The sequence below is a fragment of the Musca vetustissima genome, unplaced genomic scaffold, assembly GCF_032173495.1.
Source record: "Musca vetustissima isolate MV318-11 ecotype Yass unplaced genomic scaffold, APGP_CSIRO_Mvet_v1 utg2123, whole genome shotgun sequence".
NCBI lineage: Eukaryota > Metazoa > Arthropoda > Insecta > Diptera > Muscidae > Musca > Musca vetustissima.
Genome location: NW_026874054.1, coordinates 1,733 through 145,911, shown reverse-complemented (window position 1 = coordinate 145,911; position 144,179 = coordinate 1,733). Strand labels below are relative to the sequence as shown.

Genomic DNA, 144,179 nt, shown 5'->3' with positions numbered 1-144,179 from the left:
TCTGTGAACATTAAATGTTAATATTTAGAACATCATAATATTGACCGTATTGAAATTCTACAAATATTAAACCAGTAAGGAAAGTTCAAAGGTCGGACGGGCCGGCTATATGATACCCTTCGCCACTTTGGATACATACAAGAGATGCTCATATGTACAATATCCTTTTGATGGAATAGACATAGCATCTATGGAGGACCACTGAAATGGAATCGGGCGAAATTAAGTGCGTACATAGATATTTGAACTAAATTAAAACAACCCATACACATACCAATCTGAAATTTATGAAAAATTGAATTGAAAACTTAATATGGGAGCTATATCTAAATCTGAACTAATTCTAACAAAACTTCGCATCTAGACCTAATTCAGTACTTTGTGCAAAATTTTGTCTTAATCGGACAAATATTGGCAGTATTGTGTTTCATTTACATAAAAGCGGATGAAAATATATATGGGAGCTATATCTAAATCTGGACCTATTCCAGCAAAACTTCGCATACATAAATTTGGACATAATTCACTACGCTGTGCAAAACTTTGCCTCAATCGGCCTAAATTTGACTCTTTGGTGCCCCATTTACATAAAATCGGACGAAGCTATATATGGAAGCTACATCTAAATCTGAACCGATTCCAACAAAACTTCGCACACATTAATCTGGACCTAATTCAGTACTCTGTGTAAAATTTTGTCTCAACCGGACCATTGTGCTCCATCGGACGAATCTATATATGGGAGCTATATCTCAATCTCAACCGATTTCAACAAAAATTGGCATATATCAATCTGGGCCTAATGCAGTACTCTGTGCAAAATTTTGCCCCAATCGGAACAATATTGTGTGTTTGGTGCACCATTTACAAAACATCGGACGAAACTATATATGGGAGCTATATCTAAATCTGAAACGATTTTATCCAATTTCAATATGGTTCGTCCTTGGGCCAAATAAGTGGCATGTGCCAAATTTCATCAAAATCGGATCATAAAGGCGACCTGTACTTTGTTAACAAAAATACATGGACGGACGGACAGACGTACATGGATAAATCGACTTAGAATGTGATTCTATGCATATTCTCGAAAGGAACCATGGATCTATCTCGATTCCTTTTGCCTGTTACAAACATATGCACAAAGACATAATACCATGTGAAGGGTATAAAAATGTAACGATTTTTTACTAAAATATGACTATAGAGATCTAAAGTTTATCAGTCTTTTAGCATACGAAATACCTTGTTATGGATATCTAAGTAAAATTGTAAATGTTGTGCAGTCTAATTCCGATTGTATGTTAAGAAGATGTGTATTCCCAAAAATAATTACAACACTAGACCTATGGCGAATTTGCTGTAGTGGATTCAAAAAACCCGGCTAAGACATTTCGTCTTTAAAAAATCGTTTATGTAACTTACGGTATGTCAAATTACCCGATATGTCAAATTAAAGGCACTTCCATGAGAAAACTCGGTTAAAAATTTATTAATATCAAAAAGAAGCCAATGTTGCTTATTTTTATTAAGGACATTTTCTACTCAATGAGAATCCAAATATTATGTTGATCCCAAATTGGTTGAATGACACGCTCAAGCTCCCCAAAATTCCGATCTTTGGCGAATAGCGTTATATAGTGGCTTCCCTTAATGATAGACCAATATTGGCATTTTAAGTAAGAAGATTGACTACCATACCATAAACCTAAATAACAAAATTTCTACCATGTGACCCTATTCATCAACATACCGAATATTTATTTTTTTATATGGGGGCTAACCCGAAACATTAGCCAATATTGATATTCTTCATAGGCAGATTCCATAGCCCAAGTGAATTCAAATTGCCAAATTATAACTGATTCTTTTGAAGAACGCGTCTAAAACCGAATTAATGGGGGTACCGTTTTATAGGGGCTACCACAAAAAGTGGACCATATTGATAATTTTCGGTAAGAAGATTTGATAACTAATGAGAACCAAACGTAGAAAATAATAGCCAATTCGGTTGAAAAATGTGTCAAAAATCCCCGAGTCTTTGGGTGTACCATTATATGGTACCATCCTAGGATAAATAGCAGTACCAGGACATAATTTCAAAGTTCTATCTCGAATATTACGATCTCCATCTTAATTTCAAAATATCGTGATTTCAATAGACATAGAAACACGATTGATTTTAAAAGACAGACTCCACCTTCTCCTTATACTAAAGTCCCGGAAAAGTTATTAGTGTGCCGTGGCTGTACGTCGACATGGGAATTATACTAAAATATTTGTAGGTCGTTTAGCGTCGAAGTCCCGTTAAGGTCAATGACGACATATAAATATATAATTTTCTGTTAAGACAGGCTAATCAAATGTACCACAATTTTATGATTTTATAATCTGTCTGTAATTACGATATAAACACCACTAAATTTTACACGGCGAAGGGGATCTGGTCAAAGGATAAGCATAACTCTTTTCATTATGATCGATCTAAAAATTGTCGTGTAAAATGGAACTAGACATTTGTCTGAAAAATACAACAAATGATGGGTTATGCCATGTTTGGATCGCCTAACCCCCAGAAAGCTACTTCACAGCTTCTTCGGTAGGAACATTTTCCGAGGACCGAAATGGGAAAGTACCCTTATAAAGGGGCTATCAAAAATATGGACCAATATAGATAATGAATTGCAAATAATTTTTTACCCACCAAGAACCCGGAAACTAAATCACAACCCCTTCAGCAGGATGGTTACAATTAGTATAACCAGCCTACATCAAGCGTTTCCAAAATTCGTGTAAATCGGACTAATAATAAACACTGAAGCTATATAAAAATTTGGACAATTTTCGCCAACTTGGCCTATGTTCAGTCGTCTGTGTAAAATTTAATATTGATCGGCATTAAAAGTAAAATCGGACGAAAATATACGTAGGAGATATTCCATAATTTGAACCTATGTAGACCACATGGAATTCTAGACTCAAGTGGGTTTCTATGCAAAATTGGATGTCAATGAAAAATTGAGTACTTGCACATATTTCTGAACCGATGTGATAAACAAAATTTGCAAATTTCATTGTAGGCTCTTATTGAACCTCTGTTCAAAAGTAAGAGACAATCGGATAAGAGCTGTATTTTTTGTACTTTATAAAGAAAAACTTTTTAACCTAACTGCGAATCGGGCTTGGATCAAATAAATGGCTCGTCACACTTTTAATATCCTTGCAACCAACCGGTATTTTCATAAAGTATACAATAATAAGGGAATATATCATAACTGTTTCAAAATAATACCACATCCCGTACTCATTTATTTATGCCACGATGTACCGGCAATAGGTTAATAAATTATCGGCATCAGCTTAGATCTATTTCCTCTTCCACATATTACAAAGAAGCCCTTCAAGTTCAATTAGCCACCTACTAACACAAATAGTTAATGTGTTGACTTCTTGGGGTTGTCGAACTATGGGAAATACAAAGAACATCCCTCCGGCGTAGCCCGCCGTCCTGCATATACCTGTATATATGTTTGGTTTGTTTTGCATCACATTAACCGATAGTATTTTTGGGTGCGTGTTCGTATTCCATATATTAATGAGTGAGTAGCTTTGTGCGCTTGTCGTCCAGCATGTGCTAATCGAATTAATGAAATTAATTTTTGATGATATTGAAATTAGTAGATGTGTGTACTCATAGGTATACAAAATTTGACTTCTAATTCGTAGTGGCATGGGTAATGGAATGTGTAAGCATTGGGGCTATACATATACATACGCATTTTTGTCGGGTAATAATTAGGGGTGCCATTTTAGAAATCGTGGATTTTTTAAGTTGTCCTATATTAGAGGTTTACCATCATAAAATTATCGCATATCGATATGCAATTTTGAGATATCAGACATGACATGAGTAATTTGTTTTTTATTGAAAATGTCAATTTAAACATAATATTAAGTGAAATAAAAAAGTCTGTCCGATTCAAAACTGACAACCCTATACTGGTGTCGGAAAAATATTTGATTTTTTTTCCTCTTCGATAATTGTGTGATTATGTATTGGTAAGCTAGCGTTCGTGTGTATCGGTGTACTCATTAATTTTCTTTGACAGTTCTTCGACAAGGGGCACGTTTGACAATTTACCTCCTCACCTTAGTCATTTAGTGATTCCGCCACCACCCCTGCTATACCTTACAAAACAGAAAAAATTTTTTTTCGTTTCGTTAACTATGTTCGTGGAGGTAATTCGAATAAAATGTGTGATTTTTTGTTTGCTTTGTTTTACTTTGTGACGCTGAAAATTGCTGTTGCTGTCAACAAAAAAACACTTTTGCTGTTTTTATTTCTGTTTATGTTCTTCTCATCACATTCTTTGTCTTCTTCGATTTCATTTATTTGTCATCGGGTTTTTTATTGCCATCATGTAATTTTAGGTAGTACTTCGTCGCCCAACTGCATTAGTTTCATTGAACACAAGAACTGACAATGGATATTCTTCACCTGTTAAGTTTTGGCAAATATTACATTCCAGAAGCGAAGTTACGAATAAAATTGGAATAATAAAGAAGTCTGTAAACTAATTTGAAATCAACAATTTGATTTTTTTCAAATGATTAAAAGAACCCAATTAGGAGTCGTTTTTAATGTTTTTTACTTATTTCGCTTGTATTTGCAAAATTCCCTTTCGATGATGAAATAGGAAATAAAATGAAATAAGATCGAGATATAAGCCGGCTTCGAATAAACATCGCATTCAATTCGATAATCCATTCAAAATTTCGTTTCAATCCGGTGTACATTGTTCGAAATCTGTCAAAGTACTACATCTGAAGGGTTTTCGGAGAAACATTGATATTAGCATGAAATCGTACCAGCATATATATTGAAGCTATATCTAGACCGCATTTTCCACCTCAAGTCGCCGTAATATGGCATACTTGGTTCTTGGAGGTTGAAAACATCTTTGCATAAACTGTTTTGGTAAAGCCCAAATGACATTCCGGGTTCATGGCGGATAAAAAACTTATTCACAGAAATTGTCCATGTTTTGGTATAATCTACCATATAACGGTTTTTGGTATGCCAAAGGTCTCCCCTCCGGAATATTTCAATTATCATGGAGGTTATCATACTTCAGTCCGACCTTTTTTACCATAAACCGGATAGCAGAGGCTATGTAAAAGGTTACCATACTTTCATTCTGCAGCATATTTTTATTTTATTTATTATTTATTCACCACCGCTTCCATGAGTTAAAATGTATGTATTAATATCAAAAAGGAAGCGGAACTTTCATGCGTGGTTATATCAAAACATGGACATATATACATCACACAAATTTGAGTATAAATCAGCATTTCAAAACCTTTAATACCAAATTACCGTCCCATTGCTTAGAAAATGCGACTAAAGCCTTCGAAATTTCGAAAATGGAATGGTGTCGTTCTATGGGAGCTATATCAACCCGTAAACTAACATGAACCCTTAATACCAAATTACAATCCCATTGGTTAGAAAATGCTACTAAAGTTTTAACGTTGCAAAAGTTGAATGGTGCCGTTATGGGGGATTCCCTAAAAAATTAATATTTGATACCCAAAGCAAATTATAGCCAATTTCGTTAAAAAAAATATCCAAGGGCGCTACCCTGAAACATTGGTCAATGTTGATAATTTTCTACTCAATGAGAATCCGAAAAATTGGTTAAAACACTCAAGCTCCCCAAAATTCCGATATTTTGGGGTGTGGACCAATACTGAATATTTTTGGTAGGAAGATTTGACACCCAATGATAACCAAACGAAGCAAATTACAGCCAATTTGGTTAAAAACATGAACAAAATCCCATAATAAAAAATATTTGGGGGTACAATACCAGTCATCCTAGGAGTAATATCAAAGTCAGTGCAAAATTTCAAAGCTCTATTTCAAATATTGCGACGGGGAAAGGAATAAATCGACATAGAATTTTATTCTGATCAAGAATATATGAATATAATTTATAGAGTATCCGGTGAATACTACGATGTGTGTGCAAATGGAATGATAAATTTAATATATATTACTGCTTACGGTTGGGGGGTATAAAAAGTCGATTGTTCGAAACCGAAAATTGGGAGGTATGTGTCCGAATTAAAACAACAATCGACCATGTGAATCTTCAAAGTCGTATCAAATTGAACTAAATGCGCATTTTTATTGACAGATGCGTGATTGTAGGGTGTGCGAAATGTTAAAATATTATGTGGTATTACCCATTTCCCGTATGAACCCATTAGAATAAAACATTGACCATAAACCACCAAATCAAGCTATGAAGCGAAGTTACTGGTAATGAAGACCAAAATAGATGCCTTATGGCTGAGGGTATAAAATTCAATTAAATGTCCGATTCGAACCAAACTTTGCACAACCTACTACCTTTACCAAGCTCAGATCAAGTAGGAAGATGGAATCCATTGGTCCACTCCTTCTGGTATCTCCCCCACAAAGGGTCAAAATTTTCCATATTTATAAATCCAATGAAAATGAAATGTTCGATTTGAACCATACTTTGCACAATCTATTATCTTTATCAAGGCTAGATAAGGTCTGAAGATGGGATCAATTTGTTCACTCCTTCTGGCACCTCCCCCACAAATGGTCAACATTTTGAATATTTAAAAAACCAATATTAGGCGAATGGAATGCACAATTTGAACCAAATTTTGCACAACCTATTATGTTTACCAAGTCTAGATTAAGCCCGAACGTAGGACCCGTCTGCCCTCTCCTCTGGTTCCTCCTACAAAAAGGGTAAATTTTATATATTTTATCAACATTAAATCCGAAACATCTTCAATTAAGACCTCCTCCGCAAACCATAGGGTGAGGGTATATATCTGTTGACAGCACCGAATGACACGATGTATTTATCTGGCTAATTTTTCCCTTAACATTTTTTATCTAAAAATTATTATTCATTACTCAAAGGTGTGCTTTTTTAAATAAATTACATTAATATTTTGATTATCACTATAATTTTCGTTTCAGCGCTGATAGGCTTCAACGTTAAAATTCAATTTATTTTACTCTTTGTCAGATCCCTATTTAAGTTTGGCGATAAAATGATTTTTTCACAATTTTTGTTAAATGCCATTATTATTGAGATATAAAAAATTCAATTTATGTTCAAATTGATATACTTGCAGATTTAATTTTTTTCCGAAGGCCTTCCTTAGTGTCTCATTGGAGGCCATTAGTGCGAAATATTCAAACAATTTGAAAGTCATTAACACTCTCGCACAGAGCATTGATGCATTTTTCATTTTACTGTTGACTGCCCAAGAAAACAAAAAAGTATCATCATATAAATAAAAATAAATGGAATTTTTGTGCAAAAATAAATGTCTATGGAGGAGAGATACAGAGAGAGTATGGGGTGCCGGGTAACACTCTTTTTTTTATCTGTAGTGAAGGAACCAGAAAAAATTGATATTTTTTGCCTCAGCACTGTGTGTGAAATAAATGTCCAACACACGCATTTTAATGGAAAACTGAATTCAATTTCATGTTCTAAAGGCATCATCGAGGGTGACCGAATATTTTTTTCTTGTTTTCAATTATTATTCTTCAAATTCGTATAATAGTACAGGCGTTACCACTATCCAGAAATATGTTCGAATAATATGCCGTTTTATTAAATTAAAAATGTTAATGTGTTTCTTTCTGTTTCCTCCATATCTATAAATTTTGAATTTTTCTTGTCGGACAAATTGTAATTTCCGTTCTCATTTCTAATTCTTAAATTGTAGCCTGACTACTGGTATATTCCTTGGGACGGGTCATTGTATTTACATGTCCATCTGTTCATTTTTGGTTTCTTGGTGTGCTTGGATGTTTGAGTGTGTGTGTTCTGAGGGTGCGGCTGTAATTTCAAAGTCATTCCATGTTTATTTGCCAATTTCACACTCACGTTTATGATGGCATGAATACTGCTAACAAAGTGATATACCAAGGCTATAATTTTTGGGTAACATCCAGCAATGCCAGTCATCTAGTCAAACAGCCGGCAAGCCAACCATTCGACCATTCGAAGTGTGTCCAACCCACCCACCATTTGTTTTATTTTGTTACAAACCCACAATCATTGAGTTGAGTTCGGTGGTCCTTTATTTATAAACTCGGGTATTTTGTAATGTTGGATGCGGGGGAGGGGATATCTCTAGAGTTCGTTGCTTTATGTTTCGTGCTGTGATGACCAAAAGTAAATTTTTTTTTCGAGAAAATGTTAATGCCTTAAATGATAAAAATCACATCCACTCCTTAATTTCTTAAGCACGCGATGGTGATTATCATTCCTTTTTTATATTCTCGTAACATTTTCACATTGTTGGAAAATGCTTCTTCTTCTCCTTTATTCTGCGTTTCGTAACCAAGTGTCTGTTGGTGTTGAAGTTGTTGTTGTCTGTTGATGGCGAGTAACTTGGCTTCATAGTTTGTTTTGGTGGTTTATGGTCAATGTTGTGTTCCATTGGGTTCGTACACGATTTCGGGAAATGGGTAATACCACAGAATGTTTGTTTCTTAACTTTCAACATTTCGTACACCCTACAATTAAACAAATGTCAATAGAAAGTGAGTATTGAGTTAAAAATTTGAGCGGCCCGGATATTTTTTTTTTTTTTTTTTTTTTTGAAAGTTATTTTTTAATATAATCTTCGCCAAAATCAGAATCATAGGTAACCCATTTAAATGTCAATTAAAGATTTCAAAAACTTTCGAAAATATTTTCGATTACTTTTTGGCGACTAGAGAGTTCCAAGTTCTAATCAAACTGGCGACCTTTGCCTAAAATTGCTTGTTGGATTTGGCTCGACTTCGAAGATCCACACGTTCGATTCGAATAATCGAAAAGCTCGTATATTAGATCAATTTTTTTACCTTACATCCAATCGACAGAGGAAGACAAATGTGAGTTTGTACACTTTTACGAACATAATCAAAACTTTAGAGGTTGTTAAACACCACGAAAGGTCTTTGGAATTATTAGCTCATCATGTAGAATCAGGGTTGACTCATTAAAATGAAAAAAAGTTTTAATCGTAGATGCAGAAGATTATTCTGAAATTCAGAATTTTATTTTTTTGATCCGAAACTCGGAAAAAGCTCTGAATATTTTCGAAAACCGGAGACGACATTGTTCCAGACCTTATACTCATTTTAAGTTGAAAGACAGAATTCTTGTTTTAAAAACCCAATTAACAATTTGTTCTGATTTCTCCAAAATTCGAAACGAACGTAAAAAGAAAACTCGAATGTGACTTCGAAGTCCAGGCTTATCTTAGTCCCTCTTTCATCTCAATTGTGGACATTGACCTCCACGCGGTGCTACCTGGGGAGCTATTCTCATCACCCGATGAAATAGTGATCTAATATGTGCCGCGAGTTCACCCATAAGAACTATAAAAAATGGGTTGAGGCGTCGGGTTAATTGCCCACTCTCGGAAAACCCAACCTACTATGAAAAAGCAAAGTAAAAGAAAACCAAACCCCCCTAATGTTGACGACCCCCGCAAACGTATAAAGGCGCACGTTGTACAGAACAGGCGCAGTGTTCGCTTTGGCGGATATACTCAAGAAGTACAAAGCCGATATTATTGCCTTACAGGAAATGCGATGGAAAGGGACAGGCGTAAGTAAATCAGACGATTACTCCCTGTATTATAGATGGCATGAAACAAGACATGCATTTGGCTGCGGATTTATGGTTAACAGGAAAATAAAAGACCTTGTCTACAAATATACTCCAGTAGATGAGCGAATTGCTATAATCCGTATAAAAGCGAAGTTCTTTTACATCAGTCTAATTTGCGCCCATCAGTCTAAACAGACCAAAGACATATTTTACGAACGCCTAGAAACAGCATATGACCGTTGCCCTGGCCATGACATTAAAATTCTGCTAGGATATTTTAATGCAAAAATCGGAAGGGAAAATATCTTTGGCCCCACCGTCGGAAAATTCAGCCTTCATTAAGAAACATCCGACAACGGCATGAGGTTGAATGACTTCGCGGGCAGCAAAAAGCATGGTAGTTAGCAGCACCAGATTCAAGCATCTCGATATACACAAGGCCACCTGGATCTCTTCTGATCAAGTAACGAGAAATCAAATTGATCATGATGTGATAGACGGAAGCCATTCATCCAGTGTTTTAGACGTCCGATCGATCCGAGGAGCGAATATCGATTCGGACTATTACCTTGTGGCAGCCGTACGCACCCCTCTTAATGTTGCAGCAAAGGTGCGATCTAATACAACACGGAAACTCGACGTCGAAAAGCTGCAAACACAACAGGTAGCCGAGGCCTACTCCGCTCAACTTACCTATCTGCTTGAAGAAAGCACTTCTTGTCCCGATAATAGTATAGAAGCACAATGGCAAAGAATTGCCCACTCCCTACAAACTCCAGCAAAAAGAACAATTGGGTACCAAAAACCACCACCAAGAAACCAATGGTACGATCAGGAGTGTCGTAATGCTATTGATGTGAAGAACGCAGTGTAGACAGTAGCAACACGTAACGTGATGGAGAATTATCGGGAGAAAAGGAGAGAGGAAAAACGTGTTTTCATAAAAAAAGAAGAAAAAACAAGAGAAACGTGAGCGTGAGCAAATCGAGATGTACAGGAGTCAGAATGAAGTCCGGAAATTTTACCAACGAGTAAAACACCAAACCGAAGGTTTTGGTGGTGGTTTTGGTCCTCCTGTAGAGATGAAGAAGGAAACCTGGTGTCAGATACAGACAGCGTGTTGAGGATCTGGAAGGAGCTTATGCAGAGATTCGAAATAAATTTGTAAAAAGGTCTGGTCCAAAAATGTGTAACATTAAGGATATTTTCATTGCTTTTTCGTATATATATTCAAAAATGGGGGAAAATAGGAATTTTTTGGGATATTACTTTAGATGTTATTAAAAAATCGTGCTTATAATTTAAAAATTGGAAAGTTATCAGATTTTTGGCACGAAATTCTAAAAAAATCCCAATATCTTTCAATGTTTTTTGTCATCTAATCCCATTAAGGCATTAGATATAGAAGCTTCTTAATTGATTAACAAAAGGCAAATTTTGTACAGTGGGGATGGCGATTTCAGTGTAGATTATGTGTAAATTATCTGGAAACAAATTTTAGAGAATCTCCAAAAGATGGGAAGGTTAAAGAAACGACTGAATCTGATGACTAGATTTTAAACTATATTTATTTTCTTAAATGTAAACCCTTTACCAGCAATAGAGTGTATTAACGGCTTCTGTCAGGAATGGTGTTTACAGCGTTTTCCTCCATAAGAACCACAACTCCATTACACAACAGCTACATACAAATACCAATATTATTCGAGAGCTATTATATGCTTATTTCACTCGGTTTGTTTTTCGTAGTTCCTCAGTTTTTTATTTATTTTTTTGCTTGTTTTACACTTTAATGTGGGTGCTGTCCTGTTGTTTTTTTTATATCCTCACTGCTGCAGTATTCATACACTTTTCTAATGAACCGTTTTTTGACTTCATAGCATTGCTTTTGTTTGCTACTGTTGTTGTTGTTGTTTCTGTTTTGTTGTTTGCCATTAACAAATTAGTGTTTGGTAACATCTTTTCACATGAAATTCCACTTTGTTTTTCATTCGTTCTTTTTGTTGTGATAATATTTTGCATTATATAGCCAGCCAACCAGCCGAACGATGAATAACAGAATGAAGAACACAATACAATAACAACAACTACGAGAAAGAAAGAAAAACTGTTGTTTATTTCACTGAAACATGCAATATTTTGGTTCGCTCTCTATCTTTCTGTGGGAACGAAATTTGAAAAAAAAGTTCATCATTTTGGGTTCGCTTTTGTTTGTCTTTGTGGCTACTTTTATGCTTGAATAGCAGCAGTAACAATGATAGGAGTGGAAGGATTTTGTATTTAAACCAAACTTATAATCATGTGTTGGGGAAAAAGTTTGTTATTCGGTATGTTTTTATTAATCAAAAGATAAGTCTAAATGGAATGAATGGACTATCTGTATAAATATTAACTATAGGAAAGACACAATTTTAAATTGAGTCTTTCAAGAAAGCCGCCCACACAATATACAAAAACATCTATGGAATGTGGAAAAAAGGATTTACAATTTATGCTGCAACCAAAATTAAAACGGTGTCAGCCCTTCCATCGTAGTATTGATTGAAGTAGGGCCCAATCACACGTTCGGATCAAAAATCGTAACTTTCGTGGACTTAGTGGCTCTCTTCAACCACTTGGAGATTCTCAGAAACCCAAATACAACAATTTTGTTTATTCACATACGAGTACTCACACAAAAACTGTCGTCTATCACCTGTTGTTCAATTGGCTTCATTTTTATACCCTCCACCATAGTATGGAGGGTATATTAATTTTGTTTTTCCGTTTGTAACTCATCGAAATAACCATTTCCGACCCTATAAAGTATATATATTCTTGATCAGCGTAAAATTCTATGACGATATAGCCATGTCCGTCTGTCTGTCTGTCTGTTGTCGCAAAAATTTTGCATACAGTCGTATTTTGTCTGCAGGCAGGTCAAGTTCGAGGTTCTTGAGCGCGTGTTCAACTGAATTCGTACATGAAGTTTGGTACATTGAGTTCTTATTGGGTAGCAAATCTCTCCACTAAAAATTATATATATGGGTCCATATTTTCGGATAGCTCCCATATAAGGGTACCCCTAATTTTGCGGTATTTTGGGGGCTTTGATCGCATTTTTCGACCGAATTCGCTGAAATTCGGTACTTTGAGTTCTTATTGGGTAGCACAAATATAAATAAAAGTCAATTTTTTCGGATAGCCCCCATATAAGGGTACCCCCAATTTTCGGTATTTTAGGGTTCTTTAGCGCGGTTTTGAACCAAATCCGCTGAAATTTGCTACATTGGGTTCTTATTGGGTTCTAAATGTCTCCACAAAAAATTATAAATATAGGTCTACTTTTTCTGGTAGCCCCCATATAGCGGTACCACCTAATTTTCAGTATTTTGGGGGTTTTGATCGTATTTTTCCGCCGAATTAGCTGTAATTTAGTACTTTGAGTTCTTAATGGGTACTAAATCTCTCCACAAAAAATATGAATATAGGTCCATTTGGGATAACCCCAATTTTGTGCATTTTGGGGTTCTTGAGTGCGTTTTTCAACCGAATTTGCTGCAATTTGGTATTTTGTAGTCGTATATGGTAACAAATCTCCCTTCCAAAAATTATTAATATTTGCCTCCTTTTTAGGGTAGTCCCCATATAACCCCTTTTTTTAAATGATTATCTGATTTTTTTTATATTAAAATGGTTATCTGATTTGTTCCGCCAATATTTCGATAAGTCAAATATTCACCGTGTTAACGTGTATACACCCTCATTAGCCATAGGGCTGAGGGTATAATTATCCATTAAAATTTTCTGAAATTCGATTATACCGACATTTCTAAAAAGGGATTATGTACCTTTTTAGAAATGTCGGTATAGGTCCATTTTTTGGTATTTTCCCTATATTTTCATTTCAAGTACTTGTCAGTATATCTATGGTGGAGGTTATCCAAAGTTCGGCCTGGCCGAACTTAACGCTTTTTCACTTGTTTTACCTAAGCTGAACTTTGGATGTAAAGTGTAAATCAAAATACAAATAACGACGAGAAATAGACACATTTGAAATTGACGATTATTTCAGCTGAACGATTAAACACAGGCCAATATTTATAACAGCTCCAGTCTTTCCAATTTCCTTCCAAATTTTGTGAATTGCTTGCGTTGTTGGGCGATAATGTAAAACAGTACGGTATGTGGCTGTTGCAGAATCACAATTTTTTGCAGTAGGTTTTGATCATGTTTATGCGTTGTGAGATAGTTAAACGATCAATTTTTGTCAATGTCAGACTTTCAACAGAAAAGAAAAATGTTGGTTTAACAACATGATTTGACTGATGTTAAATTACAGTCTCATAATTTTGAAATCACCAAAGTACTGGATTCAATATTTTTGTGCCGATTTGAAAGCTAAAATCATTGCTAACCACATAGAATAAATAGTCTGTATCCGATTGGGACGAAATTTTGCAAAGCATACCCCATAGAATGACGTTTACATATTCGACTGATTTCATAGAAATACTAAACTTTCGTTCAATAGATATGGAATTTCGCACAACTATAGCATTCAGAATGACGCGTGTTAGGCACACTTTAAAAGCGGCCACAGTCTGGTGAAATATTTCATGGTGTTCGGGTCATAATTATGGCCTCGAGAGCGCCCAAAAAAAAACTGAAAAAATAAAGTTGTTGGTCCATTTTATCCCCTAAATGTTAACCGATCATTACCAAAAAAATAGGGATCTTCTTTGACCAGAACCGGCCTACATGCAAAATTTCGGGAAAATTGGACCAAAAGTGTTTACAAATTACAATGGTCAGACGCACGGACACACATATCTAAATCGACTCGGCTAGTCGAGATGTGACGATCAGTTTTCTTAAAAGTGGGTCAAGGACCAATATTGCACTGCGTTACAAACTCATGGGGCTGTACAAAGCTGTAATAATAATACCCTGACAACATGGTTGTGTATGGTATAATGAATTGAGATTTGCAATTTTTGGAACCGATTTTATTATTAGTTTTTTGTTTAAAAAAAATTGTAATAACACAGTTTTCACAAAAACTCGTTTAATGGGACCCGCCACTTTTTTTTTTTTTTTGATTTAATTCGAATCTACTCTATTTCTAGAATGTACCTACAAAATTTCAGAAGATATAGTCGGCTATATCTTGAAGATATAGCCGATTTATTGTGTCAGCATCAAGTGACGGCAAGAGTGATTCTCAAACTTTAAACGCAATTTTCTCGAAGCAGAGTTTTACGAATGGCGGACACGACAACTCAAAAGTTAATAATCCAATCGGTTCCAAATTTTGACACGTATCTCTGGGAGTGTATAGCTCTCGTGTGAACTAGGATAAAGCCAATCGGTGAAGTTCCCCAATTTTGTTAATTGTTGTGCGAAGTCAATAATCCTAGTTCATACGAGAGCCAGACATGTATTCTTTCTAACACCGTTAGAATTTTCGGATTCCGATGTTCCAGTGGGGATCAAAATAAGGACTTTTCTTTGATCACAAAAAACAACAACAACAAAAAATGTTTGTAAATTATTTTTCTTCTCTTTTAAATATTCAAATATATATGTGCAAAGTTACAAACCTTAACAAGCATTGGTACTCATTTACCAGCCCATTTAAAATATTAAAAATAAAAAATTGGGATTGGGGGGGTGGTTCCCTTAATGATACAATAAATCGACTATATCTTCAAGAGTGGTTAGGATTTTCCCTTGAAATTGTAAAGGGGCATTCTTGAATTTGTTTATGTTCGAATTCAATAAAAACCCAAAGTTCAACTTTTTGAAACCCTCAATAGATATACCATATTATGGATACATCGTTAACGCTAAGTCTGTCCGCCCATCTAAATTTACTTATAAGGTCAATATCGTAACAAGTTCGCAACTACTTATTTGTTATAGTGATGAATCCAAGCAAATAAGTGTGATAGTGGAACAAACGCGTGGTATTTAAAAATCCACGATTAATGCTGTAATAGTAACATTCTTCAAGTACCACCTTCATCCATCAAAAACATTAATTAAAAAATACTCATCTATCTGCCAAAAATATCCTCCAAATTTATTCTTTTAACAAATATATGATACCCTTTACCACTTTAGCTATATTCAAGAGATGCATCATAACATGGTACATCAATCCACACACATCTCTGTAACCGATGCCAAATTCCATGTCATTAGGGTAGATTTATATTCGTTTTTGTGCAATCGATTTAAATCAAACTATTTATTATGCTTCAACATAGAGCGCTGTTCAAAATATACTCTCCAGTTCGTCCAAATTCAACAGATTATTATTTAGTGTACCCTGTAATATATACGGGAGCTATATCTAAATCTGAACCGATTTCAGAAAAATTTTACTCTTTGGTACACCACTTGCTAAAAATCGTACGACAATATATATCGGTGTTATATATATATAACTGTACCGATTCCAACAAAACTTGGCATACATTATGATATCCTAACTTTAGTACGTTGTCAAAATATCATGCCAATCGGCTCTTTGGTGAACAATTAACTTAAAATCGGACGAAACTATATATGGGAGCTATATCTAAATCTTAACAGATTTCAATAAAACTTAACTTCAACTAAATTTGGCTCTTTGGTGTACCATTAACTTAAAATCGGAATATATATATATATATATAAATCTGAACCGATTTTAATAAAACTTGATACACTTTAGGCTTTCATAACTTTAGTACGTTGTGCAAAATTGTATGCCAATCGTCTCAATTTTGACTGTTTGGTGCACCGTTTGCTAAAAATCGGACGAAAATATATATGGAAACTATATGTAAATCTGAACCGATTTCCACCAGAATATGGTTCGTCCTTGGGGCAAATAAATGATCTGTGCCAAATTTCATCTCATTCGGATAATAAATGCGCCCTGCACTTTGTTTACAATACAACATGGACAGACAGACGGACATACATAAATCGACCCAGAAAGTGATTCTATGCATATTCTCAAAAGGAACCATGGCTCTATCTCGTTTCCTTTTGCCCGTTACAAAGATATGCACAAAGACGTAATACCCGGTACCACAGTGTGGTAATAGGGTATACAAATTATTGTGACCTCAATTAATTTTTAGTCAGAGTGAAAAGTATTTTAAAATCGGCAATTATTTAAATAAAACAAATATAATTATTATTTATGGATTTTGTTCGTTGCCTTTCACATGTAATTTGTGTGTTGTTTTTCGACACACACACATGTCGGAATACAATTAGGATAAAGGTGAACTACCCAAATCATAAAGTTTGTAATGAATATTTATGACTGTTTTCTTTGCCAAATAATAGGACAATAATTATCTTGTTGCTAAAAGTTTGAAACCTGTTACAAGTACAATTGACTTATTAAAAATAAAGTATATATTTTATAATTCAAATGTATTATGATATTCAATGGCAGGGTATATTTCAGTAAAATACATCAATATTTTAATATACATATGTGTGTTTATGACTTTCTTATGTACCATAAAAGCCACTTATTTTAATTGACCAATAATAAAATGCTTGAATTTGTGACATCATTTTTGAAAATGACAAAAATCTTGCCATGAGGGAATTTTCCCCCATTCTTAGTTGACACATGACATTTAGTCACAATTCATTAGAATATGACAAGACAAATGATAACATTTAAAATATTCTATAATGAATTTGAAGCTTTTATAGAATTTGTAATGACCACATTAATCACATTTGGTCAACACAATTTCAATGAAATATTTAACACCCTCAATCTAAGATTTTGTCACAGACGACATCTACACCATTCCAATCTCATTTCATAAAACATTTGTGGGCCAAAGCAATATCACATAACATTGATGTATAAGTGTGTGTGTGTGTCTGTTACTGTGTGTATGTACAAGGACACACATGTAAATTCAAGCCTTTTTGTAACACAAGGACCAAATTATAAATTCAAATTGTCAAATAAAAAGACACAGTCTCCCCGAAGACTTACTAACGACAAGCATACGGAAGCAACTTTACAAGGATATGTAGGTTGTGACTATGTGTGTGCGTGTGTCGGTGTCCAGTTGACAAACCAATGGACACATTTAGGCCCAAAATCAAATGTAAACACATTTCACACAACAGATTTTGTACTTTGAACCGTAACAGAAATAAATAAGACTTCAGCCAGCACATTGATTTAAATTGTGGGGGGAAATTGAGATAGGAAATGTTGGGAAGTTATAGGCAATAGGTGACTAATTTAAACACTATACAAACTAAGAAGTTTTAAATTAAAGTAATTTAGAAAAATAAAGTTTTTAGATCTAATTCTGCTTGAAAAATAGTCTGTAATAAATACACGGTTTGAAAAAATATCCCTTAAAAATTCACGCTTATAGGTTTGTTGGTGGCTAAAAAGGTATTTTTGTATCAGAGAGCGGAGTGGAACTATATTCTGAGACTTACAACTCCCACCTACTCCAAGTACATACCACAATACAATTGATTTCAATATAAAGGTCATTCTGTCGATTTACCCGATGTATGTCATGGAGTAAATGTATACGTCATAGGATGCAAATTCATAAGGTCAATTTTTCACACAAAAGTCTGCGTCAATTTGACCCGCTAAATATTGACCGTTCTTCAACAAAACAGTCATGCTAATTCATTGTCTAAAAACCATTCCCATGTAAAATTTCGTGGTGTCCAGGTCATAACTGTGGCTTCAAGAAAGGCCGTCCATCCGTCCGTCCATGTTAAATTATAAACAAAGTACAGGATCCGAATTGGATGAAATTTGGCATAGGTCACTTATTTGGCCCAAGGACGAACCCTATTGAAATTCAGAAAAATCGGTTCAGATTTAGATATAGCTTCCATATATATTTTCGTCCGATTTAATGTAAATGGTGTACCAAAGTCCCTATATATCTTCCGATTTGCACGAAATTTGGCACAGCGTAATGAATTAGGTCCAGAATGATGTGTGTCAAGTTTCCTAAAAATCGGTCCAGATTTAGATATAGCTCCTATATATATTTTCGTCCGATTTAATGTAAATGGTGTACCAATGCCCCTATATATCTTTCGATTTGCACGAAATTTGGCACAGCGTAATGAATTAGGTCTAGACAGATGTGTGTCAAGTTTCCTGAAAATCGGTCCAGATTTAGATATAGCTCCCATATATATTTTTTACCAATTTAATGGAAATGATGTAGCAAAGTCCCTATATATCTTTCGATTTGCACGAAATTTGGCATACCGTAATGAATTAGGTCTGGAATGATGTGTGTCAAGTTTCCTGAAAATAGATATAGCTCCTATATATCTTCGTCCGATTCAATGTAAATGGTGTAGCAAAGTCCCAATATATCTTTCGATTTGCACGAAATTTGGCATAGCGTAATGAGTTAGGTCTAGACAGATTTGTGTCAAGTTTCCTGAAAATCGGTCCAGATTTAGATATAGCTCCCATATATATTTTCGTCCGATTTAAGGTAAATGGTGTACCAATGCCCCTATATATCTTTCGATTTGCACGAAATTTGGCATACCGTAATGAATTAGGTCCAGAATGATGTGTGTCAAGTTTCCTAAAAATCGGTCAAGGTTTAGATATAGCTCCTATATATATTTTCGTCCGATTTAATGTAAATGGTGTACCAATGCCCCTATATATCTTTCAATTTGCACGAAATTTGGCATAGCGTAATGAATTAGGTCTAGACAGATGTGTGTCAAGTTTCCTAATAATCGGTCCAGATTTAGATATAGCTAATGGTCCTTCAACGTCTGTTAGGATTCATCTGTTGAATGTACCCAAAGTGGTGAAGGGTATCATATAGTCGGCCCCGTCCGACTTTACTACTTTCCTTACTGGTTTCATTTCAAGTACAAAAACAGCGTAATTCTATGTGGTACAGTTGTTTTTGTACTTGAAATTGAAAGACGGTCAAAATGACAGCCTTCGGCAATCTATATTCTTTAAAAACCCATGCTATTAGATCTATTGACGGTTTAGAAAATATTATTTAAGCAATCCACGGTAATATACCTTTCGATATTTAAAAAATTGTCTAAAATCCTAATTTAAACTATTAAACTATTAAAAATATTTAGTCTTTATCTAATAGTTCTGTTTACCATTATTACTATACCATATGTAGGGTACACCCCAAAGTTCCATGCCCTTTCGTACCAACATACACACACAGACACCTATCGTCATTCATTTGCTGTCTTAAAATCTCATTTGAAAGATAGTTTAATTTACATTTATCCATCCATGTGTGTTCCCTTACAACTCCTTACATTCAGCCTGAAACTATCCTGTCCATTCACACATATGAACATTTGCATTTTAGATGAGCGGGCAAGTGAGGGCATGTGTATGTATGTTTTTGGTCAGGAGTTAACTAGTCTGCAACGAGTAGTAGTCCAGAGTTCCCCAGAGTCATTTAAAAAAGAGAAGTGAACAGAAATCCTAACTCAAACACACTTAAAGGCACAGACATGTCCATATTTTACAAAGCGATGTATGCGTGTGTATATGTGAGTGTCTGCATACCACTGTAACAAAAGTCTATTTTAACTGCCATTTTATACTTTTAAATACAACAGGAAACGGAAGTTACTGACACTAAACAAAGTGTTTAACATTTCTACCAGTTTGTGCCAGCCACTAAAGCTGTTTGTCCCTTTGTTAGCTGCTGCCGAGGAATCCCGTAGTTTGTACTATGCCAGCTACTACCTGCTAAGGCAACAATAGCAAAACCAGGAATATATCCGTGAATGGAGACTACACGGAGTTTGAACACCGAACCAAACCAGGAATCGCTGGAGGAGTTGCACTGTTTGTGGTCATGGACAAAACGCCACAAAAGTCACCCAAAACACTAGGGGAATCTCAAACAACAAGGAACAACAATATCACTGACGACTACACCACATACATCTCAACATCGTTGATGTCTTGGGTTAACCGGGCAAAGGCGACACCGACTGAATTTGCTTGCAACGAAAAGGACATGTAAAGTAGAGATTTGTTGCATGCCATTGTTGTTAGTCAGAGTAAATCCGCAGGTGTTTTAAGGTGTTATGTGAGGAGCCATAGTTCTTGTCCTTATTGTTGTCGTCTCTTGCATGTATGTGTGTCTGTTCGGTGTTAACCGGTTGTTGGTCTTTTCGTTTTGTTAGGATGTTTTTCATTCTGTCGTTACGTGTAAAGAAGAAAGAAAACTGTGAAATATATGCAAATGTTAATTGAAACAATAATGAATATGTTGTAAAGGAACACCACTCATAGAAGTGAAATATATAATGTGGAAATTTTGGAATTTAAAAAGAAAATTTCATATTTTTTTTCAAGTATCAATAGAGTGTTTTTTTAATCTAACCGACATATTAGCATGGATTTTTAAAGAAATTATTTTCAAGCTTCTGCCGGCCTAAAATGGTGGTTTTTTAAAGAATATTTCCGCTATAAGCGTGGATTTTTTTTTAATTTTGTCATTCCGTTTGTAACTCATCGAAATATTAATTTCCGTCCCTATATAATATATATTTTCTTGATCAGGGTAAAATTTTAAGACGATGTAGCCATGTCCGTCCGTCTGTTGTAATCAAACTATCTTCTAAAGGAATTGAGATAGGGTGCTCAAATTTTGCATAGGTTTGTCTTTAATCTGCAGGCAGGTCAAGTCCGAAGATGGGATATATCGGTCCACGTTTAGGCATAGCTCTCATATAACAGTACCCCCAATTTTCGGTATTTTGGGGTTCTTGAGCGCGTTTTTCAACCGAATACGCTGAAATTTGGTACATTGAGTTCTTATTGGTATTTTGAGTTCTTAATAAGTACCAAATCTCTCCACAAAAAATTATAAACATAAGTCCATTTTTTCGGATAGCCCCCATTTAAGGGTACCCATAATTTTCGGTATTTTGGGATTCTTGAGCGCATTTTTCAACCGAATTCGCTGCAATTTGGTATTTTGTAGTCGTATATGGTAACAAATCTTCCTACCAAAAAATTTTAATATTCGTCCCCTTTTTGGGGTATATAATCTAAATTTCTAGAACCAATATTTCGATGAGGCACATTTTCACCGTGTTAAAGTGTATACACCCTCATTAGGCATTAGGCTGAGGGTATAATTATCCATTAAAAAATTCTGAAATTTGTATTATGGTTAACATTATGGTTTACATAATCCGTTTTTAGAAATGTCGGTATATGTCCACTTTTTAGAATGTTCCCTATATTTTCATTTCTAGTAACTATCAGTATATCTATGGTGGAGGGTATCCAAAGTTCGGCCCCGACGAACTTAACGCTTTTTCACTTATTAAATAATATTTTTAAGATCGAACTGACATATAAACGCGGATTTTTAAAAATGTGTTTTCAAGCACCTGAAGTCCTATAAGCTTGGATTTTGAAAAAAGGGGTTTGAACCACCCGAGAGAATATTTACACCCTACACAACTATGTTGTGAGGGTAGTATAGCTTTGTGCAGCCCAATGAGTTGTTGGTCCTAGACACACCTTTAAGTATACCGATCGTCATATATCGCTTGCTTACTTGATCTAGACATGTGTGTCCGTCCGCCTGTCCATTATAACTTGTAAACACTATGAACCAGCTATGAACCAATCGTCACGAAATTTTGCATGTGGGATGGTTTCTGGCCAATGAAGACCCCTATTGTTTTTGGTAGTGATCCGTTAATAATTTGGAGATGAAATGGACCAAAAACTTTATTTTGGTCTGTTTTTCTGGTCACTCTAGAGACCACAATTATGACCCGAACACCATGAAATTTAACACATAAAGAAGGGTCTGGATATAGAGTAAGCATGGCGATCGGGCAATATCTAGGCGGTCATATGGGCCCAGACTTTTTAGTGAAAAATTACAAAAATTGTACTCTGCAGTTTTGATGCTATATCCATCCAATTGATGGTTATATCCAAGAGGAGTGGTTGACCTTTAAACTGATACCAATTATATTGTTGTATGTACTCGGATGTGGGTGTTATATGTAAATATTTAAAGGTGTCTGTGTGTTATGATATTGTTTAGTATTACCAATCTTCACCAATGACCAATCTTCATGAAATTTTGCATGTAGGATGGTTTCTGACCAATGAAGACCCCTATTGTTTTTGGTAAAGATCGGGTATTTATTTAAGGGATGAAGTGGAGCAAATACTAATTTTTTGTCCGTTTTTCTGGTGGCTCCAGAGGCCGCAATTATGGCCCAAATATCGCGAATTTTCACAGGGATATGGGGATAGGGCCAAAGAATAAGCATAAGGTGGTTACGTATTCATATATTTTTTAGTAAATATAGATCTGATCGCTTTGAAATTTTCCATGAGGATCCAGGTATGGTCAAGGACAACGCCTATAATTTTCGGTGATGAACAGATAATAGTTTTGGGATAAAGTGGACCGAAAACTTAATTTTTTGTGTAATTTGGAGTCGATCTATAGGCCACAATTGATAGCCGAACTTCACAACACAAAGGGTGAGGGGAATCTGGACAAGTAATTAGAAAATCTGTACTGAATATTAGTAATATTTGTTTACCTCTAGTCCGTCAAGAGGGTGCAAATATCGCGAAATATTGCCCAAGCTCAGAACATAAAACCACGGAAAGTTAGACTTTCGTGGAAGTTGTGTAGGGTATCGTATGGTCGGCCCCGTCCGACTATACTGCTCCGCTCACTGGTTTATATTTTTCATTCCAATAAAGTACTTCTGTACATTGTATGTTTATGAGTGTTTGTAATTGTTAAGTTTGCCATATCGTTTGCAATGATCCGTCGGAGAACCTATAGTCTATGCATATTCTTGACAGAATAAAATTATATTTCGTTTTAACCATGTCCGACTGTTTGTCGAAATCACAATGGTTAAGATAGAGCTTTACAAAGTTATTGCTCCTAGAATGTTTGGTACTGCAAATGGAGAATATCAGTCCACGTTTTGGTATAGATCCCATATAACGGTAACAGTATTTGTAAGGCCAAGTTTTTTGTAGGCTGACATGCAAACCATAATGATTATATGTTCTATGGTATGGAGGGATTGGCCGGTTTGAACTTAAACCAGTCTAAATTTGTATTGAGTTTTCTCAGACAAGAAACAACCTACTAAAATATTTGAATATTTTAAATAATTTAATAGCATATCACTTTGTGGATGGTATAAAACATTCAGACTAACCGATCTTCACAATATTTTTAATTTGTTAAAAAATTTTGATTTCATAAACACTATTTTTTTTAAAGAATATCAGCATATAGAATATTTTTTAGTGCAGTTATAAGGATACCTGCAGCCTTCTATAAAAAAAAACCTTCAACTATCCTATGAGAAACACGGAAGCTCTTTTTTAATATTTTCAGGATATTCTATGAAAATACCTATAGCTCTATTATATGTTCCCCGTATAAAAAATTATGTATAAAAATTATATAATTAATATTATGGTCTTGACATATCAGCAGCAATAAATACTGGTCACTGCCAATTTCAAAATTTCTGTCGTTTTTGTGTGCGTTAAATCGTCCACTTATGAAGTAAACTCGTTTCGACGTTATTATTTATGTCGTTAATTTTATGTCACTGACATTTGTGTGACAGTTTTGTTTTCTTCGTCAACTTTTTTTCATTTTCCCTTGCTGTAATGCAAGCTGAGCAACAACTTCTTTGCTTAACCCCAAAACTTAACATCTGTTTTACCTCAATTTATAGTAATACCCTGCAATTCCTACGAGTCCAGCTGAGCTGGATGACGATGATTCTGATGATGGTGGCGAGGGTGATGACGTTGTTGATGGTATTTAATGTTGTTGTTTTTGTGCCGAACATAATGGTAAATGTCAACGCCAGCCACAGCACAGCGAGACAAAATTAATTACTCTCCTTGGAAATGTAATTAAGAAAATATTTAACCACTGCCAGTGCCACATTTATAGCTCCAGCCATACAACAGACGAATCATAATATTTGTCAACCAAAACCGAAAAAAGCGGCGAAAACGCAAAACTCCACCGGGAGAAAAAATATATCACGGAAAACTTTGTTTTTATTCCTTTTACATTTACCGGAGATGACAATGTTGTTTTTGCCGTTTGTTCATCCTTTCATTCGCATGGGGTTAAACTCTTAAGGTCTTTAGTGGATATAATGTTATGACATTATGGTTAGCAAGTATTTGATTGTAGGATTTTGTGAGTGTGTGGGCACAAATATTTTATCATCTCTCTCAATGCCATTATTATTAAACCGCACACTTTTGTAATTATGGTTGTATTTGTGGTATTTCTCTGTCGGTCCGACAAAGTTCTACTTTTATATTATATCTCCGGTAATTAATGATTTCTTTTGTCGTAATTAATCATTACAATTATGATTTACTTTCATTTTTCTCGGAAAAAAATGTTCACATATTTTCCATCGGCATGAGATGGTGGTGGGCCTTAGGCATTGGCTATCGATTGAAATTGATTTTGTCTTTGTGTTTCGATGTGATAGTGAGATGGGAAATTTGTTGACATTGTACATGTGTAAATTAGATTGATTACTAATTAATTAAATTATAGTTTGTCATCGACACATTGTTTTCTTTTGATTGTTCTCACGTACGAGCAAGTGATCACGCAGGAAAAGGGGTAATTTAGCAGGAAGCTAATTGCGTGCTTAGAAATATATAATTTAATTTTAATGATTAGTTGCTGCGCTTTTTATAAATTAATAATAAATTGAGAGTCGAATAATTAATTAGATATTATATGAGAAGGCTTATAGCCAACCAAAGATACACTTCTATCGGTGAATGTTTGAACAATAACCGAAACCCATACAGTGAATTTTTAAAATTTGTAAATATTACATAAAAATTTATGAAATCCGAAAATAAGGCAATGCGAACAGAATATTTAATTTTTTTATAAGTTGAGTAAACTTGATAAGTCCTAAGACATTCATTTCTCTTCAAAGCTATTGTTCTTCAAATATTAGGTTTTGACCAAACTTTGCTAATCCTCAGTAATACTCGTATTTTCAACAGGGAAACTTTTTAAGGTGGGCAATCAAAATACTTAAAAACAATCGGGAAACTAATCAACTTGCACCTTCGTTTGGAAAATTAACATCGGACTACCAAAATACCTTAAAAAGCGGGATTTTTATGTGAAGGCTATGTAAAACCAGTGAGCGGAGCAGTATAGTCGGACGGGGCCGACCATATGATACCCTACACAACTACTACGAAAAGCAAACTTTCTGCCGTTCTATATTCTGAGACTGGGCAATATTTCGTGATATTTGCACCCTCTTGATCGATTATAGGTCAACAGCTCCACTTTCTAAGCCTGGCATATTACCCAAAATTTTGTTCTTGAACTGATTTTTTACGCCAATTAATAACAAATTGGTCACTTTAGGTTTTGGTTGATTTGACCCTCGGAATATTGATTGATCATCATCTAAACAGCCGTTCTAAGTATTTGGTCAGATCCCCTTCACCTTGTAAAATATGTGATGTTCTGCATATAATAATTGCCTCTAGAGCGTCTAGAAAATCTGACAAAATTAAAGTTTTCGGTTCATTGCACCCCCTGAATGAAATCTCAACTTCACCGAAAACTATAGACGCCGTCCTTGACCATGGCCGAACTTCATGTACAATTTCAAAGCGATCAGCGCGACATTTCCGTCCTCTAACGGAGTAATAGTAATACTATGCACCTTTACCTAATTACGTATAACTCCCAAATCAGAGTACATACAGCCACATAATTGGTATCAATTTTAAGGTCAATAACTCATTTTGGATATAGTATCAATTTCTCGGGTATATGTCCTTCAGGAGCATGTACATACGCCCCAGAATAAAAATTTTGCAATTTTACACACAAAAGTCAGGGTCCATTTGACCCGCTAAATATTGACCGATCTTTATCAAAATAGGCAAACTTATTCTTTGGCCCGATCCCCTTCTCCATGTAAAATTTCACGATGTTCGGACTATAACTGCGGTCTCTGGAGCGACCAGAAAAACCGACAAAATTTAAGTATTTGGTCCATTTCATCCCCTAAATATTAACTGATCTTTATCAAAAACAATAGGGGTCTTTATTGACCAGAACCCATCCTACATGCAAAATTTCGTGAAGATTGGTTCATAACAGTGGCCTGTATCGTGTTTACAAATTATAATGGACAGACGGACGGACGGACACACATAGTTGTGTAGGGTATAAAAATACATGTACATTAGCAAATTTCTTGGAAAAACTTATTTTTTTCGTCACCAAGGACCTGGGCCCCAAGGTGCAGTCGATCTTTTATACCCTACATCATGGAAACGGCCGGTAAAATTGTTCGAAACATGTACAACGAGACTACGAGTATGCTATTGTAAATAGCCTGACAGCAGGTTTTTCATCAGGATGAAAAAATCGTATAAGGTATTTAACATACGGAGTATTTGGAAAGTTTTACAGAAGATTATTCATCATTCATATTGAAGATTATTGTGGAAACAGTTTTTAATCCCTCCCAGAACTTCATGCAAAATTTCATCAGTGATCAGCGCGACATCTACGCCCTCTAGTTGATTTCCACAGTCTAAGCGCTCTATGTGTAAATATATACGCCATAGAATGCAATTTTTGGCTGTTGGTCCAATTCATCCGATATATATTGTCCGATAATTATCAACAACAATAGGGGTCGTCTTGGGCCCCCACATGCAAAATCTCGTGACGATTGTTCCATAACAGTTGTGTTAACAGAGCACCGATTTGCTCGATTTTACTCGCGAGTGAAAAATACTCCCGAGTAGGAGTAAGTAAAGAGTACGAGTTTTTTAGGGAGTATACTCTCCACTCTTTTATTTTGTTTGGGAGTGCTCGCGAGTACTCCTTGTTATATATTGCGAGTCAAAATGTTCGAAATAATAAGAGTTCACTCTAAGAGTCAAGTCGAGTGGACAAATATATTTGGTTGTTTGGTTATTTGTGTGTGTGTAGTAACAAAATTTTTTTGATGTTGATCTTTTGTGTGCTGTGGGGAGATAGATCATGTTCAAAAAACATAAAAGGACATTGATTATTTTGTTTATTAAAAATGTTTACACATGTGAGGTACAAATAAAAATCTTATATGAAATGACTTACATAAAGAGAACGCAGAAAACGAACTTGTTGATGCATGCTTTCCCAGCAGTACTGCAAACCAAACACCACAAAACAAACAAACAATGCACACAAACAACATCAAGTAAAACAACGGTATAAGCACGAAAACTCCTGCATTTATCAAATTAAGGCGTCCATAGCCTGAAATGCCGGCAATGTTTAGGGGCTGGTGGGCAGTAACGCCGTTACGCAGGATTCTATGAATTATTCTTGGGTATTCCATTGTTACGCATACGTCTGGATACAATTGACAAATATTATATGTCAAGGATAGATAAAATATTTCGTGTATTTGCTTCTCATTGGAGATAATTTTTTCGAATCGCATGATAAATACTATTTGGCGTTACTATAAGCGTTAACGAAGTCTATTAAAATGCTCCACAATTCCATTCCTTTGCTACATACAAATTGTAAAACTAATTGCATATCAATTCAATACATTATGCCCATCTTATATGATCCAAATCACATTTGTGTTGGTAGTGTTAACCTCATAAACAATCACATAACGCCCATTGTTTAATTACCATTCAATAAAATGAATCTTAGCTAATCTTATTAAGATTTCTTACATTTCTTACATCGTCATAAAATTTCCAGAATTGATTGTTAAATTCCAAAGAGGCCAAATCAGATATTTACTTTCCGCAAGAAATGCAATTAAACAACATACTCACATAAAACTACAACAATTTTTATGCGATGTTACGACAAGCTATTTATTTCAGGGTGAAAAACTAACTTTGACAATAAATTGCGCATAAACAACTTCACCATTAAATAATTTTATTATCATTATTTTGACAGTGACATATAATGAAAAGTTTCATCTATGAACTACATACTTCAGTTCAGAATAGCTTAAGTCACAACTTATACAACAATGCTCTCATATGTATGAATGTGTGTGTGTACAAGGGTGCCACTACCACCCGAAGTGGCATTAACCACTTGAACTAAAGTTGTTGGTTTTATGGGTGGGTGCTGCTATGGTTTGTTGTTTGGTTTTTCTGGTATTTTCTGTTATAAAACTCATCAAGAACCGCAGAATTGTATCCACAAAATAAATACCGAACGAACAACCACAGACATTTTCCCATTCATGTGGATTGATATTTGTCTGTCTATCTGTCTGTCTCACTTCTCAGTTGGTGGTATTATATGAGGGTTCACATATCATAAACAAACAATTTATTGTGAAGGATATTTGTATTGGTAATATACCGAAAGTAGTGAGTAGACAGATAATCGATTCGGGATTATTATAGGAAAAGTGTTGACAAGCCCATTCGTTAAGTATGTAGTCTGATGTAATCAATGAAGGATGAATTATGTGTAGTCCTGCAAAGGAAGGCTTTAAAACTATACTTAAACCAGTAAGGAAAGTAGTAATGTCGGACTGGGCCTACTATATGCTACCCTTCACCACATTGCGTATATTGTACATAGTTACCCTAACAGACGTCGCCTTTTCGAAGGAACATTGACAAGAAATTGAACGAACTTAAATATGAGATCTTTATCTATAAGTAAACAGACTAACATTAATCCCAACACATGCCATTCTGCAACCTATTCTAAATTTTGTAAATAGATTTAAAGCAAATTTTACACGCTATTTGGTATGCTTCACTGTTTAAAATGTTATATCAATCAGGCATCCATTGATTATTTGGTGTGCAATAAACATGAATGGGTCGGAATTATATGTGCAAGCTATGCTATATCTAAATCTGAATCGATTTCAAGGAAACTTGCCAGAAATGAATTTATATTAATTTCAGTACGTTGTGTCAATCGGCCTGACAAAGGGTCTTTAGTGCACCATTTACTTAAAATCGATCGAAACTACATATGCGAGATATATTTAAATCTGAACCGATTTTCATGAAGCTTAGCACACATCATTAATCATCATTAATTAAATTCGTGCAAATCGGAAGATATATAGGGGCTTGGGTGCTCCATTAACATAAAATCGGTCGAAGAGCTATATCTAAATCTGATTCAATTTTCACGAAACTTAACCTATGTAATTCTAGACTCAATTCAGTGCGCTATACGAAATTTTGTACAAATTGAAGGAAATATAGTGGTATTGGTAGGCAATTTACATAAAATCCGACGAAAATATATATGGGAGCTATATCTATATGTACAAAAATTCGTGCAAATCGAAAGATATATAGTACTTAAATCGGACGAAAATATATGGGAGCTATATCTAAATCTCACCCGATTTCCACGAAACTCAACAAACATCATTCTAGACCTAATTCAGTATATTTTACCAAATTTCGTGCAAATCGAAAGATATATAGGGACTTTTTTGACCCATTTACCTTAAATCGGACGAAAATATATATGAGAGCTATATCTATATCTAACCCGATTTTCTCGAAACTTGACACACGTCATTATAGACTATGCAAAATTTCGTGCAAATCGAAAGATATATAGGGACCTTGGTGCACCATTTACATTAAATCAGACGATACGGAAGCTATATCTAAATCTGATCCGATTTTCAGTTTCAATAGGATTTATCCTTGGGCGAAATAAATGACTTGTGCCAAATTTCATCCAAATCGGATCATAAATGCGACCTCTATGTGAGGGTTTGTTGAAAGAAGTAAAAGAAGTTATCCGCTAAAAGGTACTTTGGTGGAAAAACCAAAGGTACTTTTGTGGTCCAGGGACTCCAACTAAACAGAACTGTATGCATTCTTCTTCGTGTAGAAGATTTGCAGGTATTCTTCTTCCTGTGGATGATCTGCAGGTATCCTTCTTCCCGTTGAAGAGCTGCAGCTATTCTTCTTCCTAAAGAAGAGCAGCAGGTATTTTTCTTCTTTTGGAAGAGCAGCAGGTATTCTCCTTCTTATAGGAGAGCTGCATGTAATTTTTTCCTAGAGGAAAGCTGTAGGTATTTTCCTTCATATAGGAGAACTTCTTGCAGAAGAGTTGAAGGTATTTTACTTCCTGTGCAACAGCTGCAGCTATTCTTTTTCCTGTGGAAGAGCTGCAGGTATTCTTCTTCCTATGGAAGAGCAGCACGTATTCTTCTTCCTATATATGAGCTACATGTAATTTTCTTCCTAAAGGAAAGCTGGAGGTATTTTTTTTTAAATAGAGGACAGCTGTATGTATTCTTCTTCGTGTAGAAGGTGTGTCGGTATTCTTCTTCCTGTTTAAGAGCTGCAGGTATTCTTTCTCCCGTGGAAGAGCTGCCACTATTTTTCTTCCTATAAAACAGCGGCAGGTATTATTCTTCCCGTGAAAGAGCTGCAGCCAATCCTCTGCCTGTGGAAGAGCTGAAGGTATTTTTCTTCCTATGGAAAAGCAGCAGGTTTTGTTATTCCTATAGGAGAGCTGCATGTACTTTGCATTCCATAGGAAAGCTGGAAGTATTTTCCTTCATATAGGAGAGCTGTATGTATTTTTCTTCGTGTAGAAAAGTTACAGGTATTCTTCTTCCTGTGAAAGTGTTGTAGCTATTCTTCTTCCTGTGGAAGAGCTGTAGGTATTCTTCTTCCTATGGAAGAGCGGCAGGTATTCTTCTTCCTTTAGGAGAGCTGCATGTAATTGTATTCTTCTTCGTGTAGAAGATTTGCAGGAATTCTTCTTCCTGTGAAACAGCTGCATCTATTCCTCTTCCTGTGGAAGAGCTGAAGGTACATTAGATCCCCTGAATAATTTTCGTGTCACACAGTGTAATTGTTCCTAGAGCTTCAATAAAAATTAAATTTGTTTTAATCCACGTTTATTTCTCAGATAGTAAGTTACCTATCTCCGACTTTTCCATTGCCATTGTATGTGTATGTTATTCAGCTATACACAATACAGTATTACGTGTAATACATTCACTTCCCCATTTGCCCTAGAATGGTAATCACATGAAGACCCAAAAATAGACACACACAGTAAGTGGCATTAATTTTTTATCACTTAGTCAACAAAATTTACTTAGGTTTCAGTTTCACCAATCACATCAGCAGGAGGATGAGTGAGAGAATACATCGTTCGTTCATCCAATTACACACAAGACAATAAACACTATTAATAATTAAACCCTCAATAATAAACGAATAATAGTATTAGGAGAAAACATTATCAAGGAAGAACAAAGTGATTTAATTTATTCTACAGAGAGAGAAAAAATGATGTTCCTGAAACTGAAGAAGATTTAAATCATAGGAATATTTTTCCATGGAGCTATAACATGGATTTTTAATGATATCTTAAGAGTGGATTTTATAAGAGTGGATTTTTACGGAAGCACTGTCTGCAGTGCGGATTTTATATTTTCTCTATGATTGTATGCTTGGATTTATTAGAGAACATTTTTTATCAAGGATTATAAGAGCCGTGGATTTCTAAATGAATATTTTCTAAGGGACTAAGAAGTGGATATTTTAAATATTAAGAATAGAACCTTGAAATTTTGGGTGAGGGTCACTCTTGGTCCAAATGTGACAGATAAGGCTGGGTTTTTGGAAACTCGTACTATAAGGGTACGAAAAGTACTAAAAGGTACTAATCTATACTAATAAAAAAGTAAAGTGATTGACTGACTGACAGATTTCACTATTCATCAACGCCCAGACGAAACGCCTGAAGCTAGAATCTTGAAATTTTGGGTGAGGGTCACCCTTGGTCCAAATTTCCCTTGGTGAAATTTGGTTTGGTGGTCGTTGATTGAGTGTAGGAAAGATGTACTAAAGGGTTTTTGGAAATTCGAACTATAACTATCCGAAAAGTACGAAAATGTACTAAATTTGGTACAATTCTGTAGCATGTAAACAGATAGCGTTAAAAACATGAAGTTTGGAGTGTGAATTAAGACTGAGATGTAGGGTCCATTTAAGGAGATGGTTTTGAATGCGCCTTCTCATGAGTACGAAATGTACTATATGGTACTATATTTGGTACAAATTAAATCTATACTTATAAAAGAGTAAAGTGATTGACCGACTGACTGCCTGACTGAGTTAACGATTCATCAACGCCCAGACGAAACGGCTGAAGCTAGAATCTTGAAATTTTGTGTGAGGGTCACCCTTGGTCCAAAGGTGACAGATAAGGCTGGGTTTTTGGAAATTCGTACTAAAACGGTACGAAACGTACTAAAGAGTACTAAATGTGATACCATTTGTATTTGGCGAACCGGTAGAGCTAGAACTCTGAAATTTGGTTTGATGGTCGTTGATGGAGTGTAGGATAGATGTACCAAAGGGTTTTTGGAAATTCGAACTATAACTATCCGAAAAGTACGAAAATGTACTAAATTTGGTACAATTTCGTAGCATGTGAATGGAGTGAGCTAAAAACTTGAAATTTGGAATGCGAAATAACGTTGAAGTGGAGTTTGGAAAGCGTGTACCCATGTGTAAAAAGTACTATATGGTACTATATTTGGTACAAATTTGATTTGGAGGACAAATCGAGCTGGAATCCTGAAAATTGAAATTAACATTACCGTCGGAGTGTAGGATTGGGATATGTACGTAGTTTTGGAAATTTTTACTTGTGTGTACAAAAGTACTAAATCGTACTATAATTGGTATAATTTGGATTTGGGTGAACCGATAGAGGTGGAACAATGAAGTTTGGAGTTAGGATCATTGTAGGGATGTAGGATTAGGGTCAGGATTCAGTTTAAGAAAATAATACTTATGGGTACTAAATGGTACTAAATTTGGTACAATGTGAATTTTAGGTTAACCAATAGATCACATGAAATTTGGAGTCAGGATAACTGTTGAGGTGTAAGATTGAAATATGTAGGAAGGTTTAGAAATTTGTACTAATGTGTACTAAATTTGGTACAATTTAAATTGTGGGTGAACCGATAAAGTTGAAATCATGAAATTTTGATTTAGGATCAGTGTGGGGGTGTAGGGTTGGGGTATGTAGGAAGTTTTAGAAATTTGTACTAAGTGTACTACATTTGGTACAATTTAAATTGTGAGTGAACCGATAGAGTTGGAATCCTGAAATTTTAATTTAGGATCCCTGTGGAGGTGTAGGATTGGGGTATGTAGGAGGGTTTGGAAATTGATTGTGGGTGAACAGATAGAGTTGAAATCCTGAAAGTTAAATTTAGGATCAGTGTGGGGGGTAGGATTGGGGTATGTAGTATTTTTTGGAAATTGGTACATCTATTTACTAAATTTGGTACAATTCGAATTGTGGGTGAACCAATCGAGTTGGAATCCTAAAACTTATATTTAGGTTCACTGTGGTGGTGTAGATTTGGGTTAAGTAAGAGGTTTTGGAAATTCATACTACTGTGTACTAAATTTGGTACAATTTGAGTTGTGGGTGAACCGATAGAGTTCGATACCTGATAGTTAGATATAGGATCACTGTGGGGGTGTTGGTTTGGATTAAGTAGAAAGTTTTCGAAACTCTACTACTAAATTCGGTACAATTTTAATTGTGGGTAAACCGATAGAGTTGGAATCCTGAAATTTGAATTTTGAATCATTGTGGGGGTATAGGATTGGCGTATGCAGGAAGTTTAGTTAGATGGTTGAGGAGGGTACTTAGGGAAATAATGTGTGCTAAATGGAAAATTTGGAAAAATTTGGATTTGGATGAACCTTTAGAGCTCGAATCATAAAATTTGGTACTAAATGGCACACAAATTTAATTTATAGTCGATATTAATGTATGGATTGTTTTTTTCTGACATATGCAATTTTCTCTGAAAATTAAAAATTATTAACACATTTTTAAATATTTCCTACATTCGCCAACGAAGTTGCGGGCATATGCTAGTATTTTAATACAGAATATTTATTCAATGATTGTTGGAAGCGTATATTTATTAGAGAACTTCAGTAGTGTTGGCGGGTTATTTGGGATACCATTTGTATTTTGGTTTTGCAAAATAGTCAGGCTTAATTTATTAGAGAACAATTGTTGTGTGGATTTGTATGGAATTATTAGAGAATAATTTTTCAGGGACTAAGAAATGGATGTTTTTAAAGAATGATACTTTCAAGGATTAAAGTGTGGATTTTTAAATAATATTTAGCAAGGATCAATAAAATTTAAGCACGGACTATGTGTTTCTGGTCTACTTCCAAAGACGTAAATTTTAAAATAAGGGCTGCTAGTCCACTTGCAAAGGAGTTGATTAATTTCCAGGGACTATCAGAGCTAGAAGTTAGAAAAACATTTCAAGGACCATTGAGGCTTCGAATGTAGATTTTTTAATAACAACTTTCAAGGACCAACGTGGCTTTATTCTACATCATTATTAAAAACATGGATTTATTGAAGGATAACTTCTCTACGAAAGCGTGACTTTTAAATAATATTTTCTCAGGGATTAGATTATTTAAAACCCCATATTTTTGTTTCTTTTGGAAACATATTTTTTTCTCAGTGTACACTCAACTATGCTGCCTATTCTCTCATACATAAATTCTTCTCTTCGTACCTTTCCCCCCAAAACTAAACATTAAATTATTCTGATTACCAATTTTATGGTCACACAACAACAACAGAAAAACTTTTGCACAACTTTGGACATTTGATGAAAAATGCCGAAGAACTATTACCCTTAGAACTAAAGGTTAATGTCTTCTTCACGTAAAGTTAATCCCAAATGTGGCAAAAATTTAAATAATTAATATCTAAGTGAAAATAGCATGACAAGTGGCAATTTTCACAAGTTAGTCACAATGAAAGATGAGAAAAGTTCTCATCTCAAGTCAACATCTAAAAAACCGAACGACCCGTCAATGCCCAAATGAATATTCCATGGTCATCATTATCGGTGTGGTTGGTTGGTTATTTGAGAAGTAACATATTCTTATTCAACAAAGTAAACCACAACAAAAAATGGAAAATCTGTTTTATGGCCAAGAGGCTAAGTTGGTCATAAAATAAATACCACAGACATACATGCACAAACACACACCCAATGCTATGCACATCAATTTCATTTGATGCGGGATATAATTTCCTTTGGGTATAGTTCTGCTTTACATGTATCCTTTGTGAGTCTGAGGGCAGTGTCAATTCATTTCATGCTCTTGGTTGGTTGTATATGTAACTGAGAGTGTGTTATTGTCTTGTTGGATTGGTAACATTGCTACAATACAATGTCGAACAAAACCGCCACATACATAATTGCAAGATAAGACCCATAGCATGTAATAAATTTCACTACTTTTAATGAGGTATCAAATGATTAAATTCAAGATTATCATGCAATTCGCCCCTAGTCCATATGGAAAATAAGCTAGGGTGCAGTATATCTGTACTTTTTTCCGCATTTTTTCCATGAAATTTATTGAAAAGTTTTAAAGTGATTTACCATAAACGTTTACAATTGTGGTATATTTATGTGTGTATGTATGTAGCTATACATAGATAGGCTAGACGTGCTAGTTGGCTAGCAGTGTCTTCACTTCATTTCATGTTTGATGCGTGTTATTGGCCCATAAATATTTCCCCCTTATATATACATATATTTATCTATAGCAACTACAACAATGAAACTTTTCATAGAGAGAAGAAAAACAAAAAGGCCATTAGAGGAACATTGCCATTCACTTCATTTTATATTTGCATTCATTTCCATATTGTATCATTTACTACTGTTTGCTGTTTGGATATTCTTTTAAGGATCGCCCTACAATCAATAATTTCTATGATATTTTTAAAGACTGCTTCATAGACTAAGTAGTGGTTTTTTAAATAATACCATATTTATATAAATATTTTCTTAAGGACTAAGCGTTCAGCATAAAGAATATTTCCTCAAGGACCTGCATTGTAAAAGGCGTGGATTTTTAAAGAATATTTTCTCAAGGACCTGCATAGCAAAAGGCGTGGATTTTTATAGAATATTTTCTCAAGGACTAAAGCACGGATATTTTAAAGAGTATTTTTTTAAGAATGAAATGTTGATTTTAAAAGAGTATTTTTTATTAAAAAATGAAGTAATAACGGTAGTATGGATTTTTTAAAGAATATTTTCTCAAGCATTTTTTAAAGATTATTTTCTCAAAGACTTTTTAAAGATTTTTTTCTCAAGATGTAAAGCATGGATTTTTTATTTTCTCAAGGACCAAAGCGTGGATTTTTTAAATATTATTTTCACAAGGACTAAAGCTTGGATTTGTAAAATATTATTTTCTCAAGGGCTTAAGCGTGGATTATTTTAAATATTATTTCCTTAAGGACTAAAACGTGGATTTTTTAAAGATTTTTTCTTATGAAAAAAGCGTGGATTTTTTAAAGATTACTTTTGAGGGGCCATCATAAAGCGTGGATTTTTTAAATATTATTTTCTCAAGGACTAAAACGTGGAAAAAGGGCGTTTTTTTTTAAATTATTTTCTCATGAAAAAAACCTGAATTTCTAAAAGTTATTTTCTTAAGGACTAAAGCCTGGATTTTTTAAAAATTATTTTCTTATAAAAGAAAGCATGAATTTTTTTAAAGATTATTTTCGTAAGGACTAAAGCGTGGATTTTTTAAATATTATTTTCTCAAGGACTAATGCGTGGATTTTTAACGATTATTTTCTCAAAGACTAAAGCAGGGATTTTTAAAGATTATTTTCTTAAGGACTAAAATGTGAATTTTTTAAATATTATTTTCTCAAGGACTAAGGGGAGATTTTTTAAATATTATTTTTTCAAGGATTAAAGCGTGATTTATTTACATAATATTTTATCCAGGAAAATTTTAGACATTTTCAAGGACTCATAAGGACACATCAAAGATTTTAGGTGCTTGGATTTTTCTGAGGGTCTAAGGACTAGATTTTAAAAATCATGGAATGTTTGCTAGTTCACTTGTAAAGCCGTGCGTTTTTAAATAGTAATTCAACAAGGACTAAGGGCTATATAATATTTCACCAAGGACAATCAAGGCTATAAAGGTAAATTTTTAAGTAATAATTATTCAACGACTATCAAGGAAACAACTATGTTGTCAGGGTATTATAGCTTTGTGCAGCCCCAAAAGTTTGTAACGCCGCGAAATAATGGTCCTAGACCCACCTTCAAATATACCGATCGTCATATGTGTCCGTCCGTCTGTCCATTATAATTTGTAAACACGATACAGGCCTCAGTTATGGACCAATCTTCACGAAATTTTGCATATAGGATGGGTTCTGGCCAATGAAGACCCCTATTGTTTTTGGAGAAGATCTGTTAATATTTAGGGGATGAAGTGGACCAAAAACTTTATTTTTGTCGGTTTTTCAGGTCGCTCCAGGGGCCGCAATTATGGCCCAAACACCGTGAATTTTTGCATGGAGAACGAATAGGTATGCCTGTTTTGATATAGATATGTGTGAAAAATGACAAAATTTGTATTCTATGGCTTATATATTTGCCCCTGAATGTCCTAGTTGATAGTATGTTCAAGAGGAGTGGTTGACCTTTAAATTGATACCAATTATATGGTCGTATGTATTCGGATGTGGGAGTTACACATACATATTTACGGGTGCTTACGTACTGTGATATTATTTAGTAGCCCATTACCACACTAGAGGGCGGAATAATAGCGCTGATCGCTTTTAAATTTTCCATGAGATTCCAGTTATGGTTAAGGACAACGTCTATAATTTTCGGTGATGATCACATAATCATTTTGGGATAAAATGGACCGAAAAAATATTTTTTTGTGTTTTTATTCGAGTCGATTTATAGGCCACAATTGAAAGCCGAACATCACAACACAACCCACGGCGAAGGGAATATGGACAAGTAATTAGAAGGACTGAATATTAGTAATATTCGGAAAATATGTCAGTGTAAGGAAAAGGAGCTGTTGACCTCTAATCGGCAAGACGGTGCAAATATCAGAAATATTGCCCAGGCTCGGAATAAACATCAGCAGAAAGTTAGGGTTACGTGATAGGTGTGTAGGATATCCTATGGTCGGCCCCGTACGACTATACTCCTCCGCTCACTGGTTTTGAAAGTATTATGAAAGTTTTAACTACATATTCCCAAAAATGTAGCTGTAATGTATCATTATGATTTTGCAAACCTATTTTAAACAAATCTCGCATTTGTAACCCAGTAGCATAACCTGCTTGTCGTTGTTAGCCTTCCATATCATTATTAAGCTAATGTCTGGCTTGTTTTGTTAATGTTTTAACATCCGCAAACTAACAAATGTAATTACAGCAAGTGGCTGGTAGAATTGTTACATTGAAAACGTTTATCAAAACGTTTTTTTGTTTTCTACTTGTCGATTCTTTACAGTCTGGGTGGGCATATAAGTAAGCCTGGCTGGCTAGCCGACTGGCTTTCTTTCTTGTTTGGTGTTTGAGTATATCGCATATAAAACATGTCTATGTAACGAAGGAAGCCAGCCGCACCGACACACACAAACACATTCGAACAATATATTATAACAAAACAAAAAATCAACTTCCGTTGCTGTATAAATAGGAAATGCAAATTTTTGTTTTGTTTTATTACCAGACATTTGAGGGAAATGAAACAAACAGAAAAAAGAAGTACTCAGAACATTACACCAAAACAAAACGAAAAAAAGAAAACAACGGAGCAGCGAATATTAAATGAAGTTAAGTCTATTTAATGCAAATGTATTTGAATTGTTTGTTTTTCTTTGAGTTTTATTTGGAGTTTTTGCAGAAAGGGAATGCGAATGTTGGGTTTTTCTGTGGTCCTTCAATGAATGCATGGATCATTGTTTGACCGTTCCCCAATAATAGTAATGATTATTTGTTGCAGCCGCATTTGACGTAGACTTTTACAATAAATTAACTATAAATTATTGCGTTTTCTTTCACGAGTGATGGCACATGGAAATTACAAAACATAGAATATTTGTTTTTATATCTTACGTTTAATAACCACCAATAAAGAAAGCACAATTATATAAATGCTATATATTCCAAACTCAATATTAATTTGGAACTTCTTCAGATCATATCTTCACAAAATGAATATATAGCCACTAAACTGACAATATCACACAAAATTCTTGGAGGTTTCGACCCACCAGATAACGAACGATCATCACAACAACTACTATGCTCTGATCCGCTACAATATGCAAACTTTTCATTGTTTGGGCCATATTCGTATCCTTTATTTATGCTCACTATTGGTATAATCCAATATCGATTTTCATTACTATGAAGGTTGCTGTAATATTTCATTCCTCGAGGCCAACAACTTTTCGGTGTAGCTCTGATGTTTAGTTTTAAACCAGTGAGAGGAGCAGTATAGTCGGACGGGGCCGACCATATGATACCCTACACAACTACCATGTTTCTAACCCTGCCATATTTTCCATTTCTTTTCTTGAAGTGAATTTTTACGCCATAAAATAAAAATTTGGTCACTTTAGGTTTTTGTTTATTTGACCCTCGGAATATTGACCGATCATCATCTAAACAGCTGCTCTAAGTATTTGGGCAGATCACCTTCACCTTGTAAAATATGTGATGTTCTGCATATAATAATTGCCTCTAGAGCGTCTAGAAAATATGACAACATTAAAGTTTTCGGTTCATTGCACCCCCTGAATGAAATCTGAACTTCAACGAAAACTATAGACGTCGTCCTTGACCATAATCGGAACTTCATGTACAATTTCAAAGCGATCAGCGCGACATTTCCGCCCTCTAATGGAGTAATAGTAATACTATGCACATAGTCATAGCCTCAACCTAATTACGTATAACTCCCACATCAGAGTACATGCAGCCATAAGTTTGGTATCAATTTGAAGGTTAACATCTCCTCTTGGATATACTATCAACTTCTCGGGTATATGTACGTCCTTCAGGAGCAAGTTTATGCGCCCCAGAATAAAAATGTTTTAATTTTTCACACAAAATTCAGGGTCAATTTGGCCCGCTAAATATTGACCGATCTTTATCAAAACTGGCATGCTTATTCTTTGGCCCAATCCCCTTCTCTAAGGAAAATTTCACGATGTTCGAACCATACCTGCAAGCTCTGGAGCGACCAGAAAAACCGACAAAAATTAAGTATTTGGTCCATTTCAACCCCTAAATATTAACCGATCTTTAGCAAAAACAAAAGGGGTCTTCATAGGCCAGAACCCAACCTACATGCAAAATTTCGTGAAGATTGGTCCATAACTGTGGCTTGTATCGTGTTTACAAATTATAATGGACAGACGGACGGACACACATGTCTAGATCGACTCAGCTGGTCGAGATATGACGATCGGTATACTTAAAGGTGGGTGTAGGTAGGACCAATATTTCGCGGCGTTACAAACTCTTTCGGGCTGCACAAAGCTATAATACCCCAACAACATAGTTGTGTAGGGTATAAATATTAGTCAGATTTTTTAACCCAATTAACATATGACATATCTGACAGATACATTTTTTCATTTAAAATATCTGCCTACATTTGTGTCTAGGTTTTAAAAATATGGGACTGGAATTCGAAATCTGTCAACTACGCAAGCAATTTACAATTTGAAGAGTATAGAACCATAACAAATATTGCAGTGTCTTTACTTCACCCTTTTGCTATTTTTCCATGAAAATATCGGTGCTATAAATTAAAGTGTTACCGAAGACTTAATTGTGTCGATTTCTTGTCGTTCTGAGGAATTATGACTCTCTTAGAGTACATTGGGGCGTATTTTACATTTAAATCTACACCTACATCTTAAAACCAGTGAGCGGAGCAGTCTAGAAGTACTGATCGACCCTATGGTAACCTACACATCTACAATTTTCTTAGGATCTCTATTCCGAGGCCGGCCAATATTTCGCGATATTTGCACCTTTTAGGGTGTTAATGGTAATACAAACGACTACTAAAGTATGTAAACACCTAAACATTTTCGACCTCTTCCATCGATTAAAGATCGACAGCTCCTATTTTTAAGACTGGTAACTTTTCGGGATCATATTTTCCAGTAGTGAAGATACACGCCATAAGATGCACAATAGACTTGTTCACTTGACCCGATAAATATTGGCCGATCATTATTAAAACAGTCAGATCGCTTTCCCCGTAGAAACGTTCCCTTGTTTCGCTTATAATTGTGGTCTCTAGAGCGACTACAAACATTTTGATCCATTTTGTCCAATAAATATCAATAGACTAGCACAGAAAACTCTAGTCGTCGTCTTTGATCATAATAGGAACTTTATGAACAATTTCATACCTATCAGCGCGATAAAACGATAACAGAATAGGTAGAGCCCGGTAAATATTTTTGTATAACTGCCGCATCTGAGTGCATACAACAATATAACAATTTTATATACTGCCAACATCTCCGGTCTAAGCTTCAAGAGTAAATATTAACCCATGTATACAAAACTTGCCAGTTTTCACACAAACATCTGGGTCAATTTGATCCGCTAAATATTAGCCAATAATCATGAAAAGAATCATACTTGTTCCTTTTCAGATCCAGAAGGATGGACGGACACACATGTCTAGATCGACTCAGATAGTCGAGATATGACGATCGATATACCTAAAGGTGGGTGTAGTATAAATTCTTCGCGGCGTTAAAATACTGAGGACAGACAAACAGTATTGATGTACCTCTTGTAGATCCAAGAAGCATACCGCTTAACCTAATTTTTATACCCTTCACCATAATGTGGTACAGGGTTTGTGCATATGTTTGTAACAGACAAAACTAATCCAGATAGAACCATGGTTCCTTTTGAGAATATGCATAGAATCACTTTCTGAGTCGATTTACGTATATATGTCTGTCCGTCCATGTATTTTTCTTTACAAAATACAGGTCGCATTTATGATCCGATTTGGATAAAATTTGGCACAGGTCACTTATTTGGCCCAAGGACGAATCCTATTGAAATTGGAGAAAATCGATTCAGATTTAGATATAGCTCCCATATATATATGGTCGTCCTATTCTATGTGAATGATGCACCAACCTCCCAGTATTTGTCCGATTGGCATAAAGTACTGAATTAGGTCCAGACTAATGTAAGCGAAGTTTTGTTGAAATCGGTTCAGATTTAGATATGGCTCCCATATATATTTTCGACCATTTTTTTTGTAAAAACTCCCAATATTTGTCCGATTGGGACGAAATTCTGAACAGAGTACTGAATATGGTGTAGACTGATGTCTGTGAAGATTTGTTAAAAATCGGTTCAGATTTAGACATAGCTTTTTGTGAATGATACACCAAACTCCCAATATTTATTTGATTGGGAGTATTGCATTAGATCCAGAATGATGTTTGCGAAGTTTTTTATTTATTTATTATTATTATTTTTTTTTTTTTTTTGTTATTTGAATTTTTCCTTGTAAGGGCAGTGATCATTTGAAAGTAATTTTTATGCGATTATTTATACACTTTCGATTCGAGCTTAATGATCGAAGTTTTGCAATGAAAAGGAAAGCCAGGAGAAGAACCTACGTACCCACCATTATGCGACGAGTTTCGCCGTTGGTTAAGCGGCTCATCAGGCATATTGAGCTATGTGGATTTTCAAATGTCGTAAGTTGATAACTTGTATTTATTCCGCCCTGATGCGAAACTTGCATATGCGAATTAAATTCAAATTTGTCAAAGTTCGACATTTGTCTTTCATTCTAGAAACAGTCCCTTTCAAATCAGATTTTTGTTGTAGCGATGGATAATTAATCCACACACCTACAATTGCTTCCATGGTATACACATGTTTTTGTGCAATCGTTTTGGAAGTGTGTTGATGGCTCAGAACGTTAAGTGGTCTGGTAACATGTGTGTTGCTCCGAGGACCGAAGTTCGAGCCCTAGCCGTGCTCAGCTTGAATTAAGTTTTTTTTAATCGGTTCAGATTTAGTTATAGCTCCTATATATATTTTCGTCCGATTATTTGTTAATGATACACGAAACTTCCCATATTTTTTTCTGATTGAGTAAAATTTTGCATAGCGAATGCTGTTGAGAAAAAAATGATATTAAATTTAATATAGTGATTACAAAAAACAAATGGTGTATGCAACGGTTACTCAATTAGGCCCATGTGTTTATATATAACTCCCATACATAATTTGACTCGTTTTCATACAAATGGTACACCAAAGAATCCAAGTGACATGAAATTTTTCATTGATTTCAAAATGGCACGTATGAGTAACATTACATAATGTATACGTTGACTGGTCCTAAGAACAAAAATCACCAACGAAGTATATCATGCCATATATTTTTCTCATCAAGACCTTATTGCAATGTAATATCTCACGTTTCTCTTTACAATTCAACTCATCACTTATAATTCCGTTGTTAAATTGTATTCAGAATAATTTTACAACAACAAAGATAAACAAAAAATAATAATTTCGAATTGTTCTCTGGCCAAAGAAGAAGTCGTCGTCTCTAGGCATAGTGCAGTTCCTTCAAAAAGTCATTAATTTAACGAATATGTTTGTAAGTATCCGCCCGTTCTTTTTTCATTTGTTTTGTTATAATTGAGCAAAAACTATGTTAACAATGTGTCAACAACAATAAGAACAAATAAAAACCAAACCAGAAGATACATATTGGAGGGTGGTGTTGAACTCTTTTTAAATATAATGTGATTGTATGCAATCAACAACAAATATGTATGGGTGGCATAAAATTACATTGCATATATATATATGTCAAATGTGACCGTGACTCACTTATGTACATGTTAACATCGGTTCAAAAAACCAAATTTCATGATGCGGACTCCATAATAATTCTAAATTAACTTCTAATAGTACTGATAAATAGATAATATTAAGATTTAAAATATATAATACTAGCATAGGCCCGCTACGTCGTTAGCGGAATTTTTGTATAGTTAAAATAAAAAAGCTACAGAATATACTTTTTATATTTGAATATTTAACATAAATTTGAACTATTTAAAATAATGATAGGTCCTATATCTTATTTTTTTAAGAAAATCTCAGATTTTACTCCGCATTTCTTTCGAACAGATACGTTGATACGTTATTCTACTAAATCGAGTACAACATACTTATATTTATATTTTCTGAAAGTGTACTATGATTATTATTACTATTATTATTATTTTCTCGATCCTCCCGATGGACCAATGCAAATAGTTCGTTTCGTTTTTTAATTTTTTTGGTCCTTTAGGTAATTTCATGCTAATGGTAAATTATGTATGTAGTACGTTTTAGTAATTGTGTACCCTCATAATACGAATTTGTAATATAATATTTTGCACAGCGCATCATTTATTATACAGAGACCTGCCTTTATAGGGAAGATTTCCATTAATATTGCAGAATTTTAGAAATTTATTTACGTGTTACAAAATCCACATCCTCGACATAAAGATCCCGCCCATTATTCATTGCATCGAAAGTATGGTTTAAAACATCATTGGAAATAAATAGCAGTACTTTTACGACAGAAATTTTAGAAACATTTGCATTTAAAAATGTCAACAATTTAGTACTCATGGTGTTCAGCGACTTGTTTGCATAGGTTCTATTTTTTTGTGTATGAAGTCTCGTCCGTTTTCACTATATCGGAAATTTAAACTAAAGTTCAAAGATCAGTACTAAAATTCGGATAACTGTCTCTAACCATTCCTATTTTACTAATACTTTCTAATACAAATTTTCGAAAAAAAAACATAAAAAATTGAGGACTCTACCTCTAATCGTTCTGTCGTATACAATATTTAGTACAGCGCAAATGTCCAACAAAAATGCGAAAAGCATTTTTTCATAGAAAAAAACTTATACCGTATATGTACTTTGTAGTACATTTTAGAACTTATTTCTGGAAAATATTTATGTATAAATGATTATTGTCATAGTTGCAGATAAGTATTTTATTTATAACAGGATCCTATTTTTATTCGTACACAATATTGAGTACTTGCCAGTAACGTGAGGAAAATTTACAAACTTTTTGGCGAAAAACATTTGTTAGAGAGCATGTCGCTCTATTAGTTATAGTCTAATACTACATTTCAGATTTCAATCTCTATCTTTCCCATTATAATTTTATGTTTTGTACCATTTCAAAAATATATTACTGTCTAGCATAGTATTGATAATATTTAAATCTACGTAACGGGTTTCATATTTTCATTTCTTTCGGTTCTCTTTAGTACTAAATACTGTACACGCAAAAAAATTATGCGTGACATTCTGTTTGTAATAGAGTAAGCTACAGATTCTTATTTCTACCTGTTGCATTGTATTTTATTATTTGGTACTTTTTATCACCACTTTAGTACTTATTTCCAAAAGATGAAATGTATAGTTTTGCGATGTTTCACATTTGTATCTCTATCGGTTATATTGCTATATAATATTTACAACTTTTTAGTACATTTTAGTATTAATTTCCGAAAATAAGTTTGTTTATCATTCTGTTTGTAACAGCTTAAGTTACATACCATATTTCAGATATCTACACCTACCTTTTCCATCATTGTATAATATTTAGTACTTTAGTTACCTTTAGTACTAAGTAACATAATTTGTTCACACAATCTGAATCGCTTATCATGGACAAAGCTGTGTACCAAATTTTACAGTTCCACTTCCGGTGTTTTACAGTTTTAGTACTTTTTAGTACCATTTTAGTACTGTTTTCCAAAAAATATTTTTGCTAATCTTTATATTTGTATTAGCTTATGCTACATACCAAGTTTCAGATATGTATATATATACCAATCACATACAAATATAATATTTAGTAAATTTTAGCACCTTTTAGTACTAAATTCCAAATTCCAAATTTTTTAACACATATTTCTTCGCTTATCCTAGGCAAAGCTGCATACCAAATTACAGAGTTCTACATTTAACCGTTCCCGCGTAATACATTTTTAGTTCTTTTTAGAACCATTTTAGTACTAATTTCAAAAAAAAAATATTGCAACTCATTCTATTTGAAATTGCATAAGCCACATTTCAAGTTTCAGATATGCATCTCCACCGATTCCATTTAAATATAATATTTAGTACTTTTTAGTACCTCTTAGTACTAAATTCCTAATTTTTTTCACACATACCACTTCGCTTATCGTAGGCAAAGCTGCGTACCAAATTTCAAAGTTCTTAACCTAACCATTCCCGCGCAATTCAGTTTTTAGTACTTTTTAGTACCTTTTAGTACGATTTTCCAAAAACCCCGTCTTATCACATGCCTACTCACCAAACCCGACCTACATGCCAAATTTCAAGTTTCTAGCTTTAGCCGTTTCGTCTGGGCGTTGATGATCAGTCAGTCACTTATAACGCAAATCTTTTATATATATAGATTAAGACAATTTTGCCATTTAAATCGTCCAACCACACATTGGAATTAATATCGACCTTAAATAATAAACCAGTAAGTAAAGTCGGACGGGGCCGACTATATGATACCTTTTTCCTTTGGTCAGATATAGAAGTTATATCTAAATCTAAATACAATGAACTGTGCGCAATTAGTGCACAATTTACCTAAAATCGGAAAATATATATATAGGAGCTGGTACACCATTTACCTTAAATTGGACGAAAATATATATATAGTAGCTATATGTAAATCTGAACCGATTTTCAGGAAACTTAACACACATCATTCTAGACCTAATTCATTACGCTGTGCCAAATTTCGTAAAATCGAAATATATTAAGGGACTTTGGTGCACAATGTACATTAAATCGGACGAAAATATATATGGGAGCTATATCTAAATCTGAGCCGATTTTCAGGAAACTTAACACACACCATTCTAGAACTAATTCAGTACGCTGTGCCAAATTTCGTGCAAATCGAATGATATAGGGGCTTTGGTACATAATTTACACTAAATCGGACGAAAATACATATGGGAGCTATATCTAAATCTGAACCGATTTTCAGGAAACTTAACACACATCATTATATACCTAATTCATTACGCCCTGCCAAATCGTTTGTATATTTTTGATAATATAGCCTGAAAATGGTTTTTCAACATGAAATAAATTTGTCATTTCAGGTTTTCAAATATAAAGACCAACCTTACGGACTATATTTTGTATGACTCCCTTTGCTGATATAATATAATTTTAAGGTCCCGATTTAAAATATCCCCAGACCCGCTTTAAAATATCAGAGTAGATTAATGGCTTCGCCTATCCCTCAAACAATGTTAATCTGAATTTCCATTCGAATTTGGTATCATTTTGAATGTTGGTTAATTAGAGGCCCTAAGAAGTGAATAGAGCTATGACATATTACTTACGACCAATTGTTGCATAGGATGTTCACGTTCAGTTTGGCCAAACATAATACGGTTTGTATATAACACTAGCATATGCCCGCAACTTCGTTAGCGAATGTAGGAAATATTTAACAATGTATTAACATATTATTTTATTTATAGAGATAACTGCATATGTCAGAAATAAAAATATAATGGGGTTCACCCAAATCCAAATTTAATAAAATTTTCCATTTTGCACACATTCAGGATTCCAATTCTATCGGTCCACCCACAATTCAAATTATACCAAATTTTGTACACAGCAGTGCCACCCACTATTGGTTCACCGATAATTCAAATTATACCAAATTTAGTACATAGTTTTACCAATTTTCAAAACTTCCTACATACCCCAGTCATACACCCCCACAGTGATCCTAAATCGAAGTTTCAGCATTCCAACTTTATCGGTTGACCCACAATCCAAATTGTATCAAATTTGGTACACATTAGCGCAAATTTCCAAAACTTCCTACATACCCCAATCATACACCTCCACAGTGATCCTAAATCAAAATTTCAGGATTCCAAATCTATTGGTTCACCCACAATTAAAATTGTACCAAATTTAGTACACAGTAGTACGAATTTCCAAAACTTCCTACATACCCCAATCCTACATTCCCATACTGATACTAAATTCGAGTTTTAGGATACCAACTCCATTGGTGCACCCGCAATTCAAATTGTACCAAATTTAGTATATAGTTGTACCAATTTCCACAACATCCTACATACCCCAATCCTACACCCCCACCGTGATCCTAAATCCAAGTTTTAGGATTCCAACTCTATAGTTTCACAATTAAAATTATACCAAATTTAGTACACAGTAGTACGAATTTCCAAAACTTCCTACATACCCCAATCCCACACCCCCACCGTGATTCTAAATCCATGTTTTAGGATTCCAACTCTATCGCTTCACCCACAATTTAAATTGTACCAACTTTAGTACACATTAGTACAAATTTCTAAAACTTCTTACGCATTTCAATCTTACACCTCCACAGTGATCCTGACTCCAAATTTCATGACTCTAGCTCTATTGGTTCACCTAAAATTCAAATTGTACCAAATTTAGTACCCATAAGTATTAATTTGTTAAACTGAATCCTGACCCTAATCTTACATCCCTACAATGATCCTAACTTCATTGTTCCACCTCTATCGGTTCACCCAAATCCAAATTGTACTAATTATAGTACGATTTAGTACTTTTCGTACACATAATTAAAAAAATTCCAAAACTACGTACATATGCCAATCCTACACTCCGACGGTAATGTTATTTTCAAGTATTTCAGTATTCCAGCTCGATTTGTACCTCTAAATCAAATTTGTACCAAATATAGTACCACATAGTACTTTTCATACACAAGAGTACACACTTTTCAAACTCTCCTTATATCGACCCTACTTCTCAACCTTAATTTGCATTCCAAATATTAAGTTTTTAGCTCAATCCATTCACTTGCTACAGAATTGTACCAAATTTAGTACATTTTCGTACTTTTCGGATAGTTGTAGTTCGAATTGCCAAAAACCTTTTGGTACATCTATCCTACACTCCATCAACGACCACCAAACCAAATTTCAGAGTTCTAGCTCCACCGGTTCGCCAAATACAAATGGTATCACATTTAGTACTTTTTAGTACTTTTCGTATCGTTCTAGTACGAATTTCCAAAAACCCAGCCTTATCTGTCACAGTTGGACCAAGAGTGAGCCTCACCCAAAATTTCAAGATTCTAGCTTCAGCCGTTTCGTCTGGACGTTGATGAATCGTAAATTAGTCAGTCAATCACTTTACTGTTGTATTAGTATAGATTTAATTGATAGAATAATTAAAACTATCAAATTTCAATTACCACGAAACCACTGTACAATTATTGCATAGAAGAAACTGACTGTAATGCAGGCCATTTCAAAACAAAACAACACTACGGAGATGATACTTGAAATATACGAGGCCTTACATCCTTTTCCGCTAAATTACAATTCCGCTGATTGCATTTGTACAATGTCAAACACACACACACAAGCATACATATTATCATATACTCATATGCAACACAACAATAACAAAGTAAAAACCAGTAAGGAAAGCACTAAAGTCGGACGGGGCCGACTATATGATACCCTTCACCACTTTGGGTATATTCAACAGATGAATCATAACAGACGTCGAATTTTTGAAAGACCATTAACATGAAAATGGATTCATAAACATGTCATTCTGTAACCTACACTAAAGTTTTCATTTGGTCAGATATAGGGTTGCTTCTTACAATGGGACAAAATTATATAAAGCAATGTAAAGGAAATGTATTATAGTAACTACAGTTCATTGTACCAATTGTGTGGAAATCAGACAAACTTTGGGTCTTTAGTGCACAATTTACACACACTCGGAAGAAAAAATATATAGGAGCTATATCTAAATCTGAACCGATTTTCACGAAACTTAACACACATAATTCTAGACCTTATTCATTACGCAATACCAAATTTCGTGCAAATCGAAATATATATAGGGACTTGGTGCAACATTTACATTAAATCGGACAAAATTATATATGGGAGCTATATCTACATCTGGGCCGATTTTCAGTAAACTTAACACACATCATTCTAGACGTAATTCATTACGATATGCCAAATTTCGTGTAAATCGAAGGATATATAGGGACTTTGGCGCACCATTTACATAAAATCGGACGAAACTATATATGGGAGCTATATCTAAATCTGGACCGATTTTCTCAAAACTTGGCAGACATCACTCTAGGCTCAACTCAGTACGTTATGCCGAATTTCGTGCAAATCGAAATATATATAGGGATTTTGGTGCACCATTTACATGAAATCGGACGAAACTATATATGGGAGCTATATCTAAATCTGGACCGATTTTCTCGAAACTTCGTAGACATCATTCTAGGCTCAATTCAGTACGTTATGCCCAATTTCGTGCAAATCGACAGATATATAGCGACTTTAGTGTACCATTTACATGAAATCGGACGAAACTATATATGGGAGCTATATCTAAATCTGGACCGATTTTCACGAAACTTGGCAGACATCATTCTAGACCTAAATGATTAGGCTGTACCAAATTTCGTGCAAATCGAAAGATATATAGCGACTTTGGTGCACCATTTACATGAAATCGGACGAAACTATATGTGGGAGCTATATCTAAATCTGGACCGATATTCTCGAAACTTGGCAGACACTACTCGAGGCTTAATTCAGTACGTTATGCCAAATTTCGTGCAAGTCGAAAGATATATAGGGACTTTGGGGCACTATTTACATGAAATCGGACGAAACTATATATGGGAGCTATATCTAAATCTTGACCGATTTTCACGAAACTTGGCAGACATCATTCTAGACCTAATTCATTATGCTGTACCAAATTTCGTGCAAATCGAAAGATATATAGGGACCGTTTACATTAAATCGGTTAAATATATATATGGGAGCTATATCTAAATCTGAACCGATTTTTCCCAATTTCAATAGGGTTCGTCCTTGGGCCAAACAAATGAGCTGTGCCAAATTTCATCCAATTCGGATCATAAATGCGAACTGTACTTTGCTCACAAAAATACATGGACAGACAGACGGACGGACAGACGGACATGCATAAATCGACTTAGAAAGTGATTCTATGCATATTCTCAAAAGGAACCATGTGTCTATCTCGTTTCCTTTTGCCTGTTACAAACATATGCACAAAGACATAATACCCTGTACCACAGTGTGGTGAAGGGTATAAAAAACCAAACCAACTCTCTTGTATCTCATACATATGCGAATTCCTTCGTTCGTTCGTTCATTCTTTCATTCATTTGCATACAGAAATACTAACACACATTTAGGGAAAACCCAGTCATCAGCTACCCACTAACACACACACAAACAACAACAACAAAAATATGAATGCAAGAAGTTTGCACCATTGTCGACATTTGCCCATAAATATAAAGTGAATAGTTTACTTTCAAGTGTTTTTGTTAACGGCGTTAGGCGTTCTTGGTTATTTCAGTAGAAATTTTGCTGTCTATGGTGGCTTTTGTTTAGTCGTTATGGCTCACAAATAGATTTGTTCGCAATGATATGTGAGCCTAGATTTTTCAACAAACGCAGCAGACAGACAGCCATGTTTGTATCGTTGGAAACTTTGCACACAAAAAACAGCGGTTAACGTCTTTCGCACAAATTTGTATAGCACCAGAAAGAGTTGTTTGTATTTTGCAGAATATTTAGTAGTTTGGAGCTGTTTTGCGAAAAGGAAGGAAATACATATCAAGAAGTACAGTGGTAGCGATAATGAAAATATTTGTGGTAAAAAAACCCAAGCTTGTACCAGGGATATTTTATAATTCGTTAAAATCCTAAATATCTTACAAAAAGTGGGTGGCTTCACCACACTGTGTTACAGGGTATTATGTCTTTGTGCATATGTTTGTAACAAACAAAGGGAATCGAGATAGACCCATGGTTCCTTTTGAGAATATGCATAGAATCACTTTTAGAATCGATTTATGCATGTCCGTCCGTCATGTATTTTTGTGAACAAAGTACAGGTCGCATTTATGATCCGATTTGGATGAAATTTGGTACATGTCACTTATTTGGCTCAAGGGCGAACCCTATTGAAATTGGAGAAAATCGGTTCAGATCCGATCCCAATATTGGGCCAATTGAGACAACATTTCGCACAAAGTACTACATTAGGTTCAGATTGATGTATGAAAGATTGTATTGAAATCGGTTTAGATTTAGATATAGCTCCCATATATAGTTTCGCCTGATTTTATGTAATTGGAGCCAAAATTTTACATAGAGTACTTAATTAGGTCCAGAGTGATTGAGGAGTTTTGTTGGAATTTTCCGATTGGAAACAAAATTTGTACAGAGTCCGCCAAGTTTTGTTAAAATCAGTTCAGATTTAGATATAGCTCCCACACATAGTTTCTTCCGATTTTTCGTGCATGATGCACCAGACTCGGAATATTTGTCCGATTGAGACGACATTTTACCGAGCGAATGCAATTGAAGAAAACTGATGTGTGATAAGGTTTGTTGAAATCGGTTCAGAGTTGGATATATAAAATGTATACATATATTTATACCATACACAACTATGTTGTCAGGGTATTATAGCTTTGTGCTGCCCCAAGAGTTTGTAACGCCGTGAAATACTGGTCCTAGAACCATCATTAGTATACCGATCGTCATATCTTGACTAGCTGAGTCGATCTAGACATGTGTGTCCGTCCGTCCGTCTGTCAGTTAAAATTTGTAAACACAATAAAGGCCACAGTTATGGACCAATCTTCACGAAATTTTGCGTGGAGGATGGGTTCTGGCCAATCTAGGCCCCTATTGTTTTTTGTGAAGATCGATTAATATTTATGGGATGAAATGGACCAAATACTTAATTTTTGTCTGATTATCTGGTCGCTACAGACGCCGCAATTATGGCCCAAACATCGCGAATTTTTAACTTGGAGAAGGGAATCGGGCCAAAGAATGAGCATTCATGTTTTGATAAAGATCAATTTTTAGCGGGTTAAATGGACCCTGACTTTTGTGTGGAAAATGACAAAATTTATATTCTATAGCGTATAGATTTACCCATGAAGGGCATAGACCCGAGAAGTTCAATATATCTCCAAGAGGAGATATATTGAACCTTTAAATTGATACCAATTATATTGTCGTATCTACTCGGATGTGGAACTTACACGTACAGCTGCAAACATATTCATATATTATTTAGTAACCCATTTCCACACTGGAGGGCGAAAATATAGCTATGATCGCTATAACTGGAACTTCATGGAACATTTCAATTCCATGAAGTTCCAGTTATGGTCAAGGACAACGCCTATAATTTTCGGCGATGATCAGATAATAATTTTGGGATGAAGTGGACCGAAAACGTAATTTTTTGTGTTTTTTTTTTTTTTTTTTTTAGTCGATCTATAGGCCACAATTGAAAGCCGAACATCACAACACAACCTTGGGAATTTAGACAGGTAATTAAAAGGACTGTACATAATATTAGTAATATTTGTTGACCTTTAGTCGGTCAAGAGGGTGCAAATATCGTCAAATATTGCCCAAGCTCAGAATGTAGTAACAGAGAAAGTTTGATTTTCGTAGATGTTGTGTAGGGTATCATATGGTCGGCCCCGTCCGACTCACTGGTTTTTCGTTCGATTTTATGTAAATTGTGCACCGAAGGGCCTACGTTTGTTCGATATATACGAAATTTGGCAAAGGGAATTAAATTGAATATAGAGTTATAACAAAAAACAAATGGTGTATGCAACGGTTGCTCAATTAGATCCATGGTACACCAAGAATCCAAGTCTGCCCGTTTGACATGCAATTTTTCATTGATTTCAGAATGGTATGTGTAGGGGGTTTTTTTCAATTGGATCAAATATATATCTAGATAGCACATTTAATTTCGCCCGATTCCATCTCAATGGTCCTCCAAAGATTCTATGTCTTTTCTATCTACAGGATATTGTAGATATTAACATCTCTTGTATGTACCCAAAGTGGTGAAGGGTATCATATAGTCAGTCCCGTCCGATTTTTAAACTTTCCTTACTGGTTTTAATTAGAAAAGAAAACCAAGAACCGAAAAGTGTGAATTTTTAATTCTCAATGTATGGCTTACAGCCTTTTAGCCACAGTATTAACGTATGCATGCAGTTTTTTTTGACCATTGAATAAAGGAAGTGTTTTCGTATTCATGGCGATAGATAAAAATAATGAACATAGTTGTGAATTGCGAAGCAATAATAACAGGACCTGCGAAGAACCGAGTTTTAACTAATGTCTGTATGCGCCTTCTTTCAATTGTCTGTAGGTCTGTTGGTATGTATAAGAATATGTAGTTTTCGTGTTGAATTCTTTTTTGTAGGTTAGGAATTGCAAGTTGTATGTCATGATATGCATTGGTTGCTATTCGTACATAAGAAGTTCAAATGAAGAACTTTTAATTTAGTGCTATAGTATATATATATATATATATATATACCCTTAACCATCAGCTGCATTTCGAGAATATCAAAAAATTTTGGAGAAGCATTAAAAACATTAACCTAAATTGACAATTTTCTATGAAGTAGTTTTTTGTCACCTATAGCTCTATTTTGGGAAATACGGCAAGATCCATGAAAATACGGAAATTTGTGATGTACCATTTATGGACATTATACACATCAAAATGTGAACCCACAGATGTCATTTTATGCATCAAACATCTCGAGAATAGTAGTAGTGGATATACAAATTTTCATAGTTTGATGGAAATGCCTAATCGACTAGAATATGGATTTTTCTAAAATATGTCTAGGTGCTGCAAACGGAATGGTCAAATTAGTAATATGTCTGTCGCATTACCTTCGAACCAATTAGAATTGAATTGCACCTAAGTTTGCTTTACAAATTTTATCTTAACCCTTGGTGGGCCAATGTTGCCCATAGGCAACAAAATGTTTTATAGCTTATATATAATACACGGCTAGTAAATATATATATTTTTGGACTACATGTGTCAAGACCTGATTATAGACGACACATATCAAAAGAGAAATCTAAAAAACACAAATTTTTGTTATTTGCTTTTCAATATAGAAAAGAGGACAAAAATATGTACAGTAGCGATTTGTGTATACAGTCCAAATTAAATCGCTTGGTATTCGAATTGTTCGGATTGTGCCATCAGAATTTTTATAATTCGTGTAAAAGAGGAAGTAGAGAATAATTAAAAATGATTTTTTCTTCGATATTGCATTTGGTTATCTAGATATCGGACTTTTTTTCAGAAAGAATATGCTGTATCTGCCTAATGCAAGGATGTACCGACTTCATACTTTGTTCATATCCTATTTAGAACAGTTGCATTACATTTGTGCACATAAAATCGTTCTATGGTCACGGAAAAAATTCTGAACTCAGAGGGTTAAAGCCTTTAGATTTGTTTTACATTTGTCTTGGTAGTCTGGTCTAGCTTTATAATAGGAAACATTGATGGCATGAATTTATTTTCATCAACAGCAAATTGCATCAGATTTTTTGGTGTTGTTGTATTTCTTGGTTTGTTCGCGTCATTTTTTGCAAATATTTTCTGCGGTCTCTGTATATTTGTTTCGCTCAATGTTTTTCCTAGCTTCTTTCTACATCTTCTTTGTTTGTGGTTAGTTTTCTGTTGTTCCTTAACTTTTCTTTTGTTCTATGATGGCAATAGCTTTACTATTTTTTATTGTAGCTGCTGCTGTTGCAATATTTCATTGCTCCTGTTGCTGACTTTTGGTTCAGTGGTGTTGTTGTTGTTTTTGCAGCAATTTACTTCCGACAATTGAGTTAAAGTGTTGTGTTGTTGATGTAGTTTTTACTTGAAGATGTTGTGGTTGATAGCAGGGTGTACAGTACAATAGCTACTATACTAAGTGTGTACACAATTCGAAGATCAAACTTTGAAGCCTAAAAGTATTCTACGCATAGAGTGTGTCATTTTCAGTGGTGTCAATAAAACAACCTTTTGTGGTTTTATTCCGTTTGTTGTAAAAATAATACACAGCTAAAGGGAGGAAAGCAGATTACTTGTTGCTATCGAAAGTTTTGGAACGAAAAATTATAATACTATGGCCCCGACTTAAACATAACACAAATCTACAGCTTTCTAGAGGTTATCCATTTCGTGTGACGGTGTCATTATACCCTTCACCACACTGTGGTACAGGGTATTATGTATTTTAGCATATGTTTGTAACAGGCAAAAATAATCGAGATATACCCATGGTTCCTTTTGAGAATATGCATAGAATCGCTTTCTGAGTCGATTTATGTATGTCCGTCTGTCCGTCCATATATTTTTGTACAGGTCGCATTTATGATCCAATTTGGATGAAATTTGGCAAAGGTCACTTAATTGGTCCAAGGACGAAATTGGAGAAAATCGGTCCACGTTTAGGCATAGCTCATATATAAGGGCACCCCCAAAATTTAACTGAATTCGCTGAAATTTGGTACTTTGAGTTCTTATTGGGTAGCAAATGTCCCTACCAAAAATTATAAATAAAGGTCTATTTTTTCGGATAGCCCCCATATAAGGGTACCCCCAATTTTTGGTATTTTGAGGTTCTTGACTGAATTCGCTGAAATTTTTTAACTGAACTCGCTGAAATTTGGTACTTTGAGTTATTATTGGGTAGCAAATCTCCCTACCAAAAATTATAAATAAAGGTCAATTTTTTCGGATAGCCCCCATATAAGATTACCCCCAATTTTAGGTACTTTGGGGGTTTTGATCGCATTTTTCGACCAAATTCGCTGAAATTGGTACTTTGTATTCTTATTGGGTAGCAAATCTCCCTACCAAAAATTATAAATAAAGGTCAATTTTTTCGGAAAGCGGTTTCGGGTTCTCGGGCTCGTTTTATAACTGAATTCTCTGAAATTTTGGGTTCTTATTGGGTAAGAAATTACTCCACTAAAAATTATAAATATAGGTTCAGTTTTTCTGGTAGTCCCCATATAACGGTACCCCCAAATTTTTATATATCTCGATTTGCGCTAAATTTGGCTCAGCGTAATAAATTAGGTATAGAATGATGTGCGTTAAGTTTCCTGAAAATCGGTTCAGATTTATATATAGCTCCCATATATATTTTCGTCCGATTTAAGGTAAATTGGTATATCTGACCAAGATAAATTGGTATATCTGACCAAATGAACAATTTAGTATCGGTTGCAGAATGACGTGTTTATGGTTCCAATTTAATTTTACTGGTCCTTTAAAAATGCGATGTCTGTTAGGATTCATCTGTAGAATATACTCAAAATGGTGAAGGGTATAACATAGTCGGCCCCGTCCGACTTTACTACTTTCCTTACTGGTTATATATGAACTATACGAAATCGTAAGCCGATATTTGACACCTGAATCAAAAATTAAATTGGATCCAATTAAGTTTAAGGGAACCCCACCCATGCTCGATTTTGATTTTTTAAGATTTTCAATGGGCTGGTAAATCAGTACCAATGCTTGTTAAGGTTTGTAACTTTGCACATATAAATTTGAAGATTTAAAAGAGAAGAAAAATAATTTTCAAAAAAATTTTGTTATTGTTTTGTTGTTGTTTTTTGTAATTAAAGAAAAGTCCTTATTTTTGATGGCGGGCATGATAACTCCTCACTGGAACATCGGAATCCGAAAATTCCAACGGTGTTAGGAAGAGTACATGTTTGGCTCTCGTATGAACTTATTGACTTCGCTCTAATATTAACAAAATGGCGGACCTTTGAAAAAATATTTTTGGAAAATCGCCTATTTTTTACCAAAAACCAAGTTAAAAAATAAGGAAGATCTTCACCGATTGGCTTTATCCTAGTTCATACAATAGCTATATACTCACAGAAAAACGTGTAAAAATTTGGAATGGATTGGGTTATTAGTTTTTGAGTTATCGTGCCCGCCATTCGCAAAAGAGAAAAACGCGTTTAAAGTTTGGGAAGCCCTTTAGCCGTCACTTGATGCTGATACAACAAATCGGCTATATTTTCAAGAGTTCTTGAGATTTTCACTTGAAAATTTGAAGGGACATTCTTGGCTTAGTATAGATTCGGGGGGACCCCGTGAATGGGGGGTCCCCTTAAACGGGTATTCGAACTCCCCAAAATACCTAATAAGAGGGTGGGGCCATAAATTTGGGTGGGTGGGGCCATAAATGAAGCACGATTAGAATGAAAAACGTGTCGAAAAGCCTCGAAATACCGGAAATTGAACCATATTGTATTATGAGAGCTACCCCGAAACATGACATTTTTTTCTGCTCAAAAGCTCAAAATATCGAAGTTTGAGAGTACCATAATATGGAGGCTATCTTTAAAAATGGAATGATATATAAAAAACGTATATAGAAATATTTAGTAATGACATTTCTCTACCCAGTCGGAACCAAAATATCCAATTTTGTTGGAAAACATGTCCACTGTCTACGAAACCTACGAAACCTGGGCAAATTGTTGTCGATTCGTGTGGACAACCTGTCCAACAGGGTCAAAACTCCGAACTTCGTAGGGAAAAATTAAATGAGGGTTTTATCTCAAATTAAACCTATATTTAAAAAATTATAGTAAAAAATTTCTCTCATATTATATCAAAAAAATCGTTTCTTTTAATTTAATTCCTAAAATATTGTTTATCTTTATACAAATTATCGAAATTCCCAACTCACAGCAATATTCATATCTTTAATCATAATTATGGTTTTAAATTGTCAACACAGAGCTAAATGGGGCATATACATTGTCTCATTTCATTTGTCTGTGTGTTTGTCTGTTCGCCTTTCTGACAGGTCAGCAAAACTTGACTAAAAATGCAAAAATTCTATCTAAAGAACGAACGACATTATCCACACAAAGGGGGAAGTGGTACTAAAACGAAACAACCAAACAAACCGCACACTATACCGACTGACTATACTTCACATTCAATTAAACATTTGCCAATCATCATCCATTTATGAGTGAGACGACTAATTGTGATTGATGGTAAAATAATTGCCAATGATTTATGTCTCAGTCGGAAACTTCTGCCTCTCTTGCACATGCAAATGAAAGGACAAAAATATTAAAGGACTATTTTCACAGACAACAATTTTAAAGTATGGCTTTTCGTCGAAAATAAAAACAACAGCAACATCAAATACTTGAAAAGCAATAGAGAATTATGAAGAATGTGTAAGGAGAATGAGGCGGGAGGAAAAATATCCGCCTGGCACTTGAATTACAATCTCCAATCTTCGTAAAAAAACATTTTATCCATAATGCCATTTTGAACGTTAACATCATTTGTAGTTTTCATGTACGTATACATATATGTATGCATTCATACATGCATTTATTGCTCCTATGTATGTGTGTGTATGAATTGGCCTGTTATTGTTCTTCTTCATTGTTCATTTCTATGATGATTATTTGTTGGTTTGTTGTTGATTTTTGCTTTTTGTTTTTCATTGTCTTTCAGTTTGAATTTTCGATTCGAATAAATCCCGATTAAATCTTGATTCGTTGTCGTTTTTTGCGACGTACCCGGCTCTCCATAGCTATTGTTTTTACAGGTTTTTAACTGTTGATTGTCGGTTGCTTGTGTAATACATTACAGAGTAGGGCAGCAAACGCCCAGCTTATATGAGTATGGTTGTGTGTGTGTATTGTTTTTTTAATGCCTGGTCACACAGATCATACTATCCTGCCCTGTTCCAATTGCATTCGGTTACGTTGCAATTTGTCCCATGTTTTTCGTCCTCTCTCTCCCTCTCTTTCTGTCGTTTTATCGTTAATTCAAAAAATCCAATTAAATTTAATTCTTTTGTGTACGGCTTAACTGGTGCTTAAATACTGGAGGTGGATTTTTCGCATAAATAAAACAACAAAAAATAAAAAAACACAGAACAACAAGTCTTTAAACACTAAATGTTGTATCTCAAATGACTAAAAATTCCTGACAATAACTAGATGTGTTAATTGTTCCACAATTTATTAATTAAAAAAAACTAATTTATATTTATAAATTGTTATATATAAATGGGATAAACAAAAAAGTATTAAAAAATGTTTAATAAAAAGGGGCATAAAATGACTAATGACATGACGAAGATATTCTTTATGGACAGGGAAAATAGGTATCATGTCGCTGATAGAACAAATGTTGGTTATGGGGCTCTTATATTTACTATAACCTATATAGCAGCAACAACATTGTGGAACATTTAAAATACTTAAAATTGGGCGGAACAAAACATATCAGACAGCATTATAAACACGGAATTAAACTAAATAATTGCAACCTCTTACGTTGAGAATGCGATTATAAGCAAATGGGTTGGGTGCTGCTTAGGCAAAACATGGACATACTTCCGTCAATGGAACTTGTATAACCATAGAATCCGAAGAACCAAATTAAAGTTACGCCCGGTTCGTTGGAAATTAAAAAAATAATAAAAACGATGTTAAGTTAGGCCGGGAAAACTTTTAAAAACACCCCTATATTAGGTTGTCATTCAAAATATCTAAAACTAGCATATACCCGCTACTTCGTTAGCGAATGCGGGTAATATTTAAACATGTATTAACATATTATTTTATTTTCACAGAAAACTGCATATGTCAGAAAAAATAAACAATCCACACATTAATATCGACCATAAATTGAATTTGAGTACCATTAAGTACCAAATTTCATGATTCGAGCTCAACCAAATCCATCCAATCCATTATTTCCATAAGTACCCTTCTCAACCATCCAACAAAACTTCCTGCATACCCCGATCCTAATTGTACTAAATACTTCCTACTTAACCCAAACCTACACCCCCACAGTGATCCTAAATTAAAGTTTTAGAATTCCAACTCTATCGGTTCACCCACATATCAAATTGTACTAAATATAGTACATAGTAGTACCAATATCCAAACCTTCCCAATCCTACACCTTCTTAGTGATCCTAAATCAAAATTTCAGGATTCCAACTCTATCGGTTCATTCTCAATTCAAATTGTACCAAATTTAGTACACATTAGTAAAAATTTCTAAAACTTTTACATATCTCAATCATACACCTCCACAGTGATCCTGACTCCAAATTTCACGATCCTAGCTCTGTTGGATCACCTAACATTCAAATTGTACCAAATTTAGAACGATGTAGTACTTTTCGTACACATAAGCAACAAATTTCCAAAACTACGTTTATATCCCAATCCTACACTCCGACGGTAATGTTTATTTCAAGTTTCACCCAGCCTTATCTGTCACCTTTGGACCAAGTGTGACTCTTACCCAAATTTTCAAGATTCTAGCTTCAGCCGTTTCGTCTGGTCGTTGATGAATCATAAAAACAGTCAGTCAGTCAATCACTTTACTCTTTTATTACATACACTCACATCAACGACCACCAACCCTAATTCGCAAATTTCAAGTTTTTAGCTCTATCCATTCACATGCTACCTGTTTCGCCAAATACAATTGGTATCACATTTAGTACTTTTTAGTCCAAAAACCCAGCCTTATCTGTCTCCTTTGGGCCAAGAGCGACCCTCACCCAAAATATAAAGATTCTAACTTAAGCCGTTTCGGTAAATCAGTCAGTCAATCACTTTACTCTTTTAATAGTATAGATTAATGGGGTAGTGAGCTTTGACTCCCAATGAGAAAACCCTGTTCAAAATCCCCAAAATACGGAATAATGGGGGTACAGTTATATTGGGACTACACCAAAACGTGGACCGATATATCCAATGTATGTGCAAAATTTCAAAGCTCTATATTAAAAATTTGCGATCTCTATCGTGATTATCCACCATAATATAATTATAGGGCTTTTATTATAACTATAATCGATATATCAAAACATGAACTTATATTGAAAAATTTTCCCTAAGAAATCTTGCATCCTCGCCAACCCCGTAATGCACAATCGGTAAGAAAATAGTTGAAGACTTTTAAATCTCGGAGAAACCAAAGTAGCTGTCACTCTGTTGGTAAAGGATTTTAAGCACTATAAAAAATCTAAAATCAGTCGGGAACTATATGCGAGGATATATCAAATCAATATCAAATATTTAACAAAGAGGTATTTTATCCTCTGAAGAAACGAAATGCTTTATTATAGCAACATCTTGCTACTAAGCCCATCTGGGAACTCGAAATAAGAAGATTTGGAGATTATCATAAGAAAATTGGAGATTATCTTTGGCAGAACCAGAGTAGGTCTTCTTTAGATGCGGTTTTCGAGGATGGAGGTTCTTACCAATTAAAAAAAACCGACGTTCTTACCAATTAAAATAAAAACCATTACAGCGTATTAAAGAATTTCTGAAAAAAACATTCCAGTATATTTATAATTATAACTACAGTGTCATGTGCAAGTTTTCATTCTGATATGATGCAATATTATTGTTTCTTAAAATCATATAAAAATCTTTGGAATTCCTTCATCGCCATGTAACGATATTTTTGGTAGATGACTAAAACAAATGTCAATGAAGTTTCACAAGAACTGAAAAAAACATAATATTGTTAAATGTATATATCAATATTCTAAGTATTCCGAACGTACAGTAACCTTTACCATTAATATCATTTCTGATGACATATAAGGTGACCTGATTATTAACAGTTCTTATTTTCAATTTGACAGCCATTCGAAACTTTTTAGGTCAACGTGCAAGTATAAAAGACATACAAATATGGGATATAGGTCAAGATCACTGAATTATTTAATTAAATTATGCCAATATTCAAATGTAAGTTATGAAAACATGTATTGTCAAAATAACCTCTAACTACATTTGCATATAATTTTTAAAAAAATAAAAAAACGTCAAACAGCTGGCAAAATAAAATTACGTCAATTGTGGCAGGGAATTACAAAGTACCACAAGGAAGTTAATTATAAAAATTTCCACTCAAGTCGAATGTATTCCAAATGATTAATACAAATTGTAGATCGTTTAAAGTAAAACACAAAATAATCTTAGCAATGAAGAGTGCGAACGCGTTGTCATGCCTTACCTTGGCGATTCGTTTAAGTTTCGAATACCTTTCAATTCGCTTACCCAGATTTTTTTGACAGCTTTGATCGTGAAGGCAAACAAAATGTTCTGAACCAAATGTTTCCTGGTTTGTTGGATAAATGACTAATTCAGAGCAAGTGTGTGTCGAAAGGGTTTGTGTTGCTGAAGTTAAGCGAACTGAAAAGAAAACACAAAACTAAAATAAAAAAGCAACTAAAAATATCGATTCAACCGGCAGCAAGCTCCCCTTTGTTTATAAAAGCCATTGTAACATTGCAGCTGTTATCATTGCAATTCGGAAACTTCAACAGATCGGGAATACGTTTCAGAATGCGCCATATCCTTGGTATTATTTTGGTCATCTGCATTCTACACAGCCTGTGTTCAGCTCGGCACTTTGACTACGAAAACGATCATTATGATAAATATCATGAGAATGGTGGTGGATTGGGTGATTCTGGACCAATAGGAACGAGACCTGGCGATGACGCGAACAACAACAGTGATGAAATTTCTAAAAACGGAAGAATTCCACATTTAAGTGGCTTGGGATAAAAAACTAGATTATAGTTGTAAAAAATGTTCTTGTTATGTTAAAGAAAACTTTGTGATACAAAATTATTTATTTCTATTAATTTGTATGTATGTGTTATTTATTTTGATATAATTTTAAAAATTACGTGGTAATCAAAACCCCTTTTTGTTTCAAATCTTGAATTTAATAAATGGTAGCTGGAAAAAACTTAAATAAAAGTTTGTTTGTCTTTCATATACTCCACTTTAATAAAATTATTGTGTATTTCCGTTAACACATACCATTTCAAAGATTAACAGGGCGAGGATTTTTTTAAATAATATTTTTTCAAATACCATCAGATGGCGTGGATTTTTTAAATAATAATTTTTTAAGGACAAACACAAGAATTTGAAGGAAAAATAATATTTCTTTTTATGAACAAAAAATATATATAATTTAAAACCAGTGAGCGGAGCAGTATAGTCGGACGGGGCCGACCATACGATACCCTACACAACTACCACGGAATTCTAACTTTCTGCGGACATATTTTCCGAATATTACTATTCATATTCAGTACAGCCATTCTATTTAATTGTCCAGGTTCCCTTCACCGTGGGTTGTGTTGTGATGTTCTGCCTATTATTGGCATCGACGCGAAAAATTCCAAAAAAATTAAGTATTCGCTCCACTTCATCCCATAATTATAATCTGATCATCACCGAAAGTTACAGGCGTTGTCCTTGGCCATAACCGGAACCTCATGGAAAATTTAAAAGCGATCAGCGCTATATTTCCGGTCTCTAGTGCGGTAGTGGGTTGCTAAATAATATCTGAGTACGTAAACACCTGTAAATATTTAAGTGTAACTCCCACATCCGAGTACATACGACAATATAATTGGTATCAATTTAAAGGTCAACCACTCCTCTGTCCTTCAGTGGTAAATATATACGCTATAGAATACAAATCTTGCCATTTTTCTCACAAAAGTTAGGGTCCATTTGACCCGCTAAATATTGACCAATCTTTATCAAAACAGGCATGCTTACTTTTTGACCCGATCCCTTCCTCCATGCAAAAATTCGCGGTGTTTGGGCCATAATTGCGGCCTCTGGAGCGACCACAAAACCCGACAAAAATAAGGTTTTTGGTCCATTTCATCCCCTAAACCGATCCTGCAATGCATGAAGAGTGGTCCATAACTGTGGCCTGTATCGTGTTTACAAATTATAATGGACGGACGGACCGACGGACGGACACACATGTCTAGATTGACTCACAAACACCTCTGTTAATAGTTACTTACTTAGCTGGCTTGTTACAGAACGGTTGTTCCATAAGCGCGTCAGTCTTGTGCGCATCTCCACCGTTTTAAAAAACCACGTTCCAAGATGTTGTTTTCTACTTGGTCTTTCCATCTAATTCGAGGCCTTCCCCTTCTTCGGGAACCATCAGTAGGCTCGCTTATATATGCCTTTTGAGCTAGGGCATTCCCATTCATTCGCACAACATGGCCTATCCATTGTAGTCGCTGCAGCTCAATACGACTGACTATGTTGATGTCCGCGTAAAATTGTAAAGCTCGTGGTTCATTCGACGCCCATATTCACCGTCGACGCAGATCGGCCCGTAGATCTTTCGGAGAATTTTTCTTTCAAACACCCCTCATCTGCTTGCGCAAGTACCCATGCTTCTGATCCATATAACAGCATGGGTAGTATCAGCGTCTTATAAAGTGTGAGTTTGGTCTGGCGGGAGGTGGCCTTGATTCTAAACTGCTAACATAGACCATAGTAGCATCTGTTGGCCATCACAATCCTTCTCCGAATTTCAAAACTGATGTCATTCGTTTTATTTATGGCGGTACAAAGGTATATAAAATCTTTAACTACCTCGAAGCTGTAGTTCTCAAGTTCCACAGTTGGTCCGAGTCTACTGGACGTCTTGCGCGTTGACTCCATCAGACTTCTCAATTTGTTCAAAGGTGGCTGTTACCGCTCGCAATGTTCGACCCATTATATCGATATCATCGAATTAGGTGAGTAACATGTGTTATTTGGTGTGCAGAATGCCATTTCTGTTCACATTTGCGTCTCGTATGATCTTTTCCAGCGGGATGTTAAAAAGATCACACGACAAACTGTCACCTTGCCTGAATCATCGTTTCGTATTGAAGGGCTCCGATAGGTATTTTCCGTCTTTAACTGCTGACCTTGTGCCACTTAAAGTTATCCTGCATAGCCGTATTAATTTTACAGAAATGCCGAACGTAGACATGGCTTCAAACACCTCTGAACGGATAGGGCTGTCGAATAATAGGTGGTTATAGTCGACAAATAGGTGGTATGTTTCGATGTGTTTCTCTTGGGACTTTTTCCGGATTTGGCACATAGTGGTCAATAGTGGATTTGCCAGGTCTGAAGCCACATTGGTATGCTCCATTGATGTCATTGACCATTGGCTTCAATCATTCACACCGCACACTGGATAGCACTTTATATGCGATGGGAAGAAGGCAAATTTTTTATAGTTGGCACATATCGTCTTATTTCCGTGTTTGTGCAGCTTTTCAAAATGCTCCTTCCATATCCTCAACACACTGTCTGTAGCTGTCACCAGGTCTCCTTCTTCATCTCTACAGGAGGATATGCCTGCACCAAAACCTTCGGTTTGGTGTTTTACTCGTTCTGACATCTCGATTTGCTCACGCTCACGTTTCTCTTGCTGAGCGGAGTAGTCCTCGACTATCTGTTGTGTTTGCAGCTTTTCGACGTCGAGATTCCGTGTTATGTTATATCGCACCTTTGCTGCAATATTAAGACGAGTGCGAACCTTGGTTGCTACAAAGATCGATCGAACGTCCAATACACTGGATGAATGGCTTCCGTCTATCACAAAATGATTAATTTGATTTATCGTTACTTGATCAGGAGACATACAGGTGGCGTTGTGTATATCGAGATGCTTGAACTACCATGTTTTTTGCTGCCGCGAAGTAAATCAATGAAGGCTGAATTTTCCGACGGTAAGGCCAAAGATATTTCCCCTTCCGATTTTTGCATTAAAATCTCCTAGCAGAATTTTAATGTCCTGACCAGGGCAGTGATAATATGCTGTTTCTAGGCGCTCATAAAATATGTCTTTGGTCTGTTCATCTTTGCCTTCGGTCGGAGCATGGGCGCAAATGAGACTGATGTAGAAGAACTTCGCTTTAATACGGATTATAGCAATTCGCTCATCTACTGGAGTGAATCTGGAGACGAGGTCTTTTATTCTCCTGTTAACCATAAATCAGCATGCCAAATTCTTGTCTCGTTTCATGGCAGCTGTAATACAGTGTAAATCAGACGATTTACTTACTCCTGTCCCTTTTCATCGCATTTCCTTTAAGGCAATAATATAGGCTTTGTGCTTCTTGAGTACATTCTCCAATGCGAGAACTGCGTCTGTTCTGTACAACGTGAGCACATTCCAATTGCAGATTCACAGATTGTGGTCCTTTATACTTTTGCGGGGGTCGTCAACATTTGGTTTTCTTTTTCTTTGCTTTTTCATAGTAGGAGGGTTTTTTCGAGTGTGGGCAACTAACCCGACGCCTCAACCCATTATTAATAGTTCTTATGGGTGAACTCGCAGCACATATCAGATCAACTGGTGATGAAAACAGCTACCCCAGGTGACACCGCGGGGAGGTCAGTGTCCACAATTGAGATGAAAGAGGTACCAAGATAAGCCTGGACTTCGCACATGTTAAAGTCAATCAGAGCCGTTGCTTGGTATCTATCATCCCCTACGCCACCCTCTGTTAACGCGACCTTAAATTCCTCTGTTGTATATGATAAAATACAAAATTGTTACATATTTCGTATACACACATCCATATATAAACATTTGATTTATAATTTAATTTTTTAAACGAGTTTATTTTTAAACCATTAAACGAGTATTTTTTTAGACTTAAATAAAATTGAAATTTGTTTCCCAAATGTTATCAAATTCTTTTCGGTAATTGAATCGCTCGCATTGCAAATTTCAAAATGCGTTTCGTTTTCACACTGCTTGCCAAAATATTAATTTTATTAGTTTTAATTATTGTCGTCGGCGGCCAGGATAATGGATTTAATTTTAACGACTTCAACAATAATGGAAACCCGCCAGGTGTTGGAGAAAATCCACCAAACTTTCAACATCAACATCCCGATGAGAACTATGAAGATACTCCGCCGCAGCACATTGGAAGACATGTCCTAGATGGACTTGGTAAATGATAAATTGTATGGATTTAATGCAATAATTAAATATAAATATGTTTATTAAATTAAAAATTTAATACAATTTAATGATTTAATGCAAAAATAAAATATAAATATGTTTATTAAATTAAAAACAAAAATATTTGGTTAGAAAAAATATATAATTAATTTTATTGTGTGTAACTGTAAAAGATGATGTAATTTTTAAAAATATTAGGTTGGGGAAAAATAAATCCATTATTTTATTAGTCCTATATGTTTTTTATTAATGTTTTTAAGCTCATATTTTGGAAATCCATACCAGGTCGATTACGTTGTTGTGTGGTCACAACATTACAGGGAAAATTGCCGTTAAGGAAATCTGATACTTTTCTCATGATAATTAACAGAAATGAAAAGTTGAATGGAAAATTTATAAAAAAAAAAACAAATATTTCCTCAATTTGTCATTCCATTGCTTTTTATCAAAAATATTCCATCGCATTAAACATGACCCATTAAACCTTATAATGTAATGAATAAAAAACCCAGTAATGTAATTCAATTTTAAATATTGTGGAACTCATACAGTGAGCATCAAAAGAAGGTATACACCAAAGGATTTAATCTACAAAATTATGTTATTATTTTTATACATTATACCATACTGAGGTACAAGGTAATATGTCACTGTACATTTGTATGTAACATGATGAAGGACGATTGCATGCCAGTGAATCACTGTCGTCACCCGTTAGTCCCTATTAATGGGCCATGGTGGTAATCTTCAATAGCAGATAAAAAAAGTTAGTTATCATATGACCCTAACGCTACGAATTGACGGTGACAGTCGTTCGGACCACTGATCATACCACACAGTGGGATTTACTGGGTGTAATGGCCTATTTTCTATTATTTGTGCATTCTCAGAGCCCCTAATACGACAATTTATTTATACATCGAATATATATATAATCATAATATATATAATCATCGAATTTTGCTACCAGAAGATGTTAAACATCATCGTCAAAAAAACGATAAAATCAGAGAAATGATCGAAGTCGACCGGCATGTTAGCAGTCGTGACATCGGCCAGGAGCTAAAAATCGACCAAAAAACTATTTTAAACCATTTACACAAAGCTGGATTCAAAAAGAAGTTCGATGTTTGGGCGCCACACCAATTAACAGAAAAAGTTGGATGGATCGAATTTCCAGCTGCGAAGCCTTGGACAAAAAGGTAGAAGATAGAGCCATTTCTTAAACTGATGATGACTGGAGATGAGAAATGGATCACATACAATGATAAACCAGTAAGGAAAGTAGTATAGTCGGACTGGGACCGACTATATGATACCCTTCACCACATTGGGTATATTCGAATGAACATTTAAATTATATTGTCGAAATTATATATGGTAGCTAAGCTATATCTAAATTTGAACCGATTTCAAAGCATCTTGCCAGACATTAATTTATATTTATTTCAGTACGTTGTGTCAATCGGCCTAGCTTTGGGTCTTAAGTGTATCCTTTATTTAAAATCGGAAGTATATATAGGAGCAGTATGTAAATCTGAACCGATTTCAAGAAAACTTGATACACGAAAGGTTATAGTAACTTCAGTACATTGTACATTGTGTGGCAGACGGCCAAACTTTTAGTCTTTAGTGCACAATTTACATTAAATCGAACGAAAATATATTAATGGACGAAGTCAAAGTATTCAAAACAGATTTTCAGAAAATTTAACACACAACGTTCCGGACTCACTTCAGTACGCTATGCATAATTTCGTGCAAATCGAAGGATATATAGTGACTTTGGTGCACCATTTACATAACATCGGACGAAAATATACATGGGAGCTATACATGAATCTGAACAGATTTTAACGAAATTTAACACGAATCGTACTAGACTTAATTCAGTACACTATGCTAAATTTCGTGTAAATCGAAAGATATAAAGCGACTTTGGTGCACCATTTACATAAAATCGTACGAAAATATATATGGGAGCTATATCTAAATCTCAACCGATTTTCACAAAACTTAAAACACGTCATTCTACATCCAATTCAGTACGCTGTGTCAAATTTCGTGTAAATCGAACGATATATAGGGACTTTGGTGCACCATTTACCTGAAATCGGACGAATCTATATATGGGAGCTATATCTATATCAGAACCGATTTTCACGAAACTTTGCACACATCATTCTATACTTAATTCAGTACGCTATGCAAAATTTCGTGCAAATCGAACGATAAATAGGAATATTGGTGCACCATATACATAAAATCGGACGAAAATATATATGAAAGCTATATTTAAATCTGAACAGATTTTCACAAAACTTAACACACGTAATTCTACACCCAATTCAGTACGCTGTGCCAAATTTCGTGTAAATCGAAAGATATATAGGAACATTGGTGCACCATTTACATAAAATCGGACGAAAATATATATGGGACTATATCTAAATCTCAACCGATTTTCACGAAACTTGACACACATCATTCTAGACTCAATTTAGTACGCTATGCCAAACTTCGTGCCAATCGAGACATATATAGGGACTTTTTTGCACCATTTACATTAAATCGGACGAAAATATATATGGGAGCTATATCTAAATCTGAACCGATTTTCTCCAATTTCAACAGCGTTCGCCTTGGGTCAATCAAGTGACCTGTGCCAAATTTCATTCAAATCGGATCATAAATGCGACTAAAATACATGGACGGACGGACATGCATAAATCTACTCAGAAAGTGATTCTATGCATATTGTCGAAAGGAACCATGTGTCTATCTCGATTATTTTTGCCTGTTACAAACATATGCACAAAGCCATAATACCACAGTGTGGTGAAGGGTATAAAAATAGGTCTAGGGTGATTGTGAAAATCGACTACTAGGGTTTTTGCAAATAAAGAGCAGGACTTCTATTACCTTTAAATTGGCAACAAATCACACACAACAAAACGGTGCATATTTGGCCCAAATCGGACATTCCGACGCAAGTTAAATAAAGTCCTATAATATATATAAAAATAATGGATTTCTTTTTCCCCAACCTAATATATATAGTATCTTATAATTGTCAGTCAATGGAATGCAGCTTTATTTGACGCTCACAGTTCGTATATAAAATGTTGCTAACCTCAGTCACACGCACTAAATTATTCCGACTTAATTCACATGTTTGAATTAATTTGAATACATCAAACAACCGGTATTGCAGATCAAAATGGTATTGAACGCCTTAACGAATTATTACTTAAGAAAGAGAAAAATATTGAAATTTGTCTACAGTAAATCTTATTTATTTTTTATTTATTTATTTTATTTTTCGTTTTTTTTTTTTTTTGAAAAATAATAATTTTTCTATTTAAAAATATGAAGAACTTATAGTAACGTATAAAATTTACTAAATTTAAAATTTACAAATAAATTAAAATTTCTTAAAAGTTTGTATAAAGATTTTTTTTTTTAAATTTGAATAATGCATGTGTACTATACATACACACTCAACCAAAGCTTTAACTGAAAAACATTAAAAGATTTCCCTTTAATTTCCAGCCAACCAAAAAACTTATTGTTAAATGACTTAAGCCAACCCGTTAAGGAAGCTAAATTTCCTTAATACCCCGTTTAGTAAACGCTTTGTGTTTGTTTTTGAAAGGCCAATAACTTGTAGACCTAATTGACACCATTTTACCAGCACTTAACCCCAATCATTTTCAAAACACCTTGTGCTACAGCGGTTGAATAGTAGTAATACGAAGTTCACGTAACCCTGTCTAAAGATTTTTCATTTTCTAAACATTACTGGCAAATATCTTAAGATGTCTATTCATAACCCTCCTCTCTCCGCTCCGTTCGTATTACATACTGCCATAGCTATGTATTTGTAAGACGACATCAAAAACTAAAATTTGAATATCACACAACCGTCAGCGGATGGATATAGAAGAAAGTCATTTATATTAACCAAAAACGAACACACACAAACTTATTTGCAGAAAAATTATGAAAGACAATAGTCATTTACTGTAAAGGGTAAATTGTTACTGAGTTGATGAAATTTTTTTAAAAAGAAACAACCATACGACGACCATTCATATCCTCCACCATAAAGTGCCCATTTAAATACCTAACATATTTTGGGACTCGTATAAAAGGGCTATATCAAAAGTATACAATGTAGGTCCATTGAAAATTATCTAATTTTAAACCTAAACACATACAAGCGCCACGGTATATATTTTGGACCTTGGTCGGACAATTGGAAGCTATGGACCTTTATTAAAAAATTTCTGTTAAGAAATTGTTTACACACCAAGGTCCACGAATGCCTATTTACAGCCACTTCGTAATTTCAAAATCAAAATACCTTTTAAGAGGCTGGTCTTTAATATGTTTTTTTCAAACATCAACCGATATTTATATTATTTGGTAGGAAGATTTGGCCAATGAGAACTGAAAATCTCTGTTGAAAAATGTCTGAAATTCTTAAAAAACGAACATTTGGCGATTTTTATCCAATGAAAGCTATGAAATAGGTGCCAATCTCTTCAAACTACCAAAGAATGGATCCATATTGATAATTTTTGCTAGAAAGACCCAAAGTTCGATATTACAACCAATTAGTTAAAAATCGTGTTCAAAATCCTCAAAATTCCATATATTGGAGAGTACTGGTCTATTGGGACTATACTAAAATATTATCCAATATAACTCATTTTTATACCCTCCACCATAGTATGGAGGGTGTATTATTTTTGTCATTCCGTTTGTAACTCATCGAAATATTCATTTCACCTGTATATATATAAATATTCTACGCTGAAATTTGGTACATTGGGTGTTGATTGAGAGATTTTTCTGGTAGCCCCCATATAACGGTAATTTGTTGTAAAATCTATCCACTAAAATTATAAAAATACGATATCCCCCATATATGGACGTAAGGTTTTTGAACTATAGCCGCATTTAGTACCCCCCCCCTTTTCGGTATTTTGGGGTTCGGAGCGCGTATAATTTAATACATTGAACTATAGCCGCATTTATACTTAGCCCCTGATTGGAGGTTCCAGAAGGAGTGGACCGATATTCCCCATCTTCGAATTTGAACTAAGCTTCGAAGAGATAATAAGATGGGCTAAGTTCGGATGAGATCTAAAATTTCTGAAACGGATTTGGTCCAAAGAAACATGGGGTCTAGAACCAATATTTCGATGAGGCATATTTTCACCGTGTTAAAGTGTATACACCCTCATTAGCCATAAGGCTGTGGGTATAATTATCCTTTAAAAATTTCTAAAATTTGTATTATGGTTTACATAATCCGTTTTTAGAAATTTCGGTATAGGTCCACTTTTTGGTAGGTCCACTTTTTGGTTTGTTCCCTATATTTTCATTTCTAGTTCCTGTCAATATGTCTATGGTGGAGGGTCCCATTTTCATTTCTAGTTCCTGTCAATATATCTATGGTGGAACTTACCGCTTTTTCACTTGTCTATATTGAAATCCTATCCAAAATTTCGACGTAATCGCCCCGAAATGTTGGTCCTAGACCTAGTATACCGATCGTCATATCTCGACTAGCTGAGTCGATCTAGACATGTGTGTCCGTCCGTCCGTTCATGTAGGATGGGTTCGGCCCAATGAAGACCCCTATTGGTTTTGGTAAAGATCAGTTAATATTTAGGTGATGAAATGGACCAAATACTGAATTTTTGTCGGTTTTTCTGGTCGCTCCAGAGGCCGCAGTTATTGCCCAAACATCTCGAATTTTTGCATGGAGAAGGGGATTGGGTCCCTGTTTTGATAAAGATCGGTCAATATTTAGAGGGTCAAATGGACCCTGACTTTTATGTGAAAAATTAAAAAAAACTGTATTGTATGGCGTATATAGGACATAGAGCCGATAGGACATAGAGTTGATAGTATATCCAAGAGGAGTGGTTGGCCTTTAAATTGAAGAGGTGCTGTATTCCTCTAATAGAGCAAGAGGGTGCAACTATCACGAAATGTTGCCTAGGCTCGGAATAAAAATCCGCAGAATGTTAGACTTCCGTGGTAGTTGTGTAGGGTATCGTATGGTCGGCCCCGTTCGACTATACTGCTCCGCTCACTGTTTTTTTTTTTTTTTTAATTTCATCACTCCGCAATTTACCACCCATTACATCTGCTGGTATTTGCGGTTCTTTGATAGTGGTTTCATTTCATTTTAGAGTCGATTTGATTTTACACTTAACGATTTTTCGCACTTAATTAGAAATGAATAAAACACCAATCTCCCCACCAATCACCATTGCAACGCCAACAGCCAACCAACCACTCCTTCATTCCGATAATATTTTGCTCCCTTCAACGATGACTGGGCGCAACATGGCATAGCGACCGACAAGCCTCAAGGACAAGAATGATTTGATTAAAATTGAAGATGAATTTTAATTAAAATCCTTTTTTCCCGCATTTTCTTCTCACATTGGGTGTCAGCATCGTTGCTATTCAGTAGCGGGCTGTCTTTTCTTTTTTTGGTGAAAAGGCATTGCTGCCATTCTTGTGGCAGAAGTTAATGTGGCTGGTAATAAGGCCACCGCCAACACCACCACCAGAATTTACATTAACTGCCAAGTAGAATTTGTTTCAACGGAGGGGGAGTCTTAGATTGTTAGATTGTGTGTACGTTTGGTTGGTTGTGTTCGAATGTCAGCATAGCTTAGTTTAATACACTTTTGTAAACGAGTCGCCCAAAGCCAAAGGACTATTGTAATACTTTTGTGTGATGTTGATGGCTGGCTGGCTGCCTCCACCGCTCTTCCCAGCCCTCCGCCTAATGATGTTCATCGGTATGATTAATAATCAAATTGAAAAGGGATGTTGTAAGGGAAATTAAAGATCTCCTCTCTGGCAATGGCTTATTTTAAAGATATAATCCAGATGTAAGCTTTGGCAGTTTTTGTGGCATGAATTATGAATTAATTTGAAATGTTGAAGGCGTTGCAAAAGGAGGCAGCCAAGTCTGGTGGTGTTTTTAATTGTTCACAAATAAAGTAATTAACTTGTAATTATGGTCAATATACATTTTTTATGTTTTTATTTTATTTTCAATTAAGTGGACAAGAACAATAAAAAATTTTAATTTAATAAAATTAAAATTAAAACAAGTAAACTGGACGGGAATGAAAACATTATATTTTGAAAATTACAAAATTGGAAATTCTTAATTTGGAGTTTTTTTAAAGCAAGGACATTTTTTGCATAGATGTTTCGCACCCCAAGAAAACATAACTATAATGCCAAATTAAAGTAGGTAAGTACCGACCACTGTGAAAAAATATTACCAATTATAAGTTGTCAGTTATCGTTATCATATTATCGGCCAACTTACAGACAAAACGATTAAGTCGATCGATTTATGATAGTGATAACATTCAAACTAGTCTGTGACATGTTCCCATTACTGTCTTTCAGATTTGAAAATTTGATGGTATTAAAACCTAAACTACCGGGGATGTTGTGGTTAGGAAGGCCTTATACTATTCTTGGGAATCCAATATTGATATCAAATCTCCCCATCAAAAAATTATCAATATCGGTCCTATTTTCTATACAGTCCCCATAAAACGGAACCTTCATTTTTTTTTATATTTGGAAGATTTTATAAACGTCTATCAAACAATCAATCAATTCTTCCTACAAAAATTTATAAATATTGGTGGTCATTGTAGCAGAGACCACATATGCAAGTACCACCCAAATTTCGACATTTTGTGGAGTTTGGATGTATGGTTGATATTTAATATTTTTGATTCACATTGAGTAAGCATATTAACACCAAATCAATGTTGGTCCAAAATACAGCGTAGACCCCATATAAATGTACCTACCGTTAGTCTGTTTTCTGAGCACATTTATCAACCGAATCGTCTCTAGGTTGAGTGAAAATAAATCCATTATTTTTTCGGCTGTACCGATAGATTTCCTGTAAAGTATCGACCAAACTGGTTGGAAGGGTGACATTTCGATGTGAGTTACAGGGTGTTAAAAATTTAAGTTCTTTGACAAAGGCGAACATACAAGCCAAAGGACTGAAATTGTGAATGGGGTTCATGGCTCCAATACTGTAACAGCCAGTTATGTGCAATTTTGGTTTCGTAGATTCCGTTCAGGAATTTTTGATGTTAAAGGTGCACCTCGCACAGGTATGCTGTCAGAGTAATATAGCTTTTTGCAGCCCCAAGAGTTTGTAACACCGCAAAATATAGGTCCTAGACCTACCTTTAAGTATACCGGTAATATCTCGACTAGCTGAGTCGATCTGGACATGTGATTCCTTCCGTCCGTCCGTATGTCCATTATAATTTGTAAACACGAAACAGGTCACAGTTATGGACCAATCTTGACGAAATTTTGCCTGTATTGCCATTTCTGGCCAATGAAGACCCTTATTGTTTTTGGTAAAGATCGGATAATATTTAGAGGATGAAATGGACCAAAAACTTTTTTGTCTGTTTTTTTTTTTTTTTTTTGGACGCTCCAGCGGCATCAATTATGGCACGAACGAATTTTTACATGGAGAAGGGGATCGGGCCAAAGAATATGCATGCCTGTCTTGATAAAGATCGGTCAATATTAAGCGGGTAAATGGACCCAGACTTTTGTGGGAAAAAATACAAAATTTGTATTCTATAGCGTATATATTTACCCCTGAAGGACCTAGACCTGAGAAGTTGATAGTATATCCAAGAGGAGTGGCTGACTTTTCAATGGACACCAATTATATTGTTCGTAATTAGAGGTGTTTACATGTTCAGATATTATTTAGTAACCCGTTACCACATTAGAGGGTGGAAATATAGCGCTGATCGTTTTAAAATGTTCCGTTAGGTTTCAGTTAATGTCAAGGACAACGCTTATAATTTTCGGTGATGGTCAGATAATAATATTTGGATGAAGTGGACCGAAAACTTGTTTTTTTTTTTTTTGAGTCGATCTATAGGCCACAATTGAAAGCCGAATATTACAACACAACCCACTGTGAAGAAAATCTGCACAAGTAATTAGAAGAGCTGTACTGAATATTAGTTATATTTGTTGACCTCTAGTCGGTCAAGAGGATGCAAATATCGCCAAGTATTGCCCAAGAACAGAATATAGAACCACACAAAGTTAGATTTTCGTGGAAGTGGCGTAGGGTATCATATGGTCGGTCCCGTCCAACTATACTGCACCGCTCACTGGTTTCTAGTTGTTTTTATTTATATTTTTAAATATGTGCTATATTTTGTATATGTTTTCGGATGTTCCAACTAAATTGACTGTAATATTGCATTACTGGTTCTTAGTGGACAAAAAAGTAAATGTAGATAATTGTAGACATAGGTCCGGGTCCTATAGCCTCATATTTGGTATGGTGACTTAATTCATTACCCTATGCCAAATTTCGTGCAAATCAAAATATATATGGGGACTTTGGTATACCATTCATATTAAATCGGACGAAATTATATATGGGAGCTATATCTAAATCTGGACCGATTTTCAGGAAACTTAACACACATCATTCTAGACCGAAATCATTAGGCTGTACCAAATTTCGTGCAAATCGAAAGATATATAGGGACCATTTACATTAAATCGGACAAATATATATATGCTATATCTAAATCTGAACCGATTTTCTCGAAACTTAAGACTCGTCATTCTAGGCTTAATTCATTACGCTGTGCCAAATTTCGAGCAAATCGAAAGATATCTAAATCTAAACCGATTTTTCCCAATTTCAATAGGGTTCGTCCTTGGGCCAAATGAGTGACCTATGCCAAATGTTATCCAATTCGGATCATAAATGCGACCTGTACTTTGTTTACAATTTAACATGGACAGACAGACGGACGGACATGCATAAATGGACTTAAAAAGTGATTCTATGCATATTCTCAAAAGGAACCATGTGTCTATCTCGTTTCCTTTTGTTGTTTTAAACATATGCACAAAGACATAATACCCTGTAAAAGTTTTCAATTGTTCACCTACTATTAAGGCTGATAAGACTATAGTTTCACTTTTCGCCACTGATCTCTATTAGTTTCCTTAGTTTTCTGTTAGGGATAAAAATATTGTAACCACTCCGTTTCCGAAAATTTGGAATCGATCAAGAAATTTTCGTCCGTCTGTCTAGCTGCTAATGGGCACTATAACCCCTTTGTACGTTACCAAATTTGATCCAAATATAGCACATCCTTATATAACATTCAAACTTAGAAGATGCTAGAATAAAAAAATTATGGGTCCACTCACACAAATTGGTCATACTTTTGAAGAATAATAACCATAAATCTAATTACCCTACTGGTCAGTTAAATTGTCCAAATGTTTTTATTATTTATGTTTATAGTTGAGTTCAACCTAAATTCATTTTTTTTTTTTTTTTTGCTTTCTAAAAATAACAAAAGCACAAATAAAATAGAATCAAAACTAATTGAAAAAAGAAGGGCAGCCTGACCAACGTCATCTCCATAAATTTTTTGTGGACTTTTGGGCTTCATTGCAAAATCTGAAATTTCTTCAAAAATGATCATAAATTTCTAGGAATTTTAAATGTCTCCACATAGAAGATAACTAAAACGAAAAGACGTGTGTCGGGTGGACCTGAACACGTCAGCTGATAAAAAACAAAAGAAATCAAACGATTTGATTTTTTTCACAACCATAAACGATAGCAAATGAAGGGAATTGATTTGTGATATGAAAATACCATGAAGTGTGACCCGGCTGCTACCGTGCGAATACAAAAAAATTATATTTAACTGATAAGAAACTCCATTGGTGGAAAATAGTCCGGGGGAAATTCATTGTGCTATAAAAAGCTGATATCCAACGGCATAGAAAACAATACGACTGTTGTATCAGTCCAGTTCGGAGGGTTTCAATTTCAACCAACTACCACGATGTTCTTAAAAATCGTTTTAAGCGTGCTGTTCTGCAGCATTGCTTTGGCCTCGGCTGAAAGCTATGAGGGGTAAGTTTGAATTGGAAAATAAATTATTTCAGTTTCTTAATTTTTTTTGATCTCCTCTTTTTCCAGCTACAAAATCTACGATGTCAATGCCAACAATGCCTTCGAAAAGGAAGTCTTGTTGCGTCTCTACACCAGTGAACAATATGATTTCTTCGATATGCCCAAGTTGATTGGTAAAACCGCTCGTGTTATGGTCACACCAGAAGATCAAGTCGATTTCGAAACCACTTTGACCAGATTCGGTCTTACCTACACCGTCATCAATGAAAATGTTGCCCAAAGCATTGCCGAGGAGGCTGAGCAAATGAACTATGCTCGTGCTGCTGTTGACGTCACCGGCCGCATTAGCTTCGCTAGCTTCCAACGTTTCGATGCCATCAATGCTTACCTCGATGAATTGGCCAAGGCCTATCCCCAGCGCGTTATTGTCAAAACTTTGGGCAAATCCTATGAAAATCGTGACATGAAAACCATTACCATCACCAATGGTGACGGCAGAGCCAACAAGAAGGTCATCCTCATGGATGCTGGTATTCATGCCCGTGAATGGATTGCTCCTGCTGGTGCTTTGTATGTCATCCATCAATTGGTTGAGAAGTACTCTGAAAACGCTCACTTGTTGAAGGACTACGATTGGGTTATCTTGCCCGTTGTCAATCCCGATGGTTATGAATATACCCACACCAATTCCCGTATGTGGCGTAAGACCCGTCAACCTGTCTCCTCATCCTGCGTTGGTACCGATGCTAACCGCAATTTCGATTTCCACTGGGGAGAGGTTGGCGCCTCCAGCTTGGCTTGCTCCGATACCTTCAAGGGTAAGACTGCTTTCTCTGAACCCGAAACTCGTCTTCTCCGCGATTTGATGCTCTCCTTGACTGGCCGCGCAAAATTCTATTTGACTCTGCACTCTTATGGCAACTATTTGTTGTATCCTTGGGGTTATACTTCGTAAGTGGAACATTTATATTTACGTTCTTTTCCTCCTGGAAAGAAATGTTAAATTCCAAATTTGTCTTTGTCTAGTGAATATCCCGAAAACGTCAAGGACTTGGATGAAGTTGCTCAAGCTGCTGCTACAGCTATCAAATCTGCCACCGGAACCCGTTACACCGTGGGCTCTTCCACCAATGTCTTGTATGCCGCTGCTGGTGGTAGTGATGATTATGCTTTGGCCAAGGCCAAGATCCCAATTGCCATTTGCATGGAATTGCCAGCTGGAGGTACCGGTTTCGATCCCAAACCCGCCCAAATCGAACCTTTTGTCAGCGAAACCTGGTTGGGTATTAAGGCTATGGCTGAGAAGGTTATTGAAAAATATTAAATTGTAACGTAATGAAACGAATAAATTGAATGAGATTATAGAAATAGTAATTTGAGTGAAATTTTGTAATGGGAGAAATTAAGGGATATGCTTTGAGATTTTAAATTGGATCGATCGATTTTCACGTTACATCTGCATTGGTTGCAAAATTATGCAAATCCTGAGATGCGACAATTACATGCAGGTTAGGTCAAAATTTTGTCATATTTTAAAATGTTTCTGCCAAGAAGTTTTTTGCCCTCAAAAAATCCCGAAATTATACATAACTGCCACTTCGATTGGATAATTTATGTGGAACCTTTAACATACCTAAAACCAGTAAGGAAAGTAGTAAAATCACTATGAGTATATTAAACAGGACTATTAACATGAAATTGGATGAAATAAAATATGTCATTCGACTTCAAAAAATATCAATAGGTCATCCGTTGGGATACTATATATTGGAGCTATAAAACGCAACGAAACATGACAGACATTATTCTACGCCCAATTTAGAATGTTATGTCAAATTTCGTGCAAATCGAGGGATATATAGGGTCTTTGGTGCACCATTTACTGTAAATCGGACGAAACTATATGTGGAAGCTATATTTAAATCTGGAGCTCTATCTAAAACTTGGCAGACATCACTATAGGCTCAAGTCAGTACGTTATGCCACATTTGGTGCAAATCAAAAGATATATAGGGACTTTGGTGCACCACTTACATGAAATCGGACGAAATTTTCTCGAAACTTGACAGACATCAATCTAGGCTCAATTCAGTACGTTATGCCAAATTTGGTGCAAATCGAAAGATATATAGGGACTTTGGTGCACCACTTACATGAAATCGGACGAAACTATATAAGGGAGCTATATCTAAATCAGGACCGATTTTCTCGGAACTTGGCAGACATTACTCTAGACTCAATTCAGTACGTTGTGCCAAATTTGGTGCAAATCGAAAATTATATAGGGACTTTCGTGCACCATTTACCTGAAATCGGACGAAACTATATATGGGAGCTATATCTAAATCTGGACCGATTTACACGAAACTTGGCAGACATCACTCTAGCCTAAATTCAGTACGTTATACCAAATTTCGTACAAATCGACAGATATATAGGGTCTTTGGTGCACCATTTACCTTAAATCGGACGAAAATATATATGGGAGTTATATCTAAATCTTAACAGATTTTTCCCAATTTCAATAGGGTTCGTCCTTGGGCCAAACAAATGATCTGTGCCAAATTCCATTCGAATCGGATTATAAATGCGACCTGTACTTTGTTTACAATTTAACACCAACAGACGGACAGACGGACGGACATGCATAAATCGACTTAGATAGTGATTCTATGAATATTCTCAAAAGGAACTATGGGTCTATCTCGTTTCCTTTTGCCTGTTACAAACATATGCACAAAGACATAATACCCTGTACCAGTGTGGTGAAGGGTATAATAAGGCGGGGCATTCACCTGATGCTATTTCAAAACATTGACCAATTTTCTCAAAGACGTTTTACACCTTACAAGCACCAGAAATACCAAATTAGATCCTCGGCTATGACCTTTAACATACTTAACATAGGGTGGAACATTAATTTCGGAGCTATGACAACACTTTCAATTCAACAATTTCTGCAAATATGTTTTTCACATTCTATAAATGCCCGAAATACTCAAAACAGCACCTTCGATTGGAGGATATTAAAACATGAATGCAAAATTATCTACAAGATTTTTTCGCCAAGAAAATGGAAAAATGGTGATATAAAGTCCAAAGAACTATAAGGGGGCGAGACCTTCATATGTGGTGTATGTCGAAATCTAGACCAATATTTTTAATTTTTCGGTACTGTTATATGGTGTCATCAGAGAATCTCCGACTAATAGACATTCCAACCTATGATTGAGGGTAGAATATTGAATTAATAAACATGTACATTTTAAAACGTCATTAAACAAAAACTCAAATTCCACTCCAACCCCTCATTCAAGTATATTAATTTTCTAATTATTTCATTACGAATTGTTTTAATTTTTGTTTACCTAACTTTTGCTTTCAATTAATTGAGAATACCTTCAAGTGAAGTGTTGAACACTTCAATTGTTGTTGGGTTTTTTATGTCTCATTCATTCATGTTTACATTTTGTATTACTTCGAAGTATGTTTTTAAGTCCAACTGTGCCACCGCCTAAGATAAACATTCGCCTATTGTATTTCAATTGTGTTCCAACTGAAAAAGTGTGTCAATTGTTGTTAACTTTTAATTAGATTAACGCTACCAGGTATTATGCGATTAAATTGCAGGAAATAGCAACAAAATAAAGTCAACGGAATTTGTAATGACAACCAGGTCATAGGGTATTTATTTTCCAGCAGAGTGGTAGGGAAGTTGTTGGTAGTCAATATGTTTGGGTGTAATGCCTATGAATATCATAATTTATCGCACCCGCATGTATTTTGTTGTAATTTTAGTCTTGAGGTTATAGCAATTTCATTTTATAGATAACAAATATTCAATACTAGAAAATCAGGGTCATTGCCAAGGAAAACGCATGCTTGCGAAGTTAATTTGAAATTGATAAGGGTAACACGTTGTGGTATTTATTGCAAAACCAACAATGTTTACAAAAATATGTATGTAATCTGAAGGTTATACCGAACTTATATGCGAGGTTTGCCACAAAAAATATTGACAGTGTATATTGCGTGCAGAGTATACTGCAATAATTTAGTTATAGTGATAAGATCGTCCAAAAATTCTTAATATTGACCTAACTGCACCATATACTTACAAGAATATTGCTATATAAATAATATATAATATACTCACCAATTGACCTTCAGATTCAACCTGAAGATCTATTCGATTTCCACATCCCTATAACCAAATTAGGTCTCACCCATACCCTTACCAAATGTGGTACAAATCACTGCCGAAGAGTCAGTACAAGTGAACTACGTCCGTTCTGCTGCTGACACCACCGGCCGCATTGGTTTCGCCAGCTTCCAACGTTTCGATGCCATGTATGCTAACCTCAATGAATTGGCCAAGGTCTAGACCAACAGTGTTATTGTCAAAACTTTTATAAAATCCTATGAAAACCGTGACAGGTCATTACCGTCAACAACGGGAACAGCAAGGCCAACAAAAAGATTTTCCCTCCAGCTGCTGCTATGTATGCCATCCCTTATTGGTTGAACAGTACCCAATTATTGACTGGCGGTTATAGCGACATTATATGCCTGGTTTGTCGAAAAAGAAAAGACCTGATATAAGACGATGCGTATAAAAAATCAAATTTTTGGCAATTTATGCGTTTCTTGATATAAGGGCAAAACGTGTACAGTAAAAATTTTTGTATACAGTCCAAATTATTATTGTTCGAATTGAGCCCTCAGAGAATAATTTAACCTTGAGCATAATTTAAAATGATTATTTCGTTAAAATTGCATTTACTTTATTTGATATCGGACTATTATTCCTATCCACATTTTAGGATAGTTGCATTAAATCTGTGCGCAGAAGATCGTTCTATGGTCACGGAAAAAAATCGTGAAATATGACAGAAGGTGTATTCTAGGGATACGTAGTCGAGCGCAAAAGTCGACTTTTCAATATCAAATCGGAGAAATGATCGAAGTTGACCGGCATTTTAGCAGTCGTGACATCGGCCTGGAGCTAAAAACCGACCATAAAACTTTTTTGAACCATTTACACAAAGCTGCTCGGTGTAAGGGTTCCACGCAAATTAACAGCAGGTGAATCACATTAAACGGTGGCCGAACCAGGACTAACGACAAGGAAGATTCTGCTTTGCATTTGGTGGGATTGGAATGACATTATTTATTATGAGTTGCTTCCATATCGCCGAACGCTAAATTCTGATCTCTACTGTCAACAGTAGAGATCAGACACATATACAGTGACTCACCAGAGATTTGGTTGGGAAATTTTAATGCATCCGCCATACAATCCGGACTTGGCACCAAGCGATTATCATTAAACCCTTCACCACACTGTGGTACAGTGTGATCTGCATATGTTTGTAACAGGCAAAAATAAACGAGATAGACACATGGTTCCTTTTGAGAATATGCATAGAATCACTTTCTAAGTCGATTTATGCATGCCCGTCCGTCTGCCTGTCTGTTGATGTTAAATTGTAAACAAAGTACAGGTCGCACTTTTAATCCGATTTGGCTGAAACCCTATTGAAATTGGGAAAAATCGGTTCAGATTTAGATATAGCTCCCATATATATTTTTGTTCGATTTTTGGTAAATGGTGCACCAAAGACCCTGAAAATCTTTCGATTTGCCCGAATTTTGTCATAGCGTACTGCATTATGTCCAGAATGATGTGTGCCAAGTTTCATGAAAATCGGTTCAGATTTAGATATAGCTCCCATATATAGTTTCGTCCGATTTAAGGTAAATGGGGCACCAAAGTCCCTCTATATCTTTCTATTTGTACGAAATTTGACATAACGTACTGAATTGAGCCTAGAATGATGTCTGTTTAGTTTCATGAAAATCGGCCCAAATTTCGATATAGCTTCCATATAGAGTTTCGTCCGATTTCATGCAAATGGTGCACCAAAGTCCCTATATATCTTCCCATTTGCACGAAATTTGGCATGACGTATTGAATTGAGCCTAGAGCGATGTCTGCCAAGTTTCGTGAAAATCGGTTCAGATATATATTTTTTCGTCCGATATATATTTTTTCGTCCGATTTAATTTAAATAATGTGCCAAAGTTCTTATGTTGCATAACGTACTGAATTTAGTCCAGAAGTTTGTGTGCCAAGTTTCGTAATATATCTGTTGATATCTAATCGGTCAAGAGAGTGCGAATATCACGAAATACTACCCAGGCTCGAAATATAACATTTTATCGATATAACCATGTTAAACTCATCACAAAGATAGCATCTGTTGGGATCTGTAATTTTGTATTTTGATTTCTTTGCTTCCTAGCACGAATTGTTCCACATAGGTTCATGTTCGGATAAGATTTGGCAAATTTCAAATTTAAACGCGTTATTCTCTATACCATACAATGGATCGATATTTTGATGGGTTTATGTTTATTTCCAACCGGGAGGAGTCGGTGTTTACATTTCGAACCGATTAGAATTTAAAATATAACAATTTGTCATTCCAAATTCATTCACCGCATTTTCGTTATTTTTGAACGATTTTTTAGTATATATTTTGAATTAGTCCCATACAAAGGTACCGCCCTATTTCGGTTTTTCAGAACCTCGCCATTTTTGTTTTCATTCTCCTATATTTGGCTACAACTTCTGCTAGTTTTCGAAAATGTGCAACAGTATACTAATTGAACTGTAATGTATAATATAATTTAATTAAATTTTACGTACAATTTGAATATTATTTAAAAACATAACAAAATTTCCAATTTTTTATTACAATATCTTATTAATACTTTTATTTAAACCAAAGGATATTTCTCGATAACTTTCAAGCCCATGGCACGAATACCCACCCAGGTCTCCTTGACCAAACTGTCGATCATCTCAACTGGTGGATCAAAACCCGTTGAACCAGCTGTTGGTAATTCCATTGTGAAGGAAATGGGGAAGCCGGCATTGAAGGCATAATCATCACTGGCACCAGCAGCTATATACAAAACATTTGTCGATGAGCCCACGGTGTATTCACGACCAGTGGCATTTTTAATGGCATCAGCACCGGCTGTGGCAACTTCGTGTAAATCTGGCCATGTTTCGGGAAGATCACTACAAATATTACAAAACAAATCTAGCTTAGATCTATATCATTATTATATAGTTATATCTTTTTAAACTTACGAAGTCCAACCCCATGGATAAAGTAACAAACTGCCACTTGAATGTAACGTCAAATACATTTGTCCCTTTTTCTTATATGTTTGAATCAAATCCCTTACAACTCTTGCTTCGGGTTCTGAAAATGGGTTGGGTCCAGCAAAGGTATTCGAACAGGGATCTGAAGAGGCACCGCCAGCCATCCACTTGAAATCAAAATTTCTGTTTGGATCGGTACCGTAACAAATGCCACCTTGATGGAACAATGGTTTACGTGTTTTACGCCACATTCTTGTTTCGGCCGACTGCTGAGAATATTCATAACCATCAGCATTAACTACAGGCAATATAACCCAATCATAATCCTCCAGCAGATCGCGATTTTCTTCGAAATTCTCTACCAATTGTTCGATGGCATAAATTGCAGCTGCTGGCGAAATCCATTCACGGGCATGGAAACCACCATCGACCAAGATGACATTCTTATCGTTGCGACCATCACCGTTGGTAATAATCAAAGCTTTCAAATCACGTTCCTCAAAGGATAAGCCGACTTTACGTAAAAATACGCGCTGGGGATAAGTTCTGGCCAATGATTCCAAATATGCATTGATGACAGCGTGACTGTAGTATTGATTGGTACCCAAACGACCCTGGCCCTTGTAGGGGAACAACTTTTGCATAGCACGATTTTGTTCGAAATTTTTACGCACCGTCGCTCCGACATCTTCATCTTGCAGTTCGAAGGTAATACCGTTTTGTTGTAAAGTTGTTTTGAACTCCTCCAAGTAGTCTGGATTTACAATGTACTTATTGGGATGGACAAATTCGTAGGCGTCTTCGTTCAAGGTCATTTGTACGAACATATCACGTTGTTGTTTTGTCCATGGTGCGGATAGCCGATATAGTTTGTAACTGTTTAAAGCACACACACACATAAACAAATTAGTAAGAATACAGAAATAAACGTCAATTAAATTGACCAGTAAAACAATTGGTTTATGATCTACTATCTAAAATGCTATGAAAATATTTATGATCATCGGAATTAAATGTCTGATAGGGAACTTTATGTATGGGTGTGAGAGATTGTGTTTCTAAAAAAAATCAGTTTTGAGAACAACCATTGGCGTCTTGTAAAAGTGCACGGTTATCAAGACACCAATTCAATTTTTGTATTTCCGAAGTGCTGATATTTTTGAAAAGGATCAAGCTTTTTATAACAAAAACTACAAGTCGTTTAGGGTAGATATTTTTATAGACACAAAAAATTGTCGATATTATTCTGCACACAAAAACAAATTGGTGACTTCAGGACCGATTTTTAAACAATCAGGTTCGATTTTTTCTAGCGAATAAAATTACAGACACTCGTAATGGTTATTTCTATTGGAAACGATTTGCAAACCCTCCGGACTGATTCTTATCTATAGAAATTTGTTTAAAGATCCGATTTTTTTATGAATCTGTTCATAGCAGCTGTAAACCGAATTTTATAGATAATTAAATTCTCAGGAACCTTCTATATAGAACAATATCCATATTGGAAGCCCTCACAGGATCTCAGGTCCATTTTTATGTCGAAAAAATAATAACTGAACCACAGGTCCGTTTTGTTTTTAAATCCGAAAAATGTTGAGGACATTATTTCCAATCATTTTTCTTTAGAATTCCCAGCACCTAATGGGGTTCGATTAATTTCAGTTTAGAAACAAATTTCTTTAGGAACAAAATATATAGAACCTTGTGGGACATCAAGTCCATTTTTTATTTATTTATTTTATTTTTTGCTGTAGGAAAAAAATTCTACCACCTCATGAGGTTCAATTTTTTTCTATAGAAGAAAACTCTGTGGACATCAGGCCTGATTTGTTTAAAAAAACACAGCAAACTGGGAATTTTTTTCTATAGGAAAATACCAGAGGACATCGGATTGAATTAGTTTATGTTGGAAAATCCATGGAGATTATCTGGTCCATCTATTTAATAGATAAAGGAAGTCTTGGAAATCGTCTATGATTAGAATGCAAGAGTTCTTCTGGAGAAAAGCCTTTGTCGGAACTTTACCGAAAAAGGTTCGGAAGAACCCATTCAGTCAGAAAACTACTTCAAACAAACAAAATTTGTAGAATTACCTCCAGAATATGGAAAACTCATCGTTCTCTGAAGACGTTCTATAAAGGAAATATAACCTGATGATTATTTTAAAGGAGAGAGTTGTTCCGAAAACCTATTATATATACCGTACCCAGACTTTTTAAGCCTCGAATACATCAAAAGTTCTTCTATTCGTAGAATCCAATGTAGAGGACTATAATATAAAATCCAATATGGTCATCTCAAATATCATTTAATGAAATATTTTCTATCGGATCCGTTTGTTTTCATACGATTGTGTATCCTTTTTCGTCCAAAAAAAAAAAAAAAAAACACTTTACACATCAACACCAACAATCACTGTCGATCAATCTTACCCATCGTAATTAGTCGCCTCTGCAGTTATTACAATTAAACAAATAATAGCTGTCGCTACTCCTGCTGCTACTCGAGTGGCAGACATTATATTCTTCCTTCTTTCCCCAAACACTGTCAAAAATCAACTGTCAAATATTGTTGAAGCGTTGTAAAGATTTCTTAATTTCATAGCAATGAATGTCGAACACACACAAACACGTTTATCATAATCTTATCGCCAGCAATGATAAATAATTGCTAATCAATACAATTGAAGGAAACCCAATTCGAAATAATTATTAGCTGATAATGATCGCATGTCCGGTACAATGTTAGAATGGGCAATTTCAAATAAAAAAATACTAAAAAAAGTATTTCACCCCAACCTATTGTAGAAAATTGTATACCATTGACGTTGAACTATAAATATATTTATCAATGTACAAAACTAAAGATTATTATTTGACCGTAGTCTGGTTGGATTTTACACTACCGATTTGAGATCAAAATTTATGATCTCCTTGGAGAGGTGTGGTTTGTGTGTGTTTATACAATTCTCCTCACTATGTGTGGAAAGTTTGTCGAGACGTATGCCGTCTAATAATCTGTCCCATATATCGGCAAGAGATTCAGAGATTAATTTTAGTGCGATTGCACTTCAATTTTATTGTTTACCGTCCGGCATTCTATTCTACTGTACAGTTTAGCCTCGATTGAATGACAACCAGAATGACGAAAAATTTGATAAAAATGTCAAAAATTTAGGGTTGTTATCATAAGTTGCGAATACATTTAGGATAGTTGGTGCTGTAAAATACATATAATATTACCCATTATATGTATTTCAATGGTACTATTGCATTTTGCCAAATAGGTGGCTATATTGGTCAATTTGACTTTACTGGTTACACAAGACTCTTTGGAGGAAAAAATTTCAATATAGTGCAACGTTTTGATCTCAGTGTCTGTTCACCATTCCGATTTCTGGGAGTGTAAAAGATCATCTCCTGACATAAATTTATGAAAATAGGTTCATGTCAAATTTAAATATTTTAATATCATACCTTTTTGGTCGTTTGTTGTCAATTCGATTTGGACGATTAAAATTTATTTAAATGTTTACCTGAGTCCAGTCGACTCATAGTCACCAATGATAACTTGTTCTTTATTATTCCCACTTGTTCTTTATTTGAAGATTCGTTATAGTGAAGTTCAACTGTATTATAGGTGATATCGGAAATACTATGTTTTGTTTTTGTAATATGACCCATAATCAGAGTGAAATTCTATGTGCATAATTGTAAGGAGATCCCAATATTGCAATCTCCTTATTTGGGACGTTTCTCTGTGAATGTATAGCTCTTTGGTTTGTGGTCAAAAATAGGCGAGTTTCCAAAAAACATTTTTCAAACGTACGCCATTTTGTTAACTTTTGAGCGAAGCCAATAATCCTAGTTGATGCGAGAGCCAGACATGTGCTCATTCTATAACCGTTGGAATTTTCGGATTACGATGCTCCAGTGAGGAGTTATCATGCCATTACCAAAAATAAGGAGTTTTCTTTAATCTCAAAAAAACAACAAAACAATAACAAAACCAGTGAGCGGAGCAGTATAGTCGGACGGGGCCGACCATATGATACCCTACACAACTACCACGGAACTCTAACTTTTGCGTATGTTTATTTCGAGCCTGGTCAATATTTCGTGATATTTGCACCCTCTTGACCGATCAGAGATCAACAGCACATCTTCCTTACATTGACATATTTTCCGAATATCCCAATATTCAGTACAGCCCTTCTAATTACTTTTCCAGATCCCTTCACCGTGGGTTGTGTTGTGATGTTCGGCTTGTGGCCTATAAATTGACTCGAAAAAACACAAACAATTTAGTTTTCGGTCCACTTCATTCCTAAATTTTAATCTGATCATCACCGAAAATTATAGGCATTGTCCTTGACCATACCTGGATCCTCAAGGATAAACCATTACCGCCCTCTAGTGTGGAAATGGTTTATTAAATAATATTTAAATACGTAAGCAGCTGTAAATATTTAAGTGTAACTCCCACATCCGAGTACATACAACAATATAATTGGTATCAATTTAAAGGCCAACAACTCCTCTTGGATATACTATCAAGAGGGTCTTTGTCCTTCAAGGGTAAATATATATGTCAAAGAATACAAATTTTGTCATTTTTCACACAAAAGTATGGGTCCATTTGACCCGCTAAATATTGGCCGATCTTTATCAAAACAGGCATGCTTATCCTTTGGTCCGATCCCCTTCTCGCGAAGTTTAGGCAAAAATAAAGTGTTTGGTCCATCTCATCCCCTAAATATTAACCGATCTATTCAAAAAACAATAGGAGTCTTCATTGGACAGAACACATCCTACATGCAAAATTTCGTGAAGATTGGTCCATAACTGGGGCCTGCATCGTGTTTACAAATTATAATGGACAGAAGGACGGACGGACACACATGTCTAGATCGATTCGGGGTCGGGATATGACGATCAGTATACTTAAAGGTGGGTCTGGGACCAATATTTCGCGGCGTTAGAAACTCTTGGGGCGCTGCAAAAAACTATAATACCCTGACAACATAGTTGTGTAGGGTATAAATATATATGTATATGCAAAGTTACAAACCATAACAAGCATTGGTATTGATTTACCAGCCCATTGAAAATCTTGAAAATTTTAAATCGAGAATGGGGGGTTCCCTTAACTGAAATTTGGAATTCCGGTTTCTTCGTGTGTAAGAAACTTATTTGCAGAAAATTTTGAAATTTAAGGCTCGCATCCATTTTTTGGTATGAAGATCACAGGTAAGTGTTCCAACATTGATGTCTGTCGCTCGAAGGTTGTCAAAAAGAAACTGTTGCGTCACATGGTAAATTGTGTGCTAGTACGTTTTTATATACTCTTAGATAATTAAATACCACTAAGGTCGGAATATTACACTGGGAAATTTTAATTAGCAAGCGGGACCTCTGTATGTATTTAAAAACATTGAACATTTTCCGGGAAAACGTATATTCTTTACAAAGAACCTAGACTGCTATAATCTTCAACATACCTACAGTATGCGGGCAATGTCAATGCATGGACTTCATTTTCTGCACAGATGTATGCCAGCCTCCAAAACCCCGAAATGCCAAATTACAGCCTTTTGGGTTGGAAAATACGGCCACAAGCCTCAAAATACCGAATATTGGAGGTTACCGTTATATTAGAGTTGTACAGAAACGTAGACCGATATACCACATTTGGAAAACAAAGAAACCTAGGAGTGGCATAATTAAAAATATTCACATTTTCATTACTATCCCTTGTCATACACAAATTATTCCATCACTGCAGTTCAACCACCAATAACAATCCAATAAACCATACGAAAATCTGATCAGACCAATTCGTTTATCAGTCAATGTCTCCTTCTGCAAAATCAATCATTCAATTATCTGTTAAATCATCAACACATTAACCATTCACACCTTTTTAATTAAAAGAAACAGATTTTGATTTTTGTAAATTTTAATTAAAAAGAAAACAATTAACCATAACTGTTAATTAATTTACAAAAAATCAGGCCTTTCGGTGGGATATTTCTCAACAACTTTTTTAGCCATGGCACGAATACCAATCCAAGTCTCCTTGACATATGGATCAATTTTCGAGGCTGGAGGATCGAAACCGGTAAGACCACCTCCTGGTAATTCCATGGTAATGGAAATGGGGAAACCAGCATAGAAAGCATAATCATCACTAGCACCAGCGGCAATATACAAAACATTGGTGGCAGAACCAACACTATAAACAGTACCGGTAGCCTCGTAGATGGCATCACCACCAGCACGAGCCACTTCATCCAAATCGGGCCAGGTGTCGGGTAAATCACTTTAATAAGAAAAAAATGAAATTAGTACTAAATTACACAAATCGTTAAGCGGAACTTACGAAGTCCATCCCCAAGGATACAGCAAATAATTGCCATATGAGTGAATGGTCAAATACATGACACCACGTCCCCTCAACGAATGCATTAAATCACGCACAATAATAGTTTCATTCTCCGAGAAAGCTTTAGGTCCAGCATAGGTATCAACACAGGGATTATTCGATGCACCCTCTTCATTCCAATGGAAACCAAAGTTACGATTTGGATCAGCACCATAACAAGTTTTACCCGCAAATGTATAGGGTTGACGGGTCTTACGCCACATACGTGCCAATGTTCCCGTCTGGGTATGCTCATAACCATCTGGATTGACCATGGGCAAAATAACCCAATCATAATCGGCAAGTAGTTCAGCATTCTCTTCGAAATTTTCAACCAATTGTTCGATGACATAGAGAACGGCGGCTGGTGAAATCCATTCACGGGCGTGGAAACCGCCATCCATGAAGATGACATTCTTCATTTTACGGCCATCACCATTGGTAATGGTTATGGTTTTCATGTCACGTCCCTCATAGGATTTTCCAACTTGTTGTACAACAACACGTTCAGGATAACGTTCGGCCAAATCCTCAATATAGGCATTGATTTCAGCATGAGAATAATAACGTTCGGTGCTCAAGCGGCCCTTGCCACTGAATGGAGCCAAATTGCGCTTTAGTTTGCTCAATTGGAATTCACGCTCAATGGTCTTGCCCACGTTTTCATTGAGCACGCGGTATGATAAATTCAGCGAGTCCAAAGATGTCAGGAAATTCTCCTCTTCATTGGGGTTGACCATAACACGGGCTACATGATTGGGAATTTTCTTCAGAGCCAGGAAATCATAGAACTCTTCATATTTCGAGATGTCAAACAAGAAGTCCAGTTGTTCTTGGGTTTGGGGAACAACTTCGAAGATTTTGTAACTGAAATTTAAAATTGTTAGCATTTGATTCCTTATATACCTCATAGTTAAAACATCAGCAAAACTTACCCATCATAAGCAATTCCGCTTGCACTGCTAAGAGCCACAATGGCTCCTAGGGCCACAACCAATAACGTAGATCGCAACATCTCCAGTGGTCCGTTTCTAACGGACAATGCTTTACAACTGCCTTCACCTTCACCCTAACCACCAACACTACATATTCTGCTGAAAAAGTAACGCCTGCCAAATTTCAAAGTTATCTAATCGTATATTAATTCTTAATGGGTCATAAATTATATAGATTTTTTTATAAAATAATCAAATCTAATCATAATTTAAGTCGATTTTTTTTTTAAATTTTCATTTGAAAATCTTATTGAAATATTTATAAAATGAATTATGTCCAAAAATCCATTGAAGAACACATTTGCTATATACCATTGGGAAATCGATTAATTTGAAATTTTATGGCAATTTAAAAACGTCACAGATTTAAATCGAGGCAGTGGAATATATAGGAGTGTGGGGGAATAATGGGAATTAAGAAGGGCTATATTTCATGTTTCTTATTTCGAAAAACAATTTTCTGAAGTCATACTTAGAAGGTCTATATAATTCCATTAGAACATCATTTAATAGAAGACTTTTCCAAAAGACATCTTCTTCTTATAAAAGACTTATTTTGTCTATATAAAATCTTTAAAAGATTTTGAGTCTGTAGAAGCCATTAGAAGATTTTGTAGAAGACCCTATAGAAGCTCTTTTATATAAAAGTCTTCGATCTATCGACAACCATTGGAAGACTTTTTAAAGATCTTCTGTATATAGAGTTCTTTTATCTACAAAAGACCTCATAGTCTTCTGGATAAGAATCGTCTTTATAAGTTCGTTTGCATTCAGACCTCGAAGTCCTTTAAACGGTTATCTACCTAATGAAGACAGAAGACCTATCACCAGAAGATATTAAAAGTATTCTACCTAAGAAGGTCTTCTGAGTGTAGTAGATCTTGTGTCTACAGAAAACCTTTAGAAATTATTCTGCCTATAGTAGGCTTCAAGAATTTGTTCTGTTCTGTGTAGCGATCTTGAATGTCTTCTATTTAAAGACATGCTTTATATCTTTTCTATCTATAAAGGACTTTATGAAGTCTACTATATACCTTAAGAAACTGAAGACCTCTGAGAACACTTGCCAAGTGCGCTTAGGGCCTTCAACATATCGAAAGTGGACCGGGACCTTTATATTAGAACATGGTTATATGAAAATATGGGCCCATATTTAACATTTTCTGAAAATATGTGTTTCATACTCCAAAGACCAAAAATGTCCACTTACAGACCTTTCAATTGCAAAATCCGGCTAAAAACTTTAAAATTATAAAAATTCGCCAAGACCTTCTATGGCAAAACGTCAATATATATTGAACATTTTTATTTAAGATTTTTTTTAACAACCAAGAACTTGGAATGACAATTTATTTGAAAACAGGTGAGCGGAACAGTATAGTCGGACGGGGCCGACCATATAATACCCTACACAACTTCCACGAAAATCTAATTTTGCATTATTTGCACCCTCTTGAAACCCGACTAAAGGTCAACAAATATTACAAATATTCAGTAGACGAGGGCTGTACTTGTCCAGATTCTCTTTACCGTGACTTATGTTATGATGTTGGGCTTTCAATTGTGGCCTATAGATGGTCTCAAATTCAACAATTCAAAATGTTCTTGTATTTTTTCAAAGATATTTCCCAGTATTTTTTTCGACAAAGTGCATTAAAGTAACATGAAACTTAATTCTAGGTATATAATGTGAAAGAATAAAATATTCTACGTCAAAATCCACTTCAAGTCTCAGAATAAACTATATATTTATATTCAACAGTTTAAAAAAATTAAATAATAATAATAATAAATAAATAACACAAAAGGTTAAGTTTTCAGTCCACTTCATCCCAAAATTATTATCTGATCATCATTGGAAATTATAGGCGTTGTCCTTGACCATAACTGGAATTTCATGGAAATTTTCAAAGCTATCAGCGCTATATTTCCGCCCTCTAGTGTGGTATTGGGTTACTAAATAATGTCTGAATACGTAAGCACCTGTAAATATTTAGATGTAACTCCCACATCTGAGTACATACGACCATGTAATTGGTATAAATTTAAAGGTCAACCACTCCTCTTGAACACACTATCAATTTTTTGGGTCTAGGTCCTTCAGGGGCAAACATATACGCCATAGAATACAAATTTTGTTAATTTTCACACAAAAGTCAGGGTCCATTTGAACCGCTAAATATTGAACGATCTTTATCAAAACAGACATGCTTATTCTTTGGCCCGATCCCCTTCTCCATGCAAAAAATCGCGGTGTTTGGGCCATAATTGCGGCCTCTGGAGCGACCAGAAAACCCGACAAAAATAAAGTTTTTGGTCCATTTCATCCCCTAAATATTAACCGATCTTTTCTAAAAGCAATAGGGGTCTTCATTGGCCTGAATCCACTCTACATGCAAAATTTCGCGAAGATTGGTCCATAACTGTGGCCTGCATCGTGTTTACAAATTATAATGGACGGACGGACACACATGTCTAGATCGACTCAGCTAGTCGAGATATGACGATCGGTATACTTAAGGGTGGGTCTAGGACCAATATTTCGCGGCGTTACAAACTTTTGGGGCTGCACAAAGCTATAATACCCTGACAACATAGTTGTGTAGGGTATAATTAGATATGTCCTCCTTTATCATGTCTGTCTCAAAATAACAACGTCTACTAGGCCAAGAATATTAAAATGCACCTACATATATATTTTCTTCGAGGAAGTTTTTTTGCCCACCATGAACTTCGAATACCAACAGAAATACACCAACGACCGTCAAAATACTTGAATTTAATCGAAACCTTTAGAATGGTTATGGACCTATATATCCAAATTCCAAAAATCTGAAATTCTAAAATATAGCTTCTTCAGATGGAAATGCGGCTATAACTGTCATAATTCCGGAAATGAGGTGGTACATTTATTTTGGGATAAACTGTCTTAAATATTGCAACTTCTAATATTATTTCAACACAATGATGGATTCGTGATATAAAGGTTTGTAGCTATCATGTAAAATGCCGAGTTTAGACACCGAGTGTATTAAACCAGCGCAATTTCAGACACTCTGAAGTTGGAATAAATATATCCTTCTATCTGTCTGTCTGACTGGCAGATGTGCACATCCAGATATTAAGTCTATAGGTACAATCCTTTTGGAATATTCATACCTCCCCAACTAACAAGATTTAATCACTTTTGAGTCGATTTAAGCATGTCTATGTATTTTTGTACACTACTCATTCTGTTCGCCCAAGGACGAACCGTATTCGTGATTTTTCAGATTTAAATATAACGCCAATACATAATTCTGTCCAAAGTCACTTGCATAAAAATCCAAAGTTTATTTCAATCAGACACAATTTTAAATAGCGTACTGAACTGGGTCTCGTAGGTCCGTCCGAATTTGATATTCCTTACCACTGCATTTTTCTTTGATAATTTATTTTTATAAAAAAAAAAATAATAATAAAAACATATATAAAATTTATTTCGTATTAAAAATAACTCTTTCAATATTTCTCAATCACAGTTTCGGCCATGGCGCGCACCCCAATCCATGTTTCAGTTACAAATCCTTCAATCTGTCTTGGTGGTGGATCAAATCCCGAGAAACCGCCAGCCGGCATTTCAATACACAAACTGACTGGGACATTAATAGCGGCCAGAGCATAATCACTTGAATCACCCGATGTGGGGTAAATAACTTTATAGGTATTACCATAAGTGTAACTGGTACCGGTGGTCAAGACAATGGCCATGGCACCCGCATCTGCAACATCCATCATTTCGTAAAAGTTTTCGGGTAATTCACTAGCAAACAAAATTTCATTATCAAAAGAAAATAAAAAATATAATCCCCTTACTCACTTGGTGTGACCCCATGGCAATAGAATATAATTACCATAAGAGTGCAGAGTCAAATACCACATCAAACGTCCACGATAGGTACGCATTATATCACGCACCACTTGGGTTTCGGGTTCCGAAAAAGCCTTCTCTCCTCGATAGAGTTCATCACACGGGTCAGAGGAGGCACCTTCTTCAAAATCCCAATAATGACCAAAATTACGATTGGGATCTGTGCCAAAGCATTCTTCGCCATCTTCATTCACCACATAATTGGGTTTTCGAGTTTTACGCCAATAACGATACTCTTCGTGCGTATACTCATAGCCATCCGCATTGACAACGGGTAGAATAACCCAATCGTATTCCTCCAGTAAATGTTTATTATTTTCGTAATTCTCTATCAGTTCACTCATAATATGCAAGGCCATGGCGGGTGTTATCCATTCGCGGGCATGCATGGCGGCATCAACAAATATCACCTTCTTATCGTTGCGTTTATCGCCATTGGTAATGGTAATCACTTTCAGCGGACGTCTTTCGTAGGACCAGCCAAAGGTTTTCACATACACACGAGAGGGATATAGTTGGGCTAATACTTCCATATGGGTATTGATTTCATCGTGGCGATAATAACGTTCGAATACTTTTAAAGGATATTCGGGAGGGGTGTTACGTAAATGTTCCTGGCGCTCTTTCAGTATCAGCTGGGAAACATCATCATGAGCCAATGTGAAATTTAACTGCAATCCTTCCAAGGCCATTTTCAACATGTCATTTAATTGGGGTGGTATTAGAATTTTCGTAATATCCTCAGGACGTCGTGCTAGATTGAGGAAATCATATTTTCTATTCGCCTTACTCAGTTTGTAAAGGTTGTGCAATTGATTTTCATTTTCGGCATAAACATTGTAAATTTTATAACTACAAAGAGGAGTTTTGTTTGTTATTTATTTGTTTATTTATTTACTATTCTTTTTGATGAACTTACTCTTTATAGAGTTCATAGGATTCCCCAAGGGTTGCACCTATAACTAAAAGTGCCAGATGCAGATAGTAATTTTTCCACCACATAATCGTGTCAAAGTTTCCATTAAAACTAATTCTTTTCGGCGTAATTTCGGTAGCAAGTAGCCACCTTTTTTGGTCGAGTCTTAATCGATTTATCATTTTATGAGGATCATAATTGTTGCGATATTCAGTTATAGATATACTTTATGATATAAGTTTCCAGATCATAATTATTATTATTCACTTTTGTAAATTACTTTCTATTTAATATTCTTGAAATGTAGCGCACTTTTAGGCGTTTCGTAATTGAAAATCTGAATAGAATCGTAAACAAGTAAAAAATGCGTTAAGATTGGCCGAACATACCTTTGGGTACTCTATAACATGAGGTGGTTCTTCAATAAAAAACCAGTAAGGAAAGTAGTAAAGTCGGACGGGGCCGACTATATGATACCCTTCACCACTATGGGTATATTAAACGAATGCATCCTAACAGAAGCGCCATTAACATGAAATTGGATGTGAACCGACTTAGATCAATCCATAAACATGCCATTCGTTTGTTAAATGTGAATCTACCTAGATCTATCCATAAACATATCATTCGTTTGTTACAATGGTACAAAAGTATGTAAATCGACTTCAAACAAATATAAATAGGTCATCCATTGGACTATGCCTGTACTTCTAGAAAACGCAACAATTCTATGCTCAATTTTGTACGTTGTGCAAAATTTGATGTACGTTACGACAAATCTGGTGGTAATCGAAAGATATATAGGGACTTTGGAGCACCATTTACATGAAATCGGACGAAACTATATAGGGGAGCCATATCTAAGTCTGGACCGATTTTCTCGAAAATTGGCAGACATCACTCTAGGCTCAATTCTGTACGTTATGCCAAATTTCGTGCAAATCGAAGGATATATAAGGACTTTGGTGCACCATTTACATGAAATCGAACGAAACTATATATGGGATCTATATCTAAATCTGGACCGATTTTCACGAAACTTGGCAGACATCACTCTAGGCTCAATTCAGTACGTTATGCAAAATTTCGTGCAAATCGAAAGATATATAGGGACTTTGGTGCACCATTTACATCAAATCGGACGAACCTATATATGGGATCTATATCTAAAACTGAACCGATTTTCAAGAAACTTAACACACATCATTCTAGACCTAATTCATATCGCTATGCCAATTTTTATGCAAATCGAAAGATAGATAGGGACTTTGGTACACCATTTACCTTAAATCGGACGAAGATATATTTGGGAGCTATATCTAAATCTGAACCGATTTTTCCCAATTTCAATAGAGTTGGTCCTTAGGCCAATTAAGTGACCTGTGCACAATTTCATCCAAATCGAAAGATATATAGGAACTTTGGTACACCATTTACCTTAAATCGGACGAAGATATATTTGGGAGCTATATCTAAATCTTAACCGATTTTCATGAAACTTAACACACATCATTCTAGACCTAATTCATTACGCTGTACCAAATTTCGTGCAAATCCAAAGATATATAGGGACTTTGGTACACCATTTACCTTAAATCGGACGAAAATATATATGGGACCTATATCTAAATCTGAACCGATTTTTCCCAATTTCAATAGAGATCGTCCTTAGGCCAATTAAGTGACCTGTGTCAAATTTCATTCAAATCGGATCATAAATGCGACTTGTACTTTGTTAACAAAAATACATGGACGTACGGACAGACGGACATGCATAAATCGACTCAGAAAGTGATTCTATGCATATTCTCAAAAGGAACTATGGGTCTATCTCGTTTCCTTTTGCCTGTTACAAACATATGAACAAAGACATAATACCCTGTACCACACTGTGGTGAAGGGTATAAATACTTATTTGCTGAAAATGTTTTTCCAAAATACCGAATTATATTGCCGAGCATTATTTTAATCTGATCCGATGCAAGCCATTTTTAGACTCATTTTATGTCAATCGAACAAATATCGGACAAAAATATATGTGTAGATACATGAACCGATTTAATTAAAACTTGACAGCTATCATTCTAGATCAGCATGGTAATAGACAATTTCATGTAAATCGAATCTGTACCGATTCTTATCAATTTCAATAGGGTTCGTCCTTCAAATGAACTGAGTTTAAAGTAGGAGTTCTCCCATTATTGTTTTGTAAGGTTTATGTTTTTTGGCATGGTGTAGACATTAACACTAACTTAGTCAAGAATTCTTTTAATGTATTCTTTCAAGAGGTTCCCGCTATTGTCCAATGGTCAACCCTAACTAAATATAAATCACTGCAATTATTAACAATCAATCGTCTCAGATTCGTTAACTCATATTAATTTTTTCTAATAGCTGTTAAATATTTAATAGCTATAATTTAACGATTGATTTTATTATCATACCACTTTTATATCATTTACATTGTCGTTTAAGCTAACAACAAAAACGTAATTTATGGTGTTTTATAACCATATCATACACGATTTTGTAAGAAACTAAGATTCATTTCTTAACATCGCGGTTGAACTGAACCTTTTTTAGGCTACACTTCTACTTCCTCCAAAAAAATCTGTTAGCAATTTTGAGACGATAAACTTTGTCGATAAGCTTGGCCCTTCTATAGGACCTTAACCGCAAAAAAATTATTCTTGCTTCCAGAACTTAACACATTTCTACAGAGATGTGTATCTCTAATCTCCTCCAAGTGACATTGAGGTAGTCACAACAAACAATGACTAGGTGTGGACCTATGGTAGTGGGCATATGAAAGCCTCATATGAGACGATAGACCGATCTGTGGTCCTTATTTTTGCAGAGATGCCTATGTGTATCTCTAATTTTACTTCAGGCAATATTAAAATAATCACCTACGATTCCGGACTTATTCTTGTGAGCCTCTTACAAGAAAATAGATCGATCTGTGGTAGATAGAATATATTTTCGATGTCATATCATATTTTGTGTACGATTCTTCCAAAAGTGTCAGAAATTATCTGAAGGATCTGGAGAGAGACAGAGAGAGAGAAAGAGAGGCCCAAAGGTATACGAGAGTGATTCAGAAACAGATCAGATCACAGATAACAATTCAAAGTGGTCTTATACCACTTTTCATATTATTTTGATTCTTCCCCTCAGCCTTAATTATAACCTTCACCACACTGTGGTACAGGGTATTATGTCTTTGTGCATATGTTTGTAACAGGCAAAAGCAAAAGAGATAGACACAGGGTTCCCTTTCAGAATATGCATAGAATAACTTTTTAAGTCGATTTATGTATGTCCGTCCGTCCGTCTGTACAGTTGCATTTATAATCCGAATTGGATGAAATTTGGCACAACTCATTTATTTGGCCCAAGGACGAACCCTATTGAAATTGGGAAAAATCGGTTCAGATTTAGATATAGCTCCCATATATATTTTCGTCCGAATGGTACACCCAAGTCCCTATATATCTTTCGATTTGCTCGAAATTTGGTATGACATACTGAATTGAATCTGGAGTGATGTCTGCCAAGTTTCGTGAAAATCGGTTCAGTTTCAGATACAGCTCCCATATATAGTTTTGACCGATTTTATGTGAATGAAACAGCAAAATCCCTATATATCCTTCGATTTACACGCAATTTTGCGTAGCGTACTGAATTAAGTCCAGAAATATGTGTGTTAAATTTCGTGAAAATTGGTTCATATTTATGTATAGCCCCCATATATATTTTCGTCCGATTTTATGTAAATAGTGCAACAAAGTCCCTATATATCCTTCGATTTGCACGAAGTTTGGCATAACGTTCGAAATTTGGTATAACATACTGAATTGAGCCTAGAGTGATGTCTGCCAAGTTTCAAGAAAATCGGTCCAGACTTAGATATAGCTCCCATATATAGTTTCGTCCGATTTGATGTAAATGTTGCACCAAAGTCCCTATATATCTTTCGATTTGCACGAAGTTTGGCATAACGTACTGAATTGAGTCTAGATTCATGTATGCCAAGTTTCGAGAAAATCGATCCAGATTTAGATATAGCTCCCATATATATTTTCGTCCGATTTTATTTAAATGGTGCATCAAAGGATATATAGGAATCCTTCGATTTGCACGAAATTTGGATTTGTAAGTAAATGAAGAACTCCAAATGTGACCGAATGCAAGAACTCAAAATGTGATCGATATTTTGCTTTAAATTTCTTTACATAATTTTATCCCTATGTAAGAAGCAACTCTATATCTGTACAAAATTTAGTATAGGTTGCAGAGTAACATGTTTAATTTCATGTTAATGGTCTTTAAAAAATGCGACGTCTGTTAGATTCCATCTGTTGAAAATACCCAAAGTGGTGAAGGGTATCTTATAGTCGGTCCCGTCCGACTTTATTGCTTTACTTACTGGTTTTTTTAAAGGTATCGACATGTGATCCAAAAATCGTATTAATGCCGAAATCCGTTTCTGAACCCACAAAACTGGTAAAACATTGAACCAAATTAAAGAGAACACAAAACAAAATGGTGTTCTCTTTGTAAACTTTTTACTCAAAAAATTTGTCCAAATGTTTTAGAACTTTTTACTAGAAAAATGGTAAACAGGAATGCCAACTCCTGATTGCCTGTAATATTGATTTTGAAGTATTGCCATCTAATTTTGGCATATTTACTAGATTTGCATTCTCGAACTTTTCAAATTATTTTGTACTCTGAGAGAGATTTTGAAATGTTTCCTTTTAACTAGATTTACTGTTAAAAAAAGTACTGGAACACAGGCAGGTTGTATATATCTGTTGACAAGACCAAATTTTATTCGAATTTAAAATGTTTATTGTAAAATCACCAGTAGCACAACTATTAATCCCAGTGAAAACTTCATTGAAATACCTGCGGCACTATTACGCAAAGGATATTCATGGACCTCCAATGCCATTGCACGTATACCCTGCCAACTTTCTCTAACTAACGGCAATATTCGATTAGTTGGTGGATCAAAACCATTACCACTCGATGGCAATTCCATGCAAAGGACTACTGGAATTTTGGCAACACCATAAGCAAAATCATCAGTGGCGCCCGAAGCAGGATACAATGTACGAGCACTACTACCCGCAGTGTAGACAGTACCTGTTGTATTCCGAATTGTATCCATGCCAGCACGGGCAACTGCATCCAAGTAATGCCAATTCGAAGGTAGAGCTCTGAAAAAATGAAGCTAATTTAAAATGCAAATTTTCTATGGTTTTCATAGGCAAACTTACTGCTCATAACCCCAGGGATAAAGTAAATAATTGCCATATGAATGTAGGGTCAGATACATTTTACATCTGTCGTTGATTTCGAACATTAAATCTCTCAAGGCAATTGCTTCGGGTTCTGAAAATGCCTCTGGTCCATGATAATCCGTTTCACACGGATCAAATGAGCTGCCAGTATGTGCCCAATAAAAATCAAAATTACGATTTAGATCAACACCCAGACATCGAGAGTAGCCCTCTGGATCTGGTTGTCTTGTTTTACGCCAAAACCTGTCATACTGATGCGAATATTCATAACCATCAGGATTTACCACCGGCCATATTAGCCAATCATACATTTTCAATTCTCGTTGATAAAATGTTGAATTTTCCACCAATTGTTGTATGGCATACAATGCTGTGGCATGGGATATCCATTCACGGGCGTGTATACCTGCATCTATAAATATCAGAGGTTTCTTGGACCTCTTCGTTGTGGCTTCAACTGTTTGCCTTATGTGAATGGCTTTTAAGGTACGACCCTCGTATGATTTACCCACTTCCACAATATTCACTTGCCGGGGGAACTCCGCTGCCAACTTATCTAGGTAATTATTGATAACGTCAAAACGCTGATAGCTATGAAAATCGATAGCGTCATTTTTGTTAGGGGCGGAACGACTGGAACGCTGAAACACTTTCTCCGCCTGCACATTTGTAGCCACATTGTTATTAATAATCTTAAATGTCAGTTTGTTTTTCTTCAGATAACTCTTTATTGTCGGCATTTTAAATGGTTCTACTAGCACGCGCATGCTGTAAGCTTCTTCACCACGGCCAATGACATCTGGATGGAAATTTTCTCGGAATACTTTGTAATTTTTTGGATTTTCCAACTGAATATCGAGGATTTTGTAACTAATATGAAAAAAAAAAGTTTTAGAATTTAGCAGTTGAAATTTAGTTTGAGCCTACCCCTCATAGTTCCGATGATATGTTGTAATATTCAGACCTTCTATAAATTCGAAATGCAATATTATTCCAAATAATAACAGAAATGAACGCGGTAAAACTCGCATTTTGCTTGCTACTCTCTGAAGATATCCACACAAATGAAAACTACTTGCAGGGCATTCGATTGTAGATAATATGTTCATGGTTATCAATTTAGTGTTTTATTGGGTGCTATTATTATATGCCGGCAAATATTCTATAGAGGAAAACGTATCAGTGGGTGTATACATTACATCATTGTTCGGAAGTGAAAATCGATGGTGAAGATTGGCAAAAAAATGATTATAATCTTCATCTATGTATTTATTTATTTCATTTTCTTTTGAATATAAAATTTAATTATACTCGACACGAATGGTTCGAATGTCCGTACGTCTACCTATTATAATTTGAAAAACAACAAATGTTGCATGTAGGTTCGGTTCTGGTCAATGGCGACACTTATAGTTTTTATGTCGTTATTCGTGTGGCCCCATCCCTATTGGGATGAAATGAACCAAAAACTTTATTTTTGTCTATTTTTCTGGTCGCTGTAGAGGCATCAATTCGGACCGAACATCACGGAATTTTACACAGAGAAGGGGGTATGACCATGCATGACTGTTTTGTTGTGTGAAATATGACAACCTTTCTATTTTATGACGTATGTATTTACTCCTGAAGAACATAGACGCGAGCAGTTTATAGTATATCCCAGAGGAGTGGTTGACCTTTAAAATTCTGCTAATTATGTTATTGTAAAAACTCGGATGTGGAAGTTATACTAACATAATTGCCTACGTAGGTGTCTACGTATTTTGATTAGATTAGTATTACCATTAATGAAAACGTTTAACATGAAGTTCCGGTTATGGTGAAGGACGACACCTAAAAATTATGGATTGGTGATCAATATCATCATATTTAAGAGATTGAAAGGGTCAAAAACCACTATTGTAAGCCGAAAATCACAAAATTTGCACGGGGAAATGATTTGGCCAACTATTTATTTAGGTCAAGTGTACCAACACTTTTGTGTGTAAAATACCCAATTTAATTCGTAAATATACCAGGGTAAGAAAGACGATCTTTTGATCTTGATTTAGAGGGTGCAAATACCGCGATGTATCATTCAGGCATCGAATATAGAACTGCAGAAAATTAAAGTTCGGTGGTAGTTCTGTAGGGTATCATATGGTCGGTCCGGTCCGACTGTACGGCTCCGCTCACTTGTTTAGTATTATCGGTTAATATTACGGGGGTAAAATGGGCCAACCACTTAATATTTGTGTGTGGCTTTAGAGGCCACAATTATGCCGTGAACGGGGAACAGATAGCATTGAAAATTACCCGCCAATATATACCAGATCAAATGAGGGTGCAAATACCGCGATGTATCATTCAGGCATCGAATATAGAATTGCAGAAAATTAAAGTTCGGTGGTAGTTCTGTAGGGTATCATATGGTCGGTCCGGTCCGACTGTACGGCTCCGCTCACTTGTTTAGTATTATCGGTTAATATTACGGGGGTAAAATGGGCCAACCACTTAATATTTGTGTGTGGCTTTAGAGGCCACAATTATGCCGTGAACGGGGAACAGATAGCATTGAAAATTACCCGCCAATATATACCAGATCAAATGAACCTTGTAGTTGAGTATGGTATCAAATGATCAGGATAGTCCGATTATATCCATTAACACCCAGATGAAATACCTGAATCTAGAATTTTGGATATTAGGTGTGTTGGTGTGTTGGCGTATCATTAGGCTAGGTTATTGGCAATTCGTACAAAAAGGTACTTAACGTGCTCACCGAAGTATTGACTATATTTCAACCTTAAGTTGAGCGAAGCGCACGAAACACATTCCTCGCAGAACGTGAATTTTCGACAACAAAATTTGAACTATTTATAAACGTTGTTGTGGTTTAAGCCTTTTCATAATTAAATACCAAACAATGCTAAACAAAAACCAGTAAGGAAAGTAGTAAAGTCGGACGGGCCCGACTATATGATACATTTCACCACTTTGGGTCGAAATGAAATTAGGTACATAAACATGTCATTCTGCAACCGATACTAAATGTTTCATTTGGTCAGATATGTAAGCTATATCTAAATCTGAACCGATTTCAGGAAACTTAACACACATCATTCTAAACCTAAATTCATTACCCTGTGCCAAATTTCATGCAAATCGAAAGATATATAGAGACTTTGGTACACCATTTACATTAAATCGGACGAATATATATATATATATATATATATATATATGGGAGCTACATCTAAATCTGTACCGATTTTCAGGAAACTTAACACACATCATTATAGACATAATTCAGTGCGCTGTGCCAAATTTCGTGCAAATCGAAAGATACGTAGGGACTTTGGTACACCATTTACATTAAATCGGACGAATATATATATATGGGAGCTACATCTAAATCTGTACCGATTTTCAGGAAACTTAACACACATCATTATAGACATAATTCAGTGCGCTGTGCCAAATTTCGTGCAAATCGAAAGATACGTAGGGAGTTTGGTACACCATTTACATTAAATCGGACGAAAATATATATGGGAGCTATATCTAAATTTGGACCGATTTTCAGGAGACTTAACACACATCATTCTAGACCTAATTCATTACGCTATGCCAAATTTCGTGCAAATCGGAAGTTATATAAGGACTTTGGTACACCATTTACCGTAAATCGGAACTTTCACTTAACACACTTCATTCTAGACCTTATTCATTACGCTGTGCCAAATCAAAAGATATATAGGGACTATGGCGCACCATTTACATAAATCGGACGAAAATATATATGGGAGCTATATCTAAATCTGAACCGATTTTCAGGAAACTTAACACACATCATTCTAGACCTAATTCATTACGCTATACCAAATTTCGTGCCAATCGAAAGACATATAGGGACTTTAGTACACCATTTAAATTAAATATGGGAGCTATATCTTAATCTGAACCGATTTTCCCAATTTCAATAGGATTCGTCCTTGGGCCAAATAAGCGACCTATGCCAAATTCCATCCAATTCGGATCATAAATGCGACCTGTACTTTGTTTACTTCAAACTAACAAAGATATTTGGAGGGTATCATGTCAAAGCGGGAACCCATATAGGACATTTGCTGAAATATAATTTTCAACCTCAAAATACCTGAAAAGACAAATTACATTTTAAATGCCAAAAGAAAAAAATGGAGCATGATCTTTATATGGGTGTCATGTCGAAACAAGGACCTATACCGAACACTTTCCGTAAGGATGTTGTTCACTCACATTTTCTTACCAAATATTATTAATATCGGAACAATTTCCCACATAACGGTACCAATAAAATTTCGGGATATTTTTTTTATTCTCGGCATGTTAGGCTGTAATTTAGTGTTTTGAATTATCGTTTAATACCAAATGACCCTACCAAAAATATTTAATATTTGTTATCTTCTTCGGGTAGCCTCATATAACCGTGTAACCACGACCGTTCTTCCATTACATCGGAAGGTTTACCCGCACTTTCCGAAATACTTCTGAGTTGTATTATTCCTGGTTGAGCGACTTATTATGCATAATTATTCCAAAATAAATCGAAGACAACCAAATGACTGCTTTCACCAACCCGACAGGTGTAGGGTGTTATGAAAAACAAACACCAATTCAATGCATTTCAATTAAACGCCAAGAACGCTGAAACAGAAAGTATTTTAAACTCGTCGCGACAAGATGTATTTCGGCACCTGTTTCGTTTTATTAACTGCATGCCTAACGTGTTTCGTTTTTCTGTTCCGGAGGAAAGTCCAATATTGGCCGAAACGTAAAATTCTAACACCAACACATCGACATTGGTTATGGGGAAATATGACAGATTACGGTCGGCACAACTCATTTAATGATATATTCCACAACTACTACAATGAAATTCGTGCGTCTTCGCCACCTTTGCTCGGTTTATACGTATTTGTAACCCCAGTGGCTCTAATAACAGACTTGCAATTGGCCAAACGTATTCTAACAAAAGATTTCGGTTATTTTCATAATCGTGGTTTATACCATAACCCAGACGATTTGACGGGCAATCTCTTCACCTTGGACTATGATCGATGGAAAGTGTTTCGAACAAAACTCTCACCAAGTTTTACAAGTGGCAAATTGAAATCAATGTTGCCGACATTTGTTGGAGTCTCTAAAGAATTAATACAAGTTATGAAGCTCGATATTGCGGAGGGTAATAATATTTTCGACATAAAAGATTTAATGTTACGTTTTACATTGGAAATAATTGGATCCTGTGGTTTTGGCTGTAAGACACATAGTTTACAAAATCCCAAAGATCAATTCTATCAACTCATACAGAACTCGTTTATTGGAGAACACAATGGAAATGTGACAAAGCTTCTAATGATCGCCTTTCCCCGATTGGCCCGTCTGCTACAACTTCAATATTTACCAGCTAATATGATACGATTTTATACAAATTTCGTAAAAGATATCTTGGATGTTAGAAAAAAATCTGAAATGCGTTATAACTACATTATTGATACCTTAAATGAAATGCACATCGGAACGAGTGACCGGAAATTGACATTAACTGAAATTACGGCACAAACCTTGATATTCTTTCAGGCGGGGTATGAAAGTACCGCATTCACGCTAACCTATGCCCTATATGAATTGGCAAGAAATTGTGAAATCCAGGAAAGAACTCGCGAGGAAATTTTTAGAGTTTTAAAGAGACACAATGATGGCGTTACATATGATTGTTTAAGTGAAATGAAATATCTACAACAGGTTCTGAAAGGTATGTGGAAAAAACTTGTATATACATGACACCGTAAGTTAACCTTTCATAATAGTTAAACTCTTAAGCGAACTCTATTGGATATAAGTCGTACAATAGCTATTTTAAGATTGTAATTCCTTCTGCAAGGCTTCAATGGGGGAAGGACCTGCAGGTCTGAAAATGCTATACACCATTGATCGGTGCACCATTTGGGTCTAGATGTCTTATATGAAAAAATGTTTTCTCTGCAATGCTTTTAGGGGAAAATAGGTAGTATAGTCGTTTTACGGGTATTCTCTGTATAGAAAATCTGTATTCTGTATAGAAAATCTGTATAGATAATTTGTGTACATATAATACGTTTATATAAGACCCTCTAGGGGACTCTTTTGATGTAATAATTTCGTCTGGACTTTTATGTAGAAAATATATTCTACATATCCTCTATAGGTTTTCTGTGGTTAGAAAAACATTAAGGACGGATAAGATACCTTATAGTCTGGATAGGAGACCTTCTTCTACACCTTATACAGGCCTTCTATGAAAAACCTTATATGTTATTTCTATAAGACCTCTAGAGATGAGGGTCCTGTAGATAGGTCTAAAAAAGTACTAGTAGTAGTCATTCTACAGATGTTATCTGCATAAAAAATCTGCAATAGGGCCTTATGTGAATAAAAAAAATGTATATAAGACCATCTTACTTAGCTTGCTTGTTACAGAACGGTTGTTGCATAAGCCGAGCTTAAAAATGATTTCCAAGCGCGTCAGTCTTTTGCGCATTTCCTCCAATTTGAAAAACCACGTTCCAAGATGTTGTTTTCTACTTGGTCTTTCCATCTGATTCGTGGCCTTCCCCTTCTTCGGGAACCATCAGTAGGCTCGCTTTTATATGCCTTTTGAGCTGGGGTATTCCCATTCATTCGCACAACATGGCCTAGCCATCGTAGTCGCTGCAGCTCAATACGACTGACTATATCGATGTTCGCGTATAAATTGTAAAGCTCGTGGTTAATTCAACGCCGTTATTCACCGTCGACGCAGATCGGCCCGTTGATCTTTCCGAGAATTTTTCTTTCAAACACCCCAAGAGCTGTCTCATCTGCTTGCGCAAGCACCCATGCTTCAGATCCATATAACAGCACGACTAGTATCAGCGTCTTGTAAAGTGTGAGTTTAGTCTGGCTGGAGTTGGCCTTGTTTCTAAACTGCTTACTTACCATAGTAGCATCTGTTGGTCATCACAATCCTTCTCCAAATTTCAAAAATGATGTCATTCGGTTTATTTATGGCCGTACCAAGGTATATAAAATCTTTAACTACCTCGAAGCTGTAGTTCTCTAGTGCCACAATTGGTCCGAGTCTACTGGACGTCTTGCGCGTGATACCATCAGCTTGGTCTTCTCGCCGTTTACTGCCAGACACACTTTGGAAGATTCCTTCTCAATTTCTTCAAAGGTGTCTGTTACCGCTCGCAATGTTCGACCCATTATATCGATGTCATCAGATTAGGCGAGTAACATGTGTTATTTGGTGTGCAGAGTGCCACTTCTGTTCACATTTGCGTCTCGTATGACCTTTTCCAGCAGGATGTTAAAAAGATCACACGACAAACTGTCACCTTGTCTGAATCCTCGTTCAGTATTGAAGGGCTCCGATAGGTCCTTTAACTGCTAACCTTGTGCCAATAAGACCATCTAGAGGACTTTTTTTGTCATTCCGTTTGTAACTCACCGAAATATTCATTTCCGACCCTATAAAGTATATATATTCTTGATCAGGGTAAAATTCTAAGACGATCTAGCCATGACCGTCCGTCCGTTGTAATCACGCTATCTTCTGAAGGAATTGAGATAGGGTGCTGAAATTTTGCACAGGTTTGTCTTTTGTCTGCAGGCAGGTCATGTTCGAAGATGGGGTATATCGGTCCACGTTTAGGCATAGCTCCCATATAACAGCACCCCACAATTTTCGGTATTTTAGGGTTCTTTAGCGCGTTTTTCAACCGAATTCGCTGAAATTTGGTACATTGGGTTCTTATTGGATACTAAATGTCTCCACAAAAAATTATAAATATAGGTCCACTTTTTCTGGTAGCCCCCATATAACGGTACCTCCTAATTTTCAGTATTTTGGGGGTTTTGGTCGTATTTTTCCACCGAATTGGCTGTAATATAATACTTTGAGTTCTTAATAGGTTTCAAATCACTCCATTTTTTTCTGGTAGCCCCCCATATAAGGGTACCCCAAATTTTCGGTATGTTGGGGTTCTTGAGCGCGTTTTTCAACCGAATTCGCTGAAATTTGGTATATTGGGTTCTCATTGGGTACCAACTATTTCCACTAAAAATTCCAAAATTCCAAAAAAAAATTTTATACCCTTCACCACACTGTAGTACAGGGTATTATGTCTTTGTGCATATGTTTGTAACAGGCAAAAATAATCGAGATAGACCCGTGGATCATTTTGAGAATATGCATAGAATCACTTTCTAAGTCGATTTATGCATGTCCGCGCGTCCGTCTGTCCATGTTAAATTGTAAAGATAGTACAGGTCGCATTTATGATCCGAATTGGATGAAATTTGGCACAGCTCATTTGTTTGACCCAAGGACGAACCCTATTGAAATTGGGAAAAATCGGTTCAGGTTTAGATATAGCTCCCATATATATTTTCGTCCGATTTAAGGTAAATGAGGTACCAAAGTCCCTAAATATCTTTCGATTTGCACGAAATTTGGTACAGCCTACTCAATAAGGTCTAGAATGATGTGTACTAAATTTCGTGAAAATCGGTTCAGATTTAGATATAGCTCCCATATATATTCTCGTCCGATTTTAGGTAAATGGTGCACAAAAGTCCCTATATATCCTTCGATTTGCACGAAGTTTGGATTTATAAGTAAATGAAGAACTCAAAATAGTGCCGAATGCTCAAAACATGTGATAAGTTTCGATGAAATCGGTTTAGATTTCGATATTTTGCTTTAAAGTTATTTATATAATTTTGTCCCATTTTAAGAAGCAACTCTATATCTGACCAAAATTTTGTATAGGTTGCAGAATGACATGTTTAGTTTCATGTTAATGGTCCTTCAAAAATGCGACGTCTGTTACGATTCCATCTGTTGAATATACCCAAAGTGGTGAAGGGTATAATATAGTCGGCCCCGTCCGACTTTACTACTTTCCTTACTGGTTTATATTAATATAATTATCTGGTTTTTCCGCGTTTTGGGTTTGGTTCTAACAATAATGAACTATAGCCCGCATTTAGGCTTAGCCGTAGCCCCTGTGTGGGAGGTACCAGAAGCCATGGACCGATATTGCCCAAATTCGGACTTGAACTATATTTGGAAGACATAATAAGATGGTATGAAATCAAATTTTTCTGAAACGGATTTGGTCTAAAGAAACATGTGGTCTAGAACCAATATTTCGATGAGGCACATTTTCACCGTGTGAAAGTGTATACACACTAATTAGCCATAAGGCTGAGGGTATAATTTTCTATTAAAAATTATTGTTTGCATAATCGGTTTGTAGAAATGTCTGTATAGGTCTATTTTTTGTGAAATTATGAAGTCCCCTTCAAAGGCCACGCGTCACTTTCGATATGTACATTGTCCTAGCCCAATTATCCACCGTGAGTGCCTATAGTTTGGTTCCTTCAATTTACCATGCCCTGGCGCCCATATACAAGTTCCGATCGATTTTAGATATTTTCAATGTCCACCTCATGTTAGGAAGAATAAAAGAAAATGGCCCGGTCGAACTTTATATACCAGATTTACTTGTTATCAGTATGTTTTCAACAGATAGAAGACCATTGATTTTCTATATACTGTATACGCAGATAATGTGAGCGTTTTTCTAAGACGAAAGGGCATTTGGAGATCACCTGCAGAGTACCAGAAATAAGTAATTCCTAAATGGAATTTCTACACACAAGAACTTAAAAGAAATTCTATGACAGAAATCCATATATATTTTTTGACACATTCTCCCATACTTAATGTATCTAATATTTGTCTCCTCTGTATATATACTTATTTTATTTCGAATTCCAGACGTTATATAATTTAATTTATAATACAAAAGTAATTATTACATAAATGCTTATTGAAATAAACACAAGAACCAACATCAACAATTTAAAACCGGTTTCTTATATCATTTCAGAAACGCTACGCCTTTATCCCATATCACCGTTAATTATACGACAATGTTCCAAAGACTACACGGTGCCATCACATTCGGATATTGTAATAAGTAAAGGTCAAATGATAATAATACCGGCGTATAGTTTTCAACGAGATGAAAATTATTATCCTAAAGCGACCGAATTTAATCCTGAGAATTTTGCTGCAGATCGTTCAAATCCTCCCCTGTTAAGTTTTGGTGATGGACCGCGTAATTGTATTGGTATGCGTTTTGCACAAATACAAATGACTATTGGTCTGGCATTACTTTTAAGATCGTTTAAATTTAGTTTTTGTGACAAGACAGAAAATCCAATTTCGTTTAATAAACAAAGTGTTCTGCTGACACCACAAAATAAAATTTTTTTAAAAGTTGAAAAAATAATAAGTGATTGAAAGAAAGAAAATTGTTGTTTTAATTTTGTGAAATCCTTTTTTATACCCTCCACCATAGTATGGTACCTCCGAATTTTCAATATTTTGGGGGTTTTGGTCGTATTTTTCCTCCCAAAAGGCTGAAATTTAGTATTTTGAATTCTTAATAGTACCAAATCTCTCCACAAAAAATTATGAATATAGGTCCATTTTTTCGGGTAGCCCGTATATAGGGGTACCCCGCAATTTTCGGTATTTTGGGGTTCTTCAGCGCGTTTTTGAGAATTCGCTGAAATTTGGTACATTGGGTTCTTATTGGGTACTAAATGTCTCCATTTGATATCAATCTGACTAACATGGGAAGTTTGATGCCCAATTTACTTAAAATCGGGCGAAAATATATATATATATATATATATATGGAAGCTATATCCAAATATGAAGCGATTTCAACGAAACTTGTCACAGGTTATACTAATTTTAGTACGTTTTGTTCTTACCAGCCTATTGGTTCCTTGGTGCGTCAATTACTTAAAATCAATCTATAATAAAAGGGAGCTATATCTAAATCTCAACCGATTTTCACGAAACTTGGCACCCATCATTTTGGACTAAATTTACATTAAAACGGACGAAAATATATATGGGAGCTATATCTAAACCTTGGCCGATTTTCACGAAACTTGACCGAGATCACTCTAGGCTCGATTCAGTACGTTATGCCAAATTTCGTGCAAATCGAAGGATATATAGGGACTTTGGTGCACCATTTACATGAAATCGGACGAAACTATATATTGGAGATATATCTAAATCTGGACAGATTTTCTCGAAACTTGGCATACATCAATCTAGGCTCAAATTTCGTGCAAATCGAAAGATATATAGGAACTTTGATGCACCGGACGAAACTATATATGGGAGCTATATCTAAATCTGGACCAATTTTCTCGAAACTTGGCATACATCAATCTAGGCTCAATTCAGTACGTTATGCCAAATTTCGTGAAAATTGAAGGATATAGGGGGACTTTGGTGCACCATTTACATGAAATCGGACGAAACTATATATGGGAGCTATATCTAAATCTGGACCGATTTTCTCGAAACTTTGCAGACATCACTCTAGGCTCAATTCAGTACGATATGCCAAATTTGGTGTAAATCGAAAGATATGTATGGCCTTTGGTGCACCATTTACATGAAATCGGACGAAACTATATATGGGAGCTATATATAAATCTGGACCGATTTTCACGAAACTTGGCAGACATCATTCTAGGCTCAATTCAGTACGTTATATTAAATTTCGTGCAAATCGAAGGATATAGGCGGACTTGGTGCTCCATTTACATGAAATCGGACGAAACTATATATGGGAGCTATATATAAATCTGGACCGATTTTCTCGAAACTTGGCAGACATCACTCTAGGCTCAATTCAGTACGTTATGCCAAATTTCGTGCAAATCGAAGGATATAGGGGGACTTTGGTGCACCATTTACATGAAATCGGACGAAACTATATATGGGAGCTATATCTAAATCTGGACCAATTTTCTCGAAACTTGGCAGACATCACTCTAGGCTCAATTCAGTACGTTATGCCAAATTTCGTGCAAATCGAAAGATATATAGGCGGACTTTGGTGCACTATTTACATGAAATCGGACGAAACTATATATGGGAGCTATATATAAATCTGGACCGATTTACACGAAACGTGGCCGACATCATTCTAGGCTCAATTCAGTACGTTATACTAAATTTCGTGAAAATTGACAGATATATAGGGTCTTTGGTGCACAATTTATCTTAAATCGGACGAAAATATATATGGGAGCTTTATCTAAATCTGAACCGATTTTTCCAAATTTCAATAGGGTTCGTCCTTGGACCAAACAAATGAGCTGTGCCAAATTTCATCCAAATCGGATTATAAATGCGACCTGTATTTTGTTTACAATTTAATTAATTTTGTTTACAATACATTCAGACTTTGCCATAACTTAATTAAATTCTCCCGATATTGTGATCTCTATAAATTGTGTAATAATTTTTCCTGCGATTCTTTTGATAGATCTCCGAGTTTCACCCATTTTCCCGAAGAAAATAAAAATGTTTGGAATTTTGTATTTTTATTTAAAATTAATTAACAATTAAATTAAACTACTAAATTATGAAAAAATAAAAAAAGAATGACAATTAAAATCTCACTAATATAAGTACACATACAGACATACACAATGGCTATGTACATACCGTGTATACCCAATAGAAGTAAGGAATTCTAACAAAAAACTATGAGTATAAATTGTTGTTATCTTTAAAAAGATTTGCAATAATAGCGTTATATAAATATATAGAGATTTGTTCTATATTCTAACCCTAAAATAATGTACTCCGATGACTTTAAAAGTTCATCGACTAATTTCACAAATAGAAAAACGTCGAGGTAATTAAAACAAACTAACATGACGAATAAATTCAACAAAACCAGCAAAAGTCTCTTTGCATATGTGGATGATGTCACTGGAGGCCACTTGGAAATTTTCACCCGGCAATTCGAGGGTAAACGACATGGGGATGCCCAAATTGCCGTAGGCAAAATCATCAAGACCACCGGCAGCTTCATACAAAATGTTGGCCGATGTACCGACCGTGTAAACGGTACCACGATATTTGGCTATCTGACTGCCGGCACGCAATGCCACCTGATGTAAGAAGTTACGGGTGGGGGCATTGGCATTTCTGTAAGACAGGAAATCATACTTTAATTGCCAGTTTCCATCCAACAAAATGAAATGAAATGGACTTACCTGGAATAGCCGTAAGGATAGAAAATAAATTTGCCAAACGAATGGACATCCAAACTCAACTTGACACGATGACGATTGTATTCCAAGTAACGGGTTATTGCCGATGTTTCCGGTTCAGAGGCAGGTGATGTTCCCGAAAAGACTTCAGAGCAAAGCTGGAATGAAAAAGAAAACACCAAAAGGTTAGTTCTGTTTGATATTCATTTTTGTCCATTTCAATTACATTTTGACTGGCACCACGAAGATTCCAATTATTGGCAAAATTACGATTAATATCAACACCAACACATGAACGACCAGGATAACGATGTCTGTTTTTACGCCAGAAACGATCCTAAATGGGAAACGAGAAAATATTAAAAACATGTGTCACAATATTTCTTTCTTACGGAAACTTACTGTTGTAAATGTGTACTCATAACCATCCGGATTGGCCAATGGCAGCAAATATACTTCGACATCGTTGAGTACCTTTTGGAAGGCACGAATATTCGATAGCAATTCATTGGCAAAGTAAAGCACTGACATTGGGGTGATCCATTCACGACCATGAACACCAGCTTGAATATAGGCAACACGACGTGGACGTGTACGGCTATTTAGGGAAATTGACAAGGCAGCCAAGTGACGTCCCTCCGATGAGCGACCCAAAGATTCATAACGACAAAATTGAGGGTAGCGTGATGCCAAACCGTTCATAAAAGCTAAAATCTGTAAGAGGCAGAGAATGTGGGAAATTAGAGAACAATAGTACTATAGCTATAGGTGGCATAGAAGAAGCCAATGCAATGATAGCAGAGCTATGAAAGGTCCTCCCACAAAGAAAAGTCTACTAAAAAAGTCGTCAGACTATCAGTGATCTATAGAATATATATGCCTAAAACTAACTATAGAAGACCGGAAATACTCTAGTTATAGAATACTTATAGGTGGTCTACAATATGTAGAACCGATGGGAGAAATATATGCATCAGAAATTGGGTATTCTAGATACTATTTTCGAACTATAGAAAACTAAAAGGAGTTCTTTCATCCACATAAGTCTGATCGGCGATCTTCTATCCCTAATATACTGATAGGATTTCTTTTATAAATAAACAACCGAAATGTGTTATGTATAGAAACCTGATAGATTTTTTTCATGTAAAGAACACCGAAATAAATTCTTCAATTTCAAAAGGATCGATATGGTGCAGAAGTCATGAATTTTTATATTTATGAAAGCAATAGGTGATATCATACCTATATACGGCTAATAGAAGGTCAAAATTTTATTTTATTTAGAAGGCCTATATGCATAATATGACTTCTACAACTAATGAAAATACAGTTAGGATATAGAAAGCCGTTAAGATAAATTCTATGTAGATCTGCAGAATGCTCACTACCTATAGAATACAAAAGAGTGATAGCAGGTATTCCATATATGTGGTCTGTCTATATGGACCGATTAATATTAATATTGTGAGCCCTATAGCGATTTCAATATACGGAAAGAACGACTGACATGGCTATAGGTAGGCCGTTGAAAAACATTTTCAAGGTCTCCCAGCAAAATAATATTGACAAAAGGTTTTTAAGAGACATATTACTATTTTAAGAGATATATAAAAGCGCACAAATAGGAGTGCTGCAGAAAGACCTGCAGCACTCCATTTTGTGGTTTACCTCATAGTTCATTATTCTCTTTATAGTAGTCAATCTATTAAAATTTCTATACAAACTTCTCACCTCTGGATATCTGGGAAAATGACTGAAGAAACCACGTGCTTGTCTCCTTGTACGACTGTGTTCACAATCACTACCCTCACAGCTGCTCAAAGTTTCATTGAATGATCTCATCACTTCCATAAGGGGTACTGCTTGATATGTAACACCCAATTCATTGAGACGTTCTTCGAAAATCGGTATCATAACTGGACTAACCGATACAATAGACATATTACGTGATAGCAACCAGAAATCCAAATCAACATCTTGAGATTGCAGATCGACCATATACTGGAAGGCATTATCTTTATCGTGGAAGACGGTATATTTGTTGTAGCTGGAAAAGAGAAGAAAAAATAATAATTATTTATATTAAATTTTTTTAAATTCCGAATATTTTATCGGGGAACAAAGCATTCGTAGAAAATGTTCATGTATGTAGGTTCTTAATTTGACTAGCACTTTCTTAAAGGTCCCACCCAATTTTATATAAATACTTCAATAATTGTAAACTGACATTTCAAGTTCAATGAAGTCCATGTTTTATGATATAATCTACATCTACATTTACAAAAAATTATCAATAAAGGTCCATATTTTGACCTATAAGGTTCCATTTTAGATTCAGTATTATTATACCCAACACAACTATGTTGTCAGGGTATTATAGCTTTGTGCAGTTCCACAAGTTTCTAACGCCGCGAAATATTAGTCCTAGACCCACCTTTAGGTAAACCTATCATATCTCGACTAGCTGAGTCGATCTAGACATGTGTGTCCGTCCGTCCATTATAATTTGTATACACAATACAGGCCACAGTTATGGGCCAATCTTCACGAAATTTTACATGTAGTATGGGTTCTGGCCAATGAAGACCCCTATTGTGGAAAAGATCGGTTAATATTTAGGGTATGAAATGGACCAATAACTTTATTTTTGCCGGTTTTTCTGATCGCTCTAGACGCCGCAATTATGGCCCAAACACCCCGATTTTTTGCATGACCAGAGAATAAGCATGCAGAGAATAAGCATGCATGTTTTGATAAAGATCGGTTAATATTTAGCGGGTCAAATAGACCCTGACTTCTGTGACAAAATTTGTATTCTATAGCGTATATATTTACTCTTGAAGGACATAGAGCCGAGAAGTTGATAGTACATCCAAAAAGAGTGATTGATACCAATTATATTGTCGTATGTACACCGATGTGGGAGTTATACATAAATATTTACAGGTACTTACGTACTCAGATATTATTTAATAAACACTAAGGGGCAGAAATATAGCACGGATCGCTTTGAAATGTTCCATGAGGTTCCAGTGATGATCAGATAATAATTTTGGCATAAAATGGACCAAAAACTAAAATGTTTGTGTTTTTTCATCTATAGGCCACAATTATAAGCTGAACATCACATCAAAGTAATTAGAAACGCTATACTGAATATTTGTAATATTCGGAAAGTATGTCGGTGTAAGGAAGAGGTGCTGTTGACCTCAAATCGGGTAAGAGGGTGCAAATATCTCGAAATATTACCTAGGCTCGGAAAAAACATCCGAAGAAAGTTAGAGTTCCGTGGGAGTTGTGTAGGGTATCGTATGGTCGGCCCCGTACCCGTTTTTGTTGCGTTGCATCCCAACGAAATGTCTAGAATATGACAATACGTATACATTGGGGATAAACAAATTATTTGCAGATATTGTTCACTATAAGTTTAGATTTTGGCATAGGCCCATTATAAATATACCTTGACATGTTGAAGGTTTTAGCCGCATTTTCCAACAGAAATGGCTATAATTTGTCGATCCAAGTTATTCGTTGGTAACATTTTTCATTAGAAAACTTTCAATATAGTTCCAGATTTAACAAATCCCTTCTAATGCCTTTTAATAGCCTAGACACTTTTCCAACAAAATTAGGTGCCATTTGGCATTTCGGTTTCTTGATGGGTAAAAACTGGGTTAAAACACCCTATGCTATGTACTTATAATGGTCCTGCACCATTATTTCCAACCCATGACTTCTATAAATTGGTATTTATTTTAGTCAGTAAGTAAACAAAATTACCTGCCAAACTATTTACAATGTAGGTCCATTTTTCAAAATTTCACCATATTTTGAAGATTTGATCCTCATTTTTCAAAGGACTGGAATTTCGTATTCGATTTTCTCAGAGGATTAAAAAATATCTGAGCACCACACTGTGGTACAAGGTATTATGTCTTTGTGCATATGTTTGTAACAGGCAAAAGGAATCGAGATAGACCCATGGTTCCTTTTGAGAATATGCATAGAATCACTTTCTGAATCGATTTACGCATGTCCGTCTATCCGTCCGTCCATCTGTCCATGTATTTTTGTGTACAAAGTACAGGTCGCATTTATGATCCGATTTGGATGAAATTTGGCACAGCTCACTTATTTGGCCTAAGGACGAACCCTATTGAAAATCGGTTCACATATAAATATAACTCCCATATATAGTTTCGCCCGATTTAAGGTAAATGGTGCACCAAAGTCCCTGAAAATCATTTGATTTGCACGAATTAAATCTAGAATGACGTGTGCTAAGTTTCGTGAAAATCGTTTCAGATTTAGATATAGCTCCCATATATAGTTTCGCCCGATTTAAGGTAAATGGTATGGCATAGTTCCAATATATCTCCCGAAATCGTTTGATATTTGGATATAGCTACCATATCTATTTTCGTCCGATTTTAAGTAAGTGGTGCACCAAACTCCTCATGTTTGTAATATTGACATGAAATTTTGTACAACGTACAAGGTTGCCCATATTCGACGGACCCACATCGGTTAATGACATACCGCGTTTGAAGCGTCCAAGTCCAAGCAGATTTTTACCATGAACCAATACACGCCACGCGAGCGCTCTGAAATAGTTGAAATATACATTCAACAGAAGAAGTCAATTGTGAAAACTCAACGTGCTTTTAAAACATTAAAAATGTGAGAAGTGCGCCTTCTAAGAACACCATTAAGCGTTTATACGAAAAATTTTCGACTGGTAAGGCTCTTTCTAATCCGAAGAGGCCATATAAAAGTCGACCAAGGCGATCAGCCGAGAATATCGCTGCCGTACGAGCCAGTGTTGAGAGGTCCCCAGTTGGACATGGTTTGGTCCACTTTACAAAGGATTATTCGCATTGATTTGCATTTGTTCCAGTACAAAATTCAATTGACGCAAAGAATGTTGCCTGTGGATAAGCCTCGTCGATTGGAATGGGCCCAAAGAGTCATCGAAATGGCGGAAGATGACGAGCAATTTTGGAACAAAATTATCATGTCCGATGAAGCCCATTTCACATTGAATTGGACCGTAAATAAGCAAAATTGCCATTTTTACGCCACTGAAAATCCTCAGGAGATTCAAGAAGTGTCTCTTCATGACGAAAAAGTCACAGTTTGGTGCGGCGTTAGTGCGAAAACGGTCATTGGGCCGTTTTTTCCAAAATGAAAATGGTCATGCTGTTACCATCAATCAGGAGCGTTATCGCGACCTGATGACCAATTTTGTGATGCCAATTATTCGTCGAAAGCGTATGAGGCAGTTCTGGTTTCAACAAGACGGCGCTCCACCGCACACAAGTCGCATAACAATATGGAAGCTATATCTAAATCTGGACCGATTTTCTCTAAACTTGGCAGACATCACTCTAGGCTCATTTCAGTACGTTATGCCAAATTTCGTGCAAATCGAAAGATATGTAGGGACTTTGGGCACCATTTACATGAAATCGGACGAAACTATATATGGGAGCTATATCTAAATCTGGACCGATTTTTACAAAACTTGGCAGACATCACTCTAGGCTCAATTCAGTACGTTATGCCAAATTTCGTGCAAATCGAAGGATATATAGGGACTTTGGTGCACCATTTACATGAAATCGGACGAAACTATATATGGGAGCTATATCTAAATCTGGACCGATTTTCACGAAACTTGGCAGACATAATTCTAGACCCAAATGATTAGGCTGTACCAAATTTCGTGCAAATCGAAAGATATATAGGGACCGTTTACATTAAATCGGTTAAATATATATATGGAAGCTATATCTACATCTGAACCGATTTTTCCCAATTTCAATAGGGTTCGTCCTTGGGCCGAATAAGTGATCTATGCCAAATTTCATCCAATTCGGATCATAAATGCGACCTGTACTTTGTTTACAATTTAACATGCACAGACAGAAAGACGGACAGACGGGCATGCATAAATCGACTTAGAAAGTGATTCTATGCATATTCTCAAAAGGAACCATGTGTCTATCTCGTTTCCTTTTGCCTGTTACAAACATATGCAGAAAGACATAATACCCTGTACCACAGTGTGGTGAAGGGTATAAACATGGGTCCGTCGAATATGGGCAACCCTGCACAAAAATGAGCATTTTGATATTTTTGATATTTGCTTTAAACCGATTTACATAATTTTGTGCCACTGTAACAAACGAATGGCATGTTTATGGATTGATCTAAGTCGATTCACATTTAGATAAAGGTGACATATTTTAATTCATCAAATTTCATGTTAATGGCCCTTCTGTTAGGATGCATTCGTTTAATATACCCATAGTGGTGAAGGGTATCATATAGTCAGCCCCGTCCGACTTTACTACTTTCTTTACTGGTTTATAATGTCTATGTTGTACCATAACCACCTCAATGCGAAGGGTATAAAAAGTTCGGCCCGGTCGACTTGAATGTATTTCGCACTTATTTCTATTTATTTTTTGTGCAAAAATCTACATTTAATTATTGTAATGGCAAGAATGAAACCTTGAAATTCTCAATGAAGACCAATGAAAACTTGATATTGAGCATGATAAAGAATATACCTCTTAAAATAAATTAACATCACATTACGCTTTATATTATTTTACACAATGACATATTTAATTTGTCCATCCATTGATTAACACTTTTTTAACCTTTGCTTGGAAATTGTCAATAGAACGTCAATGCCTCCACCAACAATAGCAATAAAAACCTATATTTTATTTATCTCAAAATTCCTAATCAGACCGGAATTATGTGAAGATTCAAATAAATCGTGAATATCAAACAAAATTATTATAGTATCAAATCGTATAACTTAACTGCCATTTAAATGCCATTGTTTATGGTGGTGTAAACAAAAATGATACGGAGCATCTATACAAAAAAACAAAACGAAATAACGTTTAATACTATTTTATGGTCAACATCTTCATAGCCCGTCATTATTATCCATACATATGTATTAGCAAAACGTTGTTTGTTTGCAGTGGTGATGATGATGACCAAACCAATAACTGAGATTGACTAGACCGAAATACACACACATTCACATTTTAACAAAGTCACTCAACAACCGACCACAACAAAAAATAATTTATTTGTTTATCATTCACATTTGTTTGTGGTTGTTTTCGGTCATTCGCTGCCATCGATGGACGCGAGGCGGTTTTACCTATAATTATTATTAACATATTTTTTATTGGTATTCTTGTTGTTGTTTCGTTTGTTAAATTGTATGTTAATGATATTTTGTTTGAAAGCCCAAAAACACACATACACACACAATGAAACAAATTATAAATCTTTGTAACACTTTTAAATAAACATTAATCAATAAAATGCAAAATTAACTTCACAGTTGTATGTATACACATAAATATATCGAACACATGGGACAATCGATTAGTGGCAGGTATTTTTTTTTTAAGGTAATTATAATGACGTAAAGTAACTTAAAACAATTGTGAAATATTTCCACATAAATTTGAGTATAAACTACAAAATAAGGGCATTTGGTAAAAGACATTAATATAAGTCTTCCATAGATAGGTTCTACAGTACTTAAGAAATAAATAATTAATAAAACCAGTAATAAAAGTAGTAAAGTCGGACGGGGCCGACTATATAATACTCTTCATCACTTTGGGTATATGAATCTTAACAGATGTCGCATTTTTGAAGGTCCAGTAAAATGAAATTGAATCCATAAACATGCCATTTTGCAACCTATACTACATTTTTCATTTGGTCAGATATAGAGTTGCTTCTTACAATGGGACAAAATTATGTAAATCAATTTAAAGCATATATCAGTCGGATACCCGTTGAGTATTTGGATACATATCTGATAAACATGAGGAGTTTGGTGCACCATTTACTTAAAATAGGACGAAAATATTTATAAAAGCTATATCGAAATCTAAGCCGATTTCATCGAAACTTGTCACAGAATATTGGCCACATTTTGAAGAAATATGGTAGCCCTATCCATATTTGAACCGATTTCAATAAAACTTTCCACATGCTAGGTTATATTAGCTATATACCATTGGGTCTTTGGTGCACATTTTACTTAAAATCTGACGAATCTATATTTAGGAACTATATCTAAATCTGAACTAATTTCAACAAAACTTGCCACACGTTATCTCATAATAACTTCTATAAGTTGTGCAAAATTTTGTGCCAATCGGACCCACCTGGGGAATTCGGTGCAGCATTTATATCTAACTTATAGGTTATACTAAGTTCATTACGAAAGATATATAGGTTCTCTGGTGCACTATTTACCTAAAATCGGACGAAAATATATATTGGAGCTATATCTAAATATTAGCCGATTTTCACGAAACTTAACACACATCATTGTAGACTTTATTCAGTACGCTGTACCAAATTTCGTGGAAATCGAAATATATATAGGGACTTTGGTACACTATTTTCCTTAAATCGGACGAAAATATATATGGAAGCTACATCTAGATCTAAACCGATATTCAGGAAACTTAACACACATCATTCTAGACCAAATTCATTATGCTGTGCCAAATTTCGTGCAAATCGAAAGATATATAGGGACTCTGGTGCACCATTTACCTAAAATCGGACGAAAATATATATGGGAGCTATATCTAAATCGAAACCGATTTTCACGAAACTTAACACATATCATTCTATTTCATGCAAATCGAAAGATATTTAAGGACATTGTTGTACCATTTAACTTAAATCGGAAGAAAATATATATGGGAGCTTTAAACTTAACACACATCATTCTAGGCTCAATTCAGTACGTTGTGCCAAATCTTGTGCAAATCGAAAGATATTTAGGGACTTCGGTACACCATTTACTTTAAATCGGACGAAAATATATATGGGCGCTATATCTAAATCTGAACCGATTTTTCCCAATTTCAATAGGGTTCGTCCTTGGGGCAAATAAGTTACGTATGCCATATTTCGTCCAATTCGGATAATAAATGCGACCTGTACTTTGTTTACAATTTAACATGGACAGACAGACGGACGGACATGTATAAATCGACTCAGAAAGTGATTCTATGCATTTTCTCAAAAGGAACCATGTGTCTAACTCGTTTCCTTTTGCCTGTTACAAACATATGCACAAAGACATAATACCCTGTACCACAGTGTGGTGAAGGGCATAAAGAAGAAGGACCTAAATATGTACTTTAAAGGGGGAAATACATAAGAGGACTTCAGGCTTGGCATGTTATGTTGTTTTTATACCCTTCACCACTCCGTCCGTCCGTCCATGTACTTTTGTGAAACGGTGCACCAAACTACAAAGTTTTGTACGATTGAGACAAAAGTTTGCACAGCGTACTGAATTAAGTTCAGATTGATGCATGCCAAGTTTTTTTTTAATCTGTTCAGATTTAGACTTAGCTCCCATATATAGCTTCGTCCGATTTTTTTTTTTTTTTTAATTTTGACTCACGTAAAGTTTTGTCTAAATCTGTGCAGATTTAGATATAGCTCCCATATCTATTTCATCTTATCAGATGTAAATGTTGCACCAAACTCCCAATATTTGTCATTTAAGGAACAATTTTGCACAGAGTACTAAATTAGGTGCCCTATTGATGTAGGAGACGTTTTGTGGGAATTGAGATGCCTTCTTCCTCAATATGTTGATTTAGAACCGGATTTACAGGCAAAAATTTCGTCCATAACTGTATAATGATTTACTAAAGGTCTTGGGGCCACACAAAGCTATAATATCCTGACAACATAGTTGTGTGGGGTATAAGACTTAGCATTTTTAAAACATTCACACAGTTAATTTCGTCCGATTCCATTTCAATAGATCTCCAAAGATGATATGCCTATTATATCTACATGATATTCTCTTGTATGTACCCAAAGTACTGAAGACTATCATATAGCCCCGTTCGACTTTTAAACTTACCTTGCTGGTTTTTATTGTAAAAGGATAAAGGAGAACGGCAATCAAAATCAAGTTGGGTCTAATATTCTTTTTTAAATTGACATTTCAAACAAAGCCAACCTAACCGGTCATGCCAGAATTCTCAAATGTGTTTCCCCCGTAATTAGTTTACCAACCAAGCACCCGCAATGTCACTTCAAGTGTTCCACCCCCACCCCCCCCCCTTAATACGTAAAATGGTACGGGACTTTAATATGTGGACTATGTCAAAATACGGACCTACATTGAAAATTTTCTGCAAAAAAGTGTGTACCCAACAAGAAATCGGAATGACATATTATAGATTTTCGATTAGATATCCAGGACCACAAAAATGCCAATTCAGCCTCTTCCGTTGCAAAATGCGCCTGAAATAAAATACCTAAAATGGGCGGTAGCATAATATGGGGACTATGTTAAAGTATGGGCCTAGATTAAACATTGTTCATAATTACAGCCATTTCTACAACAGTCACTACCATTGGAAAATGCTGCCGGGACCATTGAAATACCTAAAATATGTCGGAAACATTATATGGGAACCAAAATATGGAACCAAATTTAAAACGTCTACATAAAAAACTTGTGTCCTCTAGAGAACGAAACGACTAATTTAGTCATTAAATTTAGAAAATCCATGTGTCGAAAATGGGACAGGAAATGTTTAAAAAGGAGAGGGGTTTTTATTAAGTAGCTATGTTTCACGGCTTCTTACATCATCTTCGGTTTGAAAAACCCAAAAATGAGACGGTGCCGTTTATGAAGGCTATATCCAAATTTCTTAAAATTAATTCCAATTTTTCTCTGAGTGTAAATTAAACATTTCTACAATAACAACACACAAAAAAATTAGTCACGTGATGTGACACCACATACCAGCAGCATAGTCACAACAATAGCAACAGAGATAAACCAACCAACAACAAAACACCACCTGTTTTCATTGTTTTAAACATCTTCATTGTTTTTTTTATATAAAAATAGATTTAATAAATGGAAATTTTATTATAACCAAATTCCAACACCATATATATTGCACATAATGACAGTAGTCATGGCATATTATTAGTTGGTTTGTTTTTATTATAAAACAAAAAAAAACAAATATGTTTTATAATAAATAATATTCACGTTAGGTGTGTTATTTTTTGTTTTTCATCCACTGACCTTACCCTTCATTTGGGTTTTGTTTTGTTTTTTTACTTTTCAAACATTTCATGAAGAAGCACCGCCATTTGGAAAGGCGGAAGATATTGATTTCTAGTTTATTTAAAATTTATTTCGTTGACGTGTTGATAAATCATTAGAATTGCTAAATAAACACTATAGTTGATTAATAAGTCAACTATGGATTAACATCAACAGATATTTTGAATTTTTTATAAAGATGTTTACATATGTGTATATGTATTATAAAGATATATGTGTTAATAGAAATAAAGTGAACACTGGCTGCATAAGTTATGAATATGGAATTTGTTATTTCAATTTAAAGAAGTTTAAAGTTGAAAGATCACACTTGAGAAAGAAAATCGAACAACCATGAATGTGTTGATATTTTATATACCCTTCACCACACTGTGGTACAGGGTATTATGTATTTGTGCATATGTTTGTAACAGGCAAAAGGAAACGAGATAGACACATGGTTCCCTTGCATAGAATCACTTTCTGAGTCGATTTATGCATGTCCGTCCGTCTGTTGATGTTAAATTGTAAACAAAGTACAGGTCGCATTTATAATCCGATTTGGATGAAATATGGCATAGCTCAATTATTTGGCACAGGGAAGAACTCTATTGAAATTGGGAAAAATCGGTTCAGATTTAGATATAGCTCCCATATATATTCGTCCGATTGAAGGTAAATGGTGTAACAAAGTATCTATATATGTTCCGATTTGCACGAAATTTGGTATATCCTACTGAATTAGGTCTAAAAAGATGTGTGCTAAGTTTCGTGAAAATCGGTTCAGATTTAGATATAGCTCCCATATTTAGTTTCGCCCGATTTTACGTAAATGGTGTACCAAAGTCCCTATATATCTTTCGATTTGCACGAAATTTGGTATAGCCTACTAAATTCGGTCTAGAATGATGTGTGCTAAGTTTCGTGAAAATCGGTTCAGATTTAGATATAGCTCCCATATATATTTTCGCCCGATTTTAGGTGAATGTTGGTGCACCATTCACCTAAAATCCCTGAAAATCATTTGATTTACACCAATTTTAGCATAGCGTATTGAATTAAGTCTAGAATGACGTGAGCTAAGTTTCGTGAAAATCGATATAGCTCCCATATATAGTTTCACCCGATTTTAGGTAAATGGTGACCCAAAATCCCTGCAAATCTTTTGATTGGCACGAATTTTGGTATAGCGTACTAAATTAAGTCTAGAATGATGTGTTCTAAGTTTCGTGAAAATCGGTTCAGATTTATATATAGCTTCGCCCGATTTTAGGTAAATGGTGCACCAAAGTCCCTGCAAATCTTTTGATTTGCACTAATTTTGGTATAGCGTACTAAATTAAGCCTAGAATAATGTAAGCAAAGTTTCGTGAAAATCGGTTCAGATTTAGATATAGCTCCCATATATATTTTCGTCCGATTTAAAGTAATTGATGCACCAAAATCCCTATATATCTTTCGATTTGCACGAAATTTGGTATAGCGTACTGATCTAAGTCTGGTATGATGTATATAGAAGGTGTACCTATATATATTTTCGTCCGATTTTAAGTTAATGGTGCACTAAAGATCCATAGCTAGGCCGATTGACACAACGTATTGAAGTTAATATAAATTAATCTCTGGCAATTTTGCTTGAAATCGGTTCAGATCGATTTACAGAAATCTGCCCCGCTGTGCGCACACGACTCTAAACTTGCCCAAATGAAATTAGCTTCGTTGAATTTCATGTCAAAATTCCTTTTAAAAGGCGACGTCTTTTCGGATAAATATTTATGGTCATCAGAGAGTAGAATAGCTATTGCAAACAATTTGTTCATGTTTTCGGTAAGATTCAGGTCCTATCAGACATTTCCGTCCGAAGTGGATATAATTCAATGTTGCTCAAAACATAAAACAGAGAAGACAGATATCAAGTATCTAATCAGGGTAACTGGTTCAGTGGTTGGGTTTGACTGTATATGCATAACCCACATCAAAATGTCTTATGGGTTATGCACCCTTCATTAGAGTGAAGAATATACCTCGACATATTCACCGGAGACCCTATAAGGATTATAAATTCTTGATCACAATATGTGTCTTTATTGATTCATACATGTACGTATGATAATTTTGATCTCATCCAAACTTTTCCCATGTTATTATTTATTCCAAACTTAGTTCAAATTCGAAGTTGGGGAATATTGGTCCACTCCTTCTGGTACCTCCCACACAGGGGCTAGGCCTAAATGCGGCCTATAATTCATTATCGAACCTTACGATATCCTCCGCAGGTGAAAAGATTACAACAGAGTCTTAGAACCAAACCCAAAACGCGGAATAAATAATATAACTATTTTAATATACCAAAGGGTGTTATATGGGGACTACCCCAAAAAAGGGGTAGAATATTATTCCTTTTTGGTAGAGAGATTTGTTACCATATACGACTACAAAATGCCAAATTGCAGCGAATTTGGTTGAAAAGCGCGCTCAATAATCCCAATATACCGAAAATTGTAGATAGCCTTAAATGAGGGCTATCCGAACAAATGGACCTATATTCATAATTTTATTGTAGAGAAATTTGGTACCTATTAAGAACTCAAAATACTAAATTAAAGCCAATTCGGTGGAAAAATACGATCAAAACGCCCAAAATACTGAAATTTAGGAGGTACCGTTATATGGGGGATACCAGAAAATAATTTTGTTGTGGAGACATTTAATACCCACCAAGAACCCAATGTACTAAATTTCAGCGAATTCGAAAAATCCGCTCAAGAACCCTAAAAATACCAAATATCCCATCTTCAAACTTGACAAAAGACAAACCTATGCGAAATTTCAGCACCCTATCTCAATTCCTTCAGAAGATATCGTGATTAAAACAAACCGACGGACGGACGGACGGACATGGTTCGATCGTCGTAGAATTTTGCCCTGATCAATAATATATTTACTTTATAGGATCGGAAATGAATATTTCGATGAGTTACGAAACGTATGATAAGACCAGTAAGGAAAGTCGGACGGGGCCGACTATATGATACCCTTCACAACTATGAGTATATTAAACAGCTGATGATATTTATCTAAATGTGAATCTACCTAGATCTATCCATAAACATATCATTCGTTTGTTACAATGGGACAAAAAAAATATGTAGATCGACTTCAAACCTAAATAGGTCATCCGTTGGACTATGCCTGTACTTCTAGAAAACGCAACAATTCTATGCTCAATTTTGTACGTTGTGCAAAATTTGATGTCACTCTAACTAACATGAGGAGTTTGATGCCCAATTTACTTAAAATCGGGCTAATATATATGGAAGCTATATCCAAATATGAAGCGATTTCAACGAAACTTGCCACAGGTTAGGTTATACTAATTTTAGTAGGTTTTGTTCCTACCAGCCTATTGGTTCCTTGGTGCGTCAATTACTTAAAATCAATCTATAATAAAAGGGAGCTATATCTAAATTTCAACCGATTTTCACGAAACTTGGCACCCATCATTCTAGACCAAATTTACATTAAATCGGACGAATATATACGGGAGCTATATCTAAACCTTGACCGATTTTCACGAAATTTGACCGATATCACTCTATGCTCAATTCAGTACGTTATGCCAAGTTTGATGCAAATCGAAAGATATATAGGGACTTTGGTGCACCATTTACATGAAATCGGACGAAACTATATATATGTAGGGGAGAGGGGGGCACCTTTGAACGTGGGGCACCTTTGAACAGCGCTCATAAAATCTTGGTTTAATATTTTTCCGACCCGCAACCACATTTTTGTATATGACAATCTTGTTCTCTATATGCGTAAACCACTTTGGCTTGCTTTTCCAGTTGTCGAAAAATTGTTCATGGGTGACCATGTTTTCTCAGTGTCATTGTAAAATTTTATTCATTTGGTTGTAAGGGCGCAGGAAGAATTCTGTGATAGTTTTCTTTCGTCAAACAAATTTTTTGCATTCCAACAACCATTTCAAACATAACTAATGTAATTTCTTTCATATATATTTATTACAAAAAAAGTTATTTTAAATTTATGTAAAATGCCATGGGTGGGGCACCTTTGAACATGCCCATTAAACTCGAGTAAAAAAATGAGTTTTTAACTTTTGGCTTCGATTTCTCAAAATTTCAAATGGGCTAATAAGATTACGAAATTAACTGTATTTTTCACCATATTAATTTGTATTTTTAAGTCATTTTATGTTTTAATAATTTTGGATCTAAATTTTTTAAATTTTGAACATTTTTTATATATTTTTTAATGAATTAATGCATTTCTGATATGTATGAATAAAATACATACATATTTGAACATAAACACTGTAAAAAACCATGTCGTTCGAAAATGCCAACCCCTGTTCAAAGGTGCCCCCCTGGGGGGGCAGTTTTGAACACTTTGAGTTCGTCCATTAAAACAGTAATAAAATATATTTATCAAGCTTATAGTATGTCATATGTATATTCATTTTAAAGGTTACATATGTACCTATTAGTTAAAATTTATAAGAAACCAAAAATGACAAAATAAAAAAAAATTATAAGGCTTGAAAGCAAAAAGTGTTCAAAGGTGCCCCCCTCTCCCCTATATATATATCTAAATCTGGACCGATTTTCTCGAAACTTGGCATGCATCACTCTAGGCTCAATTGAGTACGTTATGCCAAATTTCGTGCAAATCGAAAGATATATAGGGACTTTGGTGCACAATTTACCTTAAATCGGACGAAACTATATATGGGAGCTATATCTAAATATGGACCGATTTTCACGAAACTTGGCAGACATCATTCTAGGCTCAATTCAGTACGTTATACTAAAGAAGACAGATATCAAGTATCTAATCAGGGTAACTGGTTCAGTGGTTGGGTTTGACTGTATATGCATAACCCACATCAAAATGTCTTATGGGTTATGCACCCTTCATTAGAGTGAAGAATATACCTCGACATATTCACCGGAGACCCTATAAGGATTATAAATTCTTGATCACAATATGTGTCTTTATTGATTCATACATGTACGTATGATAATTTTGATCTCATCCAAACTTTTCCCATGTTATTATTTATTCCAAACTTAGTTCAAATTCGAAGTTGGGGAATATTGGTCCACTCCTTCTGGTACCTCCCACACAGGGGCTAGGCCTAAATGCGGCCTATAATTCATTATCGAACCTTACGATATCCTCCGCAGGTGAAAAGATTACAACAGAGTCTTAGAACCAAACCCAAAACGCGGAATAAATAATATAACTATTTTAATATACCAAAGGGTGTTATATGGGGACTACCCCAAAAAAGGGGTAGAATATTATTCCTTTTTGGTAGAGAGATTTGTTACCATATACGACTACAAAATGCCAAATTGCAGCGAATTTGGTTGAAAAGCGCGCTCAATAATCCCAATATACCGAAAATTGTAGATAGCCTTAAATGAGGGCTATCCGAACAAATGGACCTATATTCATAATTTTATTGTAGAGAAATTTGGTACCTATTAAGAACTCAAAATACTAAATTAAAGCCAATTCGGTGGAAAAATACGATCAAAACGCCCAAAATACTGAAATTTAGGAGGTACCGTTATATGGGGGATACCAGAAAATAATTTTGTTGTGGAGACATTTAATACCCACCAAGAACCCAATGTACTAAATTTCAGCGAATTCGAAAAATCCGCTCAAGAACCCTAAAAATACCAAATATCCCATCTTCAAACTTGACAAAAGACAAACCTATGCGAAATTTCAGCACCCTATCTCAATTCCTTCAGAAGATATCGTGATTAAAACAAACCGACGGACGGACGGACGGACATGGTTCGATCGTCGTAGAATTTTGCCCTGATCAATAATATATTTACTTTATAGGATCGGAAATGAATATTTCGATGAGTTACGAAACGTATGATAAGACCAGTAAGGAAAGTCGGACGGGGCCGACTATATGATACCCTTCACAACTATGAGTATATTAAACAGCTGATGATATTTATCTAAATGTGAATCTACCTAGATCTATCCATAAACATATCATTCGTTTGTTACAATGGGACAAAAAAAATATGTAGATCGACTTCAAACCTAAATAGGTCATCCGTTGGACTATGCCTGTACTTCTAGAAAACGCAACAATTCTATGCTCAATTTTGTACGTTGTGCAAAATTTGATGTCACTCTAACTAACATGAGGAGTTTGATGCCCAATTTACTTAAAATCGGGCTAATATATATGGAAGCTATATCCAAATATGAAGCGATTTCAACGAAACTTGCCACAGGTTAGGTTATACTAATTTTAGTAGGTTTTGTTCCTACCAGCCTATTGGTTCCTTGGTGCGTCAATTACTTAAAATCAATCTATAATAAAAGGGAGCTATATCTAAATTTCAACCGATTTTCACGAAACTTGGCACCCATCATTCTAGACCAAATTTACATTAAATCGGACGAATATATACGGGAGCTATATCTAAACCTTGACCGATTTTCACGAAATTTGACCGATATCACTCTATGCTCAATTCAGTACGTTATGCCAAGTTTGATGCAAATCGAAAGATATATAGGGACTTTGGTGCACCATTTACATGAAATCGGACGAAACTATATATATGTAGGGGAGAGGGGGGCACCTTTGAACGTGGGGCACCTTTGAACAGCGCTCATAAAATCTTGGTTTAATATTTTTCCGACCCGCAACCACATTTTTGTATATGACAATCTTGTTCTCTATATGCGTAAACCACTTTGGCTTGCTTTTCCAGTTGTCGAAAAATTGTTCATGGGTGACCATGTTTTCTCAGTGTCATTGTAAAATTTTATTCATTTGGTTGTAAGGGCGCAGGAAGAATTCTGTGATAGTTTTCTTTCGTCAAACAAATTTTTTGCATTCCAACAACCATTTCAAACATAACTAATGTAATTTCTTTCATATATATTTATTACAAAAAAAGTTATTTTAAATTTATGTAAAATGCCATGGGTGGGGCACCTTTGAACATGCCCATTAAACTCGAGTAAAAAAATGAGTTTTTAACTTTTGGCTTCGATTTCTCAAAATTTCAAATGGGCTAATAAGATTACGAAATTAACTGTATTTTTCACCATATTAATTTGTATTTTTAAGTCATTTTATGTTTTAATAATTTTGGATCTAAATTTTTTAAATTTTGAACATTTTTTATATATTTTTTAATGAATTAATGCATTTCTGATATGTATGAATAAAATACATACATATTTGAACATAAACACTGTAAAAAACCATGTCGTTCGAAAATGCCAACCCCTGTTCAAAGGTGCCCCCCTGGGGGGGCAGTTTTGAACACTTTGAGTTCGTCCATTAAAACAGTAATAAAATATATTTATCAAGCTTATAGTATGTCATATGTATATTCATTTTAAAGGTTACATATGTACCTATTAGTTAAAATTTATAAGAAACCAAAAATGACAAAATAAAAAAAAATTATAAGGCTTGAAAGCAAAAAGTGTTCAAAGGTGCCCCCCTCTCCCCTATATATATATCTAAATCTGGACCGATTTTCTCGAAACTTGGCATGCATCACTCTAGGCTCAATTGAGTACGTTATGCCAAATTTCGTGCAAATCGAAAGATATATAGGGACTTTGGTGCACAATTTACCTTAAATCGGACGAAAATATATATGGGAGCTATATCTAAATATGGACCGATTTTCACGAAACTTGGCAGACATCATTCTAGGCTCAATTCAGTACGTTATACTAAATTTCGTGCAAATCGACATATATATAGGGTCTTTGGTGCAAAATTTACCTTAAATCGAACGAAAATATATATGGGACCTATATCTACATCTTTTTCCAATTTCAATAGGGTTCGTCCATGGGCCAATCAAATGAGCTGTGCCAAATTTCATCCAAATCGGATTATAAATGCGACGTGTACTTTGTTTACAATTTAACACCAACAGATGGACGGACGGACATGCATAAATCGACTCAGAAAGTGATTCTATGCATATTCCCAAAGGGAGCTATGGGTCTATCTCGTTTCATTTTGCCTGTTACAAACATATGCACAAAGACATAATACCCTATACCACAGTGTGGTGAAGGGTATAATTAATATACCCTCCATACTAACGTGTAGGATAATTTGTTCATTAGCAGACACTTTTGGCATGACATAAAACTAGGGTTTTCTAGAAAGGACAATGGTTTTCTAATTATTCGATTGCATTTTGCAGTTATTAAAGAATATCAACGTCCTGATTTATTTTATTTAAAATAGCCTATTGCCCCATAATACCTTATATAATAAAATGATTTACATCATCGTAAAATGGTAACCAGTGTTAAACAAATGACTTCAAATTATTGACCTCTGCTTAACCCTTTCAGTGTCAACAAAAAATTTTGTCGGAATAAAAAATCTAAAATTTTGTATTTAAAATCATATAAAAGAACATAGTTTAGAAAAATTGCAATTGCCATTTTAATCCTCGGCCAGTTTCGTCTATCTTTAAGCAAAAACATCAATAGTAGCGGTACATAGGATAACCGAAAAATTGCCAAAAAAAGGGAGTACTTTTAAATGTCGAATATATTCGACAAAAACACTGAAAGGGTTAATTTCCTCAGCAACTGCTTATCGCTCAGTTGGCCATAATTATGCCACAGCCTCATCAAGATATCAATAGATTAAACATTTTAAACATTGAACATTTAATGTTTTAAGGCAATCTTTTAATGAGTGTGAGCAAGCTTAAACGTACATACACATGTTTATATGTAAGTTTATGCAGTCGTTTCTGTGTCCCTACTTATTGTGGGCTATAATTTAAATATAATTAACAAGAAAAACTTAATTGAACAAATATTTACGTTTTTATACACGTTTTTTTACTTCGTTTTTATTATTACAATCATTATTGTATTGATGGCGATGACGATGATGAATTGCTCTTTAATTATTTATTGCACGGCAGAGATGGAATAACAACTTTGACAACAAGATAATGTAAAGTGTTCATCAGTTACTTTGGTGACAAATGAATACGTACATATATTATTTAATTATCAACGACGGATTGTAAGATAAGATAATTGTGATTTTTTTTTTTTGTTTTTTTTTTTTTTTTTTTTTGATGGCTTGATCTGTGATTAATGATTTCAGGCGTTTTAATTGGATTTAAAAGGTTGAAATTATCATTTTAGTGACCCATAAAAATCCATAAATCCAACAATTTTAGTTAATTATGAAAACTAAAATATCGATTATTTAATACCGAGTTTGAAACACCTCCAAATAATTGTCGGAGACCACATTATGTATGTATATATATATATTTTATACCCTTCACCACACTGTGGTACAGGGTATTATGTCTTTGTGCATATGTTTGTAACAGGCAAAAATAATCGAGATAGACCCATGGTTTTTTGAGAATATGCATAGAATCACTTTCTGAGTCGATTTATGCATGTCCGTCCATCCGTCCGTCTGTCCGTCTGTCCATGTTAAATTGTAAACAACGTACAGGTCGCATTTATGATCCGAATTGGATGAAATTTGGCACAGCTCATTTGTTTGACCCTATTGAAATTGGGAAAAATCGGTCCAGATTTAGATATAGCTCCCATATATATTTTCGTCCGATTTTAGGTAAATGGGGTACCAAAGTCGCTATATGTCTTTCGATTTGCACGAAATTTGGTATAGCCTACTGAAATAGGTCTAGAATGGCTTGTGCTAAGTTTCGTGAAAATCGGTTCAGATTTAGATATAGCTCCTATATATAGTTTCGCCCGATTTTAGGTAAATGGTGTACCAAAGTCCCTATATACCTTTCGATTTGCACGAAATTTGGTATAGCCTACTCAATTAGGTCTAGAATGATGTGTGCTAAGTTTCGTGAAAATCGGTTCAGATTTAGATATAGCTCCCATATATAGTTTCGCCCGATTTTAGATAAATGGTGTACCAAAGTCCCTATATACCTTTCGATTTGCACGAAATTTGGTATAGCCTACTCAATTAGGTCTAGAATGATGTGTGCTAAGTTTCGTGAAAATCGGTTCAGATTTAGATATAGCTCCCATATATAGTTTCGCCCGATTTTAGGTAAATGATGCACCAAAGTCCCTGAAAATCATTCTATTTGCACGAATTTCGGCATAGCGTATTGTATTAAGTCTAGAATGATGTGATGCACCAAAGTCCCTATATATTCTTCGATATTTGTCCTAGAGTTCTGAAATATGTCTTGAAATATGTGTGTTAAATTTCGTAAAAATCAGTTCAGATTTAGATAAATTTTTAGGTAAATGGTGCACCAAAGTCTCTGAAAATCATTCGATTTGCACGAAATTTGGCATAGCGTACTGAATTAAGTCTAAAAAGATGTGTGCTAAGTTTCTCGAAAATCGGTTCAGATTTAGATATAGCTCCCACATATATTTTCGTACGATTTGATGTAAATGGTGCACCAAAGTCCCTATATATCCTTCGATTTGCACGAAATTTGGATTTATAAGTAAATGAAGAATTCAAAATGTGGCCGAATGCACAAAACGTACTGAAATAAGTGTAAAATAACATGGGACAAGTTTCGATGAAATCGGTGTAGATTTCGATATTTTGGTTTAAATTTATTCGCATAATTTTGTCCCATTGTAAGAAGCAACTTTATATCTGACCAAAATTTAGTATAGGTTGCAGAATGACTTGTTTAATTTCATGTTAATGGTCCTTCAAAAATGCGACGTCTGTTAGGATTCCATCTGTTGAATATACCCAAAGTGGTGAAGGGTATCATATAGTCGGTCCCGTCTGACTTTACTGCTTTCCTTACTGTTTTTTTTTTTTTTTTTTTTTTTTTTTTGATTAGGATAAAATACGATAGTCAATATTTGAGATTTGTGATTTTTGCACATACATTAGCAGCATTAACTGATCGTGGGTGAAAAATTCAGAATATTTTTAAAATAGGTCAATGGTTTGATATATTACTCTTTAGCCCATTTTCGGTACGTGGAAGATCCTAATCGAATCCATATTAGTTTTCTCATAAAATAAAAAAAAATCAGAGATCTAACATGAGATAGCCTCATATTAAAACCTCGAGCGTTTCTAAGTAGATGTACCAGAAAAAGTGGACCGAACTTTTGTACAAATATTGCAATGTGAAAATATTGGCGGACGGTGTTAATAACAGTTCGGTAGAAAATAGCCGCAAGTTATCACAGTATTATTCTGCTAATTTTTAGTATAATGTATTTTGATTCTTGTCTTCTATATTCTTTGTCGAATTTATAATTTTTAATTTTAGCTGGCATTTAGTATTAAACCCAAACTCAAACAAGAAATCTGAACAGCTTATAGCCTTCCTGTGTCTAGAACAAGTCCCAAACCTATTAAATTCAAATAAAATTATAGATTTTTTAATTATGTACATATTTTAAATATATATAAAAATGTGTTTGAGATTATTTAATTCGTCGTCTAGTCTTCTTCAGAAATAAACACATTAAAATCCCAAAATGATTGTCTAAAATCAACTACCACATTTTACTACAATAATACACCTATTTAACATTTGAATAGCAGTTTATGGCAGACAGTATGTCTGCTATAATAACATTATTATATCCTTTGTGTGAGATGACCTAAAAAATCGTACCTATTGTTTTGCAAATTTTTGATTTTAATAGATTTTTTTTTAATGTTCTTGAGAACTAATACTTTATTAGAATTTTATGGACAATTTCTACTTGGCAACATTGAAAATAATTTGGAAACAAGTTTTTGTTTATTAAAAGTAGATTTTCAAGTTTTGAAATGGAATATTTAGATAATTTGTGTATCTCTCATCACAATATACCAACAGATTTGAATATAACACATTTATGGCAAAATCTATAAACATAATTTCGGGGAATTACTTAGGAAACTAATCTGTACAACAGCAGGGTTTTTATGAAATGCTTTAATTAATTGGAGCCACAAATTATGTGTATTAAGTATGAAGGACAGCCAAAGAGAATTAGTCTGTCTACAGAACATATAGATTTAAGAAAACAGAATTCTTTCAATTTAATAAGCCACACCCTCCACCAGTATGCGGTGTTTATATTAAATTTGTAATTCTATTATGCACACCTTGAAATATTTAACAAACACCTGATACAGTATACAAGCAGGATCAGAATCAAATCCCATATCCAATTGTCTGCTGAAATAACGGCAGAATTCAAAATATTTAATTCAAATTTTGCATATACATTGCGACTACTCCATTTTCACCATTGCATTCCCGGTTTTTAGAGATTCTCTCTCTCTCATCATTGCAGAAGATTTTCAATATATGTCCATATTTTCACATTGCCCCAATATAAAATTACCGCCCCTGGTAATTTATTTTCTTACCAAAGTGGTTCTAAAGATCTTGGCCGATTACATTTATAAAATCGGAAAGAATCGGATTAGGATAAAATAAATAAAATATGATAACAAAAAGGCCTTTTTCGACAGCGGTCATGATTTCCGAACGTACCAATCCAAGAATTCCAACGGCATTTGAAAGAGTACATCGCACAAAAAGTAACAAAATGGAGGACCTTTTAAGTTTGATTTTTGGAAAATTCCCTATTTTTTGAACACATATCAAATTAGAAAATAGGAAAGATCTTGGCCGATTACATTTATCCTAATTCATACGACATATATGAATGTACAAGAAAACTTTCTAAAAATTGGAAGGAGTAGGATTATACATTTTTGAGTAATCGCGCCCGCTATTCGTAAACATCCTACTTCGACAAAAAAACGCGTTTGAAGTTTGATGATGACCTAATAAATCGGTTATAACTTCAAGAGTTATTGAGATTTTCTCTTGAAATTTTGAAGGGACATTCATGAATTCAACAAGATTAAATTTTCTGAAACCGAGAACCGAGGCCACTATTTATACCCTTAACTATTAACTATTTATACCCTTCACTACACTGTGGTACGGGGTATTATGTCTTTGTGCATATGTTTGTAACAGGCAAAAGGAATCGAGATAGACCCATTGCTCCTTTTTAGAATATGCATAGAATCACTTTCTGAGTCGATTTATGCATGTCCGTCCGTCTGTCCGTCCATGTTAAATTGTAAACAAAGTACAGGTCGCATTTATGGTCCGAAATGGATGAACTTTGGTATAGGTCACTTATTCGGCCCAAGGACGAACCCTATTGAAAATGGGAAAAATCGGTTCAGATTTAGATATAGCTCCCATATATATTTTAGTCCGATTTAATGTAAATAGTGCAATAAAGTCCCTGGAAATCTTTTGATGTGCACAAAATTTGGCACAGAGTTATGAATAAGATCGAGAATGATGTCTGCCAAGTTTCAGGAAAATCGGTTCAGATTTAGTTATAGCTCCCATCAGCAACGTACACAGGATTTCATTTCGGGGGGAGCCCGGTAGTACAAAATGGAAAAATTCGCTGTTGCAAACATAAATTTACTGTGAAAAAATTGGCGCACCAAAGACCCTATATATCTTTCGATTTGCACGAATTTTGGTATAGGGTACTGAATTAAGTGTAGAATGATGTTGCTAAGCTTCGTGAAAAGATCCATAGCTAGGCCGATGGACACAACGTACTGATGTTATATAAATTAGTCTCTGGCAAGTTCCCTGAAATCGCTTCAGATATAGATCTTTAACAAAACGCGTCGTCTGTTAGGATACATGTGTAAAATATACCCAAAGTGGTGAAAGGTATCATATAGTCGGCCCAGACCGACTTTACTACTTTCCTTACTGGTTTTAACTATCATTCCCACGCCTCTCTTACCCGCCACTTCTTGAATTCAACAAAATTAAATTTTCTGAAACCGAGAACCGAGGTCCCCCTAACTATTTTTATATACAAAACGGGTTATATGAGAGCTACCCCCAAAAAGGGGACGTATATTAATAATTCTGGTAGGAATATGAATCCAAAATACCATATTACAGTGAAAATCAAGCAGGGCGTTTTTTTTTCAAAAACTGCAATAATATAAATTAAATTAATTTCATAACAAATTCTCTATTTTTTATTTATAGACAAATTCGATTTTTAGTCATAGACGTTGTTGCTTGAGATCTATTTTTCATGATCAACATTTCAAAATGTTAATGTGGTAATATATGGAAACATGAACAGCCTGGTAATTATCCACATTCAACTAAGGAACTCAACTTACCCTTCATATCCTGCCAAATTACTGGCAACAGCTGTGCCCAGCACTGCCACAGTAATGGCTAGAATTAATTGTAACCGCATTTTGAATTTATTACTGTTGGCGGATGGATGGGTGGGTGGCCGTATTTAATTGCTACTTAAATATAATTTACAACAACTATTATTGTAATTCAACAGTAATAATAACACAAATAAATTATTTATTTATTTGTTTAATTTGTGACTTTTGTTTTCGTTTGGTTTTTTTTTAATCCGACTCGTGATTTTTACACCGAATATGTTTAAATGTTTGTTTTTAACACTTTTTTGCCAATCGCATGCATCATTCAATGATAAGCAGCAACAACAAAAACAAATCACCAAGGCGGTATTAGCATCAACAAACACAAATCGACAACACTGTTGAGGTATCTGGAACTGAGCGGTTTCAATGGATTAACGCAGTTTATGGGTCTGTTTAGATGTTATTCAATATCTGCCAAAGCCATAGATGAGTGTAAAATTAGCAGTCGAGGCGGTTGATTGGCTAAATATTTATTAACACTGCACTGAAGATGAGTTAATGTTTTTTTGCTTTGCCAAATGCAATGTGTTTTTTAGTTTAATTTATGTAACTTTATTTAAGTTTTAATTATTTGTTTTACGTTGTTTATTTTTCTTCTTATTTTATTTAATTACATAATTGTTGATTTTTTGTTTAATTTAATTCAAAACACAAGCTTAGCCTTTAAAGCTATTTCAACGATTTTAGCGATTAACGTCCGCAACGCTTAGCTTAACGCGACAGACTGATAATCATGCAAAACTTCAACTTAGAAGGAAGACGTTACCAAAATATCTGCAAGATTTCAAATCTAATAATGAGATGAGAAACACAACAACAACCAAGCCAGCCAAATCAATTCAAATCAAATAAATTCCGAAAAAAGCCGTAATTCATATACAAATTTTTATTTTGGTTTTCTTATCTAGTTTTTTTTTTTTTTTTGCTTTTGTTTTTTATTTTATTTTGAAAAGTATGATTTGTCGTTTTTAGACAACTAACTGCCTGTGTGTGTGTTTGTATGAGTATGAATTTTCTAACTTTTATGTAGAAACACTGTCTTGAGTGGATCTCAAAAGTGGTGAGTGTCAAGGTTAAAAGACCAAATGAGACGACATCGCAGCTTCCAATGCGAAACATTAAACCCAACGATCACTGTGACGACTGACTGGGTGACTGACTGACAAACAACCCAGACCCTAATGAACGCCACAGCATATCCACACAACAAAATTCCATTAGCCCGCCGACGACGTTTTTACACAAATGTAAACAACTGTCCAACAGCAG

At 35.2% G+C, this 144,179-nt stretch overlaps 7 protein-coding genes across 7 annotated transcripts; 2 read left to right on the top strand and 5 right to left on the bottom strand.

The window, feature by feature from the left end:
- The first annotated feature begins 79,473 nt into the window (after positions 1-79,473).
- Positions 79,474-80,878, top strand: LOC133330520 (carboxypeptidase B1-like). The gene is made up of 3 exons (XM_061538960.1): positions 79,474-79,553; positions 79,620-80,504; positions 80,580-80,878. Exons 1-3 carry the CDS (start codon positions 79,483-79,485, stop codon positions 80,875-80,877), a joined length of 1,254 nt encoding a protein of 417 aa, XP_061394944.1. The 5' UTR covers positions 79,474-79,482; the 3' UTR covers position 80,878.
- A 5,458-nt stretch (positions 80,879-86,336) lies between these two features.
- Positions 86,337-87,545, bottom strand: LOC133330562 (carboxypeptidase B1-like). The gene is made up of 2 exons (XM_061539003.1): positions 86,716-87,545; positions 86,337-86,643 (listed from the first exon to the last, which is right to left on the bottom strand). Exons 1-2 carry the CDS (start codon positions 87,543-87,545, stop codon positions 86,337-86,339), a joined length of 1,137 nt encoding a protein of 378 aa, XP_061394987.1.
- Positions 87,546-92,731: 5,186 nt separating this feature from the next.
- LOC133330552 (carboxypeptidase B1-like) lies at positions 92,732-94,171 on the bottom strand. Its single transcript, XM_061538992.1, has 3 exons — positions 94,092-94,171; positions 93,115-94,023; positions 92,732-93,054 (listed from the first exon to the last, which is right to left on the bottom strand). The coding sequence occupies exons 1-3, from the start codon at positions 94,169-94,171 to the stop codon at positions 92,733-92,735; spliced, it is 1,311 nt and encodes a 436-aa protein (XP_061394976.1). The 3' UTR covers position 92,732.
- A 3,481-nt stretch (positions 94,172-97,652) lies between these two features.
- On the bottom strand, positions 97,653-99,063 carry LOC133330541 (carboxypeptidase B1-like). Its single transcript, XM_061538981.1, has 3 exons — positions 98,981-99,063; positions 98,011-98,913; positions 97,653-97,953 (listed from the first exon to the last, which is right to left on the bottom strand). The coding sequence occupies exons 1-3, from the start codon at positions 99,061-99,063 to the stop codon at positions 97,653-97,655; spliced, it is 1,287 nt and encodes a 428-aa protein (XP_061394965.1).
- Positions 99,064-103,829: 4,766 nt separating this feature from the next.
- Positions 103,830-106,998, bottom strand: LOC133330531 (carboxypeptidase B1-like). Its single transcript, XM_061538971.1, has 3 exons — positions 106,949-106,998; positions 104,263-105,156; positions 103,830-104,202 (listed from the first exon to the last, which is right to left on the bottom strand). Exons 1-3 carry the CDS (start codon positions 106,996-106,998, stop codon positions 103,830-103,832), a joined length of 1,317 nt encoding a protein of 438 aa, XP_061394955.1.
- Positions 106,999-109,125: 2,127 nt separating this feature from the next.
- On the top strand, positions 109,126-116,638 carry LOC133330510 (cytochrome P450 6a8-like). The gene is made up of 3 exons (XM_061538950.1): positions 109,126-110,065; positions 114,231-114,473; positions 116,622-116,638. Exons 1-3 carry the CDS (start codon positions 109,126-109,128, stop codon positions 116,636-116,638), a joined length of 1,200 nt encoding a protein of 399 aa, XP_061394934.1.
- A 446-nt stretch (positions 116,639-117,084) lies between these two features.
- On the bottom strand, positions 117,085-142,942 carry LOC133330572 (carboxypeptidase B-like). The gene is made up of 6 exons (XM_061539013.1): positions 142,848-142,942; positions 119,176-119,491; positions 117,844-118,155; positions 117,668-117,778; positions 117,445-117,599; positions 117,085-117,376 (listed from the first exon to the last, which is right to left on the bottom strand). Exons 1-6 carry the CDS (start codon positions 142,925-142,927, stop codon positions 117,085-117,087), a joined length of 1,266 nt encoding a protein of 421 aa, XP_061394997.1. The 5' UTR covers positions 142,928-142,942.
- Between the last annotated feature and the right edge of the window lie 1,237 nt (positions 142,943-144,179).

Bases quoted from the DNA above. Each gene is read 5' to 3' on its own strand.
- LOC133330510 (XM_061538950.1), top strand. From the start codon at position 109,126: ATGACAGATTACGGTCGGCACAACTCATTTAATGATATATTCCACAAC. The intron at 110,066-114,230 runs GTATGTGGAAAA...ATATCATTTCAG, and splicing joins TCTACAACAGGTTCTGAAAG to AAACGCTACGCCTTTATCCC.
- LOC133330541 (XM_061538981.1), bottom strand. From the start codon at position 99,063: ATGTGGTGGAAAAATTACTATCTGCATCTGGCACTTTTAGTTATAGGT. The intron at 98,914-98,980 runs GTAAGTTCATCA...TCCTCTTTGTAG, and splicing joins TCCTATGAACTCTATAAAGA to TTATAAAATTTACAATGTTT. The intron at 97,954-98,010 runs GTGAGTAAGGGG...TTTGTTTGCTAG, and splicing joins TTGCCATGGGGTCACACCAA to TGAATTACCCGAAAACTTTT.
- LOC133330531 (XM_061538971.1), bottom strand. From the start codon at position 106,998: ATGATACGCCAACACACCAACACACCTAATATCCAAAATTCTAGATTC. The intron at 105,157-106,948 runs GTATTTCATCTG...TTTTCATATTAG, and splicing joins ATCCAAAATTCTAGATTCAG to TTACAAAATCCTCGATATTC. The intron at 104,203-104,262 runs GTAAGTTTGCCT...TCATTTTTTCAG, and splicing joins TATCCCTGGGGTTATGAGCA to AGCTCTACCTTCGAATTGGC.
- LOC133330552 (XM_061538992.1), bottom strand. From the start codon at position 94,171: ATGTTGCGATCTACGTTATTGGTTGTGGCCCTAGGAGCCATTGTGGCT. The intron at 94,024-94,091 runs GTAAGTTTTGCT...TTTAAATTTCAG, and splicing joins AGCGGAATTGCTTATGATGG to TTACAAAATCTTCGAAGTTG. The intron at 93,055-93,114 runs GTAAGTTCCGCT...TTCTTATTAAAG, and splicing joins TATCCTTGGGGATGGACTTC to TGATTTACCCGACACCTGGC.
- LOC133330520 (XM_061538960.1), top strand. From the start codon at position 79,483: ATGTTCTTAAAAATCGTTTTAAGCGTGCTGTTCTGCAGCATTGCTTTG. The intron at 79,554-79,619 runs GTAAGTTTGAAT...CTCTTTTTCCAG, and splicing joins TCGGCTGAAAGCTATGAGGG to CTACAAAATCTACGATGTCA. The intron at 80,505-80,579 runs GTAAGTGGAACA...GTCTTTGTCTAG, and splicing joins TATCCTTGGGGTTATACTTC to TGAATATCCCGAAAACGTCA.
- LOC133330562 (XM_061539003.1), bottom strand. From the start codon at position 87,545: ATGACCTTGAACGAAGACGCCTACGAATTTGTCCATCCCAATAAGTAC. The intron at 86,644-86,715 runs GTAAGTTTAAAA...TAATATTTGTAG, and splicing joins TATCCATGGGGTTGGACTTC to TGATCTTCCCGAAACATGGC.
- LOC133330572 (XM_061539013.1), bottom strand. From the start codon at position 142,927: ATGCGGTTACAATTAATTCTAGCCATTACTGTGGCAGTGCTGGGCACA. The intron at 119,492-142,847 runs GTAAGTTGAGTT...TCTCTTTTCCAG, and splicing joins AATTTGGCAGGATATGAAGG to CTACAACAAATATACCGTCT. The intron at 117,377-117,444 runs GTAAGTCCATTT...CCTGTCTTACAG, and splicing joins TATCCTTACGGCTATTCCAG to AAATGCCAATGCCCCCACCC.